We start from the raw sequence: 144,179 nt of genomic DNA on the forward strand, positions 1-144,179 counted from the left end.
ATCGCAAACATCCGTATGTACTAGCTGAAGTGGTTCTATGGCTCTTGAACCTTTAGAAGAGAAATGTCTCTTGGTCATTTTGCCTTCTAGACAGGATTTACAAACAGGGAGAGATCCAATAGATAGTTCTCTTAAAGAACCATCCTTTACAATCCTATTTATTCTGTCTAGACCAATATGGCCCAATCTCAAGTGCCACAGATATGTTTCACTATCGGAATCAGTCTTTTGTCGTTTAATAGATCTAGGATTAGTTGTTTTAAATAATTCAGAATTATTAACATATTTTTCTTTAGCTTGCAGTTTATAAAGCCCATCGATAGATTTTGCATAACATATCTTAACACCATATCTTGAAATAACAATTGAATTATTATTAAAAGATATTTTAAAATTTTGTTCATGCAACATAGAACACAGAAATTAAGTTTCTAGAAAATCCAGGAATATAATAAACGTGCTCTAAATCAAGAAATTTATTCTTCTCAAATTCCAAACAGGCTGTTCCAACTGCTACTGCAGAGAAAATTTGACCAATGCCTATCCTCATAGCACTTCTCCATCAACAAGCTTCCTCGTCGAACTAAGAATCCGAAGAGAAAATCAAACATGGTTAGTGGCTCCTGAATCTACTATCCAGGATGAGGAATTGTCTTCCACTAAACAAGCCTCTAGCACAAGTAAATCAAATTTACCTTTCTTTTTCTCTTTGAGATCAGTGAGATACTTTGGATAGTTTCTTTTCCAGTGACCATCTTCTCCACAGTGAAAGCAAGTCCCTTTTGGGGTCTTCTTTTTGGAGGTTTTAGTGTTCTTGTTCTCTTTGCTTTTGGATGACTTTTTAGGATTCTCACTTATTAATGCAATATTCAAGTTGATTTTCATTTCATATAGTTTTCACCAGTCAAATTTTCATTAGCAAGTAAAGAAGATACAGGATTTGAGCTAGACATGATTGCTGAAAATAAATAAATAAACAAAATGAATTTATGCATACAATAAATATCAGTTATTTTTGGAATAGTAAATGTGATGCATGAATGCAACAATTAAAGAACACATAAAAAATCATTACTAATTCCACGATTAATTAATTTGAACATTACTGGACAAGCCTTAGGGTAGGTCAGACTAATTCCAAATTAATTTTGAGACAAGTTCTCAAATATATAAGTTAAAATTAAATCAATATTTCTCTTTTGACTTATAAACAACCGCTTGTTTGGTCAAGAATACACTAGTCCGCTCGAAAGCCTAATGTACCTTGTGAGTGTAACCCATTATTTTAGATCAATGACTTAACTCAAGAGTGTGCCTTAGTGTGGTTTTGAAAAGAAAAGTAGAAGAGAAAGGCAGAGGATTAAGTCGATTTCTCTAGGTTTCCAAATATTTCCTTTGTTTTGTTTTACTTAGCTTAAGATTTAAGGTTACCTCAAGGCTCGGGGTACCAAAAACGTCTCCGAGGGCAAAACGGTAAATTTCCCCCATATTCCCTTCTAGACATTCTATCCTCAAATATATCTCCAAATATTTATTTTCATAACCCGATAACCCCGAAAAATATCTCATACCCGGTATACCCCTCGACTCGCCTCGAGTCGAATTCTCAACCCCGTTGAAACTTTCTGACTAATGGCTCCCTAGAACTGTCTCGGATCGTGCTACACAGATATATCACAAACATAACACATTTATCACAATTATGTCCTCAACGGGCTAAAATTACAAACACACCCCTAATACCCAAATGGGGCCCACATGCATATTTAATTCAACTAAACATGCATCTCTATCACATATTCACATAATATAACAATATTTCACTTATTGCCCTCCAGACACACTAATCAAGGACCTAAGCCTTATTAGCAAATTTGGGTCGTTACAACTATCCCTTCCTTACAGAGATTTCGTCATCGAAATTACTTGAATAACTTAGGATACCGCTCCCGCATCTCAGATTCCAATTCCCATGTCACCTCCTCAACCTTGCTGTTCCTCCACAACACTTTCACTAAGGCGATGGTCTTGCTCCGCAAGACTTTATCCTTCCGATCAAGAATCTGAACTGGTTTCTCCTCATAAGACAGATCTTCATCCAGCTCCAAATTCTCATAACTTAAAACAAGTGTCGAATCTGATACATACTTTCGGAGCATGGACACGTGAAACACGTTATGGACCCCTGATAAGGCTGGAGGCATTGCCAATCTGTAAGCTACCTTTCCAACCCGTTCCAGAATCTCAAAGGGGCCAACAAACCTAGGGCTTAGCTTGCCCAGAACACCAAACCGTTTCACTCCCCTCAAAGGTGAAACCTTGAGAAACACATGGTCACCAACCTGGAACTCCACACTCCTGCGTTTCAGATCTGAATAACTCTTCTGGCGACTCTAGGAGGCGAGCATTCGAGCTCTAATCTTCTCAACTGCCTCATTGGTCCTCTGAAGCATCTCAGGACCTAAATACCTCATCTCACCTATCTTATCCCAATGGATAGGTGATCTGCACTTCCTCCCATAGAGCATTTCATACGGAGCCACTCCGATAGTTGCCTGATAACTGTTGTTGTACGAGAATTCGATCAAAGGAAGATACTTACTCCAAGATCCCCCAAAATCTAGCACACAGGCTCGTAGCATGTCCTCTATTATCTGAATCGTTCTCTCAGTCTGAGGATGATAAGCGGTACTAAACCGTAACTGTGTGCCCATAGCCTTCTGCAGACTTTCCCAGAACTTGGAAGGGAAGGTGGAGTCCCTGTCGGATACTATTGACCTTGGTGCCCCATGCAGTCGAACAATCTCCTTCACATATAGCTCAACATACTGCTCCACAGTATAAGTCGTCCTGACTGGAAAAAGTGGGCGGACTTGGTATACCTATCCACAATCACCCACACCGAATCATGGTGTCCTATGGTCTTTGGCAACCCAACCACGAAGTCCATGGAAACATCTTTCCATTTCCACTCTGGAATCCCTAGAGGTTGCAGCAACCCTGCTGGGCTCTGATGTTCAGCCTTGACCTACTGGCAAGTTAGAAACTTGGCCACATAATCAACCACATCCCTCTTCATGCCTGACCACCAGTACAAATCTCCCAGGTCTTGGTACATCTTCGTCATGCCCGGATACAAGGAGTAGGGAGTGGTATGCAGTTCATCTAGAATCTCTCGCCAGATGTCTGCATCCATCAGAACACAGATCCAACCCTTACACTTCAATAATCCCATCTCTGAAATAGAAAAGTCCTTAGCCGCTTCGACCAAGACGTTCTCCCTGTAGCCCCTCAACTGGGAATCTTTCCCCTGAGCCTCCCTGATCCTCTCAAGGAGTGTAGACTGAAGAGTGATGTTGGCTATCCGACCAACCACCAACTCTATACCCGCTCTAGTCATCTCCTCTGCTAGCTCCTTGGATATCTGTCTCAAACTGAACAGCTGTCCTGGGCCCTTCCAGCTCAATGCATCGGCAACTACATTAGCCTTCCCAGGATGGTATAGGATATCACAATCATAATCCTTAACCAACTCCAACCACCATCTCTGGCGCATGTTCAGATCCTTCTGGGTAAAGAAGTACTTCAAACTCTTATGATCAGTGTATATCTCGCACTTCTCACCATATAAATAATGTCTCCAAATCTTAAGTGCGAACACCACCGTTGCCAATTCCAGATCATGCGTGGGATATCTCTGCTCATACTCCTTTAACTATCTCGATGTGTATGCTATCACTTTCCCAGCTTGCATCAATACACACCCCAAACCCTGTCTGGAAGCATCACAATAAACCACAAATTTCTCATTATTTTTCGGCAAACTCAACACTGGCGCTGTGATCAATCGTCGCTTCAACTCTTTGAAACAGTTCTCACATCGATCTGTCCATACATACTTTGTCTTCTTCTTCGTCAATTCTGTCAACGGTGTAGCTATTCTAGAGAACCCCTCAACAAACTGCCGGTAAAATCCCGCCAATCCCAGAAAGTTTCTCACTTCAGGAACACTGCTCGGTCTAGGCCAATCTCTTACTACCTCAATCTTATTTGGGTCAACCTGAATCCCCTCCTTACTGACGATATGGCCCAGAAATGTAACTTGCGGTAACCAGAACTCGTACTTGCTGAACTTAGCATATAACTTATGCTCCCTTAGCCGCTGTAAAACCAACCGCAGATGCTGCTCATGCTCTGTCTTTGACTGAGAGTACACCAAGATATCATCGATGAACACGATCACAAACTTGTCTAAATAATCCTTGAAAACCCTATTCATCATGTCAATAAAAGCTGCTGGGGCATTGGTTAATCTAAAGGACATAACCAGGAATTCATAGTGTCCATACCTCGTGCGGAAAGTGATCTTTGGTATGTCCTCCTCTTTGATCCTTAACTGATGGTAACCTGACCGGAGATCTATCTTAGAGAACATTGTCTTTCCCTGCAGCTGATCAAACAAATCATCAATCCTAGGTAGTGGGTATTTATTCTTGATAGTCAACTTATTCAGCTCCCTATAATTAATACACATTCTGAGGGATCCATCCTTCTTCTTAACAAACAACACCAGAGCACCCCACGCGCGAGAAACTCGGTCTGATGAACCCCAAATCCAGTAGCTCCTGCAATTGAATCTTCAACTCCTTCAACTCTGCCGGAGCCATTCGATAAGGTGTCCTAGTTACTGTCTCCACTCCTGGTACCAATTCTATAACAAAATCAATCTCCCGCTGCAGCGGCAGCCCCGGCAGATCTGCTGGAAATAAATCTAGGAACTCGCATACCAATCTGGTCTCCCCCGGTCCAACCAACACAACCTTAGAGGTATCCACAACGCTTGCTAGGAATCCTATGCAACCTCCCTGCATCAGGTCCCTAGCCTTTAATGCTGAAATTATAGGTACCCGTGGTCCACCAGCTGTTCCCACAAATACAAAGGGTACCTCCCCTTCTGTCTCAAAAGTCACCATCCTGCACTTACAGTCAATTGTCGCCCCATACTTTGATAACCAATCTATCCCTAGGATCATATCGAAGTCATCCATCGCAAGCTCAATCAGGTCAGCAAACAATTCCCTACCATCTACCTCTACTGGTAAAGATCTAATCCACCTCCTAGAGACTACCAATTCCCCAGTTGGCAATAAGGTTTGAAAACCCCTAGCATACAAGACACTAGGTCTACATAGCTGATCTATCACTCTAGCAGACACAAATGAGTGGGTAGCCCCCGAATCAAACAATGCAGTATAAGAAGAACCAACACTAGAGATCTGATCTGTCATTATTGAGGGGCAGTCTCCACCTCAATCTGAGTCAAAGTAAACACCCTAGCAGGAGTGAGACTGTCGCCCTACTTTGGCTCCTCCTTCATGGCTTATGGGCAGTCCTTCTTTAGATGGTTGGCACTCCCACAGACAAAGCAAGCCCTAATCCTGCACTCACCCTGATGTCGTCGTCTGCACCGAGGACACATTGGAAAACTCCTCCAGTTGTCATTTCCTCCCTGACGGCCACTAAAACCACCTTGTGCCCTCCTATCAGAACTGTGAGGAACAAGGGTATCTGGGGCCTTCCTCTTCTGCTCACCGAGCCACTACCCCGGCTGAATCCAATAAAAGGAGGCACTGTCCTCCTGGCATCGCGCCTAACAGTGCTCTCTCTCCAAATCTGGTCCTCGGCCCCCTCAGCTGTAAGGGCCTTGTCTACCACCTGAGCATAAGGAGTAGTCTCGGGATCCAAAGTGATCTTTACATCACGAGCGATCATAACATTCAATCCCCATACAAACTTGCCCCTTCTCGCCGCATCTGTTGGCACTAGATCTGGCGCAAACTTCGCCAAACGATCAAACTTCAGAGCATACTCTGTCACGGTCATCCGGTTTTGAGTTAGGTTGATAAACTCATCAACCTTCACAGCTCGGACTGCCACACTGTAATATTTCTCATTGAAAATGTTCCTAAACTCTTCCCATGTCATAACGGTCACATTCCTCCTCTGGACCACCACATCCCACCAGATGCGGGCATCCTCTCTGAACATGTAGCTTGCATAAGCTACCCTCTCGTTCCCCTCAACCCTCATGAAATCAAGAATGGAGGAGATCATATTCATCCACTGCTCTGCCTGCAGTGGGTCTGGTCCACCCTCAAAGGTGGGAGGATGCTGCTTTCTGAACCGCTCGTATAAGGCTTCTTACTTATTCTCCACTACAGGTTGAACTGGCGCTGGCGCCATAACCTGCTGAATCGGCAACCCTGAAATCGGCGGAGGGGCCTGCTGCCTCAGCTGGCGAAGTTCTTCCTCTGTTCGTTGCAGCCTTGCTTCCATCTTGGCAAACATCTGTTGCCAATTCTGTGGGGCAGGTGGAGGGTCCTGACCCTAGTTATCATACTCGGCCTGACTGCCGCGGAGTCTAGATGATTGACGAGGCATCTCAACAAATATGCGTGCAACCAATGACGTCGCTCATCAGGCATGATAACAACATCCAAAACCACCTCCCAATCACATCAGTCAACCATGAGTAACAATCCACATAACACTCAAATAACATATAACACACAACGGGCCATGCCTTGACATCATGCATAGATTAAATCACTCATAATGCTTTATATCAAATAAGCAGGAAAACAGGGCATTTAAGCACATATTTCAACATAATAGTCAATCATACAACCAACCCTGAGTCAAGCTTGCAACTGACAATGAGCGTACATGTTCGATCATTCTCCAGAAACAATAAACCTTGGCTCGCTCTGATACCAAGTTGTAACGCTCTACTGCCTTAGAGCCCTTACTAAGTGAGTTTAAACGTGCAATTAACTCACTAAACAAGGTTTTAGGACAAAAGTGTAATTAAAACATAATTAGAGTCATAAACTTGAAAATAAGCCTTTCATTAGAAATTAAAAAACATATAACGTTTAGGATCCCAAAATCACTGTTTAGAAATGTTTATAATTCAAGATTCAGTTAGAGTCGACTAAACGATAAAATTCAGGTTTTTGTACAAGCATCTCCCAAAACACCCCGGGCCATGATAGCCAGACAGACCGGACATGTACGCACCGCTTATCTCGCTTCCCATACTCAAGATTGGTCGACTCTCCCTTTGCCTTTACCTGCACTATAGAGCACCCGTGAGCCGAAGCCCAACAAGATAACCCTTACAGACAGATGATAAACGCATATCAAACACTTAATATAAACTCAATCCAACAACAGGTCATACAAGTACGACCATGCCATCCCAGGAGCTTTACCAGGCTCTGGGTGCGCGGTCTACACCGTAAGGATATCCCAGGTATCCCTTGGGGTCCCACATTGGCAGCTCGCACTCCACGTGCTAAACGCTGCTCCTGGCTCCTTGCCGTTCCTGGCCATCGCCGTTCCCGGCCATCGCCGTTCCATCATTAATACATACACATAATATACCAAACAAGTATCATAACACACATAAATTTAATCAAAGGGCCATGCCCCCAACACAATAAAATAGGGCCGAGCCCTGCAACACAATCAAATAGGGTCGAGCCCTGCAACACAAGCTCTATGGGAACAGTAGTTTTCTTACCTGTGTTCTGAGGTTTCTAAGCACCGATATCCCGAGCACAGTTCCCTAGTCCGAGCCTCGCCGAAGCCCTAATCGCAACACATTAACAATATCCACCCATCAAAATCTAAACCAAAAAATAACTTCAACCCACAATTCTAATCTCTAGGCATTGAATTCTATCAATCCGGGTGATAAAATCCATCCCGAGCCTTAACTAGTGAATTCCTGAGCCTAAAACCTCTTAAGAACCCAAAACAACCTTAAGCGCTGCGGCCCCTAGCTCAACCCGAGGCCTTCCCTCAAAATTGCCCACACACGCCGCGACCCTTCCTGAAGGGCGTCGCGGTGCGCCTCCAATTCCTGACGATCCAAGTTCAAAGGGGCTGTGACTCAGCAAGAAAAAAGCCGCAGCCCAACCCCTTGAACCTAGAAAAACTCACTATTTTTACCTCAAAAACCAGTCCAATTATCCCCAAAGTCAAGCCAACAATCCAAACTTATTATCACAAAGGTTCTAACACAGTTTCAGCATCAAAACCTAACAAAGACTAGCCCCAAAGCTCAAGCAAACACTCAAGACAATTCACCACCTTCTCACATGCAAGTTCTGAAAAATAACAATTGAAAAGCAATATAATCCATCAAGATAAATGCTTACCTTTGCTTAACTAAGTTCTGAGCTAATATTCTAGGTTCCAAGCTTCAGTTCTCCAAAGCTCCAGCTTGAATCTCTGAATTTTCCTAGCTTATTTCCTCAAGGTTTCCCCCTTAGTGTGGTTTTAAAAAGAAAAGAAGAAGAGTAAGACAGAGGCTTAAGTCGGTTTCTCCAGGTTTCCAAATATTTCCTTTGTTTTGTTTTATTTAGCTTATGCTTTAAGGTTACCTCAAGGCTCGGGGTACCCAAAACGTCCCCGAGGGCAAAACGGTAAATTTCCCCCATATTCCCTCCTAGACATTCTAACCTCAAATATATCTCCAAATATTTATTTTCATAACCCGATAACCCTGAAAAATATCTCATACACGGTATACCCCTCGACTTGCCTCGAGTCGAATTCTCAACCCCGTTGAAACTTTCTGACTAACGGCTCCCTAGAACTGTCTCGGATCGTGCTACACAGATATATCACAAACATAACACATTTATCACATTTATGTCCTCAACGGGCTAAAATTACAAACACACCCCTAATACCCAAACGGGGCCCACATGCATATTTAATTCAACTAAACATGCATCTCTATCACATATTCACATAAATTCACATAATATAACAATATTTCACTTATTGCCCTCCAGGCACACTAATTAAGGCCCTAAGCCTTATTAACAAATTTGGGTCGTTACAGTAACCAACTTACAATTTACCTTTTAATTAATTATTTTATTAATGAAAAAATCTAAAAACTAATTTTTGAATTATCCATTAATTAATTAATTAAATAAATAAAAATAAAAATCTTATTCCTGAAAATAGCAGTACACGCCACACACAGTCCATGGACTATGTGTGCACGTGTAGCATCTCTATTTTTAGGGATGCTGGTTTTTTTTTCAATTTTTATTTAATTATTTATTCAAACTACTTTGTTAGATAAGATCTAACAACCTGATAACTAATTCAAATTTAAAATAAATACATTTTTAACTAATTTTTAAATATAATTAATTATTTGAATAAATATTAATCTTTTAAATTCAAATCCAATTTGAACTTATCAGATTATTATCTCCCACTCAAATAAAGATATTTAATTAATTCTACCAATTAATTAAATACAATATTTTTGAAAATAAATATTTAATTTATTATAATTTCAAAAATTATAATTAATTAATTATTTAATTAAATTTCGAAATTAATTTAATGATTTAATATAATTTTGAAAATTATACAATAATTAAATATTAATTAATTTTGTTAACTACAAATAATTTGTAATTAATTAGTTAATCACTATTATCATATAATTGTATATTTGGCGTGAAGAACAAATTTCTTCTTAAATATGTCTTTAACCTATTTTTCCCTTCATATCAACTCTTACCTCGAATAGTGTTGATAGAGCCGCTATGGGGATCTATGGACCTATAATTCCATGCTCCAGTAAATTTGAGATTAATAGTTAAACTATTTAATTAAGTAATCTAAATTTATTAATCTCATGATTATTCCACTATAAATATGACATCGCACTCTTGTAATTATAGAAATTTCATTTACTGAGTACTTTATAATTATAAAGCGTCCATTGATATAATCATTGCATACAATTTGACCCTCTAATAATGGTTCATAATTAATCAGAAATAAAATTACCGTTTTACCATTTTAATTATCTATTGTTTCCTTAAGTACCATTGACTTTACTAGTGAAGGTTAATTCATAACTAAATTATGAATTTGAGCTCAATAACCTTTCAGTCCCAAAAGTAAACCCTTAAGAGAACTATCATTCAATCTCTTGCGAGAAGGCATAGATTCCTTATCTGTATACTATGTGCCCAGTCATCTACATTAATGAGTTCCCAAAACAAAAGTTTCTAGCCTGATCATTCTGACAGACCCTAACGAGTGAATCAAAGAACTCATATAACATAAACAGAAGTTCATAGTAACTTCAGAATTAAGATCTATTTGTATATGATCATCAGTTGATATATTTAATTAATACTTCGAAACGGTATTTAAATAAGTATTAATAAACATATCTGGTCCAGTTCTATATATTCTCTAATACATAAAGCACCTCCACTAAAGTGTCCTACCACACTAGTGATCCGGATCTGGATCACTTGTATTCATAATACTAGTGGACTGTACTTGCAGTAATTAATCTAAAGATTCCATAACTTTATTTTACTGCGAACTATTCAAGTTCATTTATCTCAAACACAATCCTCTCGTACCAATACGTGGTTGAGATCACATATATGAACTTAGGAATTTTTCTGATATTTACATAATATTATCACAGAATAATATAGTCCATAAAATATATGCATAACAAATTCAATTCATTTATTTATTTCATAAAATAATGTCTACTACATATGCTTTCAGGGCACAATTCCCAACATGCTCAACATCTTGGGTTTCCTATTTTGTAGAATTTATCTAGCCTTGGGCCTTTTTGTGGGCCATTTGATAGTCCATATCAACTTGGGCTTTGGTAACATCACCCTCGACCTCAAATACGACCTTGTTCGCAAGGTTGTAAAGGTCATAAAGATTACAAAAACACAGTGAATTTCTCCCAAGTAGCATATTCGGGTGTGGAGTGTGACCACGAAACTAGGACCTATTTGATGGGTTGCCCACTGATCTGAATAATATGACCTGGTAGTATAGCTGTTGGTAAAAATAGAGGCTTGTTAGCATGACTCAGTTCTTGGAGTGGGTAGCTATGGAGAGGCTTGGGCATGACTAAAAGCTTGAGTAAGGATACATGGAAAATAGGGTGTATCATGTTCCCTTGCGGCAATTCCAACTTGTAGGCAACTTGTCTAGCTCAGACAATGATGGGAAAAGGACCGAAGTAATGCCAACAAAGTTTGGAATTCAAACAGGAAGCGACGGTGGACTGTTTGTATGGTTGAAGCTTCACTGATACCAGATCACCCATGGAAAACTCAATATCACAACATTTCTTGTTGGCCTGTTGAGTCATACGAGGTTGAGCTTGCTGGAGATGCAATTTTAGGTGTCGAAGAAGAGTGTCGCGAGTGAGAAAATCAATGAAAACAACATGGATTTAAGAAGAGCCTTGTATATAAGCTGGAATGGCGGTGGTCTGTCATAAACTTCCTGAAAATGGGTCATGGCGATAGCGGAGTGAGGGCTAGTATTGTAGTGATACTTAGCCCATGAGAGATAACAACTCCATTGCTTCAGATTATTCGCCATAAAAGCTCAAAAATACTGTTCAAGGTACCTGTTGGTCACCTCTGTCTGACCATCAGATTGTGGGTGGTAGGTCGAGCTCATTTTCAAAGATGTTCCCATGAATTCAAATAGTTTCTGCCAAAAGGAGCTAGTAAAAATGGGATCACGATCTGAGACAATAGTTCTAGGCAATCCGTGTTGATTGATAACCATGTTAGAAAATAATTCAGCTAGTTTGGTGGCTGTATAATGGCTTGGCAATGCCCCAAAATGAGCATACTTGGTGAAACGATCGATGACCACCAATATGTTGGAATACCCTTGGGACATCGGTAATCCAATGATGAAATCCATAGTTAAATCTTCCCAAAGACGCTCTGTAATTGGTAAAGGTTGGAGCAGCCCATAAGGTGCCTTGGTAGAGTGTTTCACTGATTGGCAAATTGCACAAGCTGAGACAAAAGCTTGGACATCCTTACGCATACCCAACCAATTTTTTCTTGCAGTCAGCCTCATGTAAGTGCGATCTATACCAGCGTGACCACCTACTGGTGTGGCATGAAACTCATGGAGATGATGTGGTTTGAGCTCCGAAGACTTACTGATGAACAGGTGGCCCTTGTGCTATAATAATCCATCTCGAAAAATGTATAAAGGAAGAGAAGCATGGTCATTTTCCAATCGAGAACATAAGTGAAGAACATCCTGGTGGGCAGCATTCTCCTTTCGTAGCGCTACATGAAGATGGTGCTAATCATACCCATTGCAGCAAGAAAACGCATCAGTAGCCGAATTTGTTATCCCAAGCTTGTAGTCAATGGTGAATTGAAAGACGAGTAGTTTGCGAAGACAAAACTGCTGCTCCGGGTTTTGAATTACTTGAGTAAGCAGGTCCCGAAGGCTACGATGGTCTGTGCGAATGACGAAGGGCCTGCCCAAGAGATACTGACGCCACTTGGTTACTTCTCAACAACAGCCCGCAATTCCCGAACATAAGTGGATGCCCTACGAAGTCTTGGCCCTATCTTTTTGCTAAAATAGGCCAATGGATGACCATCTTGCATTAATACCCCACCGAGACCATATTGTGATGCATCTGTCTCCACCACGAAGCCCTTGGAAAAATCTGGCAGTTATAGTACTGATGTGGATATCATTGAGTGTTTAAGAGCATCAAAAGCAATCATGGCAACTAGTGTCCATTTAAAATTTTCATGCCGGAAAAGCTCTGTTAAAGGTGTTGCAATGGAAGCATAATTCGCCACAAAACAACGGTAATATCTGGTGAGGACCAAGAAACCACGAAGCTGTTTCACATTCTGAGATTGTGGTCACTCAACCATGGCAACAAATTTTGAAGGGTCAACTTTCACACCCTCTTGAGATACCAAATGCCCAAAATAATCAATGGATTCTTGGAAGAGAAAACACTTGATGGCCTTTGCATAACATTGGTTGGAGGCTAAGCAATGCAAAATCGTTCAAAGACGAGCAACATGATCATAAACCCCCTTGCTATAGACGAGTATATCATCGAAAAAAATGATGACGAAGCGGTAGAGATAGGGCTGAAATATCTGGTTCAAGGCAGCTTGGAATGTGGATGGGGCATTAGATAGAACAAACGGTATCACCACAAATTCATAATGGCCCTCATGAGTACGAAATATCTTTATATGTATATCCTTCTTGTCCATGTGAATTTGATGGTATCCGGAGTAAAGATCCAACTTGGAGAAAATGGTAGCACCACCTAGTTCATCAAGCAGTTCATCGATTGTAGGAATAGGGAATCGATCTCACGTCGTAATGGCGTTCAAAGCTCGGTAGTCTACACAAAAGCTCCATGTTCCATCTTTATTTAAAAAAAAAAGAACCGGAGAGGAATAAGGACTACTGCTGTGGCGAATGAACCCGTAATCAAGCATTTCACGGACTAATTTCTCCATGAGATCCTTCTGGAAGTAAGGATAGCGGTAGGGTTGAATATTGACTAGAGAAGATCCATCTTGTAAATGGATGCGATGATCGATGGCCTGCCGTGGGGGAAGCTCAGTAGGTGTGGAGAACACCTGTGCAAAGTCACAGATAATCATCTTGTCACAATCTGGCAATTGTGATGCTAAGGAGGCTAAATTAGAACGTTGGTCTGAATGGTGGGCTGCCAAGAATTCAAAACTGAGTAACCAAGAGACCTAAGCACCACACAGTAAGGAATGGAGTTCAGAACACGAAGCCGGTTGTGCGGACACTGGGGTATTACCCTCTAAATGAACTATTTGTCCATTCCACTGAAATTCAATCGTGAGTTCTTTATGATTATGAATGCAAGGTCCCAAAGTCCGTAACCACTACATACCCAAAACCACGTCCAGCCCCCAAATAGGTAACACAAACAAATCCACAAAAAATCGATGACCCTATAAAGATAACTCAACATGTTGGCATTGAAATGAACAAGTCAAAAACTGGCCATTACCCATATAAACCTTGAACTGCTTGATCGACACCATTGGAAGTTGCAACTTAGAAGCCAAATCCTCTTGAATGAAGTTATTGTTGCTTCTGGTATCGATGAGTACTTCGATCTTAGCTTCGCCATGGGAAGCAAACAACCGGAAGATGTGAGGATGAGTTGAGTTCAAAAGTGAATTGAGACTAACCTCCTCTGGGGGCGATTCTTCCTCAACAACTTCAGGTTCGGAATCACCATCATCATCATCAGTACCACAAAGGATAAGGACTCGATTCTTACACTTATGATTGAAGTTGAACTTCTCATTACAAGTGAAGCAGAGACCCTTTTCGCAGCGTTCCTTCAGTTCAGCTGGAGAGAGATGTTTAACTGGTAGTGATTGAGTTGTAACAGTAGTGCGGTGAGGGGTGGCCGAAGGAGTCTGAGGCGAGATGGTCACTGAGGTCTTCACAAAAGGTTTGTTCGAACCGTTGTCCCTATGACTAAAATAAAAAGTGTGAGAGTTGTCGGTCCGGTAGCGATCCTTTAGATCAACATGCCGATCCTTAATTAATTGGGCCTTGGCCAAAGCATCGGCCAAATCCACTAGTGTGGCTAGTAAAAGCTCTTGGCGAATCTCCAATTTCAGCCCCCAACACAAAAAAAAATTAAGAAACATTGATTCCTCAACTCCAGTGATACGAGTCATCAAGCATTCAAACTTAGCTCGGTATTGGGAAATCATACTTGTTTGGGTGAGTTTAGCTATCTTACCCAATGGATCATCGTAAACTGATGCTCCAAACCTCTTGCATAATTTGTGAAGGATGACCTCCTAGCTAGTGAGGGTACCAGCCTTATAACAACCCAAAATTACTAATAAGGCTTAAGGGCCTTGATTAGTGTGTCGGGAGGGCATAACTGGATTATGTGTGATTTAAATGATTAAATGCATGATTATGTGATAAGCATGCTTATATCATTATTTGGATATATGAGATGCATGATTATGTGCATTAGTATGCATGTAGGCTCTGATTAGATTAAAAGGGCATATTCATAATTTTGGCTCGTTGAGGGCATAAATGTAATTATTTGTGATAAATTGTTGGGACCACATTATTATGTGGATATATTTTCAGCTTGTGACTCGAGGCGATCCTAGTGAGCGGTTTAGCGAAAAAGTCACGGTGGGGATTTATACCCGGCTCGAGGGAGCCTGGGGTTATTTTTGGGAATTTGAGAAATATATTGGAGACTATTTGACATTGAGGAAAATAATTGGTGATTAGTTAGGTGATGGGATGAAAGCGGTAATTATTAGGGACACTCGAGGAATTAGCGGGAATTGGGAACAAATGAGCTAAATTCCCTTAGAGTGATTAAAGGCTTAGGTTTAAATGGCAGGGCAAAATGGTCTTTTAGGTGGATAAAAGAACTTAAGTGATATTCTGCCTTTATAGACTTAGTGGAATTTTTAGAAAGTAGTAGAGGCTGAAGGAAGGAAAAGGAAGGAAGAAAGAAGAAAAACAGAGACTCTTTTCCCTCTCCTTATCGATCTAATTTTCTCTCACTCTCCTTGAAGATTTTTGAAGCTGTAACTCAGAGGGAGCTTAGACTGGAACTTGGGGCTAGGGTCCTTGGTGAAGCTAGAGGATTTAGCAGGAATTACTACTCAATTGAGGTAAAGTTTAAAGATTTTGATGAGTTTTGTTAGAATTGATTTCTGAACTTGGGTTTTGGATGGAAGTTAAGGGAATTAAGCAATGGGAACTGAGGAGTTAAAGGCTGGAAAGGCTTGGAGGACAACCTAGGGTCAAATTTCCCATCAAAGGTAAAGAATTCTGAGCTTGTTTTCTTTGTTTGATGGTGCATGTGGCTATGTTTTATGTTGTTGGTGTAACGTCCTAAACTCCAGGGACCGTTACAGTGTGCAATTTGAACAGTGCTAAACTCGCTAACCAAGTCATTTGGCCATAATTGTGTAACTAAGTATGATTAGCGGTTTAGGGTTAAATTTTTTGGATAAGCTATAACGTTTCACTAGAACGTTTACTGTATACATTGGGATCCCAAAAATATAATTTAAAGGTTTATTACAACAAAATATTTACAACCAGCCGATCTAAGCAGCAAAACATGGTTTAACCCTAGTTCCTCTTTCAACCCTCGGCCGTGGCGGACGAGCAGCCGCATATGTACACATCGTCACCTAAGCTCTCCAACTCAAGGATGGTCCAGCTATCTTTTGCCTTTACCTGCACCACATAGTACATGTGAGCCGAAGCCCAGTAAGAAAACTCAATATGCTCATGAACAGTAATATCATGTCACAAAATCATAACTGACATGCCTAGCAATTTATAGTCTATTCAAGCATGCAAATGAGTTCAGACAATGCTAGGGAATCTAGGATAAGAAATCCTGCCCTCCTGATTGTATGACTATCAAGTCAATCCTAATCAGATGAGTGATTTAACACTGGTGGTTCCGTTAACCATAATGAGTGACTGACAAGCAAGTCACCAGGGGCTCAGCACCCACAACCATGCGAATGATGATCATTATGATCACATAGAGCTTATAGCCCTGAACAGATGAGTGAATATCACTTTGAGGTTCTGTTTAACCATAATGAGTGACTGACAAGCAAGTCACTATGGAGCTCAGTACCCATAGCCATGTGACGAAAAAATCACCTAGGCTTTCTGGCAATGCCTCTAATCAAATGAGTGACTGACAAACAAGTCACTACGGGGCTCGGCACCCACAGTCATGTGACGAAATAGTCACCTGGACTCAGCACCCATAGCCATGTGACTAAACATTCACTTGCACCTTTTGGCCCTGGCTCCAATCAAATGAGTGACTGCTGGGTAAGTCACTCGGGCTCAACACCCATAGCCATGTGACTAATACTCACTGGGGCTCTTTGGCCCTGGCACTAAGTGACTAGCCTTTGGCTAGACAAGCGCTTTTAGTTTTCATCGAACTTGAGGCGAGTCCGACATTAATGCTCATTTGAGACATTCAATGCAGATGTCGATTAGATCTAATCTTTATCGCCTTGCATTAAACACGCTAAGACCGTTCTAGACTTATGAGTCAATACCAGGTGACCAGTGCTCAGTACTACTGTCGAACTTGACAACTGAGTCATAGCTTCATAGTTAATATTGACACCATTGCCAATTCTGACTAGTTAGTCAGTGTAACGACCCAAAATTTGCTAATAAGGCTTAGGTCCTTGATTAGCGTGCCTAGAGGGCAATAAATGATTTAACATGTTAATATGTGAATTTATGTGAATATGTGATAGAGATGCATGTTTAGTTGAATTAAATATGCATGTGGGCCCCGCTTGGATATTAGGGTTATGTTTGTGATTTTAGCCCGTTGAGGGTATAAATGTGATAAATGCGATATGTATGTGATTTATCTGTGCAACACGATCCGAGACAGTCCTGAGGAGCGGTTAGCCAGAAAGTCACAACGGGGTTGAGAATCCGACTCAGGGAGAGTCAAGGGGTATTTTGGGTATTAGATGTGTTATGGGTTTATCGGGTTATGGAAATAAATATTCGGAGATATATTTGAGGTTAGAATGTCTAGGAGGGAATATTGGGGAAATTTACCATTTTGCCCTCGGGGATGTTTTGGTACCCCGAGCCTTGAGGTAACCCTATAGACTTAAGTTAAATAAAACAAAACTTGGAATTGTTTAGAATATTCACAAACCGACTATTTCCTTCTCTCTCTCTTGAAGTTGTCGTCTTTTCTTTCTCTCCATTTGAGCTTGGGAGAGTTCTTGGTGAAATCAAGCTAAGGACTAGGTAGTGAAACTGAGAATCTTTGGAGCTAGAAGCCTGAGGCTTAAGGACCAAATTCAGAGACTAAGTTCAGTAAGGGTAAGCTTTAAATTACAAGGTTTTAGATTGAAGTTTCTGTTGGTTTTTTTAGAATATGCATGTAGTTGGGTGAAGGATTGATTTTGGGTTTTATGAGGTTTTTGGTCTAAGTTCTTGTTAGGTTTTGCTGCTGTGATTGTCTTACGACTTCTGAGATTAATGTTTGGATTGTTAGGTTGATTTTTAAGGATGGTTTGCTGGGTTTTAGAAGAGAAAATGGAGTATTTTTCTAGGTTCGAAGGGTCGGGCCGCGACATTGTTCTTGCTGAGCCGCGGCCCTTCGAAGCATTTGGATGGCCTGGAAGAAGGGCGGGCCGCGGCATGCCTTAGCTAGGGCTGCGACGCGCATGCCCTGTTTTGGGTGTGCTCTCGGGTTTGGGGGCGGGCTGCAGCTCTTAGTGCCATTTTGTGTTTTTAAGTGTATTTAGGCTTGGGAACTCAAAGGTTAAGGCTCGGGATGAATTTTATCACCTGGATTGATAGAATTCAAGGCCCTAGAGATTAGAGATATGTCTCAAAATGATTTAATGGATTAGAACTTGATGGATGAATATTGTTAATGTGTTGTGACTAGGGTTTCAGCGAGGCTCAAGTTAGAGGACTGTGCTCAGGATATCGGCACTCGGAGAGCTCGGGACGCAGGTAAGAAAACCCCTGTTCCCATAGAGCTTGTATGCAGGGCTGAGCCCAATATGTTTGAATTGCAGGGTGTAGCCCTTTGAATTGAGTTTGTTAATGTTCAGTATATGTTTTATTATGCTATGAATGCAATTGTGTAAATGTTCGGCAAGAGCCAGGAACGGTGCAGGCCGAGGTCGACAGGGACTAGGAAACGGCAAGGGGCCAGGAACGGCGTTAAGCACATTGAGTGCAAGGCCGAGTGCGGCAAGGGGCTGGGAGCAGCGTTGAGGACGTGGAGTGTGAGTTGCTAGGGTGAGACCCTAAAGGATACCGAGGATATCCTCACGGTGTGGACCATAAACCCATGGCTTGGTAAAGCGCCTGGGACGGCTTGGCCGTATGTGTTTAGCCTATTGATGGCCTGTTTATATGCTATGTGTTTGTTATGCATATGTTTTCTACTTGTGAGGGTTTTTTTGCTGAGCTTCGGCTCACGGGTGCTCTGTGGTGCAGGTAAGGTCAAGGGAAGGATCGACCAACCATGAGTACAGAGAGCATGAAGTGACGCGTACATGTTTGGCCTGCCTGGCTGCCACAGCCAGTGGTTTTTGAGAGACGGTTGTGTTAAAACCTAGATTTTGTCGTCTAGTCGACCTGCTTTATATTTATATGTTGTAAATATTTCTAAACAGTGTTTTAGGATCCCAGGTGTCAAACACTTTACGATTTTCAGTTAATGGAATTATTTTCAAAGTTTATAACTCCGCTTATGATTTAATTACACTTTTGGCCTAAAATGCCGATTAGCGGGCTGAAAGCACATTTTTAAACTCACTCGATAACGGCTCTAAGGAAGTAGGGCGTTGCAACTTGGTATCAGAGTGTGACGACCCGAATTTGCTAATCGGGCTTAGGGCCTTGATTAGTGTGCCTGGAGGGCAATAAATGATTTAATGTGCTAATATGTGGATTTATGTGAATATATGATAATGATGCATGTCTAGTTGAGTTAAATGTGCATGTGGGCCCGTCTGGATATTAGGTGATAAATGTGATAAATGTTATATATATGTGATATGTCTATGCAGCACGATCCGAGACAGTCCTGGTGAGCGGTTAGCCAGAAGGTCACAACAGGGTTGAGATTCTGACTCGGGGCGAGTCAAGGGGTAGTTCAGGTTTTAGATGTGTTATGGGGTTATCGGGTGAAGGAAATAAATATTTGGAGATATATTTGAGGATAGAATGTTTAGGAGGGGACATTGGGGAAATTTACCATTTTGCCCTTGGGGACGTTTCGGTACCCCGAGCCTTGAGGTAACCTTAAAGCTTAAGCTGAATAAAACAAAACTTGGAATTGTTTAGAATACTTAGGAACCGACTTACATATTCCCTTCCCAGCTGAGGATAGTCTCTAAACTTCCTTTTCTCTACTCTCTAAGACAAAACTCAAGGAAAATTCTGGAGGAAGCTAGTTAAAGCAAGGAATTGGCTGAGAAATCTTAGGAGCTAAAAGCTTGAGGATTAAGGATCAAACTCAAGGACTAAGCTTAGCAAAGGTAAGCTTTAATTGTAGAGGTTATGTTTAGAATTATTGCTGGTTTGTTGGAGTTTGCATGTTAGTTAAGTTTGATCTGTTCTTGAGTGTTTTAGTTGAGTTTTGGAGCAGGTTTTGATGGGTTTTGATGTTGAAACTGGGCTAGAATATTGGGGTTAATTGTCTGGAACTATTAGCTTGATTATAGGATGAATTGGTTTGAAGGAAATGTAGGAGAAAGGTGAAGAATTCTGGGTTTGGAGGTGAGGGCTGCGACCCTAGGAAGGGCGCGCCGTGGCCCGTGTGCACGCGCGGCCATGGGAGGCCGAGAAGTTCATGCGCGCCGCAGTGCTTGGTGTACGCGCCGCGGCCCGTGTGGGTGTCAGTGGGAAGCTAGCCTCTATTTCGAGGCTAGCCACGATGCTTGTGGGTAGGGCCGCGACTCTTAGTGCCAGTTTATGTTTTTTAATGGTGTTTAGGCTTGGGAACTCAATGGTCAAGGCTTGGAATGGATTTTATCAGCCGGATTGATAGAATTCAAGGTCCCAGAGGTTAGGGTTATGGCTCAAAGTTATTTACTGGATTAGAACTTGATGGATGGATATTGTTAATGTGTTGTGACTAGGGTTTCGGCGAGGCTCAAGTTAGAGGACTGTGCTTGGGACATCGGTGCTCGGAAAGCTCGGGACTCAGGTAAGAAAACCCTTGTTCCCATAGAGCTTGTATGCAGGGCTAAGCCCAATGTGTTTGAACTGCGGGGCGTAGCCCTTTAACTAAATTTTCTAGAATTCTGTATTTTCTTGTTATGCTATGATTGCTATTGAGTGAATGTTCGGCAAGAGCCGGGAACGGTGTAGGCCGAGGACGGCAGGGGCCGGGAACGGAAAAGGGCTGGGAACGGCGTTAGGCACATTGAGTGCAAGGCCGAGTACGGCAAGGGGCCGGGAGCAGAGTTGAGCACGTGGAGTGCGAGTTGCCAGGGCGAGTCCCTAAAGGGATACCTGGGATATCCTCACGGCATGGACCGCGAACCCAGGGCTTGGTAAACTCCTGGGACGGCTAGGCCGTATGTGTTTAGCCCATTGGTGGCCTGTTATATGCCTGATATATGTGTTGCATATGTTATCTGTTTGTGGGTTTTCTTGCTGGGCTTCGGCTCACAGATGTTCTGTGGTGCAAGTAAGGGTAAAGAGAAGGCCAACCAACCATGAGTGTAACAGGCGTAAGGCGGCGTGTACATGTTTTGCCAGCCTGGCTGCCACAGCCAGAGGATTTTGGGAGATGCTTGTAATTAAACTTAGATTTTGTCGTTTAGTCGACTTGGTTCAGTTTATATATTGTAAATGTTTCTAAACTGTGTTTTGGGATCCCAAGTGTAGAATTTTTATGATTTTCTATGGAAATTATTATTTCTAAAGTTTTTCCTCTGTTTATGGCTTAGTTACACTATTTGACCTAAAACCTCGATTAGGGAGTTGAAAGCACGTTTTTAAACTCACTTAGTAGCGGCTCTAAGGAAGTAGGGCGTTACACAGAGCGAGCCAAGGTTTATGGTTCTGGAGATTGATCGAACATGTACGCTCGCTGTCAGTGACAAGCTCGACTCAGGGTTGGTTAGTATGATTGACTAATATGCTTGAATATGTGCTTGAATGCCTTGTTTGCCTGCTTATCTTATATAGATCATGGTGAATGAGTTAACATATGCATGATGCCATGGCATGGCCCATTGTGTGTTATATGCTATCTGTATGTTATGTGAATTACTGTTTGTGGATGGCTAATGTGGTTGGGAGGTGGTTTCGGATGTTGTTACCATGCTTGATGAGCGGCGTCGTTGGTTGCAGGCATATTTGTTGAGATGCCTCGACAATCATCTAGACTCCGCGGCAGTAGGGCCGAGGATGACAACCAGGGTCAGAACCCTCCAACTGCCCCACATAATTGGCAAGAGATGTTTACCGAGATGGAAGCAAGACTGCAGCAAACAGAGGAAGAGCTTCGATAGTTGAGGCAGCAGGCCTCACCTCAGGTCACTGGGCTGCCAGTTCAGCAGGTCGTGGCGCCAGTGCCGATTCAATCTGCTATGGAGAATAAGTGGGGACCTTTGTATGAGAGGTTCAGGAAACAACATCCTCCCACCTTCGAGGGTGGACAGACCCACTGCGGGCAGAGCAGTGGATGAATATGATTTCCTCAATTATGGATTTTATGAGGGTTCAAGGAAATGAGAGGGTAGCTTGTGCTAGCTACATGTTCAGAGAGGATGCCCGCATTTGGTGGGATGTGGTAGTTCAGAGAAGGGACGTAACAGTTATGACTTAGGAAGAGTTCAGAAACTTATTTAATGAGAAGTATTATAGTGTGGCAGTTCGAGCTGTAAAGGTTGACGAGTTCATCAACCTAACTCAGAATCGGTTGACTGTGACTGAGTATGCTTTGAGATTTGACAGACTGGCAAAGTTTGCGCCAGATTTAGTGCTGACTGATGCGGCAAGGAGAGACAGGTTTGTGCGAAGGTTGAATGTTATGTTGCTCGTGATGTGAACATTACTTTGGATCCAGAGACTACTACTTATGCTCAGGTAGTGGACAAGGCCCTTACAGCTGAGAGGGCCGAGGATCAGATCTGGAAGGAAAGCGCTATTAGGCACGATGCCAGGAGGATAGTGCCTCCTTTCGTTGGATGCAGTCGGGGTGTTGGCTCTAGTGAGCAGAGGAGGAAGGCCCCAGATTCTTTTGTTCCTCCTAGTTTAGATAGGAGGGCACGGGGTGTTTCTACTGGTCGTTAGGGTGGAAGTGACAACTGGAGGAGTTTCCCAGTGTGTCCGTGGTGCAGACGTCGACATCAGGGTGAGTGCAGGATCAGGGTCTGCTTTGTCTGTGGGAGTGCCAGTCATCTGAAGAGGGACTCCCCTCAAGTCAAGAAAGAGGACCTGAAGCAGAGTGACAGTCTTGCTCCTGCCAGGGTATTTACTTTGACACAAACTGAGGCAGAGGCTAGCCCCTCAGTTGTGACAGGTCAGATCTCTAGTGCTGGTTCTTTGTATACTGCATTGTTTGATTCAGGGGCTGCCCATTCATTTGTATCTGCTAGAATGATAGACCTGCTTTGTAGACCTAGTGGTGTGTATGCTAGGGGATTTCAGACTTCGTTGCCAACAGGAGAATTGGCAGTCTCTAGGAGATGAATTAGAGCTTTGCTAGTAGAGGTAGATGGTAGGGAATTGTTTGTTGATTTGATTGAGTTAGAGATGGACGAATTTGATATGATTCTAGGGATGGATTGGTTATCAATGTATGGGGCAACGATTGACTGCAAGCGCAGAATGGTGACTTTTGAACTGGAAGGGGAGGTACCCTTTGTGTTTGTAGGGACAGTTAGTGGATCGTGAGTACCAATGATTTCAGCATTGAGGGCTAGAGACCTGATGCAGGAAGGTTGCATGGGATTCCTAGGAGCGTTGTGGATACCTCTAGGGTGGTGTCGGTTGGACCGTGTGAGACTAGATTGGTGTGTGAGTTTCCAGATTTGTTTCCGGCAGATTTGCCAGGGTTGCCGCCGCAGCAGGAGATTGACTTTGTTATAGAGTTGGTACCAGGAGCGGAGCCAGTATCTAGGATACCTTACAGAAGGGCTCCAGCGAAGTTAAAGGAGTTGAAGATTCAGTTGCAAGAGTTACTTGATTTGGCGTTATCAGACCGAGTTTCTCGCCATGGGGTGCTCCAGTGTTGTTCGTTAAGAAGAAGGATGGATCCCTTAGGATGTGTATTGATTACAGGGAGTTGAATAAGTTAACCATTAAGAACAAGTATCCACTTCCTAGGATCGATGATTTATTTGATCAGTTACAGAGAAGAACAGTGTTTTCCAAGATAGACCTCCGATCAGGTTACCATCAGTTGAGGATTAAAGAGTAGGACATACCAAAGATCGCTTTCCGAACGAGGTATGGACACTATGAATTCTTGGTTATGTCCTTTGGATTAACCAATGCCCCATCAGCTTTTATGGACATGATGAATAGGGTTTTCAAGGATTATCTGGATAAGTTTGTGATTGTGTTCATTGATGACATCTTGGTGTATTCTCAGTCAGAGACAGAGCACGAGCAACATCTGTGGTTGGTTCTACAGCGGTTGAGGGAGCATAAGTTATATGCCAAGTTCAGCAAGTGTGAGTTTTGGTTTCCACAAGTTACATTTCTGGGCCATATTGTCAGTTAGGAGGGGATTCTAGTTGACCCAAGTAAGATTGAGGTGGTCAGAGATTGGCCTAGACCGAGCAATGTTCTGGAAGTGAGAAGCTTTTTGGGTTTAGCGAGATATTATCGGCGGTTCATTGAGGGGTTCTCCAGAATAGCTACACCTTTGACAGAACTGACAAAGAAGAAAACAAGGTATATCTGGACGGACAGATGTGAGAACAGTTTCAAGGAGTTGAAGCGGCGATTGATCACTGCGCTAGTGTTATGTTTGCAGACGAATAATGAAAAGTTTGTGGTTTATTGTGATGCGTCTAGATAGGATTTGGGGTATGTGCTGATGCAAGCTGGTAAGGTGATAGCCTATGCATCAAGACAATTAAAGGAGTATGAGCAGAGATATCCCACTCATGATTTGGAGTTGGCTGCGGTGGTGTTCGCACTTAAGATTTGGAGACATTATCTTTATGGTGAGAAGTTTGAGATATACACCGACCATAAGAGCTTGAAGTATTTCTTTACTCAGAAGGACTTGAATATGCGCCAGAGGCGGTGGCTGGAATTGGTTAAGGATTACAATTGTGATATCCTATACCATCCTGGGAAGGCTAATGTGGTCGCTGATGCATTGAGTCGGAAAGGCCCAGGATAGCTGCTTAGCTCAAGACAGATATCTGATAAGCTAGTTGAGGAGATGACAAGAGCAGGTATCGAGTTGGTGGTTGGTCAGTTAGCCAACATCACTCTCCAGTCTACACTTCTTGAGAGGATCAAGGAGGCGCAGGGGAAAGATACCCAGTTGAGAGGTCACAGAGAGAATGTCTTAGTCGGAGCGACTAAGGACTTTTCTATTTCAGAGATGGGATTACTGAAGTACAAGGGTCGAATCTGCGTTCTGATGGATTCTGATATCCAGCGGGAGATCTTAGATGAATCGCATACCACTCCCTATTCTTTGCATCCGGGTACAACGAAGATGTACTAGGATTTGAGAGTCTTGTATTGGTGGTCAGGCATGAAGAGGGTGTGGTGGATTATGTGGCCAAGTGTTTAACTTGTCAGCAGGTCAAGGCTGAGCATCAGAGGCCAGCGGGGTTGCTGCAGCCTCTGGGGATTCTAGAATGGAAGTGGGAAGACATCACCATGGACTTCGTGGTTGGTTTTCCGAGGACCGTGGGGCAGCATGACTCGGTGTGGGTGATTGTGGATAGGTATACCAAGTCCGCCCACTTTTTGCCTGTTAGGACAACTTATACTGTGGAGCAGTATGCTGAGTTATATGTGAAGGAGATTGTTCGACTTCATGGGGCTCCGAGGTCAATAGTATTCGACAGAGACCCCACCTTCACCTCCAAGTTTTGTGAGAGTCTGCAGAAGGCTATGGGCACGCAGTTACGGTTTAGTATCGCTTATCATCCTCAGATAGATGGACAGTCTGAGAGGACGATTAAGATATTGGAAGACATGTTGCAAGCCTCAGTGCTAGATTTTGGGGGATCCTGGAGTAAGTATCTCCCTTTGATTGAGTTCTCCTACAACAACAGTTATCAGGCGACCATCGGAGTGGCTCCGTATGAGATGCTTTATGGAAGGAAGTGTAGATCACCTATCCATTGGGATGAGACAGGTGAGAGGATATATTTGGGTCCAGAGATGGTTCAGAGGACCAATGAGGCGATTGAGAAGATTAGAGCGCGAATGCTCGCCTCCCAGAGTCGACAGAAAAGTTATTCAGACCTGAAACGCAGGAGCATGGAATTTCGGGTTGGTGATCATGTGTTTCTTAGGGTTTCACCTTTGAGGGGAGTGAAACGGTTTGGTGTTCGGGGCAAGCTGAGCCCTAAGTTTGTTGGCCCCTTCGAGGTTCTGGAACGGGTTGGTGAGGTAGCTTACAGACTAGCGATGCCTCCAACTCTATCAGGGGTTCATGATATTTTCCATGTGTCCATGCTCTGAAAGTATGTGTCAGATACGACGCACGTTTTGAGCTATGAGAACTTGGAGCTAGATCAGAATTTTTCCTATGAGGAGAAGCCAGTTCAGGTTCTTGACCGGAAGGATAAAGTCTTGCAGAGCAAGACTATCGCCTTGGTGAAAGTGCTGTGGAGGAATAGCAAGGTTGAGGAGGTGATGTGGGAACTTGAATCAGAGATGAGGGAGCGGTATCCCGAATTGTTCAAGTAATTTCAAGGATGAAATTTCTGTAAGGAGGGGATAGTTGTAACGACCCAAAATGTGCTAATAAGGCTTAGGGCCTTGATTAGCGTGCCGGAGGGAAATAAATGATTTAATATGTTAATATGTGAATTTATGTGAATATGTGATAAAGATGCATGTTTAGTTGAATTAAATATGCATGTGAGCCCCGCTTGGATATTAGGGGTATGTTTGTGATTTTAGCCCGTTGAGGGTATAAATGTGATAAATGCGATATGTATGTGATTTATCTGTGCAGCACGATCCGAGACAGTCCTAGGGAGCGGTTAGCCAGAAAGTCACAACGGGGTTGAGAATCCGACTCAGGGTGAGTCGAGGGGTATTTTGGGTGTTAGATGTGTTATGGGTTTATCGGGTTATGGAAACAAATATTGGGAGATATATTTGAGGTTAGAATGCCTAGGAGGGAATATTGGGGAAATTTACCATTTTTCCCTCGGGGACGTTTTGGTACCCCGAGCCTTGAGGTAACCCTATAGACTTAAGTTAAATAAAACAAAACTTGGAATTATTTAGAACATTCAGAAACCGACTCTTTCCTTCCCTCTCTCTTGAAGTTGTCTTCTTTTCTTTCTCTCCATTTGAGCTTGGGAGAATTCTTGGTGAAATCAAGCTAAGGACTAGGTAGTGAAGCTGGGAATCTTTGGAGCTAGAAGCCTGAGGCTTAAGGACCAAATTCAGAGACTAAGTTCAGCAAGGGTAAGCTTTAAATTACAAGGTTTTAGATTGAAGTTTCTGTTGGTTTTTTTAGAATATGCATGTAGTTGGGTGAAGGATTGATTTTGGGTTTTATGAGGTTTTTGGTCTAAGTTCTTGTTAGTTTTTGCTGCTGTGATTGTCTTACGACTTCTGAGATTAATGTTTGGATTGTTAGGTTGATTTTTAAGGATGGTTTGTTAGGTCTTAGAAGAGAAAATGGAGGATTTTGTGGGTTCGAAGGGTCGGGCCGCGACATTGTTCTTGCTGAGTCGCGGCCCTCTGAAGCATTTGGGTGGCCTGGAAGAAGGGCGGGCCGCGGCATGCCTTAGTTAGGGCCACGACGCGCATGCCCTGTTTTGGGTGTGCTCTCGGGTTTGGGGGCGGCTGCAGCTCTTAGTGCCATTTTGTGTATTTAAGTGTATTTAGGCTTGGGAACTCAAAGGTTAAGGCACCAGAGATTAGAGATATGGCTCAAAATTATTTAATGGATTAGAACTTGATGGATGAATATTGTTAATGTGCTGTGACTAGGGTTTTGGCGAGGCTCAATTTAGAGGACTATGCTCGGGATATCGGTGCTCGGAGAGCTCGGGACACAGGTAAGAAAACCCCTGTTCCCATAGAGCTTATATGCAAGGCTGAGCCCAATATGTTTGAACTGCAGGGTGTAGCCCTTTGAATTGAGTTTGTTAATGTTCAGTATATGTTTTATTATTCTATGAATGCAATTGTGTAAATGTTCGGCAAGAGCCGGGAACGGCGCAGGCCGAGGCCGGCAGGGGCTGGGAACGGCGTTAAGCACGTTGAGTGCAAGGCCGAGTGCGGCAAGGGGCCAGGAGCAGCGTTGAGCACGTGGAGTGTGAGTTACCAGGGTGAGACCCTAAGGGATACCTGGGATATCCACATGGTGTGGACCGCAAACCCAGGGCCTGGTAAAGCACTTGGGACGGCTTGGCCGTATGTGTTTAGCCTATTGATGGCCTGTTTATATGCTATGTGTTTGTTATGCATATGTTTTCTGCTTGTGAGGGTTTTCTTGCTGAGCTTCGACTCACGGGTGCTCTGTGGTGCAGGTAAGGGCAAGGGAAGGAACGACCAACCTTGAGTACGGAGAGCATGAAGCGACGCGTACATGTTTGGCCTGCCTGGCATCCACAGCCAGTGGTTTTTGAGAGACGGTTGTGTTAAAACCTAGATTTTGTCGTCTAGTCGACCTGCTTTATATTTATATGTTGTAAATATTTCTAAAAAGTGTTTTGGGATCCCAGGTGTCAAACACTTTATGATTTTCAGCAAATGGAATTATTTTCAAAGTTTATAACTCCGCTTATGATTTAATTACACTTTTTGGCCTAAAATACTGATTAGCAGGCTGAAAGCACATTTTTAAACTCACTTGGTAACGGATATAAGGCAGTAGGACGTTACAGTCAGTGCCACGCAGAAGTAAGCAATGTTACCAGGCATATATCATATGTCAAATGTCCAAATGTAGGGCATTTAGCATGCTTACTTAACAGTTGCTCGCATAATTATGATCATGCAAAAACACAGAGACTCAAGCTCTGATCAATCTCATATTCAACATTCATGGCATGCTCTAATCATATGTTTCTCGCGCATCACATATTGGGTGCAGTTTTCTTACCTCTGGTTTGAGCGAGAAATAACAATTGAACGACCCTTGAGAACGATCGATCCTTTAATCCCTTAGCAGTCTTGTAGTCATAACCAAATACAACATCCAATTAATGAAATCAACAATAATATGGTCTTGACCTAAACCTTACTCCCAGGACCCCGAATAGTACCCAAACGGTGAGTAGATTCGATCCCGAGCCTTAGGAATTGAAACCTCGAGCCAAAAACCCTTAAAAACACCCAAGATATGCATATGAGAAAATAGGGTTGCGCTGCCCCCTGGTGCCCCAGCACTACAACCAGGGGCATTTTGCCCTGGGTAGCGCTACCCTTTGGGCACTATAGCACTTGGACCAGGAAGAAATGGCCCTGGTTCTTCCTCCTTCGAATCCTCCATTTCCAACCTAATTCAAAAGCTTCCAAACACCATTTATACCCCCAAATGAACCCAAATATCATCTACACATGTCCTAGGCATCACAACCCAAGTAACCCAAATTCTCAACTTTCCAACTGAAAAACCAAACTGAAACTCCAATGAAACAAGAAAAAGAACAAGAGATTCTATGGCTAAAAACTCACATCAATCTCAGCTTAGCATTCTCTTCAATGGTGGAGCATAACCCAAAACCCTCACGGCTTGGTTCCTTCGCTTGGTTCCTCAAAAAGAGCTCCAAAATTTAAAGAGAAATGGAGAGGAAATGGTGCACGGGAGAGAAGATGAAGGAGACTCTGTTTTCTTAAGCTTTCTATAGCTTTATGGTTGATATAAATCCTTTAGGGTCAAAAGACCTAAATGCCCTCAAGTCTAAATAGAAGCCTTAATAGCCACTAAGGGGAAAACCGTCCTTCCCTGCCTATTTCGTTATTCATAATTAACACACTCCAATTCCCATTATTCTCAATATTCTCAAATGCCAATAAATCATATCCCATTACCCTTTAATTCCCGGTAATGATCTAATTCCTCAAATCACCCCGAGACTCACCGCGAGCCCCAAAACTAATCCCATTATGACCAGACTGAAAACTTGCATTCCATGATCATCTCATGCTGAATGGCTTGAACAAATCCACATATAATGTGGTATTAATCATAATTCACCCACATGCATGAAAATACACAATTACACCGTCAAGGGGAAAATTACCAAAATGCCCTTATAATTAAAAATGGACTCATATGCATGCGTTTATCATCATATCATAATATAATTCACATAAACATGCATATAATCATTTAATGGCATAATAAATCAATTATGACCCTCCCAGCCTCCTAATCAAGGTCCTAAACCTTATTAGGGATTTTGGGGCATTACAGTTATCCCCTCCTTACAGAAATTTCATCCTCAAAATTTATCTGAACTGCTTGGAATAAGAATTCCGCACAACTGATTCCAGTTTCCCAGGTCGTTCCCTCGGGCTCACTATTTTTGTAACATTACCTTGACTCAAGGTACAATTTTGTTCCTCAGAACCTTATTCTTTCATTCTCATATCCGAACTAGCTACTCCTCAAAGGATAACTTAGCCTCAAATCCCTAGATTCTCATAACTCAACTCATGAGTTTTCTTTCAACCCATGTCCTGAACATGGAAATATAAAATACATTGTGTATTGCTGACAGTGCCAAAAGATAAAGCCATTCTAAGGGTAACCTAACCAGTCCCATCTAGGACTCAAACTGTCAAACTAATCCAGGGCTCAACTTGCCCTTAACTCCTCATCATTTTCCATGGTGATACTTTAAGGAAGATACAATCTTCTACATGGAACTCCATGTTCTTGCTTTTCAATTCAGTAAAACTTTTCCATTTACTCTGAGAAGTGAGCATCCAAGCTCTAACCTCTAATAATCTCAATGGTCCCCTGAACTACCTCAGGATCCAAAATCAACACCTCACCCATCTCATTCCAATGAACGGGTGATAAACATTCTTTATCATACCTCATCTCATAAGGTACCTGTCCAATACTAGGTAACTTTCTTTCTCTCTCTGATTTACCATTAGTCTGAGGATAATGAACTGTACTACATTCCAATTATATACTCATGGCCTTCTACAACCTTCCTCAAAACTTGGAAGTAAAAACTGAATCCTCGTCTGATAAGATAGACCTCGGATTCCATGAAGGCACACTACCTCTTTCACATAGAGATCTGAATGCTGATCAGCTGTGTTACTTGTCCTGCTGATAGAAGTGGCTCACTTTGAACATTGGTCCATAATGACCCAAACCAATTCATACTGGCCCACTATCCTGGGCAGCCCCAGCGCGAAACCCAGCGCGATGTTTCCTTATTTCCACTATAAAATATTCAAAGGCTGCAATGGCCTTACTGGTTTTCGAGACTCTGATTTGACCTGCTAACAGGTTAAGAACTTAGCCACACATACCATTATGCCCCTCTCCATCCCAGGCCATCTATATGAGGCTTTCAAACTCTATACATTTTCCATGATGCCTGGATGAAGAGAATAAAAGAGTAGCATGAGATTCATCCAGAATCTCCCAATTAATCTCAGTGTCAATTGGATCCCCAAATTCGATCCTCATACCTCAATAAATCCATACCTGACACTGTCTAATCCTTAGCTAATCTAGCTAAGAATTTCCACTCAATATTTCCTATATGTGGTTCACTTAACTGTCTTTCCTTGATACTTTCTGAAATAGTAATCTCAAGCATAAAACTAGCCACCTAGCCCACTAGAAACTCTACTCAAGTTCTGGTCAGACCCTTTAACCAATATGTTACATAAGCAATCCATTTCTCCCTGCCACTGAGGTGTCATAACAATCTGCAAATTAATTCTGATCTGCAAGAAGACTCAGAACTCTTCCACAAAGTACACATAATATTCTTCCTATTAAAGGAAACTCTTGCCCTTTAAGGATTCCTTGACCTTGGCAAATCTCCAACTGAGGTATATCACAACACTATTGAACAAGATGATCACAAATCCTATTCAAATAATCCTTGAATACTTTTTTCATCAGATTTATCAAAGACAACACATCATTAATTACTCTCTCAAATCATAACTTAGCACTCACAGTGCCCTTAACTGATACAATAGTCAGACTTTTGCATATCCTTCTCCCTGATCTTCAGCTGGTACTAACTAGATCAAAGATCCCTCTTGGAGAATACCACCTTATCCAATAACTGAATCCCTTAGGTCTTACAACTTTGCTGAAGCCGTTCAAAACAGTGCTCTAGATCTAATTCCATTCCTGTCACTAATCCAATCACCATTCCATCTCTTCATATAAACGAAACCATGGCAAGTCCCCTGGAAACACATCCAGAAACTCACAGACTAATCCAGTCTGTCCTAATCCCACTAGCACAATCCAAGTGGTATCCACCAAACTAGCTAGGAGTTCTGTGCATCCACCTACAATAAAAATCTATCTCTCAATAGAGATGTCATTAGCATACAGAATCCATCCACATTTCCAACTGTCACAAGGCTTCCCACTCTCATGCCCAAGAATTACTATCCTTTCTTTGCAATTTAGCACTACCCCACACTTGATTAACCAATCCATATCTAGGATCAAACCAAAATCTATCATAACCAACCTTATCAAACCAACTGATGAGTCCTTTTTACAATAATCCAACTCATCTCTTAAGTCACCAATGCAGTATTACTTTCCCATCATAACATAACCATGTGATCTGCATAACAGCTCTATGCTTCTCTAGAAGCATCAAACAAAGAAACAACATGTATCAAAACCAGTCAGCACAATACAAAAATCAAAACTAGAAAGCTGACCTGCCACCCCTGAGGAACTAGTCTCAGTCTCAGTCTCTGGCCGCATCGGAACGAACACTCGAGCTGGAGTCGAGTTGTCCATCCCCTTTTGCTCATCCTTTCTTAGCCTTGGGAAATTCTTCTTGAAATGCCCAACCATGTCACTTAAGAAACATGCCTTTGCTCTCTGGCACTCTTCTTCTCATTTCTTATGCTCCCAACAGCAAGAGCCTTCCCTACCACCTGAGGGTAGGTGGAGGTTTCATGCACTGGGGCAACTCTAATGCCCTGGGATATTTTGGAATTCAATCCCTGAATAAACCTTTCCTTCCGAGCTACATATATGGGTACCATATCAAAAGTGAACTTGGCCAACCCATCAAATCTGTTAACATACTCGGTTACTATTGAATTTCCCTGAACGAGAATCAGAAACTCATTCATCTTAGCAGTCTTGGCTGCATCACAGTAATATCTTTCATTGAGCAGCTGCCTAAATTCTTTCCAATCCATCATAGCTGTATCTCGAGTCTGGGATACTACTTCCCACCACGTCTGGGCATCATCCCACAATACATATGTCACACAAATCACTTTATCGTGACCTACCAGCCCCATACTATCCAGAATGGAACTAATCATGCCCATCCATTGCTCAGCTCTGAATGGATCTAGGCCTCCCTCAAAGACTGGAGGGTAATATTCCTGGAATCTTCCACAGAGAAATTCCTACCTGCTCTCAACCCTATACTAAGCCAAAGCTGGTGCCACTCCTGGCAAAACAAAGGAAGAGGTGTTTCCCGACAGGCTCCTCTGTTGCTTCAAACACCTAATCTCTTCCTCATGCCTATGCAATCTTGATTGCAAATCTGTAAACATTTGTTGAAAATTTTGAGGGGCAGATGAAGAAGTCAACCCCTAGCGGAAACTTCCAGCCTCGATATAACCACCACCAGGCCTCATTGTCTACCTTGGATACAAACTTGCTGATTGAATATGCAGTCAATAACTTGACCCATTAATCATGATGAGCATATCAAGAGCTTTCCCCACGGAAACAACCTTACCACACTACAAGCACAACCACTGCAGTGTTAAAAACATGCCCATGGCATTCATACATCAATCATAATCCCTGCTCTTCCAACATTCACACCATGCCTTCAACTCCAGCATGCAAATATCACAATTGTATATATTCATGGAGCAGGTAATCATATAGTCACATTCATATATGTTCACGGAGCATGTAATCATATAGTCAAGAGCCAAGCCCTATCAGAATCTCATGCTCCCTAATACAATGTGCAGGCAAAGCATTTACATTCTATTTAAGCAGTTAAGCACATAACTACAGAAATAGTTACCATTCCCTGAGTGAAGATATCTCCAGTGACAAGTGTACATGCCCAGCTTGTCTTCAGGAACCCTTAACCTTGGCTCGTTCTGATACCAAGTTCTAACGCCCTAAACTCCAGGGACCGTTACGGTGTGCAATTTGAATAGTGTTAAACTCGTTAATCAAGTCATTTGGCCATAATTGTGTAACTAAGTATGATTAGTGGTTTAGGGTTAACTTTTTTAGATAATTTATAACATTTCACTAAAACGTTTACTGTATACATTGGGATCCCAAAAATATAATTTAAAGGTTTATTACAACAAAATATTTACAACCAGCCGATCTAAGCGGCAAAACAGGGTTTAACCCTAGTTCCTCTTTCAACCCTCGGCCGTGGCAGACAAGCAGCCGCATATGTACACATCGTCACCTAAGCTCTCCAACTCAAGGATGGTCCAGCTATCTTTTGCCTTTACCTGCACCACATAGTACATGTGAGCCGAAGCCCAGCAAGAAAACTCAATATGCTCATGAACAGTAATATCATGTCACAAAATCATAACTGACATGCCTAGCAATTTATAGTCTATTCAAGCATGCAAATGAGTTCAGACAATGCTGGGGAATCTAGGATAAGAAATCCTACCCTCCTGATTGGATGACTATCAAGTCAATCCTAATCAGATGAGTGATTTAACACTGGTGGTTCCGTTAACCATAATGAGTGACTGACAAGCAAGTCACTAGGTGCTCAGCACCCACAACCATGCGAATGATGATCATTATGATCACATAGAGCTTATAGCTCTGAACAGATGAGTGAATATCACTTTGAGGTTCTGTTTAACCATAATGAGTGACTGACAAGCAAGTCACTACGGAGCTCAGTACCCATAGCCATGTGACGAAACAGTCACCTTGGCTTTCTAGCAATGGCTCTAATCAGATGAGTGGCTGACAAACAAGTCACTCGGGGCTCGACACCCACAGTCATGTGACGAAATAGTCACCTGGGATCAACACCCATAGCCATGTGACTAAACAGTCACTTGGACCTTCTGGCCCTGGCTCTAATCAAATGAGTGACTACTAGGTAAGTCACTCGGGCTCAACACCCATAGCCATATGACTAACAGTCACTGGGGCTCTTTGGCCCTGACTCTAAGTGACTAGCCTTTGGCTAGACAAGCGCTTTTAGTATTCATCAAACTTGAGGCGAGCCCGGCATTAATGCTCATTTAAGTCATTCAATGCAGATGTCGATTAGATCTAATCTTTATCACCTTGTGTTAAACACGCTAAGACCGTTCTTGACTTATGAGTCAATACCAGGTGACCAGTGCTCAGTACTACTGTCAAACTTGACAACTGAGTCATAGCTTCACAGTTAATACTGACACCATTGCCAATTCTAACTAGTTAGTCAGCGCCACTCAGAAGTAAGAAATGTTACCAGGCATATATCATATGTCAAATATCCAAATGTAGGGCATTCAGCATGCTTACTTAACAGTTGCTCGCATAATTATGATCATGCACAAACACAAAGACTCAAGCTCTGATCAATCTCATATTAAACATTCATGTCATGCTCTAATCACATGTTTCTCATGCATCACATATTGGGTGCAATTTTCTTACCTCTGGTTCGAGCGAGAAATAACAATTGAACGACCCTTGAGAATGATCGATCCTTTAATCCCTTAGCAGTCACCTAATCATAACCAAATACAACCTCCAATTAATGAAATCAACAATAATAGGGTCTTGACCTAAACCTCACTCCCAGGACCCCGAATTGTACCCAAACGGTAAGTAGATTCAATCTCGAGCCTTAGGAATTGAAACCCCGAGCCCAAAATCCTTAAAAACACCCAAAATATGCATTTGAGAAAACAAGGTAGCGCTACAACGCTGCCCCCCTAGCGCCAAGGGAATTTTGCCCTGGCTAGCACTGTAGCGCTACCCTTTGGGCGCTATAGCGCTAGGACCAGGCAAAAATGACCCTGGTTCTTCCTCCTTCGAATCCTCCATTTCCAATTTGATTAAAAAGCTTCCAAACACCATTTAAACCCCCAAATGAACCCAAATATCATCTACACATGTCCTAGGAATCACAACCCAAGTAACCTTAGCCAAAACTTCCATCAAATTCTCAACTTTCCAACTCAAAAACCAAACTGAAACTCCAATGAAAACAGAGCAAGAACAAGAGATTCTATGGCAAAAATCTCACCTCAATCTTAGCTTAGCATCCTCTTCAATGGTAGAGCATATCCCAAAACCCTCACGACTTGGTTCCTTGGCTTGGTTCCTCAAAAAGAGCTCCAAAATTCAAAGTGAAATGGAGAGGAAATGGTGCACGGGAGAGAAGATGAAGGAGACTCTGTTTCCTTAAGCTTTCTACAGCTTTATGTTTGATATAAATCCTTTAGGGTCAAAAGACCTAAAATCCCTTAAGTCTAAATAAAAGCCTTAACAACCACCAAGGGAAAAATTGTCATTTCCCGCCTATTTTGTTATTCATAATTAACACCCTCCAATTCCCGTTATTCTCAATATTCTCAAATGCCAATAAATCATATCCCATTACCCTTTAATTCCCGGTAATGTTTAATTCCTCAAATCTCCTCGAGACTCACCCCGAGCCCTGAAACTAATCTCCTTATGACCAGACCAAAAAATTGCATTCCATGATCGTCTCATGCCAAATGGCTCGAACAAATCCACATATAATGTGGTATTAATCATAATTCACCCACACGCATGAAAATACACAATTACGCCCTCAACGAGCCAAATTACCAAAATTCCCTTATAATAAAAAATGGACCCATATGCATGCATTTATCATCATATCATAATAAAATTCACATAAACATGCATATAATCATATAATGGCATAATAAATCAATTATGGCCCTCCCGGCCTCCTAATCAAGGTCCTAAACCTTATTAGGGATTTTGGGGCATTACAGTTGGGCTATGTGGGATGAGATGTAGAGAATGGAAGGCTCAATTTGGAGTGTGGTTGAGGTTTGGAGGGGTTTTATGGAGGTTTGGCTCGGGGAAATTTGAAGGAGAAACTCAAAGTGCTGAAGGTGTTGTAAGTAGCGCTGTAGCGCTAGCTTTACGGCGCTACAGTGCTATGCTTGGGTTTTCTGGGGGATTTTGCTTCTGTTTGTAGCGCTGTAGCGCCCACCTTGTGGTGCTGTAGCGCTATGCTGCCTTCAGAAATGGGTATTTGGGTATTTTCTTAACGTTTTTGCCCTGGGGCTCGGGGTTTGATTCCACCACCCCGTTTGGTGGAATTAGGATTTCCCGAGGGCTCGGGATTGGTCCCGAGGTTAGGTTACGAAATTGAAGTTTAGTGATGGTTCTAATTTATGGCTGTGACTAGGTGTACACTAGGGCTCGGACGGGATCATGCTTGAAGGTCAACTTCACTAATCAAAGCTATTAGAATCTAAGGTAAGAAATTGCACTCGATTATGTGATTATGTTGGGATTAAGAGCTCCCTATATTTGTATGAAATGTCATGAGATGGTATTATGCCATGGGGGCATGTGATAAACGACCTAAGAGTGTCAGAATCAATATTTGCGCACAGGGTATGGCTCAGCCACTGGTAGCTGAGGTTAAGTACATAATCATTGAGCTCGGCCTAAGCGAGCCGGAGTCAGTAGGATAATCAGAGGGTGCAGCCTAAGGGCACTGACCCTGGATTTCAGCATGATATGTTTAATGTTGTTTAATTGATGACTGTGACGAGTTTGTTATCTGAATAACTTATTATTGGCTTGTATATTGATATCACTGTTTATGTGAGCTGTATGACTTGTATATCTGGTTGGTGATTTATGAAATATCTTACTGTCGTTTATTGTTTATACTCTGTATTATGTCTTTCTTGCTGGGCCTCAGCTCACGGGTGCTGCGTGGTGTAGGTAAAGGCAAGAGCAAGGTGGACCAGTCCTGAGTTGGAGAGTGTAGATGCCAAAAATCCACCAAGGAGAAAATATCTAGTCCCTGGTTGGAATACAGGGCTAACGGTCACTTATTCATGCTATCGGGCTCAAGCCTAATGAGAAAGTCCCTTACTTAGTCTCTAGACCGTGAGGACTTGCGAAAGTCCCTCACAAAAGGAGGCAAGCCTCACCATGTGAGAGGGTTTTGCTGTGCGAGAACGCCTCGCATGGCATGGTTTTCATTGCCTAATAGTGCTGAATCACATCCTTCGCTGCTTTATACACCTCCGAGAATATTGCAAGTATCGCACTCATGAAAATATAAGTATAAACATCATAATAAGTCTACAAGGATGTCTCAAGACCTCCTCATAGACTGGGGGCAAGTGTAGATGCCAAAAATCCACCAAGGAAAAAATCTCTAGTCACTTAGACATGCTATCGGGCTCGAGCCTATTTTGGCCCTGCCAAGCTAACGGGCCAAAGTAAATATTGCAAGAGGGCGGGTGCACAAGGCCCTCACATAGTGAGGTCCGGTGTGCCCGCGCAAGGTTGACATGCTCATGGGTCGAGATGCACTCACATTCGTAAGGGTTGTCAAAGGCACCCGAGACATATGCCTACCTAAGTACAAAGAGCACCCGAGCCATATATGTCGAGGGCACCCGAGTCATATGCCTCGACCGCGCGCCTGCGTCTCGCACAACAAGGCATAACTAGCCTCGCCCGACTGCGTCTCGCGAAGTACGGCCTCGCCAAAGAGCCTCGCACAACGAGGCACAACTCGGCTCGCCCCGCACGCGTCTCGCGACCCTGCTGCGCGCCTGGGTCTTGCACAAGAGACACAACTCGCCTCGCCCCGTGCGCGTCTCGTGACCCTGTTGGATGCTTGGGCCTCGCACAGCGAGACACAACTAGCCTCGCTCGAGTGCGTCTTGCCAGGTACAACCTCTCCAAGGAGCCTCGCACAGCGAGGCACAACTCCCATCACCCCACGCGCGTCTCGCGGCCCTGCTGCGCACCTGGGCCTCGCACAGCGATACACAACTCACCTCGCCCCGTGCGCGTCTCATGACTCTGCTGCGCGCCTGGGCCTCGCACAGCGAGGCACAACTAGCCTCGCCCGAGTACGTCTCGCGAGGTACAACCTCGCCAAGGAGCCTCGAACAGCGAGGCACAATTTGCCTCGCCCGCACGCGTCTCATGAGATATAGCCTCGCCAAGGAGCCTCACACCACCATAGTCCCGCGGCTCCCATGGCCTTGCACCACCATGGTCCCGCGGGCCCTAAGGTGCCTCGCACCACCATGGTCCCACGACCCCCTAGGTGCCTTGCACCACCATGGTCTCGTGGTTCCCATGGCCTCGCGCCACCATGATTTCGCAGCTCCCATGGCCTCGCACCAACATGGTTCTTTGATCCCCAAGGTGCCTCGCACCACCATGGTCTCCCAGCTCCCATGGCCTCGCACCACCATCGTCTCGCAACTCCCATGGCCTCATGCCACACCTCGCCCAGCCGTGCCGAGGTGCCATGTATCCATGTCGCACTTCGTCTCGCCCTGATGCATCTATGTCGTGAGGCCAACACCTTGCGTACCTATATGGGGTCTAAGACCTCTAGAAGGGGCATACGAGGAGCAATAAGAGAGACCCAATAACTATTTGGTATCAAGACAATAGTGGTATAGACGACTGAGTATATCGTTCATATTAACACACAAGCTTTCCTACACTTAGTAGAACGTGGAATAGCTCTGAGAAAATACATGCCTTGGAGATGCGTGAATCACCATCACGTACAAAGTAGCCATACGTGTACGGGTGCAGGACGTATGACCATGTGGATGACAGAAGCGTGGCCCTGACATCTGTGTCATGCGAGTAGTGGAGGTATAATATGGTACCAATGCAGGAGTACTGTTGCAGGCCCCTGACACGTACCAGAGCCAACCACCACTCCTTCAACACCACTACGACCTGTGCCACAACCTTGACAATGTACCTATGTACAATCTTGTCCCTTGGGACCACGATGTACCAGGAGTCATTAGAGCCCCAAAATAAATAGACCTTCACCCCTCCAGCAAAGGGGTTGGAAAATTCATTGTACACTTAAGCTATTAAGCTATATACAAAGGCTCACTCCATTGTTGATCTGTGCTTATCCTTCCATAAGTTTATTCTAAGTTCTTATCTAATTATCTCCATACTTACCTTTGAGTTTTGCGATCTAATTTTGTTGACGAGATTTCACCATCAACATAGAGCTTTGAGGCTGAATGTACATAGTCAGCTAATCGGTCGCCACGGCCGAGGAATGGCACAGGACAGGAGAAGCCTAAATGTCTGTTTTTCCCTTAGAATGGCCAGTACTTGTTTATAACTTGGAATTTTTGTAAACTATCCTTTAAACTTGATTTCTTTTGGGATCCCATGTACGAAATGTTTAATTAAATGAAATGTATCTTTTATGACCAAAATCTTTTAACCCTAGTTCAATTATAGTTTCAGTAACACATTTCCAATTAAATGACTTGATTAGCAAGTCTTGCACCTTTATAAACACACAGTGTAATGGTCTTGGCTAACCAAGGTGTTACAATTCTCCATCCACTGGAACCAAATCGCTGGGTCACCATCAAGATGGAAAGCCACAATAGATAATCGAAGAGCTGGATCAACTTGATGCAAGGTAAAGAAATTATTAATCTTATAGGACCAAGTTTCCACATCCGAGCCATCAAAGCGCAGAACCTTAACTCAGAGGTTCTTCAGAATGGTGTTAATGTCGCGAGCTAGACGAGGTTCATTGGGGTCACAATTGGGCGGAAGCTCCACGGAGGCAGGCGGTGGAGTGACCACCGAAGTAGAGGTGGCAATGGGTTAAGTGATGTGATAAATCTTCTCATCGGTAGAGACCCAATGTTGATCCAACAATGAAGTGAACTTCTCCAGCTGTGAATCAACATGTCGGCACAAATTGTGCTCCATTGCCTGTAAGAGTTCTGTGATTTCCTCATTACGGATGGTGGGGGAGGAACAATGAAAGCTCTAATTGATAAAAGAAAATGCACACTTCGAGTTTGTGCCAAACTCCCAAGTCTTAATTCGACAATTTCATTCAACATGAAAATCAAATACAAAAAAATCTCCATATTTAAATGGTTCTCAAAACTAAAAACAGAATTGTAACAAAAATTGGTTTTGCTCCCCAAGCTAATACAACAAAAAAATTAACAACTCTCAGCAAACGTAAACTCCTCTAGCCAGCTTGGTTTCTTGTGTTGCCTCATTCCACGCCCCAATGCTTCACTGGATTCACTGTGATTGGCTTCAACATCCATTGATGTGTCTTGAGTCGTTCCGAGCCCGTGGTTAAGCTCCCTTTGTTCCTTCTCAATAGCTTGGGCTTTCTCAACATCTTGGGCTTCCTATTTTGTAGAATTTATCCAGCCTTGGGCCTTTTGTGGACCATTTGATAGTCGAAATCGACTTGGGCTTTGGTAACATGTTAACCCACTTATAAGACCATTAATTATTTTATTTATTGTCAATTAATTTTGAGATAAAATATTGTTAGTCTTACTATACTCTTTATTCTATATTATGTAATTACATTCTATCTTCTTATTAATCTCCTTCTTACTATCTATATTTCATCTTATTAGTCTAATACTCATATCGGAAGCAAACAAAAGAAACCATATTCTCTTTGTAAGAAAAATTCATTTGGGTAGCCATATTCAACGATTTAAACTAAATGGCTTAATTAAACATTTAAGTATGGGTTTGGAACTTAGAGCACTTATAGTTATAGTAGATGCTTTATATCTACTTTTTTTTTTCTAAAATGAAGAAGCTAAAAATAAAAATAATTCCAAATAATAGCTCCATCATGAGCTATTATACTTCAATTTTTAAAGAAAGGTATAGAGAAGCAATACTCATTCTCTAACCAATATATAAATAATATTTTATTTATATTTTGTTAATGAACCTTGTATTTAATTAAAAAATATAATATTTAAATGATGTAGAGAAAAAAAAATAAAGAATCTGATGTATGGTGTATTGTAAAATTTTGAGGTAAAATAAAAAAACTGTAACGCCCTACTACCTAGGGACCGTCATGTTGTGCATTTTAAACAGTGATAAACTCGCTAACCGAGCCATTTGGCCATAATCGTGTAACTAAGTATGATTAACGATTTAGGGTTAAAATTTTTGCTCAAAGATACAACGTTTAACTAAAACATTTATTATATACATTGGGATCCCGAAAATATATTTTTAAGGTTAATTACAATAAAATATTTACAACCAACTGACCTAAGCGGAAAAATAGGGTTTATCCCTAGTTCCTCTTTAAACCTTTGGCTGTGGCGGTCGAGCAGCCGCATATGTACACATCATCACCTAAGCTCTCCATCTCAAGGATGGTCCAGCTTTCTTTTGCCTTTACCTGCACCACATAGCACCCGTGAGCCGAGGCTCATCAAGAAAACTCAATATGCTCATGAAGAGGTAATAACATGTCACTGAATCATAATAACCATGCCTAGCAATAATAGCCCTATTCATGCATGCAAGCAAGTCCAAATAACTGATTGTGGGCCATGCCCTCCTGTATGGATGACTATCAAGTCAATCCTAAGTGAATATCAATAATGATTCTGGTAATCATGCTAGGGCTTGTAGCCCAATTAGATAAGTGACTATGGAGACACGAACTTGGGTTCCACATCCTAACCAAATAAGTAACTATGGAGTCACGAACTTGGGTTCCACACCCTAACCAGATAAGTGACTATGGAGTCACGAACTTGATAGGTGACTAATAAGTCTTACACTTGGGCTCTGCACCCTAATCAAATAAGTGACCATTGAGACCCAAACTTGGGCTCCGCACCCTAAGCCATGTGACGTTACAGTCACCTAAGCCTTTTGGCCCTGGCTCTATGTAACTAGCCTTTAGACTAGAGAAGCGCTTTTGTTTTCATCGAAATTGAGGTCGATCAAGAATTTTATGCTTATGTTGATAATTTTTATGTCGATTAGTTCTAATATTTTTGGCTCTGCGTTCATTACGCTTATGCCGCTCTTGACTCATAAGTCAATTCCATACGACTAGTGCTTAGTACTGCTACCGAACTTGACTAATGAGTCACAGCTTTACAGTCAATACTGACACCATTTTCGATTATGACTAATAAGTTAGTACCACTCATAAGTAAGCAATGCACCCATGCATATATCATATGTCAAACATCCAATTATAAGGCATTCAACATGCTTACTCAACATTCACTAGCATAAATATGATTATGCACATTTACAGAGACTCAAGTACTGATCAATTACATATTGCATGTTCATGTCATGCCCTAATCACATGTGTTGCTATGCATTTACAATGCAATCAATATCCATATATAGAGCACTCTACATGCCTCTTCAATAACTATGTATGTAACATACTAATGTAGTTTTCTTACCTTTGGTCCAAGCACAGGTTAACAATAAACGAGCCACAAGCACGATCCTATTTACAAGCCCCTAGTGATAACCTAGTCACAACCATAAACAGTGTTTCAATGAGTTCAAGTTCCAAAACCCAATCCCGGGACCAAGCCAACGCTCTCGGGACCTCCAATCCCACCAAACAGGGTGGTAAAATAATCCCTCGAGCCCTCGGGTTAAAACCCCAAAAAGTACCAAAAAACCAAGTTATGAAGACTGTGTAGCGCTACAACACTACCTATTGGGCACTACAGCGCTATAGTCAGCTCTTCATCCCCCAAACAGAGAACCCAGTGCCGTAGCGCTACCAACCTAGTGCTACAGCGCTCAAACCAGAATTCTGGGTTTCCCAACTCGTGTTCTTCGAGCTTTATAGCTCCAAATCTGACCCCAACGGGTCCCTAGCCCCTCAAATCAACATTTTAATCCCCCAAACAGTTCACCCAATAGCTTGGCAACATTAAAACAACAAAAAATACCCAAAATCCCCATAGGAACTCATAATCCAAGTCTTGAGTTTGTAAAACTCAAGAACACCAAGCACATAGAATAAAGTCAGGAATTCAAAGCTTAAATTACCTCTGATTATGTCATTTCTCACTAAATCCTCTGGCTAATAAGCTTCTAATCTCCCCTAGAATTTCCATTCCTTGATCCTCACTTGAATCCGAGTCCTAAAACTCGAGTTTCCTTCAAAAATGCTAATGGTGTCAAAAATGGAACAGGAGAGAAAGAAAACGTACTAAACGTTCTTTTTATGTTTCTGATAGGTTACTTCAAGCTTAAGTAACCTTAAGCAAATCCTAATGCTCGGAGTCTCGAAAATGCCCCCGGGGGTAAAATAGTCATAATTCCCATAATTTCCCCCTAGTCTCACTAACTCTCAATTTATCATCAAATATTTATTCCCATTACCCAATATCCCGGTAATGTACTAAATACCCCTTGACTCACTCCGAGTCAAGTATGAATCCCGTTGTGACTTTCCCACTAGCTTGCCTCCTAGGATCGTCTCGTGTTGAGTAACCCTAGCATAACCAAATAATAATGAAGCACCACACACATACCACATATATGCCAAATATACTCGTAATGACCAAAATATGAAAATTGCCCAATTAAACAGAAATGGACCCACATGCATATTTAATACACCTAAACATGCATATCTAGACATATTATAATATAACTCGCATATTCACATAATGATACACATAAATATCACATAATCATATAATTCCAAGATTTGCCATCCTGGCCCCCTATCCAAGGCCCTGAGCCTTATTAGGAAATTTGGGTCGTTACAACTGTTCCCTCCTTACAGAAATTTCGTCCTCGAAATTTATCTGAATAGCTCGGAATATAAATTCTGCATAACTGATTCTAGCTCCCAGGTCGCTACCTCGATCTCATTGTTTTTGTATAATACCTTAATCAATGGTACAACTTTGTTCCTTAGAACCTTGTTCTTTTTGTCAAAATCTGAACAGGCTATTCCTCACAGGATAACTTAGCCTTAATCTCTAGATTCTCATAACTCAACACATGAGTCTCTTCTAACGCATGTCCTCAACATGGAAATTTAAAATACATTATATACAGCCGACAGTGCCAAAACCAAGGTCATTCCAAAGGCAACCAAAATGATCCTATCCAGGATTCAAACGGTCCTTACTAATCTAGAGCTCAACTTGCCCTTATTTCCTCACCCATTTCCATGGTGATATTCTAAGGAAGATACAGTCTTCCACTTGGAATTCCATATTCCTATATTTCAAATCAATATAACTTTCCCATTTACTCTGTGTTGACTTGTGAAATTGGAAAACGGTCATATGTACAGTATACGACACCTTTTGAATGAAATAAATAAAATAAATGACAAAGTATGATTATCTTAAATAAACACACATGAATTTTATAGTGGTTTAGCCCTATTCTGATGAACAGTAATAACCAATCCGCTTAGTCTTTAGTATTGAATTAATCAACAATAGTACAGACTGATGAATTCACTCGTTAGAAAGATTTTTCTCCCAAAATTCCAGAAAAAGAGCCCTCCAAAATGACCTTTTGGGTGCTAGGCCCTTGAATTTTTGGGTGCTAGACCTGTTGATCCTCTGGGTGCTAGGCCTATTGATCTCAGTTTGAACAAGAGTGAGTATTTCTCAGTGAAGTGTACTTAGGGGTTTGGGCCGACCACCCTTATGGGGTCTTGGGCATACGGGGACCAACCACCCCTGTGGTAGGGGTTAGCCCGACCACTCTTTTGGACACACTAGGGCCAACCTCCCTTGGGGTAGAGGTCAAGCCGACTACCCCTAGGGCCCTTGGTCCTGCTTAGGTCGACCTCCCTAGGGGTAGGGTCAGGCTGACCACCCGGCTTAGGCTTGGTCGACTTCCCTATAGGTCTTGGACCTATCTTTTGTGCCCGTCGGTCTTTTCTCAATACTTTGTCATTTTTTCCCTGATTTGTGATGTCACGTGTCACATTCTCATTTGCCACATCATCCTCGTAGTTTTTAGGGATAACATTTGCCCCCCAAGTTTATTGCAATGTTTTCAATATCACGATAAACATGATCCTGGCCCGAGAAACATACCGTAGCAGTACCTAAATAGTCAAGTCCCTCAGGACATTACATAGTACTTTTTTTAACTATCGATAATTTGCTCGCTACGAATTTTTTTTAGGAACAATTAGAAATTCCTAAAAATAATTAAGTTTTTCAAGGAAAATTAATTTCCTGAAAATCCAATATATTTTTGTAGGAAATTTTAAATCCTAAAAATATAACATATTTTTCAAGGAGTTTTTAAAGTCCTTAAAATATAATATATTTTTCAAGGATATTAATTCCTAAAAATAAAAAATATTTTTCAAGGAATTTTAATTCCTAAAAATATAAGATAGTTTTTCAAGGAATTTGATTTCCTAAAAATATAGATATTTTTCAAGGAATTTTAAATTCCTAAAAATATAGATATTTTTCAAGGAGTTTAAATTTTAACCATATCCGATATTTTTCAAGGAAATTTGAATCCCTAAAAATATCTTGTCTGCCTGAGAGGTTATAAGTAGGTCTTCTCTTCTCATTCCTGCTCCATGTGCCACTTTCAAATAGGATCCAAGTTTGATTTTTTCAGTTCCTCATCAAACTCAGATCTTTGGTAAGTACTTTCTTCTAATTATCACATCATTTAATTTAAATGTTCTTAGATTTATAAGAAATACTTTGAGTTTTTGAGGAATTTTCGTTTGAATCTTCTTGTTTTGGTGTATCTTTATCCAAAATAATTAACTTAATTGAATCAAGATCTTTCTGGAAAATGGCGATTTACAGGGATATAAACCCTATGGGTGATTTCCAGGGACAGGAATTGGGTTAGGCCAAGCACCTTTAGGGCTCCTCCTTGTGCGATTTTCAGGTATAGGAACAGGGTTAGGCTGAGCACCTTCAGGGCTCCTCCTTGTGTGATTTTTAGGTATAGGAACAAGGTTAGGTCGACCAGCCTAGAGCTTGGTGAGCTGAGCACTTCCTTTCCCTCCCTTAGGCGATTTTCAGACCTAGAATTAGGGCTAGGCCGACCACCCATAGAGCCTTGTGGGCCGAGTACTCCCTTTCCCTCCCTTAGGTGATTTCCAAGCCTAGAATTAGGGCTAGGCCGACCACCTTAGGAATTCATGGGCCGAGTACCTCCTCTTGCCTTAGGTGATTTCCAAGCCTAGAATTAGGGCTAGGCCGACCACCTTAGGAATTCATGGGCCGAGTACCTCCTCTTGCCTTAGGCAATTTTTAGGGATTTAGGGTGGTCGGCCCAAGCATAAGCCAATTACCTGGGACCCTAACAATAATTTTTTCACCTCAATTGACCTCCTTGGGGGCTTTCCTTGTACTATAAAAATTATTTTTTCTAGAGACTTGAACGGTCCTCTGGCACCTTTCTGAGGCTTGCATGTGGTCGGCCTAAGGTGGTAGGCCGAACACCTATACCTTATTTTTCATGCTTCGTAATTTAATGGATTCATGGTGGTCGGCCCAAGCTAAGGCTCACTGGGCCGACACCCTATATAGAAATTTACTCTTGATTTCTTCATTTTTACCCCTTAGTTCATGGCTATGCCCCCAGCTATTGGCTTCATTATGCTCATTTACTAATCTTAATCTTCATTTTTCTTTTGTTGCAGATGTCCAACTCCTCTTCATCAGATAAGTTAGTAAGTGAGCGTACTCCCCAGGAGTTCTTGGAAAGGGTGAAAAGGATTCTCCCTCACCCTGCTCTATATTTGTTCAGTGAGGAGGATTTCTTAAAGAGGTACTGTCCAATGGTGAGAGTAAAATAGACGACTCGGCAACCCTCTGAAGATGATCCTCAGATTGCCAGGCATATCAATCAAAACTCTTTGCCTAACTTTTCACAGATTTCTTCTTAGCACAATACGCCCCGCGGCTCCCAAAGCACCCAAGGCACACCTCGGCAGAGTCATTCTTCTCAGCAGGATAGGTCAAGTCAACGAGAATCATTGCAATTCCCTTTGCACCAAGAAACTAGTAGGGTTCCCAATCAATCTTCTTCTCGGCAAGATTATACCGAGGGCTCTCGTCGCCATCATACTCATCCTCAGGAGCGTCCTATTCACAAATTATGTCCTAAGGTGGTTCGCCCTCCTTCCAAGAGCAAGACAGTCTCGCCAACTGAGCAGTAGAAGAAGAGACAACAAAAGGAGTTTAATTCATCAGATTATAGGGCCACTTTCACCAGTGAAATCATATGGAAACCAGTTGAGAATCCTCGCCCTGCTGATTATGAGGTTGTTTGGTTCAAGGGGGTAGCCTCTGACATGACTGAAGAAAAGGTAAAGAACTTAAGGAAGACCTTTGACCTCTCTGGCTTGTATATTACTATCCCTGGTCCATATGATAGAGCTGAGGACCCCCCTCAGGGTATGTGCGCTTGGACACGTTCTGCCATTAAGCCTGGTGCCCTACTTCCTCTTCATCCATACTTCCATAGTGTTGCAGACTATTTTGGTATTAGTCCTTCTCAACTGACTCCTAATGCGATCTTGGTCTTATCTACATTGTACATTATCTATCATCACAGAAAATGGGCTACTCCAGTGCCTCACGAGATCCACTACTTGTTTGACCTGAAGACGAACCCTTCTCAGCACAACTCGGGGTATTTCAACTTCCACCATTATATGAGCGAGGGTACCAACACCTTCTTGGAAGAGATCTCCGGAAATAGCAAGGCATTTAGATACACCAATAACTATTTCTTTAATAAGGACACAAAAGCCAACTACTCCAAGTTTAAGCACTTTGGGCCATTTTATAGACCGCTCCTAACCCAGGCTATGACAGTTAGGGCCAAGGCATTGATTTCCATGACTCTTGAGGAGAAGAATGTCGAGACCCTCATTACTTCAGAGAACCTTAGGAAGGTGGGGTTATTTCCTCCTACTATAGCCGATGTTCCGGATGACGATGGTCTCGAGCCTGTGACTGCCATAGACTCCCCTGGACCTATCCATGTCGAGGAGATACCCTCTTCGTCGGTGCCAGCCAGACATGAGGGTGATGAGGTGGGTGCATCTGTTGTGTACTCATCGCTTGCTTCAGATGACTTTGATGAGGCTACGTTCGAACTCGAATCACATTCAGAAGGTTCGACAGTTTATCACCTTTATTTTATGATTCATCTGTGCTTAATAACTTTCTAACATTTGATCTTCTTTTGCAAGCTCAGACATGTTTGGTTTTGTCCATACTCAGTAGAGGTCAAATCCCCTTGAGGCCAGTCCTTCTATTCGAGCGGCAAAAAGGGCCAGGGTTGAGGCTGAGTCGGTCATGGAGGTTCCTCTTGAGGTGTCTCTTCCGACTCCTTTGTCGTCTAGTGCAATTCTTTTGGCATCTAGCCCTGTCGCAAGAGTAGAGCCAACTTTTTCTACACCAGTTCCTCCCATTACTGATGTAGGTGCTTCTTGTTCTGCATCTGCTCCTTTATTTGAGCAACATCAATCTGTTATACGGAACTTAAACGCCCTTATGGACTTAGCATCGCATCTGTAGCAAACAACAACAGCTTTTAATGGGATCAAGAATGAGGACCTGAGCACCATTCTAATGAAGTCACTCCTAGACATTCAGAGTGTGAGTCCTTTATAGTTCTCCTTCTGTCTATTTAGCTTGTGTTTCAATATTTATCTAACACTTGTATGTTTTTTGCAGGCACTGATGCTGGTCTCCCATGTCCGTGATAGGTCTGTGGAATGTACTTCTACGCTCTCCAACCTTTGTTCTGAACTTGAAGCTATCCGCCAAGAGGTGCTGGACCTTAGGCGTGTTCTTGGCTCTAGGGATGCTGACATTGCCTCAAAGGATGAAGAGATCAACACCCTCCGCAGTACCGTGGAGCTCAAATAGAAGGAAGTGACCGAGTTGACTCTCAGGATAACCTAGATGGAGGGGAAACTTTCCGATCAGCTCCAACAGTTTGAAGTTGAGAAAGAGAAGCGGATTGTTGACATGGACCAGTTGCGGAAGGATTCTCTTGTCGAGAAGGAGCAAGAGGTCAAAGCTGCTCGGGACAAGGCTCGAGAGGAGAATTCAGAGACAACTTTCTCTTGCTTCTACTTGATCTGGAAGTCCAACAAAGATCTGAACTTGGATTTCCTTCCCGAGAAGACGCAAGTGAAGCAGCTTAGGAAGTGTCTGGTTCGTGAGGCTGCCGAGGCTCGAGGTGGTCTTTCAGATGATACTCCTCGCCCTAGTTAGTCTTCTTTGTCCTTTATTCTATCTTTCCTTTCATGCCATTGGTGGGGCACCTTGTACTTGACAGTTTTTACATATGACATTTTATGCCTTTATGCTTTTTTGTTATGAGTACTCAGTGTATTGATTAAATTTTTTTATTTCCAATGCTTACTAAGTATATCAACTCACAACCCTCATTGGTTCAGGTATCAGTATACTCTGAACACATGTATTTTACGTGCCATACTAACCTTACTCCTTTACGTTTTTCATGCTAACAACCATGGTAATGTGAGTAGTATGATACTTCACCAAGTACCATGAACAATACAGGACAGGTCGACCACCCCATGGGTGATAGGCCGACCACCTGATGGACTGGTCGACCACCCCATAAGGGACATGGCTAGGAATCTCCTTACCAATGCCTTTTTTATTTTTGTTTTTTGCACTTTCGGACCTGTTATCCAATAAATTAGCATTTATGACGTGGCAAGAAATCCCTGGACACGTAACTGACTTCTGGAAGCGTCTGCTAGAATATCGACCAGAAGACACAGGAGAAGCGGGTAAGCCGTCTTACCCACGACCAGTCTGGTCGATGGTTCCATGTACAAGGCAACATTTATGGGAAGATCTTTATGAATCCCGAATTTATCTCATACAATCTTATGGGTATCCAATTATTCAGGAGAGAATATTTGTAACAATCTTTTGTAACCCTCCTTGAGCCTATAAATAGCAAGAGATAGCTCAAGGGGGAGGACTTTTGGCTTTTGAATCATTCGAAACTATAATAATTCTCTGAGTAAACTTGTATTGTTCTTGAGAGGTTAGTGAAACTCATTGAACCCTAGTTCTTTGATCACTCTACTGATCCTTATATCAATATCAGTCTAAGTGGAAGTAGGTCATTACCAGATCCTGGGGCCGAACCACTATAAATCACTGTGTTTTTTTTGCTTTTGTCATTACGTTCTTCTCTATACATTCATTCACATCAATCACATTTTGACTCCATGTCAGTTGGCCAAATCTTGGGTCAACATTCTGGTGCTTTCATTGAGAGATTGATTTATTGCTGTTAAGAAAACTAATGGCAAAAGATGGAAGGAAAACTGGACAGGCAGCCGCCACTGCACTGTCAAACCCGCCACCTCCTCCTCCTCCTGCGAGCATGGCGGAGGATGAGCCACAACTGGACTTTGAAGAGGAGGAAATGGATGATGCAACGCTGAAGAGTACTCTGGGCGCATTGCAAGAAGAGTTGGCTAATCTGAGAGCCAGTCAGGAGACTGCCGCTGAAGTTATGGCGCGGCAGCAGCAGGAGATAGAAAGGCAGCGCGCGGAATTGAGCGAAAGACAGGCGGAGGTAGATCGCCGCCAGAGCGACGCCATGGCAGCCCTGGAGGCAGCCTTGCTGTTGGCTAGAAATCAGGCTGCACCTGCATCGCAGCCTGACCAATCGGTGAATGGGCCACCCCAGAGGGGTCCTAATCCGAGCCCACCGATTCAGCCTTCAAGTCCGCAAAGGCCCGAGCAGCCTCAGGTGCCCCATGACGATGTCCCACAGGATCCTGAGGCGCAACCACCATCCCAAGCTGCTCGGGGTAATCCCCCGCAACAGAGGCAGAATAGGGCCGAGCATCAGCCTCGTAGCCCTAGACGCCATGGGGATGATGGGTCGAACCTACCAAACAGAGGTCGGTACCCTCCTGGCAACAGGAGAGACTCAGAGTTAGGCTCTGTGGTCCGGGGCCCCCCACGGCACGATGGTGCACGGGGACACCACGACCAGCGTAGACCACCCTCTAACGCTCGGGATGGTTCAGCCAGGAACGGGCATCGAGGGAACAGTCGATCTCACCATAGCCAGTCAAGGTTCAGAGATGGTCACGGATACAATGAGGCTGACTCAGGCAAGGGGAATGCCAGTGGGAGGAATGGAGAAAGAGGTAAAAGCAGGAGCCAAGTACCTCAAGATGACCAACCAAATAGACAGGATGCTGGGGGGCAGCCCAGACAAAATAATGTCTTCAACCGGCTCGGTGGTAGCGAGCAGCGAAGAAGAGAAGAGGACTTGAGAGATGTACTCAATGATCGCCGCGAGAGGCACGGCAAGAACGTCCAACCAGCAACAGAGACCACCGCGATTCCTACCGCAGTGTAGGCCCAGATAGACGCACTCAACCAGGTTGTTCAGCAGCTGGTCGGAGGAAGGACCTCTTACATCGACCACGATAGGAGGAAAGGCACTCCATTCGTCCAAAGGATAGCTAACGCCGAAACTCCCAGCAAATTCAAGATGCCTACGCTCCCAAAATTTGATGGATATGGGGACCCAGTCTCGCATGTGAATAAGTTTGAGATTCAGATGGACATTCAGAAAGTGTCCGAAGACGCTCGGTGCAGGATCTTCCCTGCAACACTTTCTGAAGCAGCGCAGGAGTGGTTCTTTAAGTTCCTGCCTGCAAGCATAGTTTCCTGGGAAATGTTCGTAAGGGAGTTCTACGGACAGTTCTATGCGGGTCGTGTGCACCCAACCTAAGCAAACCAGCTGGTCGAGATTCGCCAGCAGGACAGAGAGTCAGTGAAGGATTACGTCCAGCGCTTTATGCGAGCAGCAGCTGGAGCAAAAACAGTCGGAGACGAAGGCAAGATGATGGCCATTACCGCAGGGGTTAAACGTTGCTCTCCCCTTTGGAAAAGTCTCCGAAAGGAAGGAGTTAAAACAACCCAAGAGTTCTTGGACCGAGCTGATCGTTACATCAAGCTCGAAGAGGCCATTGCTGATGATGGAAAACCCTCGAACAAGGGTAAGAAGGCCGCCGAACCCGCCAAAGCCGCCAATGGTTCCAAACCTAATGGCAACGACAAAGGCAACGAAAACGGCAACGGTAATGGCAAGAATGGTGGGAAACGGCCGTATAACGAGCCTTCCACCTCCGACAACAAACGAGCCAAGGGTAATCGTTATGAACCTAGGTTCACTAACTACACTGCCCTCGTTGAGTCTCGGGGAGAGGTTTACCAGGCCACAAGCTCTAGTGTGCCTTACAAAAATCCTGGACCCATTCGAAAGGACATTTCGAAAAGAGACACTACCAAGTTCTGTCGTTACCATAACGACTACGGACATGACACTAACGAATGCAACCAGTTAAAAGACGAAATCGAGTTCCTTATTAGACAAGGACACTTGAGAAGGTACGTACGGGCCTCGGGAAATTCCCAACGAGAAGCTCCAGGTGGCAACGAGTAGGCGTCCACACGCCAACGCTCGCCACCATTACAGCCTGCCCCCGTGGCTGGAACACTCTTAATCATCTGTGGAGGCCCGCACCTCGCGGGAAATAGCGGAAAGGCCAGAGAACGATATGCTCGGACTCTGTGCCACGACCAGGACATCGAGATGATGACTGTGGAGGACCGTGCACCAAAAAAGGCTCGGTCAGAGGAAGGTGAGATAACCTTCTCTGATGGCGATGCCCAACACGTCTGGTTTCCACATTCTGATCCGCTGGTCGTGGACATCCAGATGGCCAATATGATGGTAAAGAGGGTACTAGTCGATACAGGAAGTTCAGTGAACATCCTGTATAAGTCAACACTGGAACGCATGAAATTGTCCGTAAAGGACTTGGAGCCCTGTAATCAGACGATATATGGCTTCTCTGGAGTAGGACTTGCCCCAGCCGGAATGATCAAACTTCCAGTAACGACGGGTACAGCACCTGCAACAAGGACATTACTCGCCACTTTTGTAGTGGTCGATTGTCCTTCGGCGTACAACTCCATTATCGGAAGGCCCATACTGGTTGATCTACGGGCCGTCATCTCTATGTGGAACCTAGCCATGAAGTTCCCAATGGACACGGGGGTAGGACGCGTTTTAGGAAACCAAAGGGAAGCCAGGGAGTGCTACAACGCCTCGATCACAAAGGCGAAAAGTGGAACGTCAAGGAGCACCACTCCAGACCGATTGCAGATGGCAGTAGATATGCAAGCCCAATTAGGTGGTGAAGTCACCAAATAGGGTGTTGCCCAAAGTGAGGATGGAGATTTGGATCCTCGCTTTGGGGATTTTGAAGAGAATGTTGGACCCGTCGAGGACCTGGAGGAGGTCCAACTCGACAAAGAAAACTCGACCAGAGTCGTCAAGGTTGGGAAAAACTTAGAGCCTACCACAAAGCATGCACTGGTGGAATTCTTGCGAAAGAACCAGGAAGTTTTCGCCTGGTCGCACAAAGACATGGTGGGGATAGATCCTGCGGTAATTAGCCATGTCTTGAACATAGATAAAACTTTTTCACCCGTGCAACAAAAAAGAAGGCTGCTCGATAAAGATAGATCAAGAGCCTTGAAAGAAGAAGTCGAAAGACTTAAGGAGAATGGGTTTATCAGGGTGGCGTTTTATCCATCGTGGGTCTCAAATTGGTGCTGGTCCCCAAGCCTAACGGCAAATGGCAGACCTGTGTGGATTTTACAGACCTCAATAAAGCCTGCCCAAAAGACTGCTTCCCACTCCCAAGAATCGACCAGCTGGTCGATGCGACTGCAGGACATGAGATCCTCTCATTCATGGATGCATATTCGGGCTACGACCAGATTAGCATGCATCCCCCTGATGAGGATCACACCAGCTTTCGGACCGACACAGGCTTATACTGTTACAAAGCCATGCCCTTCGGACTGAAAAACGCAGGTGCGACTTACCAACGGCTAGTCAACCACATGTTTAAGGAGCTGATCGGTGCAAACATGGAGGTATATGTGGATGACATGCTGGTAAAGTCTAAAAAGGCAGAAGGACATGTGAGGGATCTATAAGAGTGCTTTGATGTGTTAAATAAGTACCAGATGAAGTTGAATCCCCTCAAATGTTCCTTTGGAGTCGGATCAGGGAAGTTTTTGGGGTTTATAGTAAATTCAAGGGGAATCGAGGCCAACCCTGACAAGATAAAAGCCCTGATCGACATGAAGTCACCGGGGAAGATCAAGGACGTACAAAGTTTGACCGGAAGGATCGCTACCCTGAGTAGATTCATCTCCAAATCAACTGACAAATGTGTCCCTTTCTTCAATCTACTCAGGGGCAATAAGAAGTTTGAATGAACGGGAGACTGCGAGCAAGCATTCCAAGCCTTGAAAGCTCATATGGCGCAACCTCCCATCTTGTCAAAACCGATCGAAGGAGAAACTTTGTTTATTTATCTGGCGATTACTGAAGTTTCTGCTAGTGCGGTGCTTGTATGGGAAGAAGAAGGCGTACATAAAGCAGTCTACTATGTCAGCAAAAGGCTAAACGGTGCAGAATTAAGATATCTGCCAATTGAAAGGTTAGCATATTGCTTAATACTAGCCTCCAGGAAGTTGCGTCCTTACTTCCAAGCCCATCCTATCGCAGTTCTAACCGACCAGCCCCTTCGGTAAGTCCTCCAAAAACCTGAGGCGGCTGGGCGATTGTTAAAATGGGCAGTCGAACTAGGGCAATTTGATATAACTTATTCACCGCGAGCAGCGATAAAGGGACAAGTCTTGGCCGATCTTGTTGCGGAGTTCACTGAACTCCCAGACAGTGAGCAGTGCGAACAGCCTGAAGCGCCCATGCCTCAAGACAAAACTCCTTCGTGGAAGCTATTCACGGATGGTTCATCCAACGAATCCCACGCTGGAGCGGGAGTGATATTGATATCGCCGGAAGGGCATCGATTTCACTGCGCAATCAGGTTCCACTTCGCCGCATCAAACAATGAAGCGGAATACGAAGCACTCCTCGCTGGATTAAGGATGGCCAAAGATATGAGTATAAAGACGCTTGATATTTACAGTGACTCACAGCTAGTCGTGAATCAAGTCCTGGGAGAATATCAAGCACGAGGCTTAAAGATGATGGCCTACCTGAATAAAACGAAGGATTTGCTAGCCCAGTTTACAAAGTACACCCTCCAGCAAATTCCGCGAGACCAGAATTCGAATGTAGACGCCCTGGCTAAACTCGCGAGCGTAAAGGATGCAGACACCTTGAACATAGTTCCAGTAGAAAGACTGAATAAGCCGAGCATAGAAGCAGTCAAAGCCAATATGGAGATTCGTCTAGAAGATACATGGATGGCACCTTACTTGGAGTATCTGACGAATGGTACACTGCCAACAGATAGAAACAAAGCCAGGACTCTGCAAAGGTGAGCCGCTAGGTACATACTGGTCGATGGTGTTATGTACCGAAGAGGATATTCAATGCCACTACTCAGGTGCGTTACACCAGAAAAAGCTAAGGAACTCATGAAGGAGGTGCATGAAGGCTTTTGCGGGGATCACACTGGGGGGCAAAGTTTGGCGAAAAAGATTCTAAGGCAAGGCTACTTTTGGCCAACAATGAACGAGGATTCGATGGAGTATGTGCGAAGATGCGATAAATGTCAAAGGTTCTCCAAGATTCCACGAGCAGCTCCAAATGAACTAAAACAGATGCAGAGCCCGTGGCCTTTCGTAGTATGGGGAATATATTTGATTGGATCCCTGCCTACAGGGAAAGGCAGAGTAAAGTACGCAGTTGTGACAGTTGATTACTTCACCAAATGGGCCGAAGCTGAACCACTCGCAACCATCACGACCAAGAAAGTTCTTGACTTCGTCATCAAGAACATTGTATGTCGGTATGGTCTGCCCAGGAAGATAGTTTCTGACAACGGGACCCAGTTTGACAGCGACTTATTCACCGATTTCTGCGAAAGGCATGGGGTTATTAAAAGCTTTTCTTCAGTCGCACACCCCCAAGCGAATGGGCAAGTCGAAGCCGTGAACAAAACTCTTAAAGACACCTTGAAAGAAAGACTTGAAGAAGCTAAAGGAGCGTGGTCGGAGCAGCTGCCTGAGGTTCTATGGTCGTATAGAACGTCCCACCGAACAGCAACAGGCCATACCCCATTTTCCTTGGCCTATGGATATGAGGCCATGTTTCCTGTCGAGTTAGATCCCCCCTCACATCGGCGCTTAACTTACGACCAGGATCAGAACAGCCAGCTAATGATGGACTCCCTAGACACAATCGACGAAATGCAAGAGAAATCTCAACTCCGAGTTGCTGCTTACCAGCAAAAAGTCACCCGGTACTTTAACTCCAAAGTTAAAGAAAGAAAATTCAACGTCGGTGACTTAGTACTACGACGAGTTTTCTTAAATACCCGCGATCCCACTGCTGGAGTGCTCGGACCTAATTGGGAAGGACCTTACCAGATTGAAGAAGTCCTTCACCCAGGCACATACAAATTTGCACGCTTAAACGGAGATCTCGTTCCACACTATTGGAATGGAGAACACCTGCGCAAGTATTATCAATGAACAGTCCTTTTTAAAGGACTGGCTTGTGTAAAAATTTTCAATTTTTTTTACAAGTTTTGCAAAGAGGGTTAGCCACGCTGTATGGCTAACTGCTCGTATATGTAAGGTTCTATTAAAGAATCACTCGTAAAGACATGTTTAGTCCATTTTTAATACGAGATTATAAGGGACTGTGCTCAGCCAGTCATTCTTGCCAACATTTGTGAATTTACATTTGCAAGTATTTGTTCATTACGTGTGTTGTTTTGCTGTATTACAAATATCATTTTTTACACGAACAGGAATGTTCGAACAGGCCATGGTCAAGGCAAGTGACCAAGGACCTAAAAGCTCCTCGATCACTTGGGGGGCATATAAGGCACATCGATAGCAAAGCATACTCTCAAGGTATGTAAACACATGAACAAAATGAGTGAAAGCATGCTACAGTACTTAGAGTATTTTTCAAAATTTAGGTTTTGTTAAATCATGCCAAAGTACTATGCTAAGTTCGGTCATTCAGACAAATGTTATAATAAGTAAAAATGTTATAGCATCAAGATTTAAGCTTTTACACCGCAAGCATCGCTGCTTGGATGTAACTGTTCAAGTAAAAGAAAAAAGATTTACTGCCTGTGCAGCAAAGTTTAAAAAAGAAACTATTGTCTTTACAACATGACCCGTGGGTCGTATATCCAAAAAGAAAGAAAAAATATATAAGAAAAAATCTTAAAAGGCATTCGGGGCCGGAGGGTCCTAGGCAGCATCCTGGTTAGTCGCGTCCTCGACAATTTCTTCTTCTTCCACACCAGCGACGCTTGGAGTGGCAGGGGTTGCAGCTCTTGCCTCCTCTTCGGCCAGTTGGGCAGCGCATCGAGCCAACTCAGCAGTTCTGACTTCCTCTGAAAGGTAACTAAAGTCAGCACCCTGATTATGTTTCCAGAAATTGTAGAAACATCGGAGTGTCGTCCTCTTGTACTTTTCCAGATTCTTGGAGTTGTCAAGCTCCAACTGCTTCACCTTGCCCCCGAGAGTGACAATAGCCTCATCCTTAGACTTGAGTACCTCTCCCAAATTCTTGATTTCACGAAGATGGGCTTGGTTGAAATCTTGATACTCCTGCCTCAACTTGACTGCTGCATTCTTCGTAGCTTCAGCCTCTGACAACTTAGTCACCGCCGCATCCCTCTCTCGGACCATTGCCTCCAACTCCTTGGCATGCCTAGCCTTAGCAGCCGAAAGCTCCTCGGCCGCCTTCACCTGATACCTCTCGATGGCCTTTGCCTTGGCCTGCTCGAGGTAAGCCTGGGCTCGAGTACGAGAAGTAGTGGCAGACAACAAGGCATGTAAATTAAGCAAAAAGGAGTTAGAAATTATCATGAGGACTAAGAGACTAAAGCTTGAAATATAAAGAAGTACTTACGCTGGAGATTTCGTTCAGAGCCCTGTTTAGGATCTGGTCGACTGGTAGCTCTTCAGCTTCGACCATTGCTGCTCTAAGACGGTCGACTTTGCCGATGCGATCGAGACGGTCCCTGGCAGATCGAATGGCACGGCTCATGAGTCTGGCCCCAAGAGCTTCTTTACGAGTAAGCTGCTCTCCGGTGGGCGCGGCTGGAGGTTTCGACGGGGTAGGAGGAGTCTGCTGCTTGGAAATAACTGGAGGAGGGGTAGAAGTTTGCCCTGTTGGCGCAGGACTTTGCCCAGTTGGCGCGACCTGAGGAAGGTCTTCTGTTCGACCCTTCTTGGCTGGAGGGCCTCGGCTGGATTCACCAGTTCTCTTCTTAGGCTTCCGTTGGAGTTGAGGAATCTCCTCTTCGTCCTCGGCTTGGTACATGTCGAAGATGTTGGGAGTAGACATATCTGCATGTAGGTAGACATAGCAAGTTAATAAGAAAGGAGGCAGGTGAAAGTATGTTATACAACTGAAAGAAGGTAACAAAGTAAATACCCGAGCTACAACTACTGGTCGCTACACTATTGACTTTATTAGTCATATACTCATTATCTGGCATGAAGAAGTCTGGCCCTAGATTTAGAGCATATGTAAAGTTACCATCCCCGTCAAACAAGTGACAGGGAATTGGCAAACCATTTAAAAGCGAAATAACTTTACCATTATCATCAGAAGATTCTCCCAAGTAAACAATAGGCTCTTTGGCCTTTTCTTTCCCCTTGCCTTGGGGAGCAGAAGGCCTTTCTGTGGAAGGGCTACCCATGGGTTCCCTAATTGTAACCCCCGTTGGCCTCCTCCTCCGAGGAGGCACAGGGGGTTGCTGCTCGGGAACCCCCTCGGCAGTGGCTTCGTCCACCACGGACCCTCTATTTTCATGGCGAGGAGCCAGGAGGCCAGACAGCCTCAAGTTTGTTTCAGTTATCAGGGTCTTGACACTTTTTGCTGCGTCAGACATCCTGGCCAGAGTGTTGGACCTCAACACCATGTCTGGTGTTGGGGCCGGACGTAACCAAGGGCCTGAAAAACAAATTAAAGTTTGAGAAAAATGAAAGGAGACACCTTAGATTAAAGTATCGACCAGTCAAAGACAAGCTCTTACCTCCTCGTGCGAAGGCTAAATTGTTGCTGGTTATGTCTGGAGTAAGGAAATACTCCTTATTGTAATGCCCCACGTTTGATATATGGGTAGTGCCACTCAAGAACGTCCGGCCGGTCTCTTGGTGGCAGAAGTGGAAGAAGCCCGTCCCGTTGTGCTGTGGGTTAGATTTAAGGTCAAAAAGATAGTTGACCTCGTGGGGTGAAGGTTCTGGCCATTTGTTAAGTTTATACATAATATAGAGTGCGGCCAGCATCCTATATCCATTTGGAGTTATTTGGAAGGGGGCGACACCAAAATAATTAGCCACCCCCACAAAAAAGGGATGAAGTGGGAGGTAAGCTCCCGCCTCAATATGATATCGGGACCAGGCGCTGTTTGCACCTCATGGTAGGTTAGCCCTCTGGTCTGCGGTAGGGCATATAATAGTAACCCCCGTGAGGGGGAATTTCCTGAAGCAGTTAGTGACCATTCGAGGGGTCACTAGACTGGCTGGGGAAGCATACCACTCGACATCAGGCGGATTCCGATGACGAGGGCGGGCCCTACTTTGGATATTAAGGTCAGGAACGAGATTTTCTTGACCACTGGTCGAGGGAACCCTAGCCTGCGAATTAGGCTGGGCAGGAGAATTTGGGTTGCTTTCGGACTCAGGTCTTTTCTTGCCAGTAGACTTGGAGCGGGCCATTGGAGAGGAAGAATGGGGTCTGGAAGAGGATCGCGAGAAAGGAATCTCGTGGACACGGTCAGCTGGTTGTTCTTCTCCCTCGAGTAGCTGGGCGAGAAGGTCGTAGTCGATGGGTCTTTCACCTCCCCACAAATCTGGCATTAAAGTCTGCAAACAGAAGAATGGGGAGGTGAGGATATGAAACTTTAAAAGGTTTTTTAGAATAACGCTGGTCGAGTATAAAAGTTAGGCTTTTATACAGCAACATTCTAACAAAAAGCTAAATATTTCTACACGAACAGTTTGAAAAATGGGTCAAAGGGTGAAAGTAAAAAAATTTTCTGGAAAAGCTTTTTCAACTCCCCTTAGGGCGGGAAAAATTTATTTTTCAACTGGCTTAAAGATCGAAATCTTACTTCGATTTTACGTCCTAAAAAGCATGATCCTGGATTTTAAACTAACTCGTAACTCTACTTTGCCTACAAAACACTCTGTCTACAAGCACCTTAAACCAGAAACTGAAAAACTTAAACAGTCCACCATCAAAAGCATGCACCACGAGAAATTAGAAGCATGGGGTTTCGAAAACTTACCAAGAAGAGTGATCGTGGAGGTGGAAGAAAGGTCTTCGGAGATTAAGGAGCCCACGGTCTGAGTCTTGGAAGTGCAGGAAAGTGGTCTCCGGAGAAGTTTAAAGCTCTAGTTTTTAGGGTTTTCTGCAAAGACAATGGCGTGCGTAAAAAGAAAGAGGAGGCTTCGACGGTCTTATATAAGTTTGTCTCTGATATTAAAAAAGTGTAATCATTAGTTTTCCTTTTTCAAAGTATGGGGAAATGGGATGGCCGTCAAAATCGTTTCTGGGGAACTGAAAAGACATGATTAGACAGAAGTGGGTTGCTTTTTTCAAGAACACACGAAGGGTTCTGACACGTCAGGTGGGGTTACTGAAGAGTCGTTTGTTCAAAATTTTATTTACTGTTCGTAGTAAACAAGCTTTGGGGGGCAAATGTTATCCAATAAATTAGCATTTATGACGTGGCAAGAAATCCCTGGACACGTAACTGACTTCTAGAAGCGTCTGCTAGAATATCGACCAGAAGACACAGGAGAAGCAGGGTAAGCCGTCTTACCCACGATCAGTCTGGTCGATGGTTCCGTGTACAAGGCAACATTTATGGGAAGATCTTTATGAATCCCGAATTTATCTCATACAATCTTCTGGGTATCCGATTATTCAGGAGAGAATATCTGTAACAATCTTTTGTAACCCTCCTTGAGCCTACAAATAGCAAGAGATAGCTCAAGGGGGAGGACTTTTGGCTTTTGAATCATTCAAAACTATAATAATTCTCTGAGTAAACTTGTATTGTTCTTGAGAGGTTAGTGAAACTCATTGAACCCTAGTTCTTTGATCACTCTACTGATCCTTATATCAATATCAGTCTAAGTGGAAGTAGGTCATTACCAGATCCTGGGGCCGAACCACTATAAATCACTGTGTTTTGTTTGCTTTTGTCATTACGTTCTTCTCTATACATTCATTCACATCAATCACATTTTGACTCCGTGTCAGTTGGCCAAATCTTGGGTCAATAGGACCATTTGTTGAACAAATGTTCTAGAAAAACTCGAGCTTGCTTAGTACTTAATGTCACGCCCTCATTGCCCGTGTATACCCTGATTAGTATGTACTATATGCCCCCAAGTGATCATGGGTTTAAAAGCCTTGGTCACTTGCTACTTGACCATGCCTTGCTTTGAGAATTTAGACACATAGTATTATCCTTTTCACGCAATGATGTAAGCAGCAAATGCTTGTCCCTCATTGGTAGTCGGGTGATGGTTTCTTACTCAGTAGTAATGATACCTATACACAAATGCAGATTGTGTAGAAAGTGTCGATCACGATCTACGTAATCTCTTGTGTACTCGTTATAATGATTGTAGACAGAAATGTCTAAGTTGGACCAACCAGGTCTAGATGGGCTAATCAAACCTGTAACGGGTCTTAGATCAAATTATCGATCGGTTCCTCAAGGACCAGATTCGATTATGATCCGATAATGGCGACTGGTTCTCAGACCGGTCTCTTTTGTTGACCCTATAGGTCCATAGATTCCTTAAGAACCAAGATCGAACGTGATCAAATAAGTTGGCGACATGGTCCTCAGACCAGTCTCTTGTATGGATTGTATGGGACAATAGGCTCCTCAAGAACCAAGATCGAACATGATCCATAAATTTGGTGACAAGGTCCTAGGACCTGTCTCTTTTGTTGATCGTGTGGATCGATAGGTTCCTCAAGAACCAAGATCGAACATGATCAAATAAATTTGGCGACAAGGTCCTTGGACCAGTCTCTCGTTTGGATTGTATGGGTCGATAGGCTCCTCAAGAACCAAGATCGAACATGATCCATAAATTTGGTGACAAGGTCCTAGGACCTGTCTCTTTTGTTGATTGTGTGGGTCGATAGGTTCCTCAAGAACCAAGATTGAACATGATCAAATAAATTTTGCGACAAGGTCCTCAGAACAATCTCTCATTTGGATCGTATGGGTCGCTTTGCTCCTCAAGAAACAAGATCAAACAGGATTTGATGGGGTTGACATGTCCAAAGGACAAGTCCATCGTTGAACAAAATTTAAAGAACTAAGAGAAAATTAAGAAATTAAATTCATTCATTGGAGCACAATGGCTATTACATAGATAATTCGAAAATAATACATATGCAAATTAAAACTTGGATTGCTACTAAGCAACTTCATTGATAGTATCGGCGGAGGTGTGCGTCATTCCTGTAGTTTTTTATTAGTTATCCATTCAGTCGAGTTATCTTGTAGTGGGATCTCCTCCTCCACAAGGTATGGCCCTTCCCAATTAGGTCCTAGTACCTCTGCTGTAGTGTCCTTAGTGTTTAGGAACACCCTCCTGAGTACTAAGTCCCCAACCTGGAATTTTTTATCTTTCACTGTAGAGTTGAAGTATCTAGCCACTTTTTGTTGTTGTGATGCTACTCTGTGACTTGCCTTTTCTCATCTTTTTTCGATTAAATCGAGCGACTCTTCTATTAGTCGATAGTTCCTCCCCTGATCGTATGTCTCCCATCTATGCGATGGGCGATTAAGTTCAACTGGAAACATCGCTTCATACCCGAATGCCAAAGAGATGGCATATGACCTATCGTCGCTCGATGTGACCATAGGACCTCCAGAAGTAATTCTGGCCAAGCTCTTTTGGCTTGTTCAAGGCATTTCTTCAGAGTGTCTTTGATAGTCTTGTTCACTGCTTCTACTTGGCCATTAGCTTGGGGTGTGATACCGAGGAAAAGCTCTTTATGATTCTATGCCTCATACAAAATTCGGTGAACATATCACTGTCGAATTGAGTCCATTTGTCCGAGGCTATCTTCCTTGGTTGGCCAAACGACATATGATATTCTTCACCCCAAAGTCTAAGACTTTATTCGAGGTTATGGTGACATACTCCATCGAGTCTTCATTCATTGTTGGCCAAAAGTATCCTTGTCATAGGATTTTCTTTGATAGGCTCTACCCCCCAGTGTGATCTCCACAAAACCCCTCGTGTACCTCGATCATTAACAGCTTTGACTGGTCGGGTGTAACGCACCTTAGCAGTGGTAGGGAGTACCCTCGTCGATACAGTACCCCTTCGACTATCATATACCATGCAACTTGTCTCACCAACTTCCTTGCTTTGTTCTGATCGCTGGGTACTACTCCTTGGTTGAGATAATTAATAATAGGGGTCATCCATGTATCTCCTAACTCAACAAGTAGTGCCTCCTGCTTGGTTATGCTTCTTTCCGCCAAGTATTCGATGGGAACAACATTTAGGGTGTCTACATCTTTGGCACTGGCAAGCTTGGCTAAGGCATCGACGTTGGCATTCTACTCTCTCGGGACTTGTACAATTGAGTATTTCTTGAACTGTGCCAACAAGTCCTTCACCTTGTTCAGGTATTGCACCATCCTAAGTCCCTTGGCTTGATATTCCCCCAGTACCTGGTACACCACTAGCTAGGAATCGCTAAATATCTCCAAGGATTGTGCATGTACATCCTAAGACAAGTATAATCCAGCTAATAATGCCTCGTACTCAGCCTCGTTGTTTGAAGCGTTGAATCCAAATCTGAGAGAGCAATGGATTCGATGATTCTCCAGAGTGATTAGTATGATTCCTGTGCCTGAGTTGTGTTCATTGGATGATCCATCAACATATAGCTTCCATACAGGAGTATCTCCTTTCTTCTCGGTATCTCCATTTTCTGATTGGTAGGAAGGGTCTTCAAGGTTGGTGCCTTCGACTATGAAGTCCGCCAATGCTTGTCCTTTTATCTCTGTCCTCGAATGATAAGTGATATCAAACTGTCCTAGTTCCACTGCCCACTTATGTAATCGTCCAGAGGCCTCTGGTTTCTGAAGAACTTGTCTCAGTGGTTGATCGGTCAGGACTCGGATCGAGTGAGCTCGGAAATATAGACGCAACTTTTGAGAGAAGATTACTAAATAATAGGCTAGATTTTTAAGAGGGGGATACCTAGACTCCACACCTACTAGCCTTTTACTAATATAGTATACATGGTGTTGTACCTTGTTCTCTTCCTTTATCAAAGCAGCACTGATTGCATGCTCGGTGATTGCCAAATAGATGAATAGTACTCCACCGTATATTGGCTTTGCTAGGACAGGAGGATGGGCGAGGTGCCCCTTCAGGGCTTGGAAAGCTTCCTCACACTCCTCGGTCCATTGGATCTTCTTGCTGCCCCTCAGTTAATTAAAGAAAGGGACACACTTGTCCGAAGACTTTGATATGAACCTACTGAGGACAGCTACTCTCGAGGTTAAGCTTCACACTTCTTTGATTTTGGTATGTGACTTCATGTCGATCAATGCTTTGATATTCTTGGGGTTAGCCTCGATTCCACGTGAATTGACTATGTAATTGAGAAACATACCAGAACCAACTCCAAACAAACACTTGAAAGGGTTTAACTTCATGCTATACTTTCTAAGTATTGCAAAGCATTCCTCCAAGTCTTGAACATGCCCTCTAGCTTCTTTGGACTTGACTAGCATGTCATCGACGCATACCTCCATAGTTTTGTTGATCAAGTCTCGGAACATGCCATTCATTAAACGTTAGTAGGTGGCTCCTGTGTTCTTCAAGCCGAATGGCATCACCTTATAACAGTATAATCCCTTGTCTCTCCGGAAGCTGGTATGTTCCTCGTTGGGAGGGTGCATACTTATTTGATTATACCCAGATTACGCATCCAGGAATGAGAGTATTTCATGTCCTGCCGTTGCATCGACCAGTTGGTCTATTTTGGGTAGTGGGAAGCAGTCTTTGGGGCAGGCCTTGTTCAGATTTGTGAAGTCCACGCATGTTTTCCACTTCCTGTATGGTTTTGGGACCAGCACGGGGTTTGATACCCAATCAGGGTAGTAGGCCTCCTTTGTAAAACTGTTTTCTTTGAGCTGCTCGACCTCCTCCTTCAGGGCTTGAGATCGGTCTTTGTCAAGCAGTCTCCTATTTTGTTGCACTGGTGGGTAGTTCTTGTCTATATTGAGGACATGACTTATCACGGGTGGAGAAATTCCAACCATGTCCTTATGTGACCAAGCGAAGACATCCTGGTTTTTCTTCAAAAATTCCACTAATTGTGCTTTAATTTCCACCTTTAACTCCTTCCCGTCTTTGATTACTCTAGTCGGGTCCTCCTCATCTAGTAGGACTTCATCAAGATCTTCGACTAGTCCTACCCCTATTACATCATCCCCAAAGCAAGGATCAATGTCGTTTCCCTCGCTTTGGGAAACTCGCTATAATAACAAATCTTCATTAAAAGGAGCCCTCGACTCTAGTAGAATGTTTCTTTCAACGTCAACTTCCATGTTGACAACCTCATCGGTTCCTTCACCCTCTTCGCAGCAAGTTACTATCATGTTGTTTACGCACGGTCCTTTCTTTGCCTTGACCACTGACGCATTATAGCATTATCATGCCTCCCTTTGGTTTCCCTGTACGCATCCTTGCTCTGCGCTGGTGGGGAACTTCAAAGATAGATTCCAGATAGATACTGTTGCAGGTAATGCCATCAGGAGGGGTCTGTCGAGCACTACATTGTAAGCCGATGAGAAATCAACCACCAGAAACTCTGTCATCACAGTCTCGTGCCTGGGGGCATCCCCCACCGTGACCAGTAGTCTGATAGTTTCTACTGGTGCTAGGCATTTTCCCGTGAACCCATATATCACTTGGGAACACGGTGTCAGGTCCTTGACCGTGAGCTTCATCTTCTTAAGGGATAATTTGTAGATGATATCTACTGAGCTTCTCGTATCCACCAAGCATCTCTTCACTCAAGCATTGGCGATTTGAATGGTAAGAACCAGAGGGACATTGTGGGGGTACCTCACGTGCCTGGCATCATCCTCTGTAAAAGTGAGAGTTTCACTTTCTTACTTTGGATTTTTTGGAGACCGCTCCTTGACTACCATACAATGGGAAGAATCCCCTACCTCATGTCGGAGGGTCCTTGCATATCGCTCCCGGGCATTGTTACTATTGCCTGCAATGTGGGGCCGTCCACATATGGTATCTAGTGTGAATTCTACAGCTGTTGGATCCAGTGGTGGACTCCTCTGCCTTCGGAATTCTGGATTCCTGCTTGGGGTTTCGGTCTTGCCTCGGTACCTTGAGAGTTTTCCTGATCGAAGAAGAAACTCTATCTCATTCTTCAATTGTTTGCACTCATTTGTGTCGTGCCCATAATCATTATGGAAACGACAAAACTTATTCTTGTCCTTATTTCCTTCTAAACGGAAGGGTGATGGCTTTCGGTATGGTACCTCCTGGAATGTTGCCAAGTAAATCTCAGCCCTTGATGTAGTTAGAACGGTATAATTGGTGAACCTGGGCTGGTAGGGCTGATGCTTAGGCTGTTTGTCGGCTGGTGCTAACTTAGCTTTCTTCTCTCCACCCTGCTCGGCACCTGAGGTATTCCTCTTCTTACCGTTGCCCCTACTACCGCCCTGAGGGTTTGTGCCATTCTTATCTGCCTTGACAGTGGTCGGATGGTTTATGCCTTTTTCTTCCATCATGATAACATCATCTAGCTTCATGTATTTGCCATCTCGGTCCAGGAACTCTTACAAGGTGTTGGTAGGGATCCTGTGTTTACTATCCCATAAGGGACTACGATAAATTATTCCTGCTGAGATGGAAGCAACAGCCCCCGATCTTTGAGGGGGGACCAGATCCACTGAAGGCTGAGCAGTGGATGACTATGATTACTACCATTCTTGATTTCATGAGGGTGGAAGGACATGACAGAGTGGCCTGTGCCACTTATATGCTAAGAAAGGATGCCCGAATATGGTGGGAGGTGGCATCACAGACCAGAGATGTTACTACATTAACTTGGGAAGGGTTTAAAGACTTGTTTAGTCAAAAGTATTATAATGTTGCCATCAGGGCAGCAAAGATAAATGAGTTCGTGGGGCTGGTTCAGGGCAGTATGAAAGTTACAGAATATGCCTTGAAGTTTGACGGACTTGTGAAGTTTGCACCAGATCTTGTGCCTACTGATGCAGCTAGGAAGGACAGATTTATCAGAGGGCTGAATGCCATGATAGCCCGAGATGTGAGAATTACCACAGTTCTTGGAAGAACAACTTATGCCCAGGCTGTGGAGAAGGATCTTACCGCTGAGGAAGTGGAAAACAAGATATGGAGAGAAAGTGTTGTGAGGAGGAAGGGTCGCAGGGCAGTGCCTCCATATTTTGGTTTAGGTAGGGGCGGAGGCCCCAGTGATCTGAAGAGGAAGACCCCTGAGGCTTCGATTGCTCCTGGCCCTGATAGGAGAGGTCGGGGTACTCAGGGTGGCTGTCAGGGAGGCGGTGATTCATGGAGGACCTATCCGAAGTGCACAAGGTGCAGGAGACGCCATCCGGGCGAGTGTCGGGCTAAGGCCTGCTATGTGTGCGGGGTGGTGGGACACCTCAGGAAGGATTTCCCGACAGTGAAGAAGGGAGAGACAGGGAAGGTGGACAGCTTGACTCCAGCTCGAGTGTTCACCCTGACACAGGCAGAGGCCGAGGCTAGTCCCTCAGTAGTGACAGGTCAGCTTTCTAGCGCTGGCACTCCTTTTACTGTTTTGATTGATTCTGGTGCTACGCATTCATTTTTATCTGATAAGGTGATTGGTAGATTGTGTAGACCTAGTGAGTATAGTACCTCAGGGTTTGGGACTATTTTGCCTACAAGAGAACTGGTAGTATCTAGGAGGTGGGTTAGAGCACTGCCAGTGATAGTTGATGGTAGGAAATTGTCAGTAGACTTGATTGAGTTGAGTATGGGGAACTTTGATATGATCCTAGGTATGGATTGGCTGGTTAGATATGGAGCTACCATTGACTATAGGAAGGAAATGGTGTCTTTTGAGCCAGAGGGCGAGGATCCCTTTGTTTTTTGTGGGAGCGGTGCATGGACCCCGCGTACCCAGGATATCTGCATTGAGAGCCAGAGACTTGTTATAGGGTGGATGTATAGGCTTTCTGGCTAGTGTGGTGGATACCACCAGAGTTTCACTAGTAGGACCGGAGGAGACCAGATTAGTTTGCAAGTTCTTGGATGTGTTCCCTGAGGTTTTGCCTGGGTTGCCGCCGCGCATAGAGATTCAGTTTGTTATTGAGTTGGCGCCAGGGACAGAGCCAGTGTTGAGGGTACCATATAGGATGGCACCGGCAGAACTGAAAGAGTTAAAGATACAGCTGCAGGAGCTTCTGGATTTGGGGTTCATTAGACCTAGTTACTCGCCATGGGGTGCTCCAGTTTTGTTTGTGAAGAAGAAGGACGGGACATTGAGGATGTGCATCGACTACCGAGAATTGAACAAGTTGACTATCAAGAATAAGTATCCCCTACCAAGGATTGATGACTTGTTCGATCAGCTGCAGGGTAAGACGGTGTTCTCAAAGATTGATCTTCGATCTAGTTATCACCAGCTGAGGATCAAGGATGAGGACATACCTAAGACGGCCTTTCGAATTCGGTATGGGCATTATGAGTTCTTGGTCATGTCTTTTGGTTTGACCAATGCCCCAGCAGCCTTTATGGATCTTATGAATAGGGTGTTCAAGGAATTCCTAGATCAGTTCGTTATTGTCTTCATTGACGACATCTTGGTGTATTCCAGTTCAGAGGCAGAGCGTGAGCTTCATCTTCGACAGGTCCTTCAGAGGTTAAGGGAGCATCAGTTGTACGATAAGTTTAAGAAGTGTGAATTTTGGTTACCTAAAGTGACATTCCTTGGACATATCATAGGTGCAGATGGGATTAAGGTGGATCCATCTAAGGTGGAGGCAGTTAGGGATTGGCCGAGGCCAAGGAACGCCTCGGAGGTGCGGAGTTTTCTTGGTTTGGTAGGTTACTACAGACAGTTTGTAGAGGGCTTCTCGAAGATAGCTGCACCGATGACAGAATTGACAAGGAAGAATCTGAAGTTTATCTGGTCAGACAAGTGTGAAGACAGTTTTCAAGAGCTGAAGCAACGACTTATTACAGCGCCAGTGTTGAGTCTTCCTTTGGGGGAAGGGAAGTTCGTTTTTTACTGCGATGCATCGAGGTTTGGTTTAGGCTGTGTGTTGATGCAGAATGAGAAGGTTATAGCTTATGCATCATGGCAGCTGAAGGAGTATGAGCAGTGGTATCCTACCCATGATTTGGAGTTAGCAGCGGTGGTATTTGCACTGAAGATTTGGCGTCACTATCTGTATGGAGAGAAGTGCGAGGTGTACACTGACCATAAGAGCTTGAAGTATTTCTTTACACAAAAGGACCTGAACATGAGACAGAGGCGTTGGCTGGAGTTGGTAAAGGATTATGATTGTGATATTCTTTACCATTCGGGGAAAGCCAATGTGGCGGCGGATGCATTAAGCCGGAGAGGTCCAGGTTAGTTATATAGTTCCATTCAGATCTCAAGGGAGTTAGCTGATGAGATGGTCAGAGCAGGGATAGAGTTGGTGGTAGGCCGATTGGCCAATATTAGTCTGCAGTCGACCCTGCTAGAGCGGATCAGAAAAGGGCAGTTGGCAGATGCTCAGTTACAGAGGATTAGAGAGGATGTCTTAGCGGGATTAGCTAAGGACTATTCTGTATCTGAGGTTGGTTTGCTTCGGTATTAGGGACAGATTTGTGTTCCAGCTGATGAGGGGATCAGATGAGAGATACTAGATGAGTCTCATACGACGCCGTACTCACTTCATCCGGGTACCACGAAGATGTATCAGGATCTACGGACTTTTTATTGGTGGCTCGGGATGAAGAAGGATGTGGTAGAGTACGTTGCTAGATGCTTAACCTGTCAGCAAGTGAAAGTTGAGCATCAGCGACCAGCGGGGTTGCTTCAGCCTTTGAGTAATCCTGAATGGAAATGGGAGGATATTACTATGGATTTTGTGGGAGGTTTACCCAGGACAGTAGGACTTCATGACTCGGTGTGGGTGATAGTGGATAGATACACCAAGTCAGCTCATTTTCTACCAGTGAGGTCGACATATACTGTGGATCAGTATGTTGAGTTGTATGTGAGGGAGATTGTACGTCTCCATGGGGTTCCTAAGTCTATAGTGTCAGACTGGGATCCTATTTTCACTTCCAAGTATTGGGGTGGTTTGCAGAAGGCTTTGGGGACTCAGTTGAAGTTCAGTACAACCTTTCATCCTCAGACTGATGGACAGTCTGAGAGGACGATCCAGGTATTAGAGGATATGCTCAGAGCATGTGTGATTGATTTTGAGGGTTCATGGAGTAAGTACCTTCCATTGATTGAATTTTCGTATAACAATAGTTATCAATCAACGATTGGAGTGGCTCCCTATGAGATGTTGTATGGGAGGAAGTGTAGGTCACCCATTCATTGGGACGAGATGGGTGAGAGGAGATATTTGGGGCCAGATATGGTTCAGAGGACAAGTGAAGCTATAGAGAAGATCCGGGCTAGAATGCTCGCTTCTCAGAGCATACAGAAAAGCTACGCTGATCCTAAGCGTAGGAGCGTGGAGTTCTATGTTGGGAACCACGTCTTTCTATGAGTTTCACCATTGCGAGGGGTGAGGAGGTTTGGAAAGAAGGGCAAGCTAAGCCCTAGATTCATTGGACCATTTGAAATCCTGAAAAGGATTGGTCAGGTGGCTTACAGATTAGCCTTGCCGCCATCGTTGTCAGGAGTTCATGACCTATTCCATGTCTCTATGCTCCAGAAGTACGTCTCAGATGTGACTCATGTGTTAAGGTATGAAGACTTGGAGTTATAGACAGATTTGGCTTATGAAGAGCAACCGGTTCAGATCTTGGATCGGAAAGATAAAATATTGCGGAATAAGACGATTCCTCTTGTTAAAGTGCTGTGGAGGAATAGTAAGGTCGAGGAGGCGACCTGGGAGCTTGAGACAGCGATGCGGAATTAGTATCCCGAGTTGTTCAGGTAAATTTCGAGGACGAAATTCTCATTAGGAGGGGATAGTTGTAACGACCCAAATTTGCTAATAAGGCTTAAGGACCTTGATTGGTGTGCCTGGAGGACATAATGGGAATTATGTGTGACTTTAATGAGTAAAATGCATGATTATGATTTAAAGCATGTTATATGACTATTTGAATATTTGAGATGCATGACTATGTGTATTAGTATGCATGTAGGCCCTGACTAGGTTAGAAGGGCATAATCGTAATTTTGGCCATTATGGGCATAACTGTGTACATATATGAGATAATTGTTGAGACCACATTATTATGTGGATATATCTATGATCTGTGACTCGAGACGATCTTAGTGAGCAGTTTAGCGGAAAAGTCAAGGCGGGGATTTATAATGGAAATTTAGTGAGTATATTGGAGTCTATTTTGACATCGAGGAATATTATTGGTGATTAAATAGGTATTGGGAAGCAAGCGGGAAAATATCAGAGACACTTGAGGAGTTAGCGGGAATTGGGTGAAATGACTAAAATGCCCCTAAGTGGATTAAAGGGTTTAGAATTAAAGGGAGGGCATAATGTTCATTTGCCTTGCAGGAGTTAAGTATTATGAGGCTTTATACTTAGTGGGAATTGTAGAAAAAGGGTAGAAGGCTAAGGAAAGAAAAGAAGGGAAAAAGAAAAGGGAGGAAAACAGAGCTGTTTTCTCTAGGGTCTGTAACGCCCTACTTCCTTAGAGCCGTTACTAAGTGAGTTTTTAAGACAAAACAGTGTGCAATGAACTCGCTAACCGAGGTTTTGAAACAAAAGTGTGACTAATTAAAAGTTAAGGCTGTAATCTTTGAAAATGCGTCGTTTCATTAAAACTTCTATTATTACACATTTGGGATCCCAAAATAAGGTTTGAAAACTAATTACATCTTGAAATAAGGTTACAGTTAAGAAATCATAAAATCATAGATTATTACAGCCATTTTCGAATAAACCCCCAACCAAAGCAGTCGGGCAGGCCAAACATGTACACGTCGCTTCACGCTCTCCGTACTCATGGTTGGTTGACTCAGTCATTGCCCTTACCTGCAACACAAAGCACCCGTGAGCCGAAGCCCAGCAAGAAAACTCATGCAGAACATAACATATGCAATGTATACAGTTTATCATAACAGATAATCCACAAATAAACAAGTCAATCATTAGACTAAGCAAACACGGCCAAGCCGCCCCAGAGCCTTACCGAAGCCTGGGGTATCGGTTCTCACCGCGAGGATAACTCATGTATCCCTTGGGTCCCACCCTGAATATAGCATAACACATGTTTCCACCGGGCCCCGCCCTGACTATAGCATCCCATGTGCTAGGTGTTACTTTCGGCCCACAGCCGCCCCGGCTTACGCCGTACTCGGCCCACGGCCGCCCCGGCTTACGCCGTACTCGGCCCACGGCCGCCCCGGCTTACGCCGTACTCGGCCCTTGCCGCTCATTTCATCATAATCACACATATAGTACATTCGAAATAATCATTCACACACATCATGATTCATTTAAGGTTTAAACATTTGCACATAATACAATCTGGGGCCATGCCCTAACCTCGGGTGTTATAGTTTTCTTACCTGCATTCCGAGCCTCCTGATGCACTAAAGCCACGAGCACGGTCCTCTAGCACGAGCCTCTCAAAGAACCTAGTCACAACACACAAGAAACATCCCTCATTACTAACCAACCCAAAATCACTTCCCGGGACCAATCCCACACTCTCGGGACTCCCAAATTCCTAAAACAATTCATCGGAAACATCCCCCGAACCCCCGGAGCAAAAGCTGAAAAATGCAAATTTTCCCATCCTGAAAAAGGCGTAGCGCCGCGGCGCTACCCGCAAGGGCCGCGGCGCCCAGCGAAGTCAGGGAGCTCCTTGGCTGCCAACAGCCTCGCGCCGCGGCGCCCAAGAACAGGGCCGCGGCGCTCCTTCTCGAACTCAGAAAAACTGGGTTTTTCCCCTGCATTTCCTCAAGCCAAAACACTCCCAAATCAACCCAAACTCACACCCAAGCCCCAAAACCAACTCAAGACTCCAAATAAACCATCCAACAACCCATAACATTACCAAAGACATCTAAACACCCAATCAAATCCCCAAAATCCACATCCTTGATTTCAATTTCAGAAAAATAAGAACTCAAACATCAAACTTAACTCATGCTCAAATTCTTAACCCATAACATAATCAAGCCTTAAATGAGTATAAAATTCCTTACCTCATATGGGGAATCCATCCCTAAGCTTCCTTCATCTCCTAGGTCTCCAACTTCTCATTCTCTTCTTCTTCTTCTTCTTCCTCATGCCCTAGCTTTTCCCTCTCTTTTCTCTTCTCTTCAAACTCTATCAAGACCAAAATGGTTAAGCCCCAAACCGTGTACCCCATAAAACCAGCTGCCATTTATCTAATTTCCCAGCCAAATGACCATTTTACCCCTCCTTGCCTATCCTTTCCCAACTAAACCTCAAGGGCACTTAAGTCCTTTTACTTCTATTTCATTTCTACCATTTTCTACCTAGAACTTGTTACTCTCAGCAGTAACTAATGGTTACCCAGGTTACTAAATCTCCAATAACCATTACCCGCTAAATCTTAATTTAACCTTAAAATTCCCGAGGTACCCCTAGGCTCCTCCCGAGCCGGGTATAGAAATCCCGTTGTGACTCTGAAGTTAACTAGCTCTCTAGGACCGTCTCGGCACGTGCATCACAATAATAAAACCACACCCACGTGGTACAATTCACCGAATACAATTATCACATATCAATACAGTTATGCCCAACATGGCCAAAATCACAATTACGCCCTTCTAACACGATCCAGGCCTACATGCATACTAGTAAACATAGCCATGCATCTCAGTTAAACAAATAGCCAAATAACATGCTTTAAATCATAACCGCGCATTTAACTCATAAAATCACACCTAAATCCCAACCTGCCCTCCTGGCACACTAATCAAGGCCCTTAAGTCTTATTAGCGAATTTGGGTCGTTACAGGGTCGGTTTGTGGTTCTCTCACCACTTTTCTTGGGTTTTCTTGGAGCACAGCTCAGAGGAGAGCTAGGTTAGGCTGAGCATCAAGGATCCTAAGCTAGGCTTGAAGAACTGGCAGGGGTTTAGCAAGAACACACCATCACTTGAGGTAAGACTTTGTAGCTTCTTCAGTTTCTGGTTTTGGTTCTTGACCTATGGTGTATAAGCTGGACTTGATGGGAGCTTTAGGGAATTCAGGCCAAAGGTTGAGGAAGAGCAAGCTAAGGAGGTGCAGAGGTTGTCTTGAAATCGAATTCCCATTAAAGGTATGAAATTCTAAGCTTTTAACTTTGATGTTTTTATTGGTTTCTGCTGAGTTTTGATGTCTAGAAGTGGCTATGGTGAATTTTGAGATTAGGGATGCATGTGCTTGATTTTTGGGTATTTGGGGTGCTTGGGATGAGTGGAGTGTGTTAATAAGGTTGTTTTTGAGTTTGGTGAAGGTTTGGAGAAGTTTTGGTTGAGTTTGGTTCGAGGAAATCGCAGGAAGGAAAACTGAGGTGGTGCCTGTCTGTGACTAGCGCTACAGCGCTAGCCTTTGGGCGCTGTAGTGCTAGGCCAAGCTTTCCTGGGGAATTTGGTTCTGCCTGTAGCGCTGTAGCGCCCTCCTAAGAGTGTTGTAGCGCTGCCCTGTTTCCAGAAAGGGATTTTAGGGTTGTTTTCAAGGGTTTTTGACCAAGGGTTCGGGGTTTGTTTCCACCACCTTGTTTGCTGGAACTAGGTCTTCCCGGGGGTTCGGGATTGGTCCCGAGGCTAGGTTTTGGACTTGAGGTTTGGTGATGACTTTGACCTATGGTTTTTTTTAGGTGAGCGCTATGGTTCGAGAGGGATCATGCTCAAGGAGTCAAGTGATTAAAGCTAGCGAATTGAAAGGTAAGAAAACTGCACCCGGTTATATGTTTGTGATGGGACTAAGTGCTCCCGATAATTGTACAACTTGATTAGCAAGTCTAGCACTTTATAAAGGTAAAGGCAAAGGCAAGTTGGACCAATCCTGAGATGGAGAGCTGCGAATTGAAAGGTAAGAAAACTGCACCCGGTTGATTTGTCTGTTGATTGCTTATATTCTGTTGTTGTGTTTTCTTGCTTGGCCTTGGCTCACGGGTGCTACGTGGTGCAGGTAAAGGCAAAGGCAAGTTGGACCAATCCTGAGATGGAGAGCTGCGGGGTTGAATGTACATAGCCAGCTGTTCGATCACCATGGTCGAGGAGTGAATCAGAACAGGGATTACCTAACTGTCTATTTTGCCTTAATATGGCTTGATATTGTATTTAAACCTTATGTCTTTTGTAAACGGGCTTTAATCTTAATATTTTTGGGATCTCGTGTAAACATGAAACATCTCTTTATGAAAAATGTGACTTTTGAGACCAAAACATTTTAACCCTAGTTCCTTTATAGTTTCAATAGCACGTTTTTAATTAAACAACTTGATTAGCAAGTCTAGCACTTTATAAACACACAGTGTAACGGTCTTGGCTATCCAGGGCGTTACACCTGGAATCTTCCACAAAGAAATTCCCATCCGTTCTCAACCCTAGGCTGAGCCAATACTGGTGCCATTCCTGGCATAGCAAAGGAAGAGGTGCTCCCTGACAGAACCTGCTACTGTTTCAAACACCTAATCTCTTCCTCTTGCCTCTGCAATCTTAATTGCATATCTGTAAACACCTATTGGAAATTCTAAGGGGCAGGTGAAGAACTCAAACCCTAGCTATAATTCCCAACCTCAGTATAACCACCACCGGATCTCATTATCTGCCTTGGATACATACCTGCTGATCGAATCTGTAGTCAATAACTTGACCCATTAAACATGATAAGCATATTCAAAAGCCTTCCCCACGGGAATAATCATACCACACTACATTCACAAACCACTGCAGTGCTAAAATCATGCCCATAGCATGCGTACATCAATCATAACCCCTGCTCTTCCAATATACATACCATGCTTCCAACTCCAACATGCCAATAACATATTTATATATTCACTAAGCATGTAATCATATAATCAAGAGCCAGGCTCTATCAGAATCTCATGCTCCTGAATACAATATGCAAGTAAAGCATTTACATTCTATTTAAGCAGTTAAGCACATAACCACATAAATAGTTACCATACCCTGAGTGAAAATTATCTTTAGTGATGAGTGTACATGCCCAACTTGTCTATGGGAACCCTTAACTTTGGCTCGCTCTGATACCAAGTCGTAACGCCCTACTACCCAGGGACCGTTACGTTGTGCATTTCAATCAGTGATAAACTCGCTAACTGATCCATTTGGCATAATCATGTAACTAAGTATGATTAATGGTTTAGGGTTTAAAATTTTGGTCAAAGATACAACGTTTCACTAAAACGTTTATTGTATACATTGGGATCCCGAAAATATATTTTAAAGGTTAATTACAATAAAATATTTACAACTAGCCGACCTAAGCGGCAAAATAGGGTTTATCCTTAGTTCCTCTTTAAACCCTCGGCGGTGGCGGCCGAGCAGCCGCATATGTACACATCGTCACCTAAGCTCTCGAACTCAAGGATGGTCCTTTACCTGCACCACATAGCACCCGTGAGCCGAGGCTCAGCAAGAAAACTCAATATAATCGTCAACAGGTAATAACATATCACGGAATCATAATAACCATGCCTAGCAATAATAGCCCTATTCATGCATACAAGCAAGTCCAAATAACTGATTGTGGGCCTTGCCCTCTTGTATGGATGACTATCAAGTCAATCATAAGTGACTATCAATAATGATTATGATAATCATGCTGGGGCTTGCAGCCTAATCAGATAAGTGACTATGGAGTCACGAACTTGGGTTCCACACCCTAATTGGATAAGTGACAATGCAGTCACAAACTTGGGTTCCACACCATAACCAGATAAATGACTATGGAGTCACGAACTTGATAGGTGACTAATAAGTCTTACACTTGGGCTTTGCACCCTAATCAAATTAGTGACCATTGAGTCACGAACTTGGGCTCCACACCCTAAGCCATGTGACGTTACAATCACCTAAGCCTTTTGGCCCTAGCTCTATGTAACTAGCCTTTATACTAGACAAGCGCTTTTGTTTTCATCGAACTTGAGGTCGGTCAAGCACTTCATGCTTATGTTGATTAGATCTAATCTTTTCGGCTTTGCGTTCATTACGCTTATGCCGCTCTTGACTCATAGGTCAATTCCACATGACCAGTGCTCAGTACTACTGCCAAACTTGACTAATGAGTCACAGCTTCACAGTCAATACTGACACCATTGCCGATTCTGACTAATAAGTCAGTACCACTCACAAGTAAGCAATGCACCCATGCATATATCGTATGTCAAATATCCAATTATAAGGCATTCATCATGCTTACTCAACATTTACTAGCATAAATATGATTATGCACATTTACAGAGACTCAAGCTCTAATTAATTCCATATTCAATGTTCATGCCATGCCCTAATCACATGTGCTGCTATGCATTTACAATGCAATCAATATCCATATATAGAGCACTCTACAAGCCTCACCAATAACTATGTATGCACATACTGGGTGCAGTTTTCTTACCTTTTGTCCAAGCACATGTTACCAATAAACGAGCCACAGGCATGATCCTGTTTCCAAGCCCCTAGTGATAACCTATTCACAACCATAAACGGTGTTTCAATGAGTTCGAGTTCCAAAACCTAATCCTGGGACCAATCCAATGCTCTCGGGACCTCCAATCCCACCAAACAAGGTGGTGAAATCATCCGCCGAGCCCTCGGGTTAAAACCCCAAAAAGTAGAACAACAAAAAACCAAGTTCTGAAGACTGTGTAGCGCTACAGCGCTATGGTCAGCACTTCATCCCCCAAACAGAGAACCCAGCGTTGTACTGCTATAGCGCTCAAACCAGAATTCTGGGTTTCTCAACTTGTTTTCTTTGAGCTTCAAAGCTCCAAATCCGACCCAACGGGTGCCTAGCCCCTCAAATAAACATTTTAATCCCCCAAACAGTTCACCCAATAGCTTAGCAACATTAAAACAACAAAAAATACCCAAAATCCCCATAGGAACTCATAATCCAAGTCTTGAGTTTGTAAAACTCAAGAACACTAAGAACATAGAATAAAGTCAGGAATTCAAAGCTTAAATTACCTCTGATTATGTCGTTTCTCACTAAATCCTCCGACTAATAAGCTTCTAATCTTCCCTAGAATCGCTATGTCTCGATCCTCGCTTGAATCCGAGTCCTAAAACTTAAGTTTCCTTCGAAAATGCTAACGTTGTCAAAAATGGAACTGGAGAGAGAGAAAACATACTGAACGTTCTTTTTATGTTTCTGACAGGTTACTTCAAGCTTAAGTAACCTCAAGCAAATCCTAATGCTCGGGGTCTCGAAAACGCCCCCGGGGGTAAAATAGTCAAAATTCCCATAATTTCCCCCTGGTCTCACTAACTCCCAATTATCATCAAATATTTATTCCCATTACCCAATATCCTGGTAATGTACTAAATACCCCTTGACTCACTCCGAGTCAAGTATGAATCGTTGTGACTTTCCCACTAGCTTACCTCCTAGGATTGTCTTGTGCTGAGTAACCCTAGCATAACCAAATAATATTGAAGCACCACACACACACCACATATATGCCAAATGTACCCGAAATAGCCAAACTATGAAAATTACCCAATTAAACAGAAATGGGCCCACATGCATATTTAATACACCTAAACATGCATATCTAGTCATATTATAATATAACTCACATATTCACATAATGATACACATAAATATCACATAATCATATAATTCTAAGATTTGTCATCCTGGCCTCCTAATCAAGGTCCTAAACCTTATTAAGAAATTTGGGTTGTTACAAAAAATATATGATTTTTGTGAGATATTTTAAAAGATGGAGTAGAATACTCATTAAGAGTGTTCTGAGTAGATGAGCTATACGTAAGGCTGAGAATTCATGTAAACGTGTTGTGTTCGTGTCAACACGATTATGACACAACATGATTAAGGTAAACACGAACACGACACGATTATTTTAGCAGGTCACACGACACGAATGCAACACGATGCGATAACACGATTATGACACGATTAATGTGTTATGATAGAACACAACATTGACATAATTAATCATATCTATATATAAAATTATGAAACTTATAATAATTTTTCGTGTCACGATTATGACACGACACGATTAGACATGATACGACTATGACACGACACGATTAAGGTAAACATGAATACGACACGATTATTAAATGTGTCACCCAAACCCATTTATTTTTGTATCGTATTGTGTCGTGGCCCAAATTACCATACCTAGTTATAATGCTCTCTTCTCTAAAATAAAGTAGGGAAATGTAAAAATAGTAAAATTGTCTATCCTTCAAGTGAGCTATTTTATCAAGCTTTAAAGAATACTACTGTGCTTTCTTTAATAATATTTTATTTATATTTTGTTAATGTGTATTATATATTTAAAAAATATTGTTTAAATGATGTAAAAAAATAAATATGTAATATAAAAATTTGAGGTAAAATAGAAAGAGTAATAATATATGTACCCAAAATATTATACATGATGGATTGATAGTATTTTTTTTAAAACAATAAATCTCATTTAAAATAAATGTGGCTGGTTAAAAATAAGCTACAAATATTTCTGTATATATTTTTAGTGATTGTCATCATTCAAATAGTTCAAAATGTAAAATAGAGATAGAGTAAGATGAGTGGTTTTAGATTTTTATATTTTAAAAAAAATATAAAGTGTTGGGCACATCCCTGCATGGATTGGACATTATAAAAGATGATGAGTGATTTTTAAGATTTTGTTAGTTCCGATAATAACAGCTATAATGGAAGGGAATTTACCATAAAACAATGGGCAAATGCACCTAACAAAATCATAAGATACAACTTTAGTAGAAGATAAAATGTGATGTTGTGGAATTTAGAAAATTTTCGGTCACATCTAAATTCTAATTAGGGGTTTGCTTGGATTAGCATCTACTCCAAGAAGCCCATGCGTGTGTGGCCCCTGCAGTCTTTTTTGGTCTTGTATACCCCACCATTAAAAGGGTGACATATAATATCACGGGGTTTTTGTGTGTGAAATTGGGAGCCAATTGCCAAACCCAAAAATGCTGAAAAAGGTTAAAGCAACACAGAGTAGAGAGGTTTTTTTTATTTGCGTCAGTTCACTGTATGTGTCAGTTTCAACGTACAATTATGGAAACGTGGCAGCTGGCCTAGGCTAGAACACCACCTTAACTAGGATGAATCTATGCTTTCTCTACCTTAACATTATACCCACCCACTTCCACTCCATTCTCCTAATTTTTTCATCAAATTGTCATCCACTGTTAACTTTGGTTTGGAGATGGTGTTAAAAGGTACACAAATTTATTTGTTTGTGATTGTAATTACACGGTACATGTTCGAGAATATGATATACGTCAGTGAGGCATTATAAATATAATTAATAGTAAATAATATATTTATTATCAAAAATATATTTATATCAACTTTCGTAAGATAATTTTATCAGTAAAACAATGTATTTTTTTTAAAAGAGAGAGAGAGAAAAAAATTCAATTATTTTAAAAAGCAACATTTAAAAAATATATTATTTATGAAAATTTTATTATAAATTTATTTAAAATATATTATATTTTAACTACTTCGAACTCAAATAAAATATCATATTTTTCTAAATTAAATATAAAACATGCAATTTTTTAATCAAATTTTCATAAATAATATTTTTTATAATGTTTTTATTAGAATATTAAAATATTTTTTGTGATTTAATTAGAAAATTAATCTTAGTTTAAAATTTTTCACATAGATTATTACAGAATTTTCTTTTAATAGAAATTAAGAAACTGTACATGTAATGCCTCAAAATCCCAATAAGGTTTAGGGTCTTGATTAGGAGACCGAGATGGCCATAATTGATTTATTATGTCATTTAATGATTATATGCATGTTTATATGAATTATATTATTATATGATGGTAAATGCATGCATATGGGTCCACATTTTATTATAAGGACATTTTGGTAATTTGGCCTGTTGAGGGCGTAATTGTGTATTTTCATGCATGTTGGTGAATTTTGAATAAGACCACATTATAATGTGGATTTGTTCAAGCCATTCGGCATGAGACGATCTTTGAATGCAAGTTATCGGTCTGGTCATAACAGAGTTAATTTCGGGGCTCCGGGTGAGTCTCGGGGTAATTTGAGGATTAGAACATTACCAGGAATTAAAGAGTAATGAGATATGATTTATTAGCATTTGAGAATATTGAGAATAACGAGAATTGGAGGGTGTTAATTATGATTAACGAGATAGGCGCGAAATGACGATTTTGCCCTTGGTGGCCTTAAGGAGATTTTAAATGACCTAGGGGCAATATTGTCATTTTACCTAAGGATATATTTGAATCAAGGAAAGATGTAGAAGCTTAAACCCAAAGCAGAGCACCATTCTCTTCTCTCCCGTGCACCATTTCTTCTTCATTTCCCTTTGAATTTTGAAACTCTTTTTGAGGAACCAAGCTAGGGAACCAAGTCTTGATGATCTAGGGTTGTGCTCTACCAGTGAAGATGGTGTGTCACTGAGATTGCTGTGAGTTTTTAGCCATTAAAAATCTTGTTCTTGCTCTATTTTTCTATTTGAGTTTCAGCTGGATTTTGAGTTGGATAATGGGAATTGATGGGAGTTTTTGGCTAGGGTTACTTCGGTTATGATGCCTAGGTCATGTGTAGATGGTTTTTGGGTTCAATTGGGGATTTAAATGGAGTTTGGAAGCTTGAGTTTCAGGTTGGAAATGGAAAACTTGAAGGAAGAAGAACCAGGGTTGTTTCAGCCTGGTCTTAGCGCTATAACGCCCAAGGGAGGGCGCTACAGCGCTGTCCAGGGCCAGACTGCCCTGGTTGTAGCACTGGGGCGCTAGGGGGTAGCGTTGTAGCGCTACCCTGTTGTTTCAGGTTTCTATTTTGGGCATTTTTGAGAGTATTTGGCTCAGGGTTTCAATTCCTAAGGCTCGGGATCGAATCTACTTACCGTTTGGGTACGATTTGGGGTTCCAGAAGTGAGGTTTAGGTCAAGATCCTTTCATTGCTCATTTTCATTAATCGGAGATTGTATTTGGTTATGACTAGGTGACCATTAAAGAATCAAAGGATCGATCATTCTCAAGGGTCGTTCTTAACGTATTTCTCGCTCGAACCAGAGGCAAGAAAACTACACCCCATATGTGACATGCATGGTTATTATTGAGGCATGTTGAGTGTTTAAATGTGGACATTGATTGCATATCAAATGCTTAGCAAATCTTGCTCATTTGTGAATGGCACTGACTTATTAGTCAGAATCGGCATTGGTGTCGGTATTAACTGTGAAGCTATGACTTACTAGTCAAGTTCGGCAATAGTACCGAGCAATGGTCGTCTGGCATTGACTTATGAGTCAAGGACAGTTTTAGCATGTTTAACGCAAGCCGAAAAGATTAGATCTAATTGACATCTGCATTGAATGACTCATCATGAGCATTAATGCCGGACCGACCTCAAGTTCGATGAAAACTAAAAGCGCTTGTCTAGTCTAAAGGCTAGTTAGTTAGAGCCAGAGCCAGAAAGGCTAAGGTGACCTACATGTCACATGGCTAGGAGGTTATGGGACCTTAGAGATAGACTTATCAATCATCTGACCGGGATAGACTTATCAGTCATCTGACCGAGATTGACTTATTAGTCATTTGACCGGGATAGACCTATCAGTCATCTGACCAAGATATACTTATTAGTCATCTAATCGAGATAGACTTATTAGTCATCTAATCGAGATAGACTTATCAGTCATCTGACCGAGATAGACTTATCAGTCATCTGACCGGGATGGACTTGTAACGCCCCAAACTCCGGGGACTGTTACGGTGTGCCTTGTAAACAGTGCTAAACTCGCTAATCAAGTCATTTGGCCAAAAACGTGATCTAGGTATGATTAGCGATTTAGGGGTTAAACATTTTGGTTAAGATGTAACGTTTCACTAGAACGTTTAGTATACACATTGGGATCCCGAACATAAAGTTTCAGAGTTTATTACAGAAAATATTTACAACAGGCCGTTCTAAGCGGAAAAACAGGGTTCAACCCTAGTTCCACTTTAAACCTCGGCCGTGGCGGTCGAGCAGCTGCATATGTACACATCATCGCCTAAGCTCTCCAACTCAAGGATGGTCCAGCTTCCTCTTTCCTTTACCTGCACCACGTAGCACCCGTGAGCCAAAGCCCAGCAAGAAAACATAATAAAGCGTGACATAGTCACAACAACGATCATAAGAACCATTCAGGACTATCAGTCCAAGCAAATAGGTGACAATAGCCAAAAGTCACAATAATGAGCATCGCTCCTTCTGTCCATGTGACGATAGGGTCACCAGGGCTCAACTGACAAGTGATCCTTTCATAAGTTTGATTAGGACAGGTGCATGGTGAATGGTCACCAACATAACCTCCCTCCCGACCCTAGAGTCGTGCTATGGACAACGTCCCTTGGCCATGTGACAAGCAGTCACCGGGGTCATATACCTTGGCCATAAACATCTGGTCATAAACCAGGCAAGCGCTTATAGTTCTCATTGACCTTCCGGTCGGTCCAGCATTAATACCCCATATGAGTCATTCAATGCCGACCTTGATTAGATCTAATCTTTATTTGGCCCGGCGCTCATAACGCACTGCCACTTCTGACCCTTAGGTCAGTAAAGTTACGACCAGTGCTCAGCCCGTGGTGAACTTGACTAATAAGTCACAGCTTCACAGACGGATCTGACACTATTGTCGATTCTTACTAATAAGCCAGCACCATACACAAGTAAGCCATGCCACCAAACATTTATCACATGTCCAATATCCATAAACAAGGTATTTAGCATGCTTACTAGCAGATACCAGTACAATTAGGACCATGCGCAACCACAGAGGCTCAAGCTCTGAACAATATCATACTCAGTATATAAAGCATGTCCTAATCACATGTTTCTCATGCATCGTATGCAATATATCCAGCAATCCAACATGCACCAGTAACAGCCATGCACGTCACGCATAATAATCAACCAACATGCGTCAAGAATAGTCATGCATGTCACATAATAATCAACCGACGTGCATCAATAATAACCACATGTGTCATACTCAATAATCAACCAACATGCATCATAATAGCCATGCATGTCACATATACACAGGGTGCAGTTTTCTTACCTCAAAGTCGAGCTAGAACGATTAAAGGAACGACCCTTGAGAATGATCAGCTTTTAGTCCTTTAGCGGTCACCTAGTCATAACCAAGTAATCTCCAATTAATGAAAATTACCAAAGATAGGGTCTTAACCTAAACCCCACTCTCGGGACCTCGAAACATGCCCACATGGTGAGTAGATTCGATCCCGGGCCTTAAGGATTGAAACCCCAATCCAAAAGCCCTTAAAAACACCCAAAACAGGGTTCTGAAGGAGCAGGGTAGCGCTACAGCGCTGCCCTTCTAGCGCCCCAGCGCTCAAGAGAGAATCACAAACCGCCCAACTGAGCCCTGTGTAGCGCTACAGCGCCCTCTGATGGGCGCTGTAGCGCTACCCTCAGACAGCACCACCCCTGAAACTTCCTTCTTCGACTTCCTCAATTCTAACTCGATTCTAATGCTTCCAAATCCCATTTTTGGTGCCAAATGAACCCAAAAACCATTCCCACATGTCCTAGGGACCACAACCCCAAGAACCCTAGCCAAAACTCCAACCAATTCCCAAGTTTCCAACCCAAAAACCAGCTGAAACTTAACTAAGAAAACAGAGCAAAACCAAGAGTTCTAGTGGCTAGAAACTCAGCTTAATCTTGGCAACACACCCTCTTCAATGGTGGAGCGTAACCCTAGCTTGGCTAAGCTTGGTTCCTTGGCTCGATTCCTCAAACTGAGCTCGAAAATCCAAAGAGAAAAGAGGAAGAAAATCTATCGGGAGAGAAGGAGGAGAGACTCTGTTTTTGCTACTCTTCTACAGCCTTAATGGCTGATATATATCTCTTAGGGTAAAAAGACCTAAATACCCTTAGGTCTAAAGTGAAACCTTAGCAGCCCCCAAGGGCAAAACCGTCCTTTCACACCTATTTCATTAATCACAGTTAACACCCTCCAATTCCCGCTATTCCCAATATTCTCAAACATAAGCCATATCCCATTACCCTTTAATTCCCGGTAATGCTCTAACCATTAAATTCACCCCGAGACTCACCCCGAGCCTCGGACTTAAACCCGTTATGACTAGACCGAACACTTACATCTCATGATCGTCTCATGTCGATAGCTCGAACCAATCCACCTTATAATGTGGCTATATTAATTAATCACAATCATGCACCCAAGATATACAATTACGCCCACAGTGGCCAAATTACCAAAATACCCTCACAATAATAAATTCTCTCATATGCATGCACTCACCGTCATATAATAATATAATTCACGTAAATATGCATATAATCATGAGATGCTATAATAAATCAATTATGGCCCTCCCGGCCTCCTAATTAAGGTCCCAAACCTTATTAGGAAATTTGGGGCATCACAACTATCCCCTCCTTACAGAAATTTCGTCCTCGAAATTTACTCAACACCTCGGAACCAGAATTCCACTCACTGGACATAAATTTCCTTAAGTCATTTCCTTGACCCCATTATTTAAATAGCCTTACCTTAACCCAAGGTACATTTTGTTCAATAAAATCTCATTACTTACGTCATAATCTGAACTGGCTATTCCTTACCAGAATACTTAACCTAACCTTCAGATCCTCATAATTCAGCTCATAGGTTCCTTCGGCCCATGCCCACTCCATGGAAGCACATAACTTTCTGGATACAACGGCCAGTGCCAAAAGTAAAACTGATTTAGAGTCACCCTGTTCAAACTCAATCAGGGTCCAGTTGCTGAAACAAACTAGGACTTAACTTATCTTAATTCCTCCCCCTTTTCCCATAGCGATACCTTAGAGAAGATACATTCTCCTACCTGGAATATCCATATGCCTACTTTCCAGTTCAATAATACTTTTCCGTTTATTCCGAGAAGTGATCATCCAAGATTCAAGCTCCAGCAAACTCATAATTTTCCCCTGAACCACCTCAGGATCCAGACACATACATATATTCCCTCACTCACCTTATAAGATGTTCCTCCAATTATAACTGGATAACCCTCTCTCTCTGATTTGCCACCAGTCTGAGAGTAACAATCTGCACTGAGTTCCATTTGTATACTCATCGCCTTCTTAACCCTTCCATAACCTGGAAGTCGCAATAAAGTCTTCATCTGATATGATAGACCTTGAGTTCACGAAGGATCTCTATCCTTCTCACAAGGAAACTCAATTATAGATCAGCTGTACTATTCACCTGTCCTTACTGATATAATAAACTCACTTGGACTACCAGTGCCCAATGACTTAATACCCATTTTTATACCGATCCATCAACCTGGGAATCCCACCGCGAAACTCATCGCGATGCTCTCTCGTTCCCACTATGAAATACCCAAAGGCTGTAATGGCCTTGCTGTTTCCTTAATATATGTCTCTTCATCCTAAGCCATCACTGTAAAATTTCCATATCATGTTACCCTTTCACGATGCCCGAATGAAACAAATAAAAGAATAGCATGAGATTCGTCCAGAATCTCTCAGTTAACCTTGATGTCCATCGGATCCCAAGTCTGATCTCTATATCACCATAAATTCATGTCCGCCACTATACAACCTTTAGCTAATCCAGCTAAGCTTCCCATTCAATCCTGCCCGTCTGTGGCTTACTTATCCATCTTTCCTCTTATCTTTCTTGAGATAATAATCTCAAACAATAATCTGGCCACTTGGCCCGCCAGAAACTCTACCCAGTCCTCGACAGATTCTTTAACCAACATGTTGCATAGGCAATCACTTTTCTCTATCACTAGGATGTCATAACAACCCACCAATCGATCTTGGTCTATAAAGACCCAACACTTTCTTCCCAAGGCACCTGAAATATCTTTACTATCCATGGACATTCCTGTCCCCAAGGCACTCTTCACTCTTGGCAATTCTCTACAGAGAAAACACCACTATACCATCGTCCAAGACGATTACCAATCCCATTCAAATAAGTCTTCGAATGCTCTATTCATCAGACTCACAAACACTTAGTGTCAAACAAATTATCAAAATATACTCAGCACTCACAGTGCTCTAATCTGATACCAACACAATCTTTTACATAATTTTCTCACTCTGATCTCTAACTGGTCTTAACCAGATCCAAGATCCACCTTAGAGGATTCATCTTACCCAGCAACTAACTCTTTAATTCTTATAACCCCACTGAGCCACTCGAAACAATGCTTACATCTGATTCCATCTCTGGTACTAAACCAATCACCATTCCAATCTTCTTTTAATAAAAAGAAGGCCTGACAGACCACCTAGAAACACATTTAAAGATCCACAGACTAATCCAGTATGTTCTGATCTCACTAACGCAAACTAGGTGGTATCCACCACACTGGCTAAGAGTTCCATGCACCTCCCTGCACAAACTCCAGCCCTCACATTCGGTATCATAAACATATCGAATCCATGCACAGTGCCAATTGTCACCAGACTTTCCGCTCACAAGCTCAAGAATTACTATACTTTCCTTGCCATTCAAGACCGCTCTCTAGTTACTAAACCAATCCAAACCCTAGATCAACCATAGTCAGTCATAACTAACTCATGGAACCAACGATAAGTCCTTTCCATAACCCAACTTATCTCTTAAGTTGCCAATATCGCACCACTTTTCCCATCACAACATAACCATGTGATTTACATATACCATCAATATACCCTTCTCTATAAACATACCAACAGAAGAATAGCATGGCACCAATGCCAAACAGCATAACCCAACTCAGAACTAGAAAACTGACCTGTCATCCCTGAGGAACTGGTCTCGGTCTCAGACTCTGATTGCCATGAAATAAACACTTGAGTTGGAATCCCCCTTTGCTTACGCTCTGTCCCTCGACTTGGGCAATCCCTCTTGAAATGTCCAACCATGCCACAAGCAAAACATGACCTTGCTCGGCATTCTCCCAGATGATGCCTCTTGCACCGAGCGCACTCTGGGTAAGGTTTCCAGCTTTTCTTCTTACTTGCCCCAATAAGTGGAGGTACCACTATCTGGGCTCCATGCTCTCCAGCACCCTGCTGCCCAACTACTATACTCTCAACAGCAAGAGCCTTCTTTACCACCTGAGCATAGGTAGAGACTTCATACACTGGGGCAACTCTGATGCCCTGAGCTATTCCAGGATTCAACCCCTGAGTAAACCTTTCCTTCAGAGCTATATCTGTGGGTACCATGTCTAAGGAAAACTTGGCCAACCCATCAAATTTAGTAACATACTCGGTCACTGACACATTACCCTGAGCAAGACTCAGAAACTCATTCACCTTAGCAGTCTTAGCCACATCACAGTAATACTTCTCATTAAACAGCTGCCTAAACTCTTTCCAGTCCATCACAGCTGTGTCTCGTGTCTGGGATACTACCTCCCACCATGTCCGGGCATCATCCCGCAGTACACATGTAGCACAGATCACCCTGGGCTTCGGCTCACGGGTGCTATGTGGTGCAGGTAAAGGCAAAATAAAGTTGGACCATCCTTGAGTTGGAGAGCTTAGGTGACGATGTGTACATATGCGGATGCTCGACCACCACGGCCAAGGGTTTAAAGAGGAACTAGGGTTAAACCCTATTTTGCCTCTTAGGTCTGCTGGTTATAAATATTTTCTTGTAATTAACCTTTAAATTATATTTTTGGGATCCCAATGTATAAAGTAAACGTTTTAGTGAAACATTATATCTTAACCAAAATTTTTAACCCTAAACCGCTAATCATACTTAGTTACAAGATTATGGCCAAATGACTCGATTAACGAGTTTATCACTGTATAAAAGGCACACCATAACAGTCCCTGGAGTTTAGGGCATTACAGTACACGTAAAATAATTTTAAGTAAAATTTAGGATAAAATAAAATATAACATTAAATATAAACTAGTGTGAAAACAATAATAAATTTTAGAGGGCAAGAATTAGGAATGTGTGTTGACCGACTTAGTAAAAAAAATACGAAATTTATCACACTAATTTTTATTAATGTATTATGTCAGTTTTGGACTAAAACTTATTTGTAAACATCTTAATACATCAATTAGCAATTTTCAGGTTATATTGTGGTATCTTATTATTTAAGATACATTGGTAATATTCAAGCTTATTTTAGAAATTAATGAGTTGTCATAAATTTTAACAAGTTATTATATAATTTATTAATAAAAATTAATTTAGTATACTACACAATAATTTTTAAATGAAAATTGTTGACTGTTTTTTTCGCTATCAACCTAATATGAGAGTTTAAAGAAAATAATAGAAAAGAACACAAGGGTTTTACATGGTTTAAGATATAAAAGAGCCATAGTCCACGAGTCTCTGGTATTTAGTGAGCTTTAAGCTTGTTTGAGCAAGCTTCAATGGTAGTTCTCAAGCAACGTATATATTGCATTGAGTTACAAAGTTTCTCTCTCTAAAAATCTGAACCTTTTACAAGGAGATACCCCAGCCCTATATAGAGGCTAAGGTCATTATTGTTAATAATCTATCATTAATACAAATTCCCCCATTCTGAGGTGTTAATGCTGAATTAATACAAAATGAAATGCACTAAATAGAGACTACGACCCAGGCAGATTGCACGGGGCCCATTGCAGATATTTGTGTACCAACAATATGGGGAACATATCTCAGACTTTCAGGGTGCGACGCACATTTGCCCATGTCAGGCGGCATTGTGGGAAATGCCGATTATCGAGGGTACGAACTCGACACCACCAATCGAGGCTCACCAAAAGTTGTCAGATGATCTTCTGGTGGTCCATACTCGGAGTGACAGATACCTAGTGTAACGACCCAAAATTATTGTTATGGCTTAAGGGCCCTGATTAGTGTGCCGAGAGGGCATAATTGGTTTATGTGTGAGTTTATTGATTTAATGCATGATTATATGATAAGCATGCATGTGTGATTATATGAATGTAAATGTGGTTGAATGTTATATCTGTGAGAACCACATTAATATGTGGATAGATCTGCAGCGTGCGACTTGAGGCAATCCTAGGGAGCTAGATAGCGGGAAAGTCACAACGGGGCTTAATATTTGACTTTGGACAACTCACGGGTATTTCAGGTATTGGGTGGTTATTTAGACTATCGGGATATGGAAATAAATGTATGGAGATATATTTGAGGTTAGGAAGCTTAGGCGGGAATTTTGGGGAATTTTACCATTTTGCCCTCGGGGACGTTTCCGGTACCCCGACCCTTGGGATTAGCTTAATCACTTAAGGATAGACTTAAGAAGCTTTAGAAAACAGTAGAACAAATTAGACTGATACTCTCCTCTTCCTCTCTTTCTCTCTCAAAGGAAAAAACACAGAACCTAGAATTGTAGCTGGAATTCTGAGGATTGAAGCTGGGATTTAGAGGATTAGCTCAAGGGTTAATTGAGGATTCAATCAGGGTCTAAGGTAAGGATTGATTCCCACTCTCTGTTGTTAAAATTTTGTGATTTTGGTTGTGTTCTAAGTGGTTTTTGGGTTTTTGATTTGAAGATTAAATTGAAGCTAGAACCTTGAAGGTTAGCCCATAAATCTTTTGGAGGATTGATTCTGCAGTTAAGGTAAGCTCGAATTTATGGTTTAATGGCTGAATTTTGGTGTTTCCATGGCTGGTTTTTGTGTTCCTAAGTTAGTAAGTTTCAGAGATTGAAATAGGTTTTTGATGGGTTTCTAATCTAGGTTTTAGCTGGGTTGTGTTGTTGAAATTGTGTGGGAAATATTTGGGTAATTGAGTTGTGGAGTTGGGGTAGTTTTGGAGGAGTTTGAGTAAGGTCTGAGAGCCAAAAATGGAGGTTTTTCTGGGCACGAAGGGGAGCGCCGCGGTGCGTGTCTGCCCTCTGAGGGGCTTGGTTTCTATTTTAGGGGCGGGCCGTGGCTAGGTTCTAGGGGGCCACAGCCCTTAGGTGCATCTTTGATCTTTTGGGGATTTTAAGCGCGGGAACCTAACCTAGGGTGCTCGGGATCGATTTCACCACTATGTTTGGTGGAATTTGATGTCCCGGAAGCTAGCATTGTCCCAGAAACCTTTATTTGATTATTAATGGAATCCATTACCTTAGTTGTGACTAGGTGTTAAGCTAGGGCTCGGGAAACGGATCGTGTTCGAGGGACGTCGCTCGTAGTCAGTGAACGTGGAAACTAAAGGTAAGAAAACTGCACCCGGTTGTGTAATTGTAAAGGGACTAAGGGTTCCCTAATATGTATGCTTTGAAATGATGGTATTATTCCATGTAAACCGTAAACCAATGGCCTAAGAACGCCAAGGTTACACTAGCGCACAGGGCGCGGCTCGGCCACTTGTAGTCGAGGACAGCTTATTATGCACTAAGCTCAGTTTAAGTGGGCCGGAGTCAGTGGGGTAAACAGAGGGTGCGGTCTAAGTTGTCGGCCCTAATTATTATGTGACTTGATTGTTAATAACATTTAGTTGCATCTTTGATCCTGAATACGTGCTATGTGATTAATGTGGAATATTATGTGTCTGGTCGTGCTTAAAGGATTATTCATCTGTTATTGATTGTTTGTGAAGCATATTATTTTTTCTTGCTGGGCCTTGGCTCACGAGTGCTACGTGGTGTAGGTAAAGGCAAGGGAAAACTTGATCATCTCTGACTTGGAGAGCTCTGTGAGCTGAATGTACATGACCAGCTGCTCAGCCGCCTTAGAATGGCTGATGGTGGTCTGTATTTTGGAGATTCTGTAAACCGACTTTTTTTTAACACTGATTCTTTTTGGGATCCCATGTGTAAAACTGTTTAAATATATAAAATGTATCTTTTGAAACCAAAACCCTTTTTAACCCTAGCACACTCATGATTAGTGACACATTTTAACTAAATGACTTGATTAGCAAGTCCTGCACCTTTATAAATACATAGTGTAGCGGTCCTGGCTATCCAGGGCGTTACAACTTGGTATCAGAGCGTCCTAGGTTTAAGGGTTCCTGAAGACCGGCTGGACATGTACATTTGCTGCTAGAGACAAGCTCGATTCAGGGTTTGGTAATTTGTATATGTGCATATATGCTTGTATGTCTGGAATGAATTATGAATGTTATTAGTTGTTGGATAAATAGGAAGCATGAGATACTGATAGAGCCTGGCTCTTGACTGCTGTATGAAAAAATTAAGGCATGCTTACCAGCATCGAAGTGCATGTAAATGAATATTTGAATGATTTACTGTATATTGTATATTGGTGAATGTTTTTATCTTAGCTGTGGTGTGGTAATGTTGGGGCATGCTTACCAACAGCCGGTGCATGTGGATGAAATGCCTATCCCTGAATGTTTGTGATTCCAAGAAAATCTACACGACTAGCCGGCACTAGGTCTGGAACCGGGGGTGATGACCAGGGCCAGATTCCTCCGCCAGTCCCTGAGAACTGGCAGCAACTCATGGCAGATATGCAGGCTCAATTATAGAGCCAGGATGAAGCGATTCGTCTACTGCCACAGCAGGTTCCATCAGGGAGTGCTGCCCCTATTGTACCACCTGTAGTCGTACCAGTTGTACAGTCGAGAAAGATTGGGAATAGGTGGGAGCCGTTATATGAGCGGTTCAGGAAGCAACAACCCCCAATCTTTGAGGGAGGACCTGATCCATTAAAGGCTGAGCAATGGTTGACTATGACCACAACTATTCTGAATTTTATGAGAGTAGAGGGTCATGACAGAGTGGCTTGTGCCACATATATGTTGAGAGAGGATGCCCGCATCTGGTGGGAGGTGGCTTCACAGACCTGGGATGTCACTACTTTGACTTGGGAAGGTTTTAGAGACTTGTTCAGCCAGATATACTATAATGTTGTCATCAGGGCAGCAAAAGTTAATGAGTTTGTGGGTTTGGTGTAGGGCAATATGACTGTTACAGAGTATGCCCTAAAATTTGACAGGCTTGCAAAGTTTGCACCAGATCTTGTGCCTACTGATGCTACTAGGCAAGATAGATTTATCAGGGGCCTTAATGCTATGATAGCCCGTGATGTTAGGATTACAACAGAACCTAGAGGAACAACTTATGCCTAGGCCGTTGAGAAGGCTCTTTCCGCTGAGGAAGCGGAGAACAAGATTTGGAGGGAAAGTGCGGTGAGGTGCGAGGGCCGCAGAGTGGTGCCTCCTTATTCAGGGACAGGTAGGGGCAGAGGCCCCAGTGACTTCAAGAGAAAGACTCCTGACACTTCGACCGCTGCTGGTCCTAATAGGAAGGGTCGGGGTGGTCAGGGTGGCCATCAGGGTGGCGGCAAGGCATGGTGGACTTATCTAGAGTGCCCGAGGTGTGGAAGGCGTCACCTGGGCGAATGTCGAGCCAAAGTTTGTTTTGTGTGCGGAACAGTGGGGCATCTCAGGAAAGACTGCCCAACAGTGAAGAAAAGTGAAGCAAGAAAGGTGGATAGCTTGACCCCAGCTTGAGTATTCTTTTTGACACACGCAGAGGCCGAGGCTAGTCCCTCGGTAGTGACAAGTCAGCTTTCTAGTGTTGGCTCTCCTTTTACTGTATTGATTGACTCTGGTGCTACACATTCCTTTGTTTCTAGTAAAGTGATGGATAGATTGTGTAGACCTAGTGAGTATAAGATTGCGGGGTTTGGGACTTTACTGCCTATAGAGGAACTAGTAATTTCTAGGAGGTGGATTAGGGCACTGCCAATGATGGTTGATAGTAGGGAACTTTCGGTGGATTTGATTGAGTTAGACATGGAGGATTTTGACATGATTCTGGGGATGGACTGATTGGTCAGATATGGGGCTACTATTGACTGCAAGAAGAAGATGGTGACTTTTGAGCCTGAGGGCGAGGATCCTTTTGTCTTTGTGGGTATGGTATGTGGACCCCGCATACCCATGATTTCAACATTGAGAGCCAGAGACTTGTTGCAGGGGGGATGCATAGGTTTTCTGGCAAGTGTAGTGGAGACCACCAGGGTTATGCCAGTAAGGCCGGGGGAGACCAGATTGGTGTTTGAGTTTTTGGACATATTTCCTGAGGATCTACCAGGGTTGCAGCCGCGCAGGGAGCTTCAGTTTGAGATTGAGTTAGCACTGGGGACAGAGCCAGTATCAAGGACACCATATAGAATGGAACCAGCAGAGTTGAAGGAACTAAAGATACAGTTACAGGAGCTTCTGGATTTGGGATTCATCAGACCTAGCTACTCTCCATGGGGCACTCCAGTTTTGTTTGTTAAGAAGAAGGACATGACTCTGAGGATGTGTATAGACTACAGAGAATTGAACAAGTTGACCATCAAGAATAAGTACCCTCTGCCAAGGATTGATAACTTGTTCGACCAGTTGCAGGGAAAGACGGTGTTCTCAAAGATTGATTTACGATCTGGTTATCACTAGCTAAGGATCAAAGATGAGGATATACTGAAGACAGCTTTCCGGGCGCGATATGGGCACTATGAGTTCTTGGTTATGTCTTTTGGTTTGACCAATGCCCCGATAAATTTTATGGATTTGACGAACAGGGTGTTCAAGGACTTCTTGGATCAGTTCGTCATTGTCTTCATCGACGACATTCTAGTATACTCCAGTTCAGAGGCAGAGCATGAGCAGCATCTTCGACAGGTTTTATAGAGATTAAGGGAACACCAGTTATATGCTAAGTTTAAGAAGTGTGAATTTTGGTTGCCAGAAGTAACTTCTCTTGGAAATATAGTTGGTGCAGAAGGGATTAAGGTGGATCCGTCCAAGGTGGAAGCAGTGAGAGATTGGTCGAGGCCAAGGAACGCCTTGGACGTGCGGAGTTTCCTTGGGTTGGCAGGTTATTACAGGCGGTTTGTGGAGGGATTCTCAAAGATTTCTTCACCAATGACAGAATTGACAAGAAAGAATCAGAGGTTTGTTTGGTCAGAGAAGTGTGGGAACAATTTCCAAGAATTGAAGCGACGACTTATTTCTGCACCTGTGTTGTGTCTTCCTTCGGAGGAAGGAAAGTTTGTAATTTACTATGATGCATCGAGGATGGGTTTAGGCTACATGCTGATGCAGAATGAGAAAGTTATAGCTTATGTATCGCGATAGCTGAAGGAGTATGAACAGCGGTATCCTACTCATGATTTGGAGCTGGCAGCAGTGGTATTCGCACTGAAGGTTTGGCGGCATTATTTATATGGGGAGAAGTGCGAGATATACACTGACCATAAGAGTTTGAAATACTTCTTCACTCAAAAGGATCTGAACATGAGACAGAGGCGTTGGTTGGAGCTGGTTAAGGATTATGACTGCGATATCCTTTACCACCCATGGAAAGCCAACGTTGTGGCGGATGCATTGAGCCAGAGGGGCCCAGGACAGTTGTATAGTTCCACCCAGATCTCCAGAGAGTTAGCTGATGAGATGGCTAGGGCAAGGATAGAATTGGTGGTAGGCCAATTAACTAATATTACCTTGCAGTCGACCCTGCTAGAGAGGATCAAGGACAGACAATTGATGGATGCGCAGTTGCGAGATGTTAGGCAGCATGTCTTAGCTGGGACAGCTAAGGATTATTCTGTTTCTGAGACCGGTATGCTTCGATATCAGGGACAGATTTGTGTTCCGACAGATGAGGGGATCAGACGAGAGATATTGGATGAGTCTCACACTACGCCATACTCACTTCATCCGGGTACCACGAATGTATCAGGATCTACGGATATTATATTGGTGGCTCGGGATGAAGAAGGATGTGGTAGAGTATGTGTCTAGATGTTTAACATGTTAGCAGGTAAAGGCTGAGCATCAGTGGCTAGTGGGATTGCTTCAGCCTTTGGATATCCCAGAGTGGAAGTGGGAGGACATCACGATGGATTTTGTGGGAGGACTACCCAGGTCAGTGGGACTTTATGACTTGGTGTGGGTGATAGTAGACAGATACACCAAGTCAGCTCATTTTCTGCTGGTGAAGTCGACCTATACAGTGGAACAGTATGTAGAGTTGTATGTGAGGGAGATAGTTTGTCTCCACGGGGTTCCAAAGTCTATTGTATCTGATCGAGATCCTATCTTTACCTCCAAGTTTTGGGGAGCTCTACAGAGAGCTATGGGGACCCAGTTGAAGTTTAGCACAACTTTTCATCCTCAGACTGATGGGCAGTTTGAGAGAGCGATTCAGGTGTTGGAGGACATGCTTAGGGCATGTGTGATTGATTTCGAGGGATCTTGGAGTAAGTATCTACCATTGATTGAGTTCTCGTATAACAACAGTTATCAATCCACGATTGGAGTGGCTCCTTATGAAATTTTATATGGGAGAAAGTGTAGATCACCCATTCATTGGGATGAGATGGGTGAAAGGAGGTACTTAGGGCCAGATATGGTTCAGAAGACTAATGAAGCTATTTAGAATATTGGAGCTAGAATGCTTGCCTCGCAGAGTAGACAGAAAAGCTACGCTGATCCTAAGTGTAGGGACGTAGAGTTCCAGGTTGGGGACCACATGTTTCTGTGAGTTTCACGACTGAGAGGGGTGAGAAGGTTTGGAGTAAAGGGCAAGATGAGCCCTCGGTTTGTTGGACCTTTCGAGGTTCTAGAAAAGATTGGACAGGTGGCATACAGGTTGGCCTTGCCACCGTCACTGTCAGGAGATTCATGATGTGTTCCATGTCTCTATGTTGCGGAAGTATGTTTCAGATACAACACATGTGCTGAAGTATGAGGACTTGGAGTTACAGACAGATTTGTCCTATGGAGAGTGACCAGTTCAGATTTTGGATCGGAAGGACAAAGTTTTACGGAATAAGACAATTCTGTTAGTTAGTGTGTTGTGGAGAAATAGCAAGGTCGAGGAAGCGACCTGGGAGTTAGAGACAGCAATGCGGGATTAGTATCCCGAGCTATTCAGGTAAATTTCGAGGATGAAATTCTCAGTAGGAGGGGATAGTTGTAACGACCCAAAATTATTGTTATGGCTTAAGGGCCCTGATTAGTGTGCTGGGAGGGCATAATTGGTTTATGTGTGAGTTTATTGATTTAATGCATGATTATATGATAAGTATGCTTGTGTGATTATATGAACGTAAATGTGGTTAAATGTTATATCTGTGAGAACCACATTAATATTTGGATAGATCTGCAGAGTGCGACTTGAGGCGATCCTAGGGAGCTAGATAGCGGGAAAGTCACAACGGGGCTTAATATTTTACTTTGGACAAGTCAGAGGTATTTCAGGTATCGGGTGGTTATTTAGACTATCGGGTTATGCAAATAAATATATGGAGATATATTTGAGGTTAGGAAGCTTAGGCGGGAATTTTGGGGAATTTTACCATTTTTCCCTTGGGGACGTTTCCGGTACCCCGAGCCTTGGGATTAGCTTAATCACTTAAGGATAGACTTAAGAAGCTTTAGAAAACAGTAGAACAAATTAGACCGATACGTTCTTCTTCCTCTCTTTCTCTCTCAAAGGAAAAAACACAGAACCTAGAAATTGTAGCTGGAATTCTGAGGATTGAAGTTGGGATTTAGAGGATTAGCTCAAGGGTTAATTGAGGATTCAATCAGGGCCTAAGGTAAGGATTGATTCCCACTCTCTCTTGTTGAAATTCTGTTATTTTGGTTGTGTTCTAAGTGGTTTTTGGGTTCTGGATTTGAAGATTAAATTGAAGCTAGAACCTTGAAGGTTAGCCCAGAAATCTTTTGGAGGATTGATTCTACAGTTAAGGTAAGCTCGAATTTATGGTTTAATGGCTGAATTTTGGTGTTTCCATGGCTAGTTTTTGTGTTCTTCAGTTAGTAAGTTTCAGAGATTGAAAGGGTTTCTAATATAAGTTTCAGCTGGTTGTGTTGCTGGAATTGTGTGGGAAGCCTTTGGGTAATTGAGTTGTGAAGTTGGGGTAGTTTTGGTGGAGTTTGAGTGAGGTTTGAGAGCCAAAAATGGAGGTTTTTCTAGGCACGAAGGGTTGGGCCGCGACTCTATTCTAGAGCGCTGTGTGATGGACCCAAAACGGGTATGTTTAAAAATTTATATATCGCAAGCGCACGAATCGTCCATATAGAATAGTGATCGTAAGCAAGGATGTCGAACCCAAAGGAGTTGTCTAAAATCGAAAATGAAACTATTTTAAATCATAAGTAATAAATTCTAACCTAGTTCCAAAGATTGATAAGTTTTAATGAACATAAAGTAAAAGATTGAAAAATAAAGCTATTTAAGATAATGAAAATAAACCAATAATAAGTTGAAAATAAGTATTAAAAGAAAAGATTATTAAGATACTAGAATCCACAAAATGTAAGTTTAATAACATTTATTAGTATATTGATTCCCAAGTTTTAGTGATAGTTAAAATAATTTAAACTATCATTTTTTTCAAAAAGGATTTATAATTTTAAACACAAATTTCTTATAAAAAGATAGGATTTTTCTTCACTTTTCAAAATTATAATTTCAAAGCATTTAGTGTAAATCAATCTAATGAAATAACAAATAAATCAATGAACATTATTTATAAGGCAAAACATAATATTTTTGTTCTAAGCATGGATGTGTACAATTTAATGACACACCTTACACAAAGAATATTATGTTTATGCACTAATGAAGAACAAGGTGTAAATATGTTTTAACAATCTAAAATACAAGATATTTAAGATGAAAGAAATATATGAAGAAGAAAAATCCATAGACTTTGTTGCATTACAAGGGAAATCAACATACAACATAAATATTACCTAGTTACAAGTTGCTTCATCATGATCTTAATAATCTTATGAAAAAGATTAGAAGCACATAACTAGAGTAGAAATTACAAAATAAAAGACATACATACTTGCAAAATGCTCTTGAAAAACCCAAATGGAAGATAGAATGGTAGAGAGAAAATGAGAGAAAAAAGATGGTAACCAAAAATTAAGCACCCCCAAATGGTCTTCAAAACCCTTATTTATAACCAAAATGAGATTATTAAAATAATCAATTTAAATTAAGTAAATTGATTAAATTAATAATAATGTGGTAAATAGGGGTAAATTGTAGGAATGATGATGATTTTGGGGTAAAAAGTGTATAGAAAATGGGTAAAAAGTGGCATTTTGAGCCTAGGGGACAATTGGTACACTTATGCATTTTTAGGCTCAAAAATGACAAAATGCAGCATTAGGCTGCTGGTGGCAGGCGGCTGGCACGCGTGGGCTTGCGGGCTGGGCCGAGATGCTGAAGAAGGAAGCACCAGGAGGCTTGGGGACTTGGGCCGTGGAGGCTGAAGAGAAGGAAGGCCCACGGTGGCTGTTGGCTTCTTGAAGAGGCTGGGAGGCTTCGGTGACAGCTGGCGGCAAGGGGACATATATGCTGAAGGAGATGAAGATGGCTGGGTGATTGAAGGCTTCGGTGATAGCTGGCGGCAAGGGGAGCTGCTGAAGGCTGAAGGAGTTTGACTTGAGGTGCCAGGCGGGCTGGGCCAGGGGACAGGCGGGCTGGGCCATTTTCTTTGCCTTCTTCTCAAAAATGCCACTTCTATCATTGATTTCCTTTAAATAAAAATGCAAAAATGCAAATTAATTTCTATAAAATAGTATAAATTAACTTCAAATAAATATTTTCAACATACAAATACATCTCATTAATTTAAAGAAAATATTAATTTAAACTTAATTTGTTTTGACACTTAAATTGAATAAATATGCATTTATTTTTACCACTAAACACACAACAATAATTCAAATAATTAAATTACAACATATTACAATATAATAACTATAAAAACGTGTAAAAATCTATAAAACTACACTAAGACTAATAAATTAAAAATTACATAAAAACTTAATAAGTTAATTAAAAACTCAAGAACTAAGCAACAATTAGTATACAAAATATGGTAAAATAACTCTATTTTGTAGAGTTATCACTGTGGCCCTACGAAGCAAAGGAGCCAGGGAGGCTCGGCCGAAGGGGAGCGCCGTGATGCCACAGGGCAGGGCCACGGTGCATGTCTGCCCTCTGAGGGGCTTGGTTTCTATTTCAGGGGCGGGCTGCACCTAGGTTTCAGGGGTCGCAGCCCTTAGGTGCAACTTTTATCTTTTGGGGATTTTAAGCGCGGGAACCTAACCTAGGGTGCTCGGGATCGATTTCACCACCATGTTTGGTGGAATTCGATGTCCCGGAAGCTAGCATTGTCCTGAAAACCTTTATTTGAATATTAATGGAATCCATTACCTTGGTTGTGACTAGGTGTTAAGCTAGGGCTCGGGAAACGGATCGTGCTCGAGGGATGTCGCTCGTAGTCAGTGAACGTGGAAACTAAAGGTAAGAAAATTGCACCCGGTTGTGTAATTGTAAAGGGACTAAGGGTTCCCTAATATGTATGCTTTGAAAGGATGGTATTATGCCATGTAAACTGTAAACCAATGGCCTAAGAGTGCCAAGGTTACACTAGCGCACAGTGCGCAGCTCGGCCACTGGTAGCCGAGGACAGCTTATTATGCACTAAGCTCGGTTTAAGCGGGCTGGAGTCAGTGGGGTAAACAGAGGGTGCGACCTAAGTTGTCGGCCCTAATTATTATGTGACTTGATTGTTGATAACATTTAGTTGCATCTTTGATCCTGAATACGTGCTATGTGATTAATGAGGAATATTAAGTGTCTGGTCATACTTAAAGGATTATTCATCTGTTATTGATTGTTTGTGAAGCATATTATGTTTTCTTGTTGGGCCTTGGCTCACAGGTTCTACGTGGTGCAGGTAAAGGCAAGGGAAAACTTTATCAGCCCTGGCTTGGAGAGCTCTGTGAGCTGAATGTACATGACCAGCTGCTCAGCCGCCACAGTTGAGGGGATGCAAGAGCAGGGGAACTAGAAATGTCTGTTTTCCTTAGAATGGCTGATGGTTATCTGTATTTTGGAGATTTTGTAAACTGACTTTTTTTTAACACTGTTTCTTTTGGGGATCCCATGTGTAAAACTGTTTAAATATATAAAATGTATCTTTTGAGACCAAAACCCTTTTTAACCCTAGCACATTCATGATTAGTGACACGTTTTAACTAAATGACTTGATTAGCAAGTCCTGCACCTTTATAAATACACAGTGTAGCGATCCTGGCTATATAGGGCATTACAACTGGCATCTACCACAGGTCCAAGGACCAGAATCCTAAACCTGAGAGATGGGCGAGTGAAGAGAGCCTCTCGAGACGTGGCCTCACTTTGAGACATCCATGACTTGGAGATTGGCTCGGGACGTGGCCTCACCTGGAGACATCCTTGCTTCGAGGTCAGACCTCGGGGCATGGCCTCACCTAGAAACATCCATGACATGGCCAGACTGGGCTTCCTGGAAGAGTTCACACTCCGAGAACTTCATGACTTGTCACTAATTACTCATAATTGCCACGTGTCGGGTGGTGAAAACACGGACAATGAAATTTTTTAATAGACTTTTTTATTCACGCACATAATTTATATGTCTTATTATTTAAGATACTTTTACGTTACTTCCAAGTCTATTTTAGAAACTAATTATTTATAATAGTGTAAAACGATACTCCTATAATTCTAAATTACCATGGATAATGTAACGCCCCACATCACTATGGCTGCTTCCTGAAATGACGACTGGCCCTACAAACCAACACGAGTTTTTTCAGCGTGCTTTGTCCTCACTCGCACGCTTCATGGGAAAACTTCCCAGGATGTCACCCATCATCAAATTGCTCCTGGTCAAGCATGCTTAACTTTGGAGTTCTCAAGTGGTGATCTACCGAAAAGAAGCTGCATCTTGTTGGCATAGATAGTACCCATTAATCCATTTAAGCCATCTTCAACAGTGTAGTCCCATACCTACACGGTCTTAGAATCATCACACTTGACCTTCCCCAGGCGATGTGGGATTGAACAACTTTTTACCCGATCTTTCCCTCTACGAATCATGGGATTCTGACTGTCACAATCACCCCCCTTACGAGCCCGATGTAATGACCCAAATTCGCTAATAAGGCTTAGGGCCTTGATTAGCGTGCCTGGAGGGCAACAAGTGATTTACTTTTATAATATGTGAATTTGTGTTAATATGCAATTAGAGATGCATGTTTAGGTGAATTAAATATGCATGTACGCCCCATCTGGTTATTAGGGGCATGATTGTAATTTTAGCCCGTTGAGATCGTAAATGTGATAATTGTGATATATTTGTGTTGCACGATCCGAGATACTCTTAGGGAGCGGTTAGCTAGAAAGTCACAACGGGATCGAAAATCTGACTCGGGACGAGTCGATGGGTATTTTGGGTAGTAGACATCTTATGATGTTATCGGGCTATGGAAATAAATATTTTGAGATATATTTGAGGTTAGAATGCCTAGGAGGGAATATTGGGGAAATTTACCATTTTGCCCTCGGGGATATTTTTGGCACCTCGAGCCTTAAGGTAACCTTAGAAGCTTAAGTTGAATAAAACAAAGTTAAGGAAACACTCAAAATATAGGAACCGACCCACTCATTCTATCTCTCTCTCATCTTCTTCCTTGGAAGCTTGGAGGTTCTATTTGTGAAAACTAATTGGAAGCTAGAGCTTTGGAGGCTAGGAGCTTGGGGCATAGGAGATCAACTCAGAGACTCAATTAAGCAAGGGTAAATTATATGAATTGCGCTTGAAATTTCTGCTGGGGTGCTAGGAGTTTTGCCTGTTGGAGAGATGAAGATTCATCCTTGAGTTTGATGAGGCTTTGAGCGAGAATTCTGGTTAGGTTTTGTTGCTAAATCTATAGTATAACCTCTGTGATGATTAGTTTGGAATTTTGGCTTGTTTTTGGGGTTAATTAGATTGGTTTTTGAGGTGATAATGGTGAGTTTTTTTGGGCTCGAGGGGTCGGGCTGCGACGCTGTTCTTGCTGAGCCTCGACCCCTTAGAACTTGGGGTGTCTGGAAGTGGAGGTGCGCTGCGGCCCTTCCTGAAATGAGGCAGGGCCTCGAGTTGAGCTGGGGGCCACGGCATGAGACCCAAAGGCCGCGACGGTTTGTGCATTTTTGGGTTCTAGAGAGGTTTTAGGCTCGGGAATTCAATAGTTAAGGCTCGGGATGGATTTTATCACCCAGATTGATAGAATTCAATGTTCTGGAGATTAGAATTATGACTCAAAGCTATTTAATGGATTAGAACTTGATGGGTGGATATTGTTAATGCGTTGTGACTAGGGTTTCGGCAAGGCTCGGACTATGGAACTGTGCTCGGGACATTGGTGCTTGAAAAGCTCGGGACGCAGGTAAGAAAACTACTGTTCCCATAGAGCTTGAGTTGCAGGGCTCGACCCTATATGATTGAGTTGCAGGGCTCGATCCTATATGACTGTGTTGCAGGGCGTGGCCCTTTGATTGAATTTATATGTGTTTAAGTATCTGTTTAGTTATATTATGTGTACATATAAATGAATGAACGGCGATGGCCGGGAACGGCGAAGGCCGGGAACGACGAAGGTCGGGAACAGCGAAGGCCGGGAACGGCAAGGGGCTGGGAACAGTGTTTAGCACGCGAAGTGCGAGCTGCTAGGGCGAAACCCTAAAGGATACCTGGGATATCCTCACAGTGTGGACCGCGAATCTAGGGCCTGGTAAAGTGCCTGGGACGGGATGGTCGTACGTGTATAGCCTGATGATGGTTAGTTTATATGTTAAGTATTTGTTATGCATATGTTATCTGCTTGTGAGGGTTTTCTTGCTAGGTTTCGGCTCACGGGCGCTCTATGGTGTAGGTAAAGGCAAGGGGAAAGTCGACCAACCTTGAGTATGTTGAGCGTGATGAGCGGCGCGTACATGTCTGGTTTGCCTGGCTGCCACGGCCAGGGGTACTTTTGGGAGATGATTGTACTAAACTTAAGTTTTGTCGTTTGGTCGACTCTAGTTATATTTTTTGTTTTGAATTGTAAATATTTCTAAAGAATGTTTTGGGATCCCAAATGCTAAACATTTTATAATTTTCAATGAAAGGTTTATTTTCAAGTTTATGACTCTGATTATGGTTTAATTACACTTTTGTCCTAAAACCTCGATTAGTGAGTTAATTGCACATTTTAAACTCACTTAGTAACGACTCTAAGGCAGTAGGACGTTATAACTTAGTATCAGAGCGAGCCAAGGTTTATGGTTTCTGGAGAATGACCAAACATGTACGCACGCTGTCAGTGGCAAGCTTGACTCAGGGTTGGTTGGTAATAATTGAATTGTATGTCTGATTATGTGCTTAAATGCACTGTTTGCCTGCTTATTCCATATAGAGCATGATGAATGATTTAACGTATGCATGATGTTAGGGCATGGCTCGTTGTGTGTTATATGCTATTTGTGTGTTATGTGGATTATTTCTCATGGTTGACTAATGTGTTTGGGAGGTGGTTTTGGATGTTGTTATCATGCCTGATGAGCAGCGTCGTTGATTGCAGGCATATTTGTTGAGATGCCTCGACAATCATCTAGACCCCGCGGCAGTCGGGCCCGGGATGATAACCAAGGTCAGGACCCTCCACCTGCCCCACAGAATTGGCAAGAGATGTTTGCCTAAATGGAAGCAAGACTGCAACGAATAGAAGAAGAACTTTGACAGTTGAGGCAACAGGCCCCTCCACAGGTCATTGGGTTGCCAATTTAGCAAGTTACGGTGCCAGTGTCAGTCCAATCTGTTGTGGAGAACAAGTGGGAACCATTGTATGAGAGGTTCAGAATGTCGCATCCTCCCACCTTTGAGGGTGGACCAGACCCACTGTAGGTAGAGCAGTGGATGAATATGATTTCCTCTATTCTCAATTTTATGAGTGTTGAGGGGAACGAGAGGGTAGCTTATGCTAGCTACTTGTTCAGAGAGGATGCCCGCATCTGGTGGGATGTGGTAGTTCAAAAAAGGAATGTGACCGTTATGACTTGGGAAGAGTTCAGAAATATCTTCAATGAGAAGTATTACAACGTTGCAGTCTGAGCTGCGAAGGTTGACGAGTTTATCAACCTAACCCAGAACCGGTTGACCATGACAGAGTATGCTCTAAAATTCGACCGATTGGCAAAGTTTGTGCCAGATTTAGTGCTGACAAATACGGCAACGAGAGACAGATTTGTACAGGGATTGAATGTTATGATCGCCCGTGATGTGAAGATCACCTTGGATCCATGGACTACTAGTTATGCTCAGGTTGTAGACAAGGCCCTTACCACTGAGGGGGCCGAGGACCAGATTTGGAGAGAGAGCACTGTTGGGCGCAATGCCAGGAGGGCAGTGCCTCTTTTTATTGGATCCAGTCGAGGTAGTGGCTCCAGCGAGCAGAAGAGGAAGGCTCCAGATTCCTTTGTTCCTCCCAGTTCAGATAGGAGGGCACGGGGTGGTTTTAGTGGCCGTTAGGGCGGAAGTGACAACTGGAGGAGTTTTCCCGTGTGTCCTCGGTGCAGACGACAACATCAGGGTGAGTTCAGGATTAGGGCCTGCTTTGTCTGTGGGAGTGCCAATCATCTGAAGAAAGACTGCCACCAGCCAAGAAGGAGGAGCCAAAGCAGGGCGACCGTCTCGCTCCTGCCAGGGTGTTTACTTTGACTCAGACTGAGGCGGAGGCTAGCCCCTCAGTGGTGACAGATCAAATTTCTAGTGCTGGTTCTTCTTATACTGCATTGTTTGATTTAGGAGCTACTCATTCGTTTGTGTCTGCTAGAGTGATAGATCAACTGTGTAGACCTAGTGTTCTGTATGCTAGGGGTTTTTAGACTTTGTTGTCGACTGGGGAACTGGTAGTCTCTAGGAGGTGGATTAGAGCTTTACCAGTAGAGGTAGATGGTAGGGAGTTGTTTGCTGACCTGATTGAACTTGCATTGGATGACTTTGATATGATCCTAGGGATGGATTGGTTATCAAAGTATGGGATGACAATTGACTGCAAGCGCAGGATGGTGACCTTTGAACCGGAAGGGGAGGTACCCTTTGTATTTGTGGGAACAGCTAGTGGACTGCGAGTACCTATGATTTCAGCATTGAAGGCTAGAGACCTGATGCAGGAAGGTTGTATAGGATTCCTAGCGAATGTTGTGGATACCTCTAAGGTTGTGTCGGTTGGGCCAGGGGAGACGAGATTGGTATGCGAGTTTCCAAATTTATTTCCAGCAGATCTGCCAGGGCTGTTGCCGCAGCGGGAGATTGATTTTGTTATAGAGTTCGTACCAAGAGTGGAGCCAGTATCTAGGACACCTTACCGAATGGCTCCCGCAGAGTTGAAGGAGTTGAAGATTCAGTTGCAGGAGTTACTGGATTTGGGGTTCATCAGACCGAGTTTCTCGCCATGGGGTGGTCCAGTGTTGTTTATCAAGAAGAAAGATGGATCTCTTAGGATGTGTATTGACTACAAGGGACTGAACAAGTTGACCATTAAGAATAAGTATCCATTGCCTAGGATTGATGATTTGTTTGACCAGCTGCAGGGAAAGACGGTGTTTTCTAAGATAGATCTTCGGTTAGGTTACCATCAGTTAAGGATCAAAGAGGAGGACATACCAAAGACCGCTTTCCGCACGAGGTATGGACACTATGAATTCCTGGTTATGTCCTTTGGATTAACCAATGCCCCCAATAGATTTTATGGACATGATGAATAGGGTTTCAAGGATTATTTAGACAAGTTCGTGATTGTATTCATCGACGACATTCTGGTGTACTCTCAGTCAGAGACAGAGCATGAGCAGAATCTACGTCTGGTATTGCAGTGGTTAAAGGAGCATAGGTTATATGCCAAGTTCAGCAAGTGCGAGTTCTGGTTATTGAAAGTTACATTTCTGGGTTATATCATCAGTAAGGAGGGGATTCTGATCGACCCAAGTAAAATTGAGGCAGTGAGAGACTGGCCTAGACTGAGTAGTGTTCCTGAGGTGAGGAGTTTTCTGGGTTTCGCATGGTATTATCGGTGGTTTGTTGAGGGGTTCTCCAGGATAGCTACACCATTAATAGAATTGACAAAGAAGAAGACATAGTATGTTTGGACAGACAGATGTGAGAACAGTTTCAAAGAGTTGAAGCGACGACTGATCACCGCGCTAGTGTTGAGTCTGCCGACGGACAATGAGAAGTTCGTGGTTTATTGTGTGCTTCCAGACAGGGTTTAGGGTGTGTGCTAATGCAAGCTGGGAAGGTGATAGCCTACGCATCGAGACAGTTAAAGGAGTATGAGCAGAGATATCCCACGCATGATCTAGAATTGGCACCGGTGGTATTCGCACTTAAAATTTGGAGACATTATCTATATGGTGAAAAGTGCGAGATATACACCGACCATAAGAATTTGAAGTACTTCTTTACTCAGAAGGATCTGAATATGCGCCAGAGGCGGTGGCTAGAGTTGGTTAAGGATTATGATTGTGACATCCTATACCATCCTGGGAAGGCTAATGTAGTGGCTGATGTATTGAGTCGGAAAGGCCCAGGACAATTGTTCCATTCAAGACAAATATCTGATAAGCTAGCTGAGGAGATGACTAGAGCGGGTATATAGTTGGTGGTTGGTCGGTTAGCCAACATCACTCTTCAGTTTACGCTCCTTGAGAGGATCAAGGAGGCACATGGAAATGATTCCCAGCTGAGGGGTTACAGGGAGAACGTCTTAGTCGGAGCGGTTAAGGACTTCTCTATCTCAGAGATGGGGTTACTGAAGTACTAGGGTCTGATCTGTGTTCCGATGGATTCAAATATCCATTGAGAGATTTTAGATGAGCTGCATACCACTCCCTATTCCTTACATCCAGGTACGACGAAGATGTACCAGGATTTGAGAGCTTTGTATTGGTGGTCAGGCATGAAGAGAGATGTGGTGGATTATGTGGCCAAATGCCTAACTTGTCAGCAGGTCAAGGCTGAACATCAAAGGCCAGCAGGGTTGCTGCAGCCTCTAGGGATTCCGAAGTGGAAGTGGGAAGATATCGCCATGGACTTCGTGGTTGGTTTGCCGAAGACCATGGGACAACATGATTCCGTGTGGGTGATTGTGGATAGGTACACCAAATCCACCCACTTTTTTCCAGTCAGGATGACTTATACTGTGGAGCAGTATGCTGAGTTATATGTGAAGGAGATTGTTTGACTGCATGGGGCTCCAAGGTTGATAGTATCCGACAGGGACCCCACCTTCACCTCCAAGTTTTGGAGTAAGTATTGTTATATTATTTTATAATATAATGTAAAATTATATTATATTATAATATAATGTTTTAGATTAAATAAATGTGACAAAATGTGTCACATATTGTAACATATAATAGAGAGTTACAATATTTAGATATATGAGATATATGCAAATAATGTAACATATTTGGTGTTACAAATTTGTAACTTCCAAATATTACCCTTTATTGTGTAAAATTGTTGTTACACAATATTGAGATGAATTTCATAAAGCCATATGTGATATGGTTGTTAGAGATATGATTTTAACCCCAATAATGTGTTTTGGGAGTTACAAAATCATTTGGGAGGGTTTGGAACCATTTGAAAAAAAAACACAATTTTTTGTGCTGAAATTGGTCAGTGGCCACAGCCTGTGGGACAGAGACCAGTGGCCGCGGCCACCAATGTCTCTGGCAGCGGCCACATGCTAAAAACTGACCAATTTTCAGTTTTTTCAATATTTGTTGAACAGCTCAAAAAACCCAAATGACTCCCAATTCTCTTTTTTAATTCCATATTAATCCAATTAAACATTGGTAACAACCATGGGGGTTGGTGGAATTTGAAATTCAAAGGGTGTCTCTAAACTCTATAAATAGGAGCCTATAGCTCACTTGTAAGACACAACTTTTCTATCCACTAGAGCACTTGGCTAGAAACACCTTGAGGCTTGATTATTCAAGAGAGCATTTCCTATAAACTGTGAGAGATCCCTTAGTGCTTGAGTTAGGGGGGAAATAAACTTTTGGACAAAGGTTTCAAACCTTGTTCAAGTTGGTGATCCCCAACACTCTTCACTTTGGTTGTGTGAGTGAGAGTTTATTGTTTTGGTTCTTGTTCTTATTTTCTTCTATTTCTTTTTCTTCTTTTCTTCTTATTCTACTTACTTGTTCTTTTGTTTAAAAGTTGTAATCCTTTTATTTCATTTGTTCAAACACTTCTAGTTTACTTGTATCTTTTTGTAATAGAGTTGTACTTTCTATTTCTATCATCTTACATCTCCTTCTCCTTTTATTTGTATTTTTCAGTTATAGAGTTGTAACACTTTATTTAATCAATCCTTGTCTATTGTAATATTTTGCACAGAGTTGTAATATTTTCTTACCATTTCCATTGAGGCAATACATATTTTCCTAACATTCAAAAGCTTATCCCTTTTTTGTTTCAATGGAAGGGGAGACTATCAAGATCATGAACCAAGACCTAGTAAGGTTGGATAGGTTTGATGGATCCAATTTTACTAGGTGGCAAGATAACGTGAGGTTTCTATTAACCACTCTAAAAATTTCCTACATCCTTGAGTCTTCCTTGGCTCCTCTAGCTGAGCCATCCGACAAAGACACTCCCGAGGAGGTGGAAAAGAGAAGGAAATGGGAGGAGGACAGTCTTCTTTGCAGGGGTCATATCCTCGACACCTTATCAGATAGGCTCTATGACCTCTACACCGAGACCAAATCGGCCAAGGAGATTTGGGAAGCACTTGAGAAAAAGTTCAAGGCGGAAGAAGAAGGTACCAAAAAGTTTTTGATATCTCAATACTTTGATTTCAAATTTTTTGGTGATAAACCTATTCTTCCTCAAATACATGAATTGCAAATTATTGTTAATAAATTGAAAGTGTTAAAGATTGAGCTTCCCGAGGCCTTTCAAGTTGGTGCTATAGTGGCTAAATTACCATCAACTTGGAAGAGCTATAGGAAAAGAATCCTTCATAAAAATGAGGATTATTCTTTGGAGGAGATCCAAAAGCATATTCGAATCGAAGAGGAATCGATATGTAGAGATAAACTTGTGGAGGGGTCTAATGGAGAGACTTCGAAAGCAAATCCGGTGTCACAACCAAAACATCCCAAAAACAAAGGGAAAAAGGGTAATGAGAAACCTTTGGGTCCAAAAACCAACCCAAACAAGTTTAAGGGCGAGAAAGGTCCTTGCTTCGTGTGTGGGAAAAAGGGTCAGTATGCTAGAGAGTGTGGGAAAAAGGACCTAAGGTGAATGCAGCTCAAGAGGAAAACATAGTTTCTACCCTTAGTGAGGTGAATGCGGTCCAAGGCAAGGTGAAAGGGTGGTGGTATGATACTTGTGCCACCGTCCATGTCACCTATGACAAATCATTGTTCAAGACCTTTGAAGAGTCAAAGGGCAACCATGAGATACAAATGGGCAATGAGGGCAAATCCAAGGTACTTGGCAAAGGTACTATTGATGTCTACTTCACCTCAGGCAAGAAAGTTACATTAGTGAATGTACTTTATGTTCCCGAAATGAGTAGAAACTTGGTAAGTGGTGATTTGCTTGGCAAGCCCGGCATTAAAGCCATTTTTGAGTCCGGTAAACTTATACTTACCAAATCAAATGTATTTTTGGGAAAGGGGTACTCTTGTGAGGGTATGGTTAAATTGTGCACCAATGATGTAACTTTCAATGTTATCAACAAAAATGTTAATTCCGCCTATATTGTTGAGTATGATTCTTTATTTTTGTGGCATCTTAGACTATCGCATATAGGTTTTTCTACCATGAAAAGAGTAGTAAAATGTGGTATGATTGCATGCAATATTAAAAACTATGGTAAATGTGAAACATGTGTTAAGGCAAAAATGATTCAGAAACCATTTCCTAGTGTAGAAAGATCATCTAATTTACTAGATTTAATCCATAGTGATCTTTGTGAATTAAATGGTGTTTTAACTAGAGGTGGTAAAAGGTATTTTCTTACTTTTATAGATGATTTTAGTAGATATACCTATGTGTTTCTTTTAAAGCATAAAGATGAGACTTTTGATGCTTTTAAATTAGAAGTTGAAAATCAACTAAATAAAAAGATTAAGGTGCTAAGAAGTGATAGAGGAGGAGAGTACTTCTCTAATGAATTCAATACATTTTGTGAAGAAAATGGTATAATTCATGAGTGCACTGCACCTTATACACCACAACACAATGGTGTTGCCGAAAGGAAAAATGGGACTTATCTAGAGATGATAAATTCTATGTTGGTGTTTTCTAAGTTGAACTTCAACTTATGGGGTGAAGCACTTTTAACTGCTTGTCACATTCTTAATCGAATACCGATGAAGAAAAATGAGATATCTCCATATGAGTTATGGTAAGGAAGAAAACCCAACATAGGGTACTTCAAAGTGTGGGGGTGTCTTGCATATTGCAAGAAAAACGAACCTAATAGAACAAAGTTAGGTTCAAGAGCCATAAAGTGTGCTTTTGTTGATTATGCCAACAATAGTAAAGCTTATAGGCTATTAGACTTAGAGTCTAATATTGTGATTGAATCTAGATAAGTTGAATTCTTTGAGAATATGTTATGTGACAACAATTCTCAAGCTTCAACATCTCTAAAGGAGAATTTGTTATATGAGAACAATTCTCAAGCTTCTACATCCAAAGTTGATTCTCAAGAGGAGAATTCTCAAAAGGATGTAAAGCAACCCTTTGAACCTAGAAGAAGTCAAAGGATTAAAAATCATAAAAGTCTAGTAGTGGATGAGATAGATTCTCAACGAATTTCGTTCTACATGGTAGAAGGAAATAGAGAGGAAGTCATTAGGAAAATTCCTATTGTACTTCTCGTTGAGGATGATCCTAAGACTTATAGAGAAGCTATGCAATCGAGAGATAGTGCATTTTGGAAAGAAGCCATCAATGATGAGATGGATTCCATTCTTTCCAATAACACTTGGGAATTGGTAGACCTCCCACCGGGGTCTAAGCCAATTGGGTGTAAGTGGGTATTTAGGAGAAAATACCACACTACCGGCACTATCCAAACCTTTAAAGCTAGATTAGTAGCTAAAGGGTTTAGGCAAAAAGAGGGTATCGATTATTTCGATACCTATGCGCCTGTTGCAAGAACAACTTCTATAAGAATTTTGTTCGCTTTAGCTTCTATACACAACTTGTATGTTCATAAAATGGATGTCAAAATGACATTCCTTAATGGTGACCTCAATGAGGAGGTCTATATGGAACAACCCGAAGGGTTTGTCCTACCAAAATCTGAACATAAAGTGTGTAGACTTGTAAAATCCTTATATGGATTGAAACAAGCTCCTAAGCAATGGCATCAGAAATTTGATCAAGCCATCATGTCTAATGGGTTTAGACATAACAATGGAGACAAGTGTTTGTATTCCAAAACTTGTACGGGATATGAGATCATTGTTTGCTTATATGTGGATTACATGCTTATTCTAAGTAATAGCATGAAAGGGATAGATGAAACGAAGAGGTTTCTATCATCAACCTTCAAGATGAAAGATCTTGGAGAAGTTGATACCATACTCGGTATCAAAGTAAAGAAACATAGTGGGGGTTTTGCGTTAGGGCAAGCCCACTATGTTGAGAAAGTATTGAACAAATTTAATCATCTGAAGGTTAAAGATGCCAATACTCCATTCGATCATAGTGTAAAACTAGAGAAGAATGAAGGAAGAGTGGTGGCTCAATTGGAGTACGCTAGTGCTATAGGGAGTCTTATGTACGCTGCCCAGTGTACTAGACCTGATATAGCATTTGCGGTAAGTAAACTTAGTAGGTTTACAAGTAATCCAAGTGTGGATCACTGGAAGGCAATTGGAAGAGTCCTAGGTTATCTTAAGAAAACTAAAGGACTAAGCTTTCACTACAAATTTCCTTCGATTTTAGAAGGATATACAGATGCAAGTTAGATATCCAATCTTGGGGACAACTTGTCCACAACTGGTTGGGTATTTACACTTGGTGGAGGTGCAATTTCTTGGGGGTCCAAGAAACAAACCTGTATATCTCATTCCACTATGGAAGCAGAGTTCATAGCTCTAGCTGCTACCGACAAAGAGGCCGAATGGTTAAGGGATCTGTTGATATAGATTCCCCTAATCAAAGATAATGTATCTACTATATCGATACATTGTGATAGCCAAGCGACATTGGCTAGAGCATACAGCGGAGTGTATAATGGGAAGTCTAGACACATTAGTCTAAGACATGGATATGTAAGAGAATTGATTCAAAGAGGAGTCATCTCAATATCCTATGTGAGAACAAGTGAAAATCTGGCAGATCCTTTCACTAAGCCACTAACGAGGGATTTAGTGGCTGCATCATGTCGAGGGATGGAACTTAAACTCCCTAAAGAAATTCACGATTGATGGTAACCTATCTTAACACTAGTTATTCAACTAGTGTTAGGTTCTATAGGTAACAACAAGTCAATCGAGTGAATATTAGTTGTACTCAAAACAAGTCCCATCTGAGATATTGAGTACTTGTGTGTTACCAAGTGGAGGGTTAAAACCGAAAGGTTTTTTAATAGAATTCAGTCATGTAAAGACAAGTATTTTAGGTAACAAAATACTGTAAGAATTCTAACTATATGGACCTAGGGGTGGTGCTGCCTCTCATGAGAATTGGGAGTATTCTCAAGAACGTCCATGAATGGAAAGTGCACATGGCCATTAACGGTGCAAAGAGAGACATAGAGGTCTCAAGTGAACATCGCAAAGGTGTGTGTGTTATCACCGATTTGTCATCATGAAAAGATGGTTCAATGCCTAGTGCAACCTAATTTTCGACAAATTTTGTGATAATTACACTATAGTAAAGTTCAAGTTGAAAAACAATTTACTTTATGCACTAATGCAATGACTCCTATAAGAGAGAGTTCTTATTTAATCAAGTGGGGGATATGTTATATTTCAAAATATAATGATTGATTAAATAAGTGTTATAGTAGATAACTATTTAATCTTGTGGGGGAATGTTATATTATTTTATAATATAGTGTAAAATTATATTATATTATAATATAATGTTTTAGATTAAATAAATGTGACAAAGTGTGTCACATATTGTAACATATAATAGAGAGTTACAATATTTAGATATATGAGATATATCCAAATAATGTAACATATTTGGTGTTACAAATTTGTAACTTCCAAATATTACCCTTTATTGTGTAAAATTGTTGTTACACAATATTGAGATGAATTTCATAAAGCCATATGTGATATGGCTGTTAGAGATATGATTTTAACCCCAATAATGTGTTTTGGGAGTTACAAAATCATTTGGGAGGGTTTGGAACCGTTTGAAAAAACAGCACAATTTTTTGTGCTGAAATTGGTCAGTGGCCACGGCCTGTGGGACAGAGACCAGTGGCCGCGGCCACCAATGTTTCTGGCCGCGGCCACAGGCCAAAAACTGACCAATTTTCAGTTTTTTCAATATTTGTTGAACGGCTCCAAAAACCCAAATAACTCCCAAATATCTTTTTTAATTCCATATTAATCCAATTAAACATTGATAACAGCCATAAGGGGTTGGTGGAATTTGAAATTCAAAGGGTGTCTCTAAACTCTATAAATAGGAGCCTATAGCTCACTTGTAAGACACAACTTTTCTATCCACTAGAGCACTTGGCTATAAACACCTTGAGGCTTGATTATTCCAGAAAGCATTTCCTATAATCTGTGAGAGATCCCTTAGTGCTTGAGTTAGGGGGAAATAAACTTTTGGACAAAGGTTCCAAACTTTGTTCAAGTTGGTGATCCCCAACACTCTTCACTTTGGTTGTGTGAGTGAGAGTTTATTGTTTTGGTTCTTGTTCTTATTTTCTTCTATTGCCTTTTCTTCTTTTCTTCTTATTCTATTTACTTGTTCTTTTGTTTAAAAGTTGTAATCCTTTTATTTCATTTGTTCAAACACTTCTAGTTTACTTGTATCTTTTTGTAATAGAGTTGTACTTTCTATTTCTATCATCTTACATCTCCTTCTCCTTTTATTTGTATTTTTCAGTTATAGAGTTGTAACACTTTATTTCATCAATCCTTGTCTATTGTAATATTTTGCATAGAGTTGTAATATTTTCTTACCATTTCCATTGAGGCAATACATATTTTCCTAACAAGTATCTCCCTTTGATTGAGTTCTCGTACAACAACAGCTATCAAGCGACTATCGGAGTGTCTCCATATGAGATGCTATACGGGAGGAAGTGCAAATCACCTATCCATTGGGATGAGATAGGTGAGAGGAGGTATTTAGGTCCTGAGATGGTACAGAGGACCAATGAGGTGGTTGAGAAGATTATAGGTCGATTGCTCGCCTCCCAGAGTCGCCAGAAGAGTTACTCAGATCTGAAACGCAGGAGCGTAGAATTTTAGGTTGGTGACCATGTGTTCCTTAGGGTTTCCCCTTTGAGGGGAGTGAAACGGTTTGGTGTTCGGGGCAAGCTGAGCCCTAGATTTATGAGCCCCTTTGAGATTCTGGAGCGGGTTGGAGAGGTAGCTTATAGATTGGCAATGCCACCAGCCTTATCAGGGGTTCATGATGTGTTTCACGTGTCCATGCTCCGGAAGTATGTGTCTGATTCGACACATGTTCTGAGTTATAAGAATTTGGAGTTGGATCAGGATTTGTCTTATGAGGAGAAACCAGTTCAGATTCTCAACCGGAAGGACAAAGTCTTGCGGAACAAGACCATCGCCTTGGTGAAAGTGCTATGGAGGAACAACAAGGTTGAGGAGGCGATATGGGAATTAGAATCTGAGATGTAGGAGCAGTATCCCGAGTTATTAAGGTAATTTCGAGGAAGAAATTTCTATAAGGATGGGATAGTTGTAATGACCTAAATTTGTTAATAAGGCTTAGGGCCTTGATTAGCATGCCTAGAGGGCAATAAGTGATTTACTATTATAATATGTGAATTTGTGTTAATATGCAATTAGAGATGCATGTGTTAGGTGAATTAAATATGCATGTGGGCCCCATCTGGTTATTAGGGGCATGATTGTAATTTTAGCCTATTGAGGGCGTAAATGTGATAATTGTGATATATCTGTGTTGCACGATCCGAGACAGTCTTCGGGAGCGGTTAGCTAGAAATTCACAACGGGATCGAAAATCCGACTCGGGACAAGTCAAGGGGTATTTTGGGTATTAGACATCTTATGGAGTTATTGGGCTATGGAAATAAATATTTGGAGATATATTTGAGGTTAGAATGCCTAGGAGGGAATATTGGGGAAATTTACCATTTTGCCATCAGGGACGTTTTTGGCACCCTGAGCCTTGGTTAACCTTAGAAGCTTAAGTTGAATAAAATTAAGGAAACACTCAGAATATAGGAACCGACCCACTCATTCTATCTCTCTCTCATCTTCTTCGTTGGATGCTTGGAGGTTCTATTTGTGAAAACTAATTGGAAGCTAGGAATAAAGCTAGAGCTTTGGAGGCTAGGAGCTTGGGGCTTAGGAGATCAACTCAGAGACTCAATTAAGCAAGGGCAAGCTTTTAAATTATATGAATTGCGCTTGAAATTTCTGCTGGTGTGCTAGGAGTTTTGCATGTTGGAGAGATGAAGATTCATCCGTGAGTTTGATGAGGCTTTGAGCTAGAATTCTGGTTAGGTTTTGTTCCTAAATCTATAGTATAACCTCTGTGATGATTAGTTTGGATTGTTGGCTTGTTTTGGGGATTAATTAGATTGGATTTTGAGGTAATAATTGTGAGTTTTACTGGGCTCAAGGGGTCGGGCCGCGACGCTCTTCTTGCTGAGCCGTGGCCCCTTAGAACTTGGGGTGTCTGGAAGTGGAGACGCGCCGTGGCGCCCTTCAGGAAGGGCCACGCCGCGTGTGGGCTGAAATGAGGCAGGGCCTCGGGTTGAGCTGGGGGTCGCGGCATGAGTCCCTAGGGTCGTGACACTTAGTGCATTTTTGGGTTCTAGAGAGGTTTTTGGCTCGGGAATTCAATAGTTAAGGCTCGGGATGGATTTTATCACCCGGATTGATAGAATTCAACGTTCCGGAGATTAGAATTATGACCCAAAGCTGTTTAATGGATTAGAACTTGATGGGTGGATATTGTTAATGCGTTGTGACTAGGGTTTCGGTGAGGCTCGGACTAGGGAATTGTGCTCGGGACATCGGTGCTTGGAAAGCTTGGGACGTAGGTAAGAAAACTAATGTTCCCATAGAGCTTGAGTTGTAGGGCTCGGCCCTATATGATTGAGTTGCAGGGCTCGGCGTCATATGAATGTGTTGCAAGGCGTGGCCCTTTGATTGAATTTATATGTGTTTAAGAAACTGTTTAGTTATATTATTTGTACACATAAATGAATGAGCGACAATGTCCGGGAACGACGAAGGCCGAGAACGGCAAGGGGCCGAGAAAAGCGTTTAACACGTGGAGTGCGAGTTGCCTGGGCGAGACCCGAAAGGATACCTGGGATATCCTCACGGTGTGGACCTTGAATCCAGAGCCTGGTAAAGCGCTCGGGACGGCATGGCCATACGTGTATTGCTTGATGATGGCTTGTTTAGTTAAGTGTTTGTTATGCATATGTTATCTGCTTGTGAGGGTTTTCTTGCTGGGCTTCGGCTCACAGGTTCTCTATGGTGCAGGTAAAGGCAAAGGGAAAGTCGACCAACCTTGAGTATGGTGAGCGTGATGAGCGGCGCATACATGTCTGGTCTGCCTGGCTGCCACGGCCAGGGGTACTTTTGGGAGATGATTGTTCTAAACTTAAGTTTTGTCGTTTAGTCGACTCTAGTTATATTTTTTGTTTTGAATTGTAAATATTTCTAAACAATGTTTTTGGGATCCCAAATGCTAAACGTTTTATAATTTTCAATGAAAGGTTTATTTTCAAGTTTATGACTCTAATTATGGTTTAATTACACTTTTGTCCTAAAACCTCGATTAGCGAGTTAATTGCACATTTTAAACTCACTTAGTAACGGATCTAAAGCAGTAGGGCGTTACACCTGACATCCCTGTCGGCCACACTTCCGGCTGGGTCAAGGCTCTCATACCTTTGTAACGCCCCACGTCACTATGGCTGCTTCCTGGAATGACAACTGGCCCTTCAAACCAACACGAGTCTTTTCAGCGTGCTTTGTCCTCGCTCGCACACTTCCTAGGAGAACTTCCCAGGAGGTCACCCATTATCATATTGCTCCAGGTCAAGCACACTTAACTTTGGAGTTCTCAAGTGGTGGTCTACCAAAAAAAAGATGCATCTTGTTGGCATAGGTAGTACCCATTAATCCATTTAAGCCCTCTTCAACTGTGTAGTCCCATACCTACACAGTCTTAGAATCATCACACTTGACCTTCCCCAGGCGATGTGGGATTGTACAACTTTTTACCCGGTCTTTCCCTCTGCGGATCACAGGATTCTGACTTTCACAAATTACTTATTAGAAAATGATACTATTTAGTATACTATATAGTTACTTTTAAAAGCTACACTTTCATTGCTTTTAAAATAATTTAATATATCAATTGGTTGCCTTTTGATATACAACTAAATTTTTAGGTCTAACACAAATTTAAAGCAACTAATTTACTTAGTGAGTTACCAAAAAGAGTCTTCTCATGTTATATTTGAAATTAACCAAACAATATCCTAAGGAATTTGTTTTCAAAAAGTTACTTGAAACATTTCTAAAATAGTTTTGAAGTTGTTTGGAATACAATATGGTATGTTTTAAATGTAAAATAAGAATACATTTTTTTGGCAACTTTTCAGACACAACAAAAAAAGACCCATCCCAACCATATTCTCCCGCGATGGCAAGAAATCCATCCTTACCATATATCAAAAAATGATTCCTTCAAAGAGTAGGTCGTGATGGTACTGCTCTTGAGCACAAACGGTCGACGGTGTCATCAAAAGAAGCTTCTAAAGTTGTGGAAATACCCACAAACTCGCTAGAAAATGTTGGCGATATAGGTGGATTAGATGGCTGGGTTTCGTTCTTCTTGAAAAGCTTGATCCAACGGTGCCACCCCCGAGGTCCATGGTGGCCGGAAAAGCCAGTCAAAATGTCATAAGGCGTCACTATAACGCCCTGGATAACCAAGACCGTTACACTATGTATTTGAAATAGTGCAAGACTTGCTAATCAAGTCATTTGAACAAAAATGTGATCCTAAGGTCAACCATTAGGTTAGGGTTAAAATATTTTGACCATAAACGGTTAATTTTCATTAAAACGGATGTTTAATACATGGGATCACAAAAACAGGGTATAAGTAATAATTTACAATCTCCAAAAGATAATACAACCAAAAGCCACTCTAATGGAAAAAACACAAGTTTTAGGGCTCCGTCCCTGCACTTTCCCTCTCCCGTGACGAACGAGCTGCTGACTATGTACACTTCGCCCTCAGAACTCTCCAACTCATGGTTGGTCCAATTTCCCTTTGCCTTTACCTACACCACGTAGCACCCGTGAGCCAAGGCCTAGCAAGAAAACCAAAACAACAAACACATATACAGTAGAAGCATCCAATCAATCTTAATACAGTCATTCAGAAATTCAACAGAATATAAGCATCAAACTAATAATAGTAAACATGTATTTTCAAGAAAATATTTTAATAAGTAATACCAATGCTCAGGGTCAGCACCCTTAGGCCGAGCCCTCTGTTTATTAAGCTGATCCCGACTCGCTTAGGCCGAGTCCATTGTTTATTTAGCTAACCCCGGCTCACAGTGGTCGAGCCGCGTCCAGTGCGCTAATCGTCAGCCTCGGCTCCTTTAGGCCGTACTTTCACATTCCACATAATAACAATATAGTTACACAACACATATGTCCTGATACAGGGAACCTTAGTCCCAAACACAACCACTTGGGTGCAGTTTTCTTACTTCAAATCTAGAGCGGAGAATTAAGAACGCTCCCAAGCACGATCCTCAGTCCTGAGCCTTAGCGATAAATCTAGTCATAGTTTCAATAGGTGATCATCAATTCATAACCCAAATAAATGTTTAGGAAACAATAAATAGCCTCTGGGACCTCGAATTCTACTAAGATGGGTGGTAGAAATCATCCCGAGCGCTTAGATACAAACCCCCGAACCATCCTAAGCCTAAAAACCAACCTTGGCCAACGTTCCCTAGGCGGGTTGCGACTTGGCCCTGAGGGTTGTGACGCGCCCCAAGTCAGAGGTGTGGCCCCAGGCTATTTGGGGGGAGGTGGGCCACGACTTGCCCTCCTAGGGTCGGGGCGTGCTTTAAAGAAAGAGAGCCCTTGTAACGCCCTACTTCCTTAGAGCCGTAACTAAGTGAGTTTAAAATGTGCATTTAACTTTCTAATCAAGAATTTAGGTCAAAATTGTAACTAAACTGTATTAAAATCACATAATTCGAAAATGTAGTCATTCATTGAAAATTATAAAGCATTTAACATTCGGGATCCCAAAATACTGTTTATAAATATATACAACTAAAAATATGATTAAGGTCGACTACACGAAAAAATAAGATTTAGTACAAAACATCTCCCAAAATACCCTTGGTCGTGGCAGCCAGGCAGGCCAAACATGTACGCGTTGCTTCACGCTCTCCGTACTCATGTTTGGTCGACTTTTCCCTTGCTCTTACCTGCACCACAGAGCACCCGTGAGCTGAAGCCCAGCAAGAAAACTCCACACAATAAATAACATATGCATATCAATCATTCAGCATATAACAAATCCTCCAACAGGCTAGACACATACGGCCATGCCGTCCCAGGCGCTTTACCAGGCCCTGGGTTTGCGGTCTGCACCGTGAGGATATCCCAGGTATCCTTTAGGGTCTCACCCTGGCAACTCGCACTTTGCGTGCTAAACGCTGCTCCCGGCCCCTTGCCGTTCTCGGCCTTCGCCATTCCCGGCCCTTGTCATTCTCGGCCTTCATCGTTCCCGTCTCTTGCTGTTCATTCACATATATGCAACATAGCATAATTAAACAAATACTTAAACATGTATTAACATAATCAATGGGGGCTACGCCCTGCACACAATCATATAGGGTGGTGCCCTGCAACACAACTATGGGGCCTCGCCTTGCTCTACGGGTACAACAGTTTTCTTACCTGTGTCCCGAGCTTCTTAAGCACCAAAATCCCGAGAATAGTCCTCTAATCTGAACCTCGCTAAAAACCTAGTCACAACACATACATAGCACTCTCGTTACTAACCAATTCATATTCATCTCCCGGAACCAATCCCGTGCTCTCATGACCTCCCGTTTCCCCCACACAAGGTAGCGAAAGCGTCCCCCGAGCCCCCTGAGCCAAAACCCTAAAACGCAAAGTCCCATCTCCTAAAATTGGCCTAGCACCGTGGTACAGCCCTATAGGGGCCGCGGCGCCCAGAATGGTTCCCATATCTTGATTCAACCTAGTGCAGTGACACGAAAGAACAGGGTCGCGACACTCATACGCGAACCCAGATTACTGGGTTTTTCCCGAGCCAAAACTCTTCCAAATCAATACCAAGGTATACCCAAGTCCCAATTAGACCTAAAACCCCAAATGAACAGTATAGCAACTCCAAAACAACAACAACAAACCCAGACACACAATCAAACCTAAGAATCACCTATTGGTTCAAAATTCACAAAACTTAAACCACACTTTATAAAACTTAAAACACACTTTATAAAACTTAAACCACACCAGGAAATAAACTTCAGAGATGCATGGAACTCTTACCTCAAGTAGAATTCGACCTGAAATGCTTTCAAATTCAACTCCAAGCTTAAATCCTTTGATTCCCAAGTTGAATCCTCACAATCACTAAGCCACAAATCCAATTTTCAGCATTCAACCCAAACTCTCAAAAACATGCAAGGAGACTCAAAATCAGAGATGAAGCCTTACCTCTAAATTAATCTTGGCCTATGCTTGACTCTAGTTGCCCCAACTTCGGCCTTGAATTCCTTCCTTGAGCCCAAAGAAGATCAGCTCTTCTCCTCCTTCCTTTCCTAGCTTTTTGGTTCTCTCTAGACTTCCAACAAAATATTCAGATATATGCCTAAGTGTAAGTAACGTGAATGACTTCTCCTCAGCCAAGTTTATCATTTCCTAAGGCAAAATTACCATTTTTCTCTTTCTCCTAATAAAATTCTTATACTAACCTCAAGGGCAATTTCGTCATTTCACCCAAATCCCGCTAAGTCCTTGAGTATACCTAAAAATTCCCGTTAATCCCAGAACACTCAAATCATTACTAAATTACTACCCGATACTTAATAAATCCAAAACCCATATTATATACCCAAAATACCCCTAGGCTCCTCTCGAGCCGGGTATTTGACCCCGTTGTGACTTTTCAGTTAAACTGCTCCCTAGGACCGTCTCGGATCGTGCATCACAATTATATCACCACTCACACGTGGTGTCAATCACAATATTCACAAATATTACATTTATGCCCTCAACGAGCTAAAATTATAAATATGCCCCTAACAACCAAATGGGGCCCACATGCATATTTAATTCACCTAAACATGCATTTCTAATCACATAATCATCAAATTCATATATTAACATAATAAACCACTTATTGCCATCCAGGCACGCTAATCAAGGTCCTAAGCCTTATTAGCAAATTTGGGACGCTACAGCCCTCCCAGGGCATTCTGGGCATGCGGGCCGCGGCGCAGCCCTGCGTACCTAGAATTTCCTGGGTTTTTCTCAGCAACTTACCCAGCCAAAATCTCAAAATTCAACCTTAATAAACACCCTAACCAAAACCAAGCTCAATTACGAGTCTAAAACCCTTAATTACATATCTTAAACATAAAAAGATTCAAAACCCTTCTGAATTTACCATCCCAAATCACTAATCAACTACCCCTCAAGAACCTAAACCAATTCACCCCAATATCCTGAATTCCCAGCAAAACAAGACATGGTTCTTACCTCAGTTGTAGCTTAAATCCCCTAGCTGTTCCTTGTCCCCTTCTAGCCTCAATCTTTAGTCCTCAAGCTCTAAATCCCAGACCTTTTCTTCAGCAACACAAGGCTTCAAACACAAGAAGGAGTGAGGGAGTGAACGCTAGTGAGAGGGAGAGAGAGAGAGTGTTAAGATTCCACTAGTACTTTCTGGTGGGTTCTGGTTTAGCCTAAGGTATAATTGACCATTTCCCTTCATCAAAGTGAACCAAAATTCCCCTGAAATCTACTTAACCTTTAATTTGCTCTAAGGGTAAAGTAGTCTTTTCCCCCTGTTCCTGCTAATTCCTCAAGTGTTCCTAACATCTACCAATTAATCTTGTTGTGTCCAATTAATTACCAAATACTTATTCATTATCCAATAAATCCCGAAATACCCTATAAATTCCCCAAAATACCCCCAAGTTCCTCTGAGCCGGGTATTTAAACCCTGTTGTGACTATTTCGCTAATCCACTCACTAGGACCATCTCGAGCCATATGCTGCAAATATATCCACATAATAATGTGGTCTCAACCATTTATCACATATAATCACATTTATGCCCTCAAATGGCCAAAATTACAAATATGCCCTTATGAACAATAAATAGCCCATATGCATATTTAATACTCATAAACATGCATATAACATACTCACATAATCATATCAATCATGCATGTCACATAGTCACACATTAAACCAATTAAACACACATATATAAACCAATTATGCCCTCCCGGCACACTAATTAAGGCGCCAAACCCTATTACCGATTTTGGGTCCTTACAGTCACCTTTAACTAGCGCGTGCGGTAGATTCCGAAAATGTTTGGCGACAAAACTTGAGCCAAAGATTCGTCAGATCCTCCTATTCCCAGTCGTACAGTGCATGTACGGATACTTGACTCTAGTATTCTACTACGTAGATTGACAGTTACGTGTGTGAGAAAGAGAAATAAGCAATGCTATATTATTTTCAAAAACCAATATGGAAAAAATAGTATTAATGTAAATTGCATGGGTCAAGGCATTTTTGGAATTAAGATGATAAAAAGGGTACCATTTATAAATTTTCTATAAGTTTATCATGTTGATCTATGCCTAACACAATAGGGTTATATATTCAAGAAATGTAGATTTAGAGCACTCACAATGAATAATATAAAATAAAGAAGGTTTCACAATATAAAGAAAATTAGAAAAAATGCTCTCTAATAAATGCTCTACTCTATATTTTTTTACCTCAGGTGTTGTAGTCTCTTCTCTACATTTAGTGAAAACTATTCACTCTTTAAATATTTTTTAATAATATATCTCTCCACTCTAGTCTCTTTCTATTATTTTTATATTTGGAATGAATAAAAGAGATTAAGAAAATTATATTAAAATTGAAGAAAAAAAATAGAGAAACTATTGTATAATTTAATGTAAAAATTGGAACTAAAATTAAAATAAATAAAGTTTTAGTAATATATTTTAAAAGATAGAGTACATAAGTTATTGAGAGTGCTATTAACATTCCCATTCTCTTCTTCTTCTACGTGTACTACAGCCACACACCACGATTTCAATAATAAGTAGGGTTTATACAATTTTTTAATACAGTTTGGATCTTCGGTTTTATACAAGTAACAAATAGGATCATGTATTTTTTACATTAGTAAAACATAGTATCTTTAGCTCAAAAGTTTGGACTCTTCCTTTGCACTTTTTGTCTTTCTCCTCACACGAGCTCAATCCACCACAAAGACTACCAACGAAAAATAAATAGTTAATTACTCATCAAATCTGAACTAAGGTAATATATATATATATATATATCCATCTTTTCTATATAACAATTACGTAGATAACGAATTTATTTTTTAACGGTTTTTTATTTTTTTAATGTTAATTTTAATATAATATTTTTATATTTAACATAATATTTTTATATTTAACGGTAGTTTGTAAACATCACTTAAATATAAATAAAATAAATAATTAATAAAATTAAAATGATATATTTTTTAGATATTTTACAATAATAATTATTTAAAAATAATAAAATCATACATTTTATAACTTAAATAAAATTGAATTAAACTTTAACTCACTTATTAGAATAATATCATATTAAACATATAATATAGCAACAACTTGCTTTTTTAAAAATACTAGTAAGTAACTTAAATTTAAAATCCATGTATAATATTTAATATTACATTAAACATTTAATAAATAATCTCTTGTTGTGATTCCTAAATTCAAAAATTAAAACAAACATAAACTTTTAAAAAAATATATTTTATTAAAACAGAATACTTATTCAAAATTTATATGACATTAATATAAATTTAATAAAAATAATTAATAAATTCTATAAATAAAACTATAGAAACGTGCATTATAAGTTATTTGTATATAAAATATATATATTTTGCCAATTTACAAAATAAAAGTCTTGTTTGTAGTTTTTTAAGAAGAAGGTTCATACTAGTATTAAAAAAGATAAAGGGACCCACAATGATATAAACGTATTTGAAAAATTGTACGTATAATAAGATTTGCCGTATTTTTGTCAATATATATAGAGAATGAACGTCAACAAATAGGTTATTCATAAAATATAGGAATATGATTGAATCCTACTTGAAATTTGGCTCAGAAAATGCCAATAATCTATAATACACGTGTTGTTCTTATCTTAAGTGTGGAAATAATTCAATGATGAATATATTTGGATTTATTCCTTAACATATGTTAAAATATTTTATTGATTTAAATAAAAGTATAATTTTATTATATTTGAATATTATAATTATTTTTTTAATAATTTATATATAATATAAAGAAAAATTTATATTCATTTATGAGGATGTGTTTTTGTATTAGTACGAGATAATTAATATCATATACAATAAATAAAATAGTCAGTAACATATTAAAGTAATGATACTTTAATAAATGGTTACTAGTATGGTTTACTGAGCATACAGGATGCAAGTAGTCTAGATTCAGATTACTGATGTGGATCGATGTCTTGGTAAATGTATTGTATATAATAGTGATTATATATGACAAAACCGTTATGAATAAACTATCTTTATAAACTTACCGTTTGTCATACAGATTTAATTCTTATCTGTAGATGCTCAAAATTCCACGCTTGTGACAGGTTCTAAACGCGCACATTTGGGTCTCTACCGCAGAAAGGGCCTCGCGCAGCTGGACACACCTCGCCCAGGCCAGGGCCTCGCGCGCCCATGGCATCCCAGACAGCCTTGCCTCGCCTCGGCCGTGTCACCAGGGCCTCGCGAAGGATGGTCCCGCCTCGCCTCGGCCGTGACACCAGGGCCTCACGAAGGATGGCCTCGCCTTGCCTTGCCTCGACGCACCCGTCTTCCCTCGGCACACCCAGCGAGAGCCTCGCGAGACCATTGTCTCGCGCTCATCTCCCCTCGGCGCACCCAACGAGGGCCTCGGGGGACCATTATCTCGCGCCCGTCTCCTCTCGGCGGACCCAGTGAGGGCCTCGTGAGACCATTGTCTCGCACATAATGCAGCGCCCCCATGTCTCGCGCCCAAGAGGTGCACGTCTCGGCGCCAGCAGATGCCTCGCTAGGGTAAGCGACTTGCACACCAGCAGGCACCTCGTTAGGGGTGGTGTCTCGCGCACCAGCAGGAGCCTCGCTAGGGGAAGCGTCTCGCACACCAGCAGGTTCCTCGCTAGGGGTGGCGTCTCGTGCGCATGGTAGCGTCTCACGAGACAAGCCCATTTCACTTGGTCATGCCTACTCCACTAATGTGGTCACGGATTGTCACATGAGCCTCATGCCGCAAGAGAGGCATCATTCTCTTAACATTAAGTTAAGCAAACTGTACCAAACCTGATAGAGCACACTAACTAGTTCAGGACAAGTTCCCCAAGAAGACAAGCATCTCACGGAGGCAACCGCATCCTTAGGGGTCTCGCGAGACATGACCTCCGCAAGGCGACTCTCGTTGCATATATAGCAAGCCTCACAGCGATTCTATGCGAAGTCAAAAGAGGTACGAAGCGTACTTACAAACCAAAAGGAATTAGAATACGGAGACAAGGCCCACGCTGGACAAGTAGTGGTCGTACAAGTAAGGTACTTGTTGTGGTCCTCACCAGCCAGTCTCTAGCACTCGTACTGGGCAAGTATGGAGGCACAATCAAGTACTAAAGTGAAGGTGCTCCCACAGACTCTGACCATGTACTGGAGCCGACACCACTACGCCTGATACCACTCTCCTAACAATGTACTTGTGTACAATCTGGTCTCCTGGACGACAATGTATCAGGGGCCATTAGAGCTCACTATAAAGGAAACCCCACTTCAACATTGAAAGGAGTTGGAAAAAACACTGTAGCATCTTACCATAAGAAATACAAATTCCTTTCACCATTTTCTTTCTACAACTATTCTTTAAGTTTCTGTTTAGATTTTTGAAGTTTTTCATTGATAAGTTCCATATTTCGATTTTTCTAACTTAACTTTGTTGACGAGTTGTCACCGTCAACAGTTTCACACTGTATGTGGGAAGAATAGGTAGCAAGCCACCACTGTTCTTCCGTCGATTCCGATAAGAAAAAGATGCCACGACGTTCGAAACGATTAAGAGAGCCGCGAGAGGTGGAGGTCCATCTTGATGGAGATTAGCTAAAAGCCTCTATGAAGGATCCTCTTCCACCTGCAAACGTGGAGGCCCCAAAGGTGCCTGAGGTCCACAGAGATGAAAGAGAGGTCACATCCCCGGCGGTCCCACCTGAGGAGGATCGTCCAAGGCCAGTGGCTGCCCCAACAAGGGCTGCCGGTGAGTTCCTGCCTCCAAGGCCGCCGCAGGTGCCAAACTCCAGTCGGCAGGATCCAGGCCCATCGACGTGCAGGCCTAACAAGCACCCTCGGGTCCACTCCATGAGCTCGAGTTCTAAGTCTCGATTCTACGAATACTAGATACAAGAACTTCACCGCAAGAATCAGAGGCTAGAAACTACCCTGGAAAACATGCAAGAGGTGCTAAATGGCCTGCTGCAAGGGAGATCAAATGTGACACTCCCTAAGCAGAAAGAGAGAGGCTGGGAGGGGGTAGAAACCACCGTCCCAGTAGATGACAGAAGGACCCGACTCTCCACTAGTAACACCCCCCGGACAAAGCAGCACGAACGTCCTAGACCACCGAAGCAGCCTCAGGGGCCAGAGCCGTAGACCAACACTGCCCCTCGTAACGATGTCGAGGTCACCTCAAGGAGAACACCCTCAGATTTACCAGAAGAACTCAACAAAAAGAGGGCGGGTAAAAGGACCACGCCTCCTATGGTAGCCCGGGAAGGAAAAGGAAAGGGGGATCCTAACCTATCCATGCTGAGAGACTCCTTAAACAAGAGGAGGCAATACCTGGACACAGAAATGAGGAACCTGCGAAGCAAAATCATCACCGCCTCTGGAGGGCAAACCTTTGAGGATGAGTTCGACCATGAGTCGCCCTTCATTAAGGAGATCCAAGCCATCCGACTTCTGGCCAACTTCAAGGAGCCCCATATGACCCCATATGGCCCCATATGAAGGAAGCACAAATCTGAAATATCATCTGGATGCATTTAATGACCTGATGAAGCTAAGGGGGATTAGTAGCGGGGTCAGATGTCATTGCTTCGTTGTCACATTGAAAGGACCTGCGTACAAATGGTTCAAAAGACTTAGACCAGGGTCCATCAGATCCTGGCAACAGTTTTCCGATGAATTCCTCCAGCAACACCAGGCCGTGCGGGACTACACGATGTCAGGAACCAGCCTCACCAACGTGAAGCAAGGAGAAAACGAGAGCCTAAAGAGCTACATTCACAGGTTTAATATGGAGGCAGCCAAAGTGGGGAGTTTGACCCGTAGAGAGCTGAAAATGGCCATCACAGCCAGAGTGCGCCCGGGAAGCAAATTATGGGATAACATGCTCAAGAGGGAGGTCACAGACTTGGATGACTTCTATGAGCGAGCGCAAAAATATATTCGTGTGGAAGATGGTCACGAAAGCCTCAAGGCCGAAAAAGGCCAGTCGCCACCAAAACCCTCAATCTGAGAAAGCCAAAGCGGTACAAAGAAGAAGAGGGTCTTTGAGGGAACGAGAGATGTTCGACCCCGGAAGTATCAGCACTCTGATGAGCGCAGACAAGGCCCCTACACCTTTTATACTGACCTCACCCATGCGAGGGAGCATATTTTCGTTACGAACAAAAACCAGGTCCTTTTCAGAAGGCCCCCGCCAATGAAAAAAGACCGGTCTAAAAGAGACCCCAGCAAATATTTCCAATATCACAAATATATCGCCCACACCACCATGGAATGAAACCATTTGAAGGTGGAAATCGAGGAGCTCATCCGCAGGGGACATTTGGGCAGATATGTCTGCAAGGAGAACCAAAGGCCAGAAGAAGGAGCATCCTCGATGCGGGTGCGAGAGGTGGCCCCTGAAGTACAATGAGAGGTCAGGACCATCTTTGAAGGACCAAGATTTGGGGGTGAATCAAGGAAGGGATGAGATAGATATGTCAGGGAGGCCAGACGAAGTCCACCACCGTGCGTCTTAAGTCTGGAGCAACGCCCCCGAAGAGTTTTAAGGGTGAAAATGACTCAATAACCTTCACTGAGGAAGACGCCTGGGGTGTACATTTCCCCCATAATGATCCCCTAGTGTTGACTGTCCAGGTTGCTAACATGAGGGTGCATCGGGTCTTGGTGGATAACGGAAGCTCTGTGGACATCTTATATCGCCCAACTCTAGAGAAGATGGGACTAAAAATCCGACACCTAAAGCCTTGCAGTACCTCTTTGTATGGATTTATGGGAGATTCAATACAGCCCCTAGGGGCAATCGAGTTAGCCCTCACTGTGGGAGAACAGCCCAGACAAACCACCATAATGGAAAAAATTCCCAACTCCCGGGGGAATAACATGCATGAAAGGAGAGCAGAAGGAAGTGAGAGAATGTTATAACACTCCCCCCGCACGGCCACAAAGCCATCAACGCCTATGGAAATTGTTGTGCATGAAGGCGCGAACCCGCACGAATTAGACCCACGAGTCACAGAAGAGCCCAGAGCTGAACCGGTAGAGAAGTTGGAGGAAGTAATGGTCATGAAGGAGTCGTTGAGAAAGTTGAAGGTAGGAAAAAACCCTGTGGGTGACGTGAAGGAGAAGCTAGTAGAGTTCTTGAAAGCCAACCTCGACGTATTCGCCTGGAGTCACGAGGATATGGTAGGGATAGACCCAGTGGTCATGTGCCACCATCTAAACATCGACCCAAAAGCAAGGCCGGTGAGGCAGAAAAGGAGAGCGCTTGATCCAGAAAGATACGCGGCCCTAAAAGAGGAGGTTGACAAGTTAAAGGCAAATGGGTTCATCCGAGAGACATTTTACCCACTATGGGTATCAAACCCGGTGCTAGTCCTGAAGCCCAACAGAAAATGGAGGACTTGTGTGGATTTTACCAGCCTCAATAAGGCCTGCTCTAAGGACAGCTTCCCGCTTCCTAGGATAGACCAGTTAGTAGATGCCACAGTGGGGCACGAGCTACTTAGCTTCATGGACGCATATTCCAGGTACAACCAAATACCCATGAACCCGGGTGATGAAGAGCACACTTCGTTCATAACAGACAAGGGGTTGTATTGCTATAAAGTGATGCCTTTTGGTTTAAAAAATGCAGGTGCCACTTATCAAAGGCTGGTGAACAAAATGTTTGCATATCAAATAGGAAGGAACATGGAAGTATACGTGGACGATATGTTGGTAAAGACAAAGAAGGCGGGGGAGCTCACCAACGATCTCATGGAAATGTTCGACACCCTTCGAAAGTTTAGAATGAAGCTGAATCCACTCAAATCCACCTTCGAAGTTTCGTCTGGAAAGTTTCTTGGTTTTATGGTCCTGGGTTTTACGGTGAATTCTCGAGGTATTGAGGCTAATCCTGAAACAATCAAGACCTTGCTAGAAATGAGCCCACCACGAAGAAAAAAGGAGGTGCAGTGCTAAACGGGGAGAGTAGCAGCCCTCAATAGGTTCATCTCCAGGTCTACTGACAAATGCCTCCCTTTCTTCAACATCCTTAAAGGGAACAAAAAGTTCGCTTTGGATGATGAATGCCAGGATGCCTTCACCAAACTAAAGGAACACCTTGGAAAACCATCCCTTTTGGCCAAGCCAGAAAAAATGGGAAAAGTTGTATTTGTTTCTAGCTGTATCAGAGCATGCCATAAGCGCCGCCTTAGTTAAGGGGGAAAAGAAGCACCAGCAGCCTGTGTACTATGTGAGTAAACAATTGATAGACGCAGAAACTCGATACCCAGATCTAGAGAAGTTAGCATATGCCCTGATAGTGGCTTCTCGAAAGTTAAGGCCCTATTTTCATGCTCATGCTATTGAGATGCTCACAAACACCCCCCTGCGTCAAGTCTTGCACAAGACAGAGACTTCGGGAAGATTGTTAAAATGGTCGATTGAATTGAGTCAGTTCGACATCACTTACACTCCAAGGACTTCAATCAATGGGCAGGTACTTGCAGATTTTATAGTCGAATTTGCATACCGACACCAAGAGGAGGGGGAAATAGAAGAGAATGAAGCAGCGCATGAAGAGAAAAAGCACCCTGAAGAATGGAGCCTCCATGTAGATGGAGCGTCTAACGAAGGGGGAGCTAGCGCTGACATAGTGATGATGGGACCTGAAGGACACAAGATGTATTGTGCCTTGAGAATTGGATTCAAAGCTTCCAATAATGAGGCAGAATATGAGGCGTCGTTGGCCGGCCTGCAGCTAGCTAAGGAATTAAAGGTAACCCACTTGCATGTCTTTAGTGACTCACAGTTGGTAGTGTTTCAGGTGAAGGGTGAATACCAAGCTAGGGGTCCAAAAATGGCTGCATATCTCACCAAGGTGAAGGAGTATTTGGATCAGTTCGAAAAATACACTATAGAACAGATTCCAAGGGAGAAGAACACAAACACCGATGCACTCACGAAACTCGCCTCCACACGAGACGAAGACACGCTTGAGTCCATACCGGTCAAATATCTCCCCAAGCCAAGCATAGCAGAAGAAAGGATCAACATGGTCAATAGCACTGAGGAGTCATGGTTTGCACCCATTGTGAGGTACTTAAATGACGGGACCTTGCCTTTGGACAAAAAAGAAGCCCGCAAACTGACTTACCAAGACGCTCAGTACACCCTAGTAGATGGAACCTTGTATAAGAGAGGCTTCTCCGCCCCGCTCCTGCGGTGCTTAGATAAGGGAGAGGCATTAAATTTTTTACAAGAGATACACGAAGGGGAATGTGGAAATCATGTTGGTGGCAGTCCACGGCAAAAAAGGCCATCAGCCAGGGGTATTATTGGCCTACCATGGAGAAGGACGCGAGTGACTTCGCGAGAAGGTGTGACAAGTGCCAGAGACATGCGAATTACCCCCGACAGTCACCAAATGAGCTGGTGAGCATAACCAGTCCGTGGCCCTTTGCTGTGTGGGGGATTGACTTGATTGGGGCACTGCCAACAGGAAGAGGAGGAGCTAAATACGCGGTGGTAGCAGTCGACTATTTCACTAAATGAGTGGAAGCGGAGCCTTTAGTCAACATAACGGCTAAGCAGATCACCGCCTTTGTCAACAAGTATATTGTCTGCAGATTTGGAGTACCTTACAAGATTATCTCCGACAATGGAACGCAATTTGAAGGACGAATGTTTGAGGAATACTGTAAGGCAAAAGGAATCAAGAGGAGTTTCTTCGTAGTAGTACATCCACAAGCCAATGGACAAGTCGAGGCCATCAACAAGATCTTGAAAAGGAACTTGAAAACTAAGTTGGAAAAGTTGAAAGGGGCCTGGGTCGAGGAACTCCGAAATGTACTCTGGGCCTACAGGACCACCCTCATTCCACCATTGGGGAGACACCTTTCGCCTTGGCCTATGGCTGCGAGGCTATCCTTCCGATAGAAATGAAGGTTAACTCCATTCGCACGCAAGCATATGATGACCAGGCTAACATCACAGCACTGGCCGGGAACTTGGACCTACTGGAAGCCAAGAGAGAAAGGGCACAACTGAGGTTAGCCACATATCAGCAACGAGCAGCGAGGTACTACAATTCAAGGGTGCGAGAGAGAATGTTCAGGGTAGGAGGCTTGGTACTGAGGAAGGTACCCCCCAACACGCGAGACCCGGGGGTAGGGGTACTAGGGGCGAACTTGGAAGGACCCTACTAGGTCGCTCAGTACATACCACCAAACACCTACAAACTGGCCCGCATGGATAACACGGTTATACCTCGGGCAAGGAATGCGGAACATCTCAAGAAATACTACTAGTAAGACTTCTGCACCCTGTGCAAAGAAGACCTATGTTTAGATTGTACCTTGTTATGTTAACTGAGTGAGTAAGAATCAAAGAGGCTACCTGAGTAACCTCCCATTTAGATGTAACCCCTTCATGTATGTCATTGTACCCCGCACGCTATGAATGAAACTGTTCGCAACTTCACGTGTTATTCTTCTTCTCTATAGCATCCGCCAAAGTGCCTGCTGAAATAAATTTCACCAAGCACTTGGGGGGGTAGGACAGGAGGAAAAATATACAGCAAAGAAGAAGATCCTAAAAAGGACCCCCTATCAGGAGGATCCTAAAAGGACCCCCTCATTAGAGGGAACCTAAAAAGGACCCCCTATCAATAGGATCCTAAAAGGACCCCTAATATCAAAAAGATACTAAAAGGACCCTTTATATCAGAGGGAACCTAGAAAGTACCCCCTATCAGGAGGATCCTAAAAGGAGACCCTTATCAGGAGGATCCTAAAAGGACCCCTTATATCAGGACCCTAAACGAGGCCTATATATATATAAAATGTGTGATGAACCCTTATAAACAGGAAGAAGACCTTGCAAGGCATCACTTGAGTTCACAAGGATTAGCTACCCTTGTGAACATCAAGGAGGCCAAAAGGTCCTACCAATAAGAGCACCCACCAATAAGCCTAAAGCGGCCACCAAGCCGTCTAGCCAAGAAAGGGTCCTAAAAGAGACCCTTGCAAAAATAGTACTATGAATAATGACGAGAAGGACGCTTCTCGCAAGAAATAATAAGCGCGCGCAAAAATATATAAAAGGATAACTAGAACCCAAGGGGTCAATATATCCTTATAAGAACAATCACGAGGCACCAAAGAAGGACCTTTTGAACCCCTTCACATGGGCTCCAAAGGACCTCAAGCCTGATAAATTAAAAAGAGAACCTATCGAACCCCATCATGCGGGCTCAAAAGCACACAGAGGAACAAAAGATGAATGATCGCATATATATATATATATATAAAAAAGAGTTTTCATAACATAGCAAGACTTGGAGGAATTACAAGAAAAATAGGGCTCGAACGAGCATACACCCACAGTGGACTAACTGGCAAAAATTGCAAAATGATAATCTCAAGGCCTCCTGCCACGGGCGTTCCACTCAGTCGCTCGGGCAACGGCGTGCTCGCCAAAGGAGGAGAAATTGAAGTTAGGATTCTGCCTCCATACTCCATAAAGGGCGCGCTCTATGGATCTATACTCAATAGCCGCCTTGTCCGCCTCTAAGGAAGCGACCCTCCTCTGCAACGCTGTGATAGTAGCCTTGGCACCCTCAAGTTCGGTCTCTAAGTTGGTGACCCTTTCCTACGGCATCGTGGCCTTGGCAATCGCCCTCTTCTTCTTTTTTGATGAGGAAGAGGCCTTCTCCAAGGCCTTCTATAGCTTAAGCCTAGTTTCAACAAGTTCCCTCTCGAGCTCTTGCACCTAGACTGTAAGACGCTCCCTCTCAGCATTCGACGTGGAGAGGTCTTGAGCCGAGTCGGAAAATCGCTGAGCCACTGTATAGGTCTGCACAAGAAAAATAACAATAACAATGATAAGCAACAAAAAAAAGGAGAAAAAAGGAATAAGGCCGACATAAGATGCATGAACTCACCCAAGCGGCAGAGCGCGCAAGAGTCTCCCCGAGCTCCGACATAGCAAAACTCCCAAGACAACTCCAATCAGCTTCAGGAAGGTCCGTGGTGATCTGGACATACCACCGCCCATAACAGGCCGCCATGTGGCCCACCTAGGGCGCCCCTTCTGAGTCAAGGGCACTTGATTGAGTAAGGACAGACGACCCGCTCGCCGAAGGAGGAGGGGGCGCAGGAAGATCAGAAAAATGAGCTCCCAATTGACCAGGAGGGGGCGCAGGAAGATCAGAAATATGAACCCCGATGAACCAGGAGGGGGCACAGGAAGATCGGAAAAAAGAACCCCCGATGGGCCAGGGTCAAGGGAAGCCTGAGGAAAAGCATCGAAGTCCTCAGAATAAGGACAGGGAAATACCCTGGCATGGCCTGTTGATCCTGGGAGTGGGAGGTTGTGGATGCCAAAATTCCACCAAATAAAAACTCTTTAGTCCCTGGTTGGAACATAGGGATAAAGGTCACTTATTCATGCTATTGGGCTCGAGCCTGTAGGCCTTGTTGAATACAGGAGATCATCTCATGAGAAACAACACATTATGAGCCACAAGGTTTGGCCCTGCCAAGGTAAGGGGCCACAATGAATACTGCAAGAGGATAGGTGAACAAGGCCCTCACATAGTGAGGTCGGACGTGCCCGCGCAAGGCTGACGTGCTCATGGGTCAAGATGCACTCATACGCGTAAACGTTGCCAAAGACACCCGGGACATACACCTATAGATGCTCAATATTCAATGCTTATAAAAGATCCAAAGAACGCACTTAGACCCCCATACGCCTACACTCTCATTGGGTCCTCGGCCCATTAGGCACGCACCCCCTAGCAAGGCCATCAGGCACGTGCCCCCTAGCGAGGCCATCAGGCACACGCCCCCAGCGAGGCCCTCATGCGCGCGCGCCCCCAGTGAGGCCCTCCTGCGCGCACGCCCCCTAGCGAGGCCATCAGGCACGCGCCCCCTAGCGAGGCCATCAGGCACACGCCCCCAGCGAGGCCCTCATGCGCGCGCGCCCCCAGTGAGGCCCTCCTGCACGCGCGCCCCCTAGCAAGGCCATCAGTCATGCGCCCCCAGCGAGGCCCTCATGCACGCGCCCCCAGCGAGGCCATCAGCCGTGCGCCCCCAGCGAGGCCATCATGCGTGCGCTCCCAGTGAGACCGTCATGCGCGCGCACCCCCGCGAGGCCCGTGGGCCACCATCTTCTCGGGAGGCCATTGCACCATCACGTCACTAGTCTGGGTCCATGCCGCAAGGAGACAAGTATAGCTAGGCCCCTCGCCACTAGGAGCCTTGCAAGGCACGGCCAGCGCATGGGTCATTACCGCCTCGCATCTATGCCTTGCAAATGAGGGTCACATGGCATTGATCTCATGAGGTACGGAGTCCACTGACGAACTGAAAGGAGTTAGAGTACGGACATAGTACCCACGTCAAATAAGTAGTGGAGGTACGAACAAAGTACCATATGTTGTCCTCACCAGCCACTCCTCTGACACCCGTACCAGGCAGGTAGTGGAGGCATGACCAGGTACAGAAGGTGAGGTGCTCCCATGATCTCTGACCTTGTACCAGAGCTGACACCACTACCCCTGGAACCATTCTCCTGTTAGTGTACTCGTGTACCATCTGGTCCCCTGGACCACCATGTACCCAGGGCCATTAGAGCCTACTATAAAATGAACCCCACTTCCACAGAGAAGGGGGTTGGAAAATTCATTGTATGCAGAGGCTATTAAGCAATATACATTTTTCACTCCATTGTTCATCTGTGTTTATCCTTTCATAAGTTAATTCTAAGTTCTTATCTAAACATCGCCGCATTTACCTTTGAGTTTTCTGACCTAATTTCGTTGACGAGATTTCACCGTCAATAGTTTGGCGCCGTCTGTGGGAACGTTAGTTTCAAGCTACTGTTCCACCATTGTTTCCGGCAAGAAGAAATGCCAAGACGTTCAAAGCGACTCAGGGAGCCACGAGAGGTAGAGGTTCACCTGAACGGAGTCCAGCTGAAGGCCTCCATGAAGGACACTCCTCCACTCAGAGACGTGGAGCCCCCGAAGGACCCAGAGGTTCACGGAGGTGATAAAGTGGCCTCGTCACCGGCCGCTCCACCTAGAGAAGGTCCTCCAAGAGCACCACCGGGAAATGCTAATGAGTTCCCTCTCCCAAAACCACCGCAGGTACCGAACTCTGACTGGCAGGACCCGGGCCCCTCTACCCATAGGCATGATAAGCATCCCCAGGTCCATTCCGTGAGCTCGAGTTCGAGATCTCGGTTCTATGAAGAGGGAATACGAGAGCTCCACCGTAAGAACCAAAGGTTGGAGACCACCTTGGAGAACATGCAAGAGGTCCTGAATGGCCTGTTGCAAGGTAAATCGAGCGTGAACTTGCCTAAGAGGAGGGAGAAAGGCCAGGATGGGGTAGAGACCACTGTACCAGTAGATGATGGGAGAACCCGACACTCCACCAATAAAACCCCCCAGGCAAAGTACCAGGAGGGACCTAGGCCAACGAAATGTCCCCAGGAGCAAAGGCGGAGGGGTTGGTGATGGTCGTAAGAACAAGGCCGAAGTCCCCTCAAAAGAGGCACCCCCTGGCCTAAGAAAAGAGCTCCATGGGGAGAGGTCAGAAGTAAGAGACGTACCCCCCGCGGATCCACCGAGGGACACAACCAAGGCAAGGGATTAGCCTGAGAACCTGCAAAACTCCTTATGCAAAAAGAGGAGGGGACTAAACACCAAAATGCGAAGCCCTCGGGGCAAGATCACCACTGCACTTGGGGGGCACATGGATGACGGAGAATTCGACCGTGATTCACCCTTCACAAGGGAGATTCAGGCTGAACAAATGCCGGCTGGCTTCAGAGACCCTCGCATGACTCCGTACGAGGGTACTACAGACCCAAAATACCACTTAGACTCCTTCAATAACTTGATGAGGTTAAGAGGGGTCAACAGCAGAGAAAAATGTCATTGCTTCGTCGTTACGCTTAAAGGAGTGGCGTACAAGTGGTTCAGGAGGTTGAGGCCAGGAACGATCAAGTCATGGCAACAATTCTCTGATGAATTTCTTCAGCAACACCATGCAGCGTGTGACTACGTCATGCCAACTACCAGCCTCGCTAACATCAAACAAGGCAAGAATGAAAGTTTGAAGGACTACATCCATAGGTTCGGTATAGAAGCAACAAAGGTGGGAGATTTAACCAAAACGGAGCTCAAGATGGCTATTACAGCCGGAGTTCATCCAGGAAGCAAGTTATGGAGTAACATGCTCAAAAGAGAAGTTTCAAATTTGGACGACTTCTTCGAGAGAGCACAGAAGTACATACGTGTGGAAGAGGGCCATAAGAACTTCCATGTCGAAGAAAGTGAACCTTCCTCCAGTGGCCATACTACCAATATGTCTGGGGATTCCATGTAGATGGGGGGCATCGTGCTAGAAGGGTCGCTGACCAAGTTTGAGATCGAACGAAGACCATCTAGCCATGAAGGTCCCCACCCGAGGGGAGATCGCCTCAGAAGCAGACGCCTCCAAATAGGGTCTCCAAAGTAGACGCTTGCAAAAAAAGGGTCTCCAAAGTAGACGCTTGGAAAAAGGGTCTCATAAGTAGACGCTTGCAAAAAGGGTCTCCAAAGTAGACGCTAGCAAAAAGGTTCTCAATGTAGACGCTTCCAAAAAGGGTCTCAAAGAAGATGCTTGCAAAAAGGGTCTCAAAGAAGACGCTTGCAAAAATAGTACTATGCCTAATGACGAGAAGGACGCTTCTCGCAACAAATAATAAGCGCGCGCGAAAATATATAAGAGGATAACTAGAACCCAAGGGGTCAATATATCCTTATAGGTGCAACCAAGGTGCACCAAAGAGAGACCTATCGAACCCCCTTTCGCGTGGGTTCCAAAGGACCTCGAGCATGATGAATACCAAAAACAAAAAAAAAACAAAAAAAAAAAGAGAAAAAAGAGAGATAATAAAAAGGAAGAGAAGAGTCTACAAGAACGCCTAAAGGCCTCCCTATAGACTGGGGGGCAAGTGTGGATGCCAAAATTCCACCAAATAAAAACTCTTTAGTCCCTGGTAGGAACATAGGGATAAAGGTCACTTATTCATGCTATTGGGCTCGAGCCTGTAGGCCTTGTTGAATACAGGAGATCATCTCATGAGAAACAACACATTATGAGCCACAAGGTTTGGCCCTGCTAAGCTAAGGGGCCACAATGAATACTGCAAGAGGATAGGTGCACAAGGCCCTCACATAGTGAGGTCTGACGTGCCCGCGCAAGGCTGACATGCTCATGAGTCAAGATGCACTCATACGCGTAAACGTTGCCAAAGACACCCGGGACATACACCTATAGATGCTCAATATTCAACGCTTATAAAAGACCCAAAGAACGCACTTAGACCCCCATACGCCTACACTCTCATTGGGTCCTCAGGCCATTAGGCACGCACCCCCTAGCAAGGCCATCAGGCACGCGCCCCCTAGCGAGGCCATCAAGCACACGCCCCTAGCAAGGCCCTCATGCGCGTGCGCCCCCAGCGAGGCCCCCCTGCGCGCGCGCCCCCTAGCGAGGCCATCAGGCACGCGCCCCCTAGCGAGGCCATCAGGCACACGCCCCCAGCGAGGCCCTCATGCGCGCGCGCCCCGAGCGAGGTCCTCCTGCGCTCGCTCCCCCTAGCGAGGCCATCAGACACGCGCCCCCAGCGAGGCCCTCATGCGCGCGCCCCCAGCGAGGCCGTCAATCGTGCGCTCCCAGCGAGGCCCTCATGCGCGCGCACCCCCGCGAGGCCCGTGGGCCACCATCTTCTCGGGAGGTCGTTGCACCATCACGTCACTAGTCTAGATCCATGCCGCAAGGAGACAAGTATAGCTAGGCCCCTCGCCACTAGGAGCCTTGCAAGGCACGGCCAGCGCATGGGTCATTACCGCCTCGCATCTATGCCTTGCAAATGAGGGTCACATGGCATTGATCTCATGAGGTACGGAGTCCACTGACGAACTGAAAGGAGTTAGAGTACGGACATAGTACCCACGACACATAAGTAGTGGAGGTACGAACAAAGTACCATATGTTGTCCTCACCCGCCACTCCTCTGACACCCGTACCAGGCAGGTAGTGGAGGCATGACCAGGTACAGAAGGTGAGGTGCTCCCATGATCTCTGACCTTTTACCAGAGCTGACACCACTACCCCTGGAACCACTCTCCTGTTAGTGTACTCGTGTACCATCTGGTCCCCTGGACCACCATGTACCCAGGGCCATTAGAGCCTGCTATAAAATGAACTACACTTCCACAAAGAAGGGGGTTGGAAAATTCATTGTATGCAGAGGCTATTAAGCAATATACATTTTTCACTCCATTGTTCATCGGTGTTTATCCTTTCATAAGTTAATTCTAAGTTCTTATCTAAACATCGCCGCATTTACCTTTGAGTTTTCTGACCTAATTTCGTTGATGAGATTTCATCGTCAATAGAGGCCATGTCAGGGTGTGTAGGGGCTAAAGGAGGGCTTCCCCCGGGAGACGAAGACGGTTGGTGGGGTTTCCCATGTCCAAGGGAGACCCCCTCTGGCACACGCTCAGCCTCATCCTCGTCCGAGCGATGTTCAGCCGAAGCGGTCTTCTTCATCTTTGATCCAGGAATACTCCACAACAACCCGGTATCCGAAACTAGGGTTAGCTTGTGAAAGTTTAGTTTGTCCACAGTGAAGAGGTATGTAGCCATTTTCTCGGCAGGGTTAGCCTTGAGGAATGCATCCACTGCATCCGCCTCCGACCCAAAGATAAGTTCCAAAACATTAAGCTTCAAAAAAGAAAAAAGGGGGGGCTTGAAGCACTTACTAGGAGCAGAGTGAAAGTGCTCACGAACGGAGAGGGGACCCTTCACAAAGGAAAATTCCTGCTTCCAGGACCCTGGGTTGGACACAGCGCCCTCTATCAAGGGGACCAAAGTATTAGCTTTTTGCAGGAAATAAAAGCCCTTGGACTTAGGAGAGGGTATGAGATTGTACATGAAATGCACCTCTTGGGTCGTAGGAGCACGCTGGACACGATCCATAAATGAGATGAAGAGGCAACTCAAGGTCAGCCAACTGTTGGGCCCTAGCTGGAGGGGAGCAAGGTCAAAATAATTGAGAACCGTGACGAAGAACGGGTGTAACGGGATTGTACACCCGCTTCAAGATATGCTCTCTCATAGCCACATAACCCGGATTTGGGCAGCCAGCCTGGCACGTGCTCGAAGGGACATATAATGTGTAGCCTGGGGGAACACGGTAGTTCTCTGTTATTTCCAACAATTTATTTTCAGACACGTGGGACACTAGAGTGGATGCCAATAGGGGGTCAGTGCCCTGATCATCAGCAGTCACCTGTCATCGCCCTCTCTTCGGCATATCTGCAAAACCAAAAGAAAAAGGTGAGGTTGAAATAGAGCACTTTACCCTCCATTTTTTCTTCCTAGCAAGAGTCTTCCACCGAGGCACCGGCTGTGAAAGCACTAAACTAGGGTAGATCGAGAATAAAGGTTGAGGAGAAGACGGGACGGCCCCATGACAGTCATTAGGGGAGAATGGGTTAGGAGGCTCAGGCGGGAGATTTCCCTCCATAAACTCCAACTCCATCTGCAAATCTAAAAAGGTCACCCTAAGTTTCGCTACATGGTCGTTAAGGTCAAGGAGCAAAGCTACTCTGTCTCCCCTCAACACCGAATCTATTTCGCTCTCTACCACCCAAATTTTACGCCTAAGTTCAGCCATATGCTAAAGATGACGAATGTGGGCCTACCTTAAGGTGTCGTAGTCATGGTGAGGATTGTCCTCAGGGGACTCCGACTCTGAAGACAAGTCAACAAACTCAACCCCCGGAGGAGCGTCGAATGAACCTTCACATGCCATGAGACCCCGTCTCGAAAGGAAAAATGGTTCACGTATAAATGAGAGGATTGCTACAAAACACAAAGGAATGGACTCAAAACCTCTAGGCACAAGCGCTCTAAATAACCAACTACGGAGTATGAATGAGGGCATGCAGCTGGGTTAATTCACGACAAGCTCAGGCCAAAGTAACCCATCTCAAGTGGTGCTAATTTGGACCCAATAAACATAAGGGAGAAAGAAAATATACCTCAAGCAAGTAAAATGGGGCGCTGTTGTGGTCAAAAGGAGGTTGAGGGCCGAAAGCACCGTCACGTTCAAATAGAGGCAAGTGGCCAAAAGTACGCGTCTACAAAAATAAAGGAAAAGGGTGTTTTAGTCCTCAAATTCCTGCATGGATATAGACATACAAGAAATGAAATCAAATATATATAAAAAAAAAAAGGGAAAAGAGAAGGGAAAAGATAACAAAAATGAGGTTGTGGGGGATTGAACCCCTCACCTCTTGAAAGGAGCAAGGATCCCAAAACCACTAAGCTGAAGAAGTAAGGTGTAAATAATAGGCTAGGCATGAAGGCCTATTTATAAGAATCAAAGAGGAGAGTCTACAAGAGCACCTAAATATCCTCTCCTAGACTGTGGGGCAAGTGTGGATGCTCAAAATTCCACGCTTATGACAGGTCCAAAACACGCACATTTGGGTCTCTACTGCGGAAAGGGCCTCGCGCAGCTGGACGCACCTCGCGCCCCCATGGCATCCCAAACGGCCTTGCCTTGCCTCGGGTGTGTCGCTAGGGCCTCGCGAAGGATGGCCTCGCCTCGCCTCGCCTCGGCGCACCCAGCAAGGGCCTCGCGAGACCATTGTCTCGTGCCCATCTCCCCTCGGCGCACCCATCAAGAGCCTCGCGAGACCATTGTCTCACGCCCATCTCCCCTCCGCGCATCCGTC

The sequence above is a fragment of the Humulus lupulus genome, chromosome 9 (assembly GCF_963169125.1).
Source record: "Humulus lupulus chromosome 9, drHumLupu1.1, whole genome shotgun sequence".
Taxonomy (NCBI): domain Eukaryota; kingdom Viridiplantae; phylum Streptophyta; class Magnoliopsida; order Rosales; family Cannabaceae; genus Humulus; species Humulus lupulus.